Genomic DNA, 101,951 nt, shown 5'->3' on the forward strand with positions numbered 1-101,951 from the left:
CAACTCCCTTCTTTTCACGTGAATGATATCTTAAACGTCTTCTTCAATGAACCTTATCATGAAGGATGAGTGGTCTCAAACGTCTTTAATTGGAATAGTAAAGGGTGGAGCTTGAATCTGGCCATGGATTAATTACGTAGGGATCTGAATTTTAAAAGCAAATTCATATATATATATGAGGCACTAATGTGGAGACGTCATCTAAGTTGGTGTCTTTAGCTTAGAGACACCAGATATTGAGACATTGGAGTTATTGGTGGCTCCACGTGAGAGACCCTAATGCGTTAACAAAACTAATACCACCTTTCTAAGATGGTTTGTCTTCACTTTCTATGTAAAAGATGATAAAAACACACGAGGTGTTTTATGCGACACAAAAATAAATAAACTACACAATCAGTAATATTTCTAAAATATGGGCATTTTCATATCATCTTTTTCAAAGCTACTGTGATAGAGGACTTCAATTTTTGCGATAGATTGGCTACAAATAGTAATACATATTTCATGTGGTGACGATTGTATAATTTTTATTTTTATTCGTTGTATAGTTGGCAAGATGCAATGAACAGTGTTTAAGAAAACAAGAATTATGAAATGGAATAATATCAACATGTAATGTTGTTATCTGCATTAATTAATAAAAAAGAAAGATAGAAAGACCATTTTGTCTCTATTTTGGATTTTAGGAGTCAGCAAGATTCTTATTACAGCCATCTTTTTAAAAAGGCAGATATGATTAAAGTTGCTTTTGGATAATTCTATATGTTTAGATACTAATCTCTTCTGGTTTAGCGTTGGTTAAGAAGGTGAATGCTATATCTGTGAGTTATTGTTTTCGCATTTTTGGTAGTGTTTATTAACACAACTATGGTAAATTAATTGACACGTTTGAAAGAAGAAAGGCTAGGATTGAAAACTAAACTCGGAGATGATAAACTTTAATTAGTCCAAAATTTTCTCATCATAACGAAGAATCCTCGTGGGGTTAGAATTATTACGACTGTGAACAGTCAAAACTCGAAAGGCTTTGGGTTCAATCATTGAGAGATAGGGAATCTATTGAATGAGAAATACGTACCTTGAAGGACTGAAGATGAGTTGATATGTTGGTACGTTAATTGATGAATCAGCAATTTTATTTTACTTTTTTTTTTAAAGGATCAGCAATCCCAGGAGAATTTTACAAAGTTCTTCACATTGGTACGCTTGCACAGATTAACTAGTAAAAAAAAATGATGTTTAAAAAACTGATCATAAAATAAAAATTTTATAAATAAGTATAGTATGAGTATCTGTAAGAAATAAAAAATAAGATATTTTAATTAAAATAAATTTGAAATTGGTTAAATAAATTAATAAAATTAATTTTCTCTTTAAATAAATAACTAATTATAAAGGAAAACACGATGTTAATTTATTTACTTTGTATACACTTTTGACAGCTAGAAACGAATAATTCCTTATAAGCTATGAAATTGCTAAATTAAATTTTGCTTCTAAGAACGGCTTTATCATAAACACATAAGAAACATAAGATGTTCAACGTGTATGCCTAAAAGATCTAATTATCTATTTGTCAACAATGTCGAACTTGATTGATATGGAAACTTCGTCACGTTCTTGAATAAGTAAAGGCTTGAATTTATTATATAAGAATAAATTAAAAGAGTGTTAAAAAAGTTTGTACGGAGCTTATTTGAGTTTTTGAAAATAGCTTAATATTTTTATTTTATTTTTTCAACTTGTTTAAATATTGTTTTTTGTAAATTTTATTAAAATAATTTTAAATTATTTGGTTAAATTTTATAATCAAAATTTATATATAAAAATTCATGTAATAATATTTTATTAAATAAATATTTAAATTAGTGTTTCTCCAAATATATTAAAAAAAAACACTTTTGAAAGAATATATAATATCTCTAATAGATTAAACACTTAACATCAATTTTTTTAAAAATTATAAGTGTTTATTGGAGATAATCATGTTCAAATTGAATAGAATAATTATAATTAATACAAATTTTCTTTAAATATTTAATACAACTATTTGAATGTTAAACTATAAATTAAAATAAAATAATTCCTTATAAGTTAATTAAAAAATATATATATACGTTCTAGTCTTACAACTTTAAATTAATATTAATTTAACAATAAATTTATCAATAAATATTTTATCACACAAACTTATACAACCAATTTAACAAAATCAAATCCGTTCCAATTCATGTAAGAAGTGGATAATCTAGGATATTTTTTCTTAAGCGAAAACTAAACTTGCCCTCCCTTCACAATATCCTAATCTCAGCCTCTTCTCCTTAAGCTTCTTTTCTCCCATTTTATAAAGTAATTAAAAACATAATATACACATTTTCTTGAGATTGACTATAGCGAACATGAAATTACCTAACCAAAATTAGAATTGAATGTCCAACTTCTGCCATAATAAAAGAGAATTCAAATCCTAATTTAACATCTCAATTCATTTCATTATTTCCAATTGTCAATTTGCATATTTTGAAACCACCAAATTACTTAAAGATGGAACATCTTTCAAAACTTTTTTTTAATTTATTTTTGGGGGGGCTTGGGAAGGGGGTAGGGAAGGAGGAGAGCTACTAAGGTAACTTAAGTCCTATTTGTAGTAAAAACTTTAGGATTAGGTTGCGATGAAGGTTGAACAGTAAACATGAAAGACTCTTTCAAAAATACAATAAAAAATCTAAAAGTTTGGAGGCAACTGCTCTCAACTATTGCAATTAATCGCACATAGTCTATAATAATTCAATTAGGGGTATCCTATCCTCACATATACATATGGCATAAAATATATAGAATTTATAGAAATAAATGCATTTAAATAACCTTACAAGTGAAAAGAAGTTACTACTTTATCAATTCCAAGAACACTAGAACTAAAATCAACTAATTCCGCCGTTTTCTTTGAAAAGGAGGGTTGAAAATGACCACATGCGCAGAAATGCAGGTTAACCAAACTGTAACAACATAGGAAAATAGACATATATTATGTTGAACTACGTACAAAGCATTATGGGCATTGTTAATTCATAGCATAGGAACGAGATATTCTCTTTCCCCTAGCGTCCAACATTAAGAAGCTAGCTAGTATAGGCATCAAGCAACTATTATTCCACCTTTCTTATGGGAAAAGAATTGCATTAACAAAGCCATTTCCATTTATTTAGTTACGAATAGGTTCAAAGGATGCACCCCACAACTAAGTTAAGAGGGTGGTTTGAATTTTAGGGGATACATGTATGAAGGAAAGTAGGTTGGTGTCTCCCATAAGCATCCCTTTTACCTTACTTGCTTATGGAGAGGAATGTATTGGTGTTGCCTGTTTTGTATTTTATATGTAACCAATGTAAATTATTTATTATTCTTTTTCAATTGAGGCAAGCTTGCGATTGATTGAATATCCTAAAAGGGAAACAAAAAGAAATTAAAACTAATTTGATTAGACATATAAATCTCAGAATTTCATTGTTCATTTTTGTGATGGATTGATGTTTTATGCTATTGCTTGAAAAAAAGGGGTTGAAACTCCTTAATTTACTTTACACCTTGAATAAATAATTCGTGCTTGAATATTAAATTCAATTATTCACTGTTTGTGTTTCTTTTTTCATCTACTCAATGCAGTCATGCAGCAGAATTTAGAGCGATCACTTAGCATATAACGAGCATTGAATTATTGTATACCGCTAATGGCGAAAATTTGTTGTATTTGTTTAATTGGTGTGCAATTAGTAATCATGATTTTCGTTAATTAGCTAGTGTTGCCAACTAAACCTTACGTACGTTTTACATGAGTAGTGAATGATTAGTTTTTTTTTTCAATAAGTGAGAGATTAATATAAATGAATTGTGATATTAAACTTAACAACATATGTTATGGGATCTTAATTCTCTTTTTACCGAATTAATTTTTCCTTTTTCTTTTTCTTTGCTGTAAAGTGAATTATTACTTGTCAAAAGGTAAGTGTGCAATACTAACAAAATAAATAGCTGCTTTATAAATCAATATAGCATTTTCTACCCAATATTAATTAGTAACCAATGAATATAGTACATTTGGCATTGACTGACCACAGTAACGCATCATTTTGGTTTGAATAGGGACAAGTTGACCCCGTGAATGAATGATGCATACATATTCCTTATGCAAGATCATGAATTGGCATCTCGCAAGACTACTCTTTATATATATATATATATATATATATATATATATAGTTATCATTATATATATATATTGTTTTGAAAAAGAAGAAAAGTCTAGTTTCTGTTGAAGGACACGACAATGAATTACAGTTTACTGAGAAAAAGGATCATTGTCCAGGAAACATGTAGGCAAGGGAATAAAGAGGGTGTTTATTGTAATTTCTAAATGTTTTATTACTTATTTTTAACCATTTTTTAACATACTTTTACTATTAATATGATTATAATAATATTATAAATAAAAGTAATAATAAATACTTAAAAGTAACAATTGACACACTTGCCAAAAAAAAATGGAAGGTGAAGAATTTGGTATAGAAAAAAAAAAGAGAATAAGGGGAAAAATTACAAATATACAGCAGGCCCCCTTTCTGGCTGAAGGAGCAGTGAGATTTACTGTTCCCTGGATGGAATTTTGGAAAGGACTAAGCACAGAATTGATTCAAATGTGAAAATACACGAGAGAGAGAGAGAGAGAGAGAGAGAGAGAGAGAGAGAGAGAGAGAGAGAGAGAGAGGGAGAGAGGAAAATCTAAAAGGTCAAGATGAACTGTCCAAGGACCCACATGGTAGACAAAATGGCAGAGTTAATCTGACTTTAGTGAACCTAACTTTGGAAGCAAATGAAAATCACTGATGTGGATCCATTCTTCAGCTATCTACCATTTTCCATTGCATACTATTAGAGGCAAACTACCTTCTCTCTCTATCAATTTTTGTCCATTGGGGATCATGCTATGCTACCCCGTTTACACCTTTTCAGTGTACTAAGTGGAAGTAGTACAAACACAAGGACCATGAATACTTCTTGTTATCACTTGCAATAATTGTAACAGGCATCCTAAGTTCATTTTATCTGCTAATTGAACTCATACACTCCCATTTGAACACTAATTTGGCCTCCTAATGAAAATCACAGTAAACAATTATACACCCTTTTTTGTCCCTTCAAAACTATCTAAATCACCGCTCATTAATTGGTCAAATACACTCTCATAATAACTATAATTTCTCCTTTTAATTCTTGCTTGGACTCCAACTTGGTGGGAACTTTAATCTTGCAAAAATTCTCTTTTATGGTCAAAAAAGAAACTATCACATTTTTTATATATAGAAAGGAATTTGACTGTGTTTAAAGCACATGATTCGTACTATATGACAACATTTTCAAGAAAGGAGAAAATGGATTTTTTTTCTTGGTTCATGGAGAACACTGATCTCTAATTTTATACTGATACTAATTCTATTCAAAACGTAAAATTTTACCTTTTTTAACAAAATAGTTTTTATACAATATAGGTTAAGAACACACTCTTATTAAATGATTATAATTTAATAACAGTTATAAAAAAATTAACTAAGAATTATTAAAATGATTTTTTAATAAATTTTAATTAATAATAAAAATGTGTTAGATTTTTCTTTTTAATACATGATCAAGAATCATATATCTTGACTTGAACAATATATTTAAAAATTTAATTATCTATCAACTGTATCACATTTTATCAACACACTTAAAATTTAAAAATATACTATTTATGTGTACTAAAAAGTGAGGTCCTGTAATTACGGTTCGATCCCTAAACAATAGGGAACCTTTTATGAGAAAGATAAGGGGGAATTAGTTTGGTCCAAAGACCCAAATGGCATCTTGATATTGTGGTATGCATAATTATTGTAATTTTAATAACATTTATGATAAATACGTGAAAAGTAAGAGGCAACGAGGGAAAGGACAATAAGAGCATGTGGTAATAGTCTTTTCTTTTGAAGTCACAAAAAGAGGAAATGGCATGTGATGTGGTGTACACGTGCATATGAGTGTTTTTTAAAGTTCTCATATATTTTTACAGGTTTCACTCGCTGCAAATGCACGACCTACGAAGTGAATGGAAGAAGGAAAGAAACAGATTCATCAAAAACTAAATATAAAACTAAGTGAACCCATAAAAGGGAGAGACCCTCTCTTCCATTCTGTCTGAGCTGTTTCTTATGTTATGTTCTTCTGTTCAGACACTTCAGAGAGAGAGAGAGAGAGAGAGAGAGAGAGAGCATCTTCTTCTGCATTCCTACTTACCTCTCATCAATCATTTTGCTGTTAATGATAAGGTTCCACCTGTTGTGAAAACCAAGGACTCTCTCTTCTGTGTAACTTGTCTGCCATACTCTATTCCATGAAACTACAACATGACAATGGAAGAAGAGTCCTTGGCAGCAGTCCCATTTGACAGAGCCGTTGAACAGGTCACTTTTTCATTTCCTCTTCTTTTTATGGTGCCAATTCTCTTTCTTCTTCACCTTCTTCCTTTGACACTGTTTCAAAGTCATCGTCTTTTTTGTTTTTACTAGTGTTGTTCACATGTTCTCACTTTTTCGTCTCTTGTTTCTAATTGGTGTGCTTCTCAAATGAAATCGTTTTTCAAGGAGTTTTTGGTTGTTTGACTCTATAATTGAAAGTATATTTCTCTCTGCATTGTGCATATACTGTAATGGGGGTCTAAAAATTTTGGAAGGTAATTATGGTTCTTGTTCGAAATTTTAAATTTTCCCCCTTGTGTGAATTATTCATTCCTTGATGTCAATGACACTAATTCAATTCTGACATATCAGTTCTCCTTCATTTTTCTTTTTATTTTTCAACAGAAGCACCTAATAGGCTAATACTCATTCGTCTAGTGCTGTTATATTTAATTGCTGCATTCTCTTTGTAAATATAAAAATGAGTGAGTTTTTTGTCATTTCAAATGATTTGTTCTCAAAATCCAGATAAACAAACAAAGGATCGGTTATCTGTTTGGTTCTTCATGATAACATCCCTGCAATTTTACATCATCTTTTGGTCTGGGGTAATGTTCTTAATTAGACTATAAGAATCCCTGGACAATTAATGTGCTTATGATCTTAATTGTTGTTGCTTTCTACCTTTTTTTCTCCTCAAAATATGCACACATTCTTATATGGGTGATATGCTCACATTGAAGTGGGTGTTGGTGTTATGGGGTGGATCAGTTTGAAAACTAGACTTTCGGTCTTTGTTTTGAAATTGCCAATGTGAGTGATATTTTGATTTGATTTTTGTATTTTCTTTGTACAATCTGTTCTACTGTTTATTTACCTTACCTCCTATAGAAACGGTTTTCCTTAGTACCCAACTGAAAAATTGGTTTTTATCTGTTCAGGCAATTGTATCTATAAAGAAAGGTGCATATTTACTAAAGTGTGGTCGTAGAGGAAAGCCTAAGCTCTGTCCTTTCAGACTTTCTCAGGTAGGACCACATTTCTTAGTACATTTTGTTCTTCTTCTTTCTTATATGAATATTTAACTTATAAGCACCATTCCTTTGGATGTTCCAACGTCATTTACAGCTTTATTAGTGGCTTTTTCTTAATTTCTGTTCATTAGCATCAGTTGATGGAGGAAAATTAAATGTTGCTTGCTAATGAATGCCTGTTTTGAAAATTAGATTTGTTGTTTTTTGTTGCACGATATGATAAACATTATTGTGTCTGAAATTTCATTTATTTGTGTTATTTTCTTCATTGCATTATGATAGTGTTACTAAAATATATCTTCATGTCCCCTGATTCTAGGATGAGAGAAATTTGATTTGGTACTCAGGGCAGCAGGAAAAGCATTTGCGATTGAGTGCAGTTACAAAAATTGTTCAAGGGCAGGGAAATGTAAGTAACAAACATCCATGAATTCCAGGTGAATGTGAAGGTTTGAAAGATAAAAAGAGTAAAAATCATGTTTTGGTCTAATAAATGGTTCACCATTTTCAGATAAGGTCCCAAAGGCAAAATGAACCCGAAAAGGAGTGCCATTCATTTTCACTAATCTATGCAAATGGAGAACGTTCTCTTGATCTGGTAATATTTTTGAAATGTGATCACCACATGACATATAGCTGCATTTTTTTTTTATATGTGTATAGTCTGACTTGTTTATTTTGAATTATAGATATGCAAGGACAAAGCACAAGCTGCTTCTTGGTTTGTTGGGTTGAAAGCTGTGCTTTCAAGGTGTCAGCATCCAAGAGCTTTTAGTAGTTTAAGAAGCTGCAAAGGGGTGCAGAGTTGTGTTAGTAGTCCAGCTGGAATCTTACGAAGAAAGAAAAATCTTGGCCTTCTTGATGATGCCTCTCAGTTTACTCAGGTTTCATACATCTTCTTTGTTACTTTATCTATATATAACGAGTGAGAAATTTTTTGTGGTTAAAATAACGTGGGGGGATCTGTAAGAAAGTAAAATATTATTTTTAATTGTTCAGAATAATAAAACTATGCCAATTTACTTGGTAGTTATGTTCATATGCAATGTTTTTATGTATTCAAACAATGAAAATGTTTCTTTCACCTCTGCTTTATGATTTGATTTAGCGGCTTGTTTTATTATCAAATCTTCATTGATCTAAAGGTTGGGAAAAAAGAGATTTGCTCTATTTTATTGAAGAAAATTGTGGTTGACTAGTATAATTTTCAGTAAGTTCCATGTCCATGCACATAAGGGAAAAGAGAATCAATAAAAGGAGATGTATGAAGCTATAAATTTTTATGTGAGGTAGAGGGGTTTCCATTATATTCTGATTAGAAGCAGTTTGCATGTATTTATTTCTCTTTGCCTTGTTAATATAAAAATCACTTAGATATCACTCTCTCCAAAAAGGAGAAAAAAAAAAAACATACAACAAAATAATTTATCATGGACATAAAATTTAACTTGCATTTTTTTATTATTGTTTTGAAGGTACATAGCTTATGTGCAAGTCCGACTTTGTCACTATCAGAAAGGTGCTTTTCTGATGGCTTGTCATGCACATCCGATAACTTCTATTCATCTGCATCTTACCTCTCCAGCACTCATGGCATAACAGATAATTCAGTCCCAAGTTCTCCATATATTGATCCAGATATTCATAGCAACATCGAGTCAAAACGTGTTGACAAGGAGCACAAGAGGAATATGTCCTATAGATCTCTAATGCCTCCTAGCTCCCCACGTGTAGGAAACAACAATGTATTGAAGGATGTGATGATATGGGGTGGAGGAATTGGATGCCTTGTAGGGATTGTGAATGAAAGGTTTGTTCAACATGGCATTTATTCTTTGGTGCCTAAGTTACTAGAATCAACTGTAATGTTAGATGTACAAAATGTAGCTTTAGGAGGAAAACATGCTGCCTTAGTTACAAAACAAGGGGAAGTATTTTGTTGGGGTCAAGGGAAGTGGGGAAGGTTGGGGCAAAAAATTGATATGGACATTAGCTCCCCCAAGATAGTTGATTATCTTAATGGTATTAATGTAAAACATGTTGCTTGTGGTGAGTATCATACATGTGCTTTGACAGATTCTGGTGAAGTATATACATGGGGGAATGATGTTTGTTGTGCAGATTTGGTTAATGAAGGGAGAATTAGAAGTCAGTGGATACCACAAAAACTTTCTGGACCCTTAGATGGTATAACTATCTCAAGTGTTGCTTGTGGTGAATGGCATACTGCAATTGTTTCTAGCTGTGGGAGGTTATTTACATATGGAGATGGTACATTTGGGGTTCTTGGGCATGGTGATCTTCAGAGTTTGTCCACTCCAAAAGAAGTTGAATCTCTTAGTGGTCTATGGGTGAGGTCTGTAGCATGTGGATCATGGCATACAGCTGCTATTGTTGAAGTCATGTTTGATCGGTTTAGGTACAATAGTGCTAGTGGTAAGTTGTTTACATGGGGTGATGGTGATGAAGGGAGGCTGGGTCACGCTGATAATGGAAGCAAGCTTGTACCCACATGTGTTACACAACTTGTTGACTATGATTTTGTTCAAGTATCATGTGGAAGAATGTTGACAGTAGCACTTACTAACATGGGTAAGGTTTTTGCAATGGGAAGTGCTAAGTATGGACAACTAGGAAATCCACATGCTAGGGACAAAGCAGTTATGGTTGAAGGACAACTTAAGCAAGAGTTTGTTAAAGTGATATCATCTGGTTCATACCATGTTGCTGTTTTGACTTCTGCTGGGAGTGTTTATACATGGGGCAAGGGTGAAAATGGCCAATTGGGGCTTGGTGATACTGAAGACAGACACACACCTTGTTTTGTTGAGGCTCTAAGAGATAGGCAGATAGATACCATTACTTGTGGTCCAAGTTTCACAGCTGCAATTTGTTTACACAAACCAATTTCTATTAGTGACCAATCGACATGTAGTGGTTGTAGGTTGCCATTTGGGTTCACAAGGAAAAAGCATAATTGTTATAACTGTGGCCTTCTGTTCTGCCGTGCTTGTAGTAGTAAAAAGATTGTAAATGCACCTCTAGCCCCAAGTAAGAGCAAGGCGTTTCGGGTTTGTGACCAGTGCTTTGATAAACGGCAAGGAGGTACACATTCAGCAATGGCATCAAAGTCTAGAAATTATAACACTCAGCAGATGCTTAAGCATCAGCAGAAAATTGTTGATGTGACTGAAGATAGGGGAGAGACAACTGTGACACAAGGTCCTTTGTTATCGCTTGGTCAATCATGTTACAGAAAAAGCATGCCTAGCGGGCGTAAGGATTGGAAAAACCAACAAGAAACCCAACAGGACTTGGAAGATAGTTCTTCCATGTTAGGTGGAATGCCACAATGGGGGCAAGTTCCATGTCCTGCCATATTCAAGATCAATTGTGCAGAAAATTCAGTTGTGCATGTTTCTTCATCCAAAAATAAATTAGCTGCTGTTTCTCCACTTAATGTGGAATCTACAGTATGCAACTTCACCAATGCAGAGACAGAAACAACAAAGTCTGATAAGATGCTCATAGAAGAAGTTCAGAGGCTGAGAGCTGAGGTAATTATTCCACTTTCAGGCACCCTTAAATTGCTTTATTTTTACCTGGTATATATAGGACAAGCATCTGTAAAAACCATGAAATTGAATTCTTTTTACTTTATAATTCACCTTAATCATTATCCTTATTTAGATCACCAGTATCTTTTATATATCTCTTTCCATCTATCTTTATATATAAATGTTGTAATGCAATAAACTTTTCCTGTTCATTTACTTAATGAAAATCTGTATTGATCATTGTTCACTTGCACATGTTGCTATTTCATGTCATTGGATAGGCTACGAGACTTGAAGAACAGTGTGAGCTCAAAAACCAAAAAATACAGGAGTGTCAACAAAAAATTGAGGATAGTTGGTTTGTGGCAAGGGAGGAAGCTGCTAAGTGCAAGGCAGCAAAAGAGGTCATAAAAGCTTTGGCATTAAGGGTAAGTTCTTTGTTATTATTATAATTACTTTAAGTTAGGTTTAAGTTTGATTGCTAAAACTTTAAAAGGCAGCGGAAGAGGTAATCAATGTGACACTTCAAGCTTCAGAACCTGGTTTTGCTATTTACAAAATAAGAATTCATATTCGAAAAGGCTTTTTTGAAATGTAAATCTCTGATAATTAGATAGTAATTAGAACTTTAGACTTGTTTGGTTAAAGGGTCTCCTAAAAGTTTCTTTATTTGAATTTTTAACTATATTTTTTTGTAGGTCTTCAGTGAACTAAATTGTGCCCCTATTGCTCTATAAGTAACAATATGTAACATGATAACACTAAAACTAGGAAATGCAATATGTAGAGGATATTAATAGATGTTACTTGAATTATGTAGCATTTATAATTAAGCGTTGTACACAGTAATTGATGTAGCTATCATTATTGCAGCTTCATACAATATCAGGAAAAGATAACACTGGGCTACAAGAAATTTTGCCTAATTTGGCACCCATACACACGGATATGAAGAGTCCAAGAGATGGCAATGTGGATAGTCTATCCAATTCCCCTATCGTATTCTCTGACACATTAAAATCCAAATTTGGGAGAAGCATGTTCCCCAAAAATGATAAATTAATGGAGAATTCTAACTTAAATAGAGCAGAATCTCAACAAGACACCACAAATGGTTTGAAGGTTGAATGGGTAGAACAATATGAGCCTGGTGTTTACATCACTTTCACAACCTTGCCGTGTGGGAAAAAGGGCCTTAAGCGAGTCAGATTTAGGTAATGTTCTACTTATGATGTTTTTTTATTTTTAAAAATCCTCTAAAGTTTCAAGACAAATTTTTACCCAAATCTTAATCATAAACTTCTCAAAACTGAAAATCAAACATTTGCTTTTGTTTATAAACTTGAGAAATGCTAAATACATTATTTGCCACTCTTTGGAACACTTGATGAAATCTCATTATGGTCCCACTAATGGGTAGTGGTTGCACTAATGGGTAGTGGCCCAAGATTATTTAGCGCTTTGTTCTAACATGTTGGGTTATATCTAGTCCTTTTTATCATTATTTTCATATATATATATATATATATATATATATATATATATATATATATATAGAAAATATTAATAGAATGCATCATAGTTTCTTCATATAACTTACCTCGTGTTTATATTAATAAGTTTCGTAATCAAATGTATGCCATAAACTTCTATGAATAAAAACTTATTGAATAAGGGCTTAATCAAGTTGTAATAAAAATAGACAAATAATGTGTCATCTAAATCACCTTGGCATGTGTGGTATGCAGTCGGAAGCGATTTTCAGAGAAGGAAGCTGAAAGATGGTGGGAAGAGAATCAAGTGACAGTGTATCAAAAGTATGGGATTGAAGGATACATAAACACTAGCCAAAGTCAGGTGAAAGGCTAATTTTTACTTGCCATTCATCTCTAGCAGTTTTCACTATAGTTCTTTGTAGGAGGTGATGTTGGCTTCAGGCTTTAGAAGAGAGAATTACTCAAAAGAAATATCAAGTTTTATTGTATCTAATTAATCTAAGCATCCTTTGTCTTGGGGGCATTCCATTCTCTGTACAGTCACAAATAACAGAGTGTCTCTTAATTTTCTCTATTCTATTTCAGTATTAATTACAAAGTTGTTCAAATTCCACCTCTTATTTTCCAAATTTCCTTGCTTGCAATGCCAAAATGCATCCTACAAACAGCATGAATCATATTATAGAACTCTTTCTTTTTCACTATTTTCTACAGTATGCTTTCGGTCCATGTGGGGCCTACAGAATGCCTAGCTATTTTCTTTTAGCATTCACACCTTCGCTGAATGTTGACCATAAACAGGACTTTGGGCTGAAAAAAAGATATATACACACACACACACACCCGTGTAATTATTGAATATATACAAAAGACTAAAGGGTTTTATATATAAAAAAAATTATAAATATATTAAAATTTTTCAAAAATTACTATTGACGATCTTTATTTTTTTTTTTTATAAAAGATCTGTTCACAATTTTTAGGATTTATAATTTTTAAATTTTGTACCTTTGGATCTTTGTATCCGCATAAAAATGACACATTGACGACTTTTGAGTTTATATTTTTTTAATTTTTAAATATATATTATTTTTAAGTACCATATAAAAATTAAGAGACCAAGACTAAACTATTATTTTGATTATCCAATAATCAAAGATATACTATTTGACATCAAGTTAATTTTAAAAAAATGTGTAACATTAAATCAAATTTTAAAACTTAAAATAACATCAACATAATTTTCATGTAAAAAATTAAAGTTTAATTTGTATCATTTTAATATTACTTTAAAATTTTAAAAATTGATTTAATGTCTCACATATTTGAAAGAATAATAAATATTGAATTTATCTTTGGAGGATGGTATACTTTAAGTTGTATTATGAGCATTTGTAAAATACCCTAAATTCTTCTTTTGTGATAGAATTTTCTTTTTTTATGGTTGAGTTGGCAGAAGACAGAGCATAAGGGTATCTGTGAAAATATTTCAACACTCTATAAGCACTCTTAAGTCTTAAAAGAATAACAATGTGTGAATGCCTACTTAAAGTTTACAATTTTTTTTATCAATTTCTGTGAACTTAGTTTGTATAAGGCTTGATTGTGTTGAGTTAAAAGAATGGAATTTAATTTAAAATCAAAATTTAAAATTTAAATCTTACTTGTTATCATATAAATTTAAATTGATCCGATTGAATAGTCCATGTGTTAATTGGGCTTGAATCTTGGATTGGGTCCAAAATAGAGGCTCCCTAAGAATTTGTTGATGAAGAAAGGGACAGAACTAAAGAATAAGGGAGTATGTTACTTGAAATAGCAATAAAGGTAGGTCTATAGATGTTTCAACCTAATTGACATCCCACTTTTTGCAAAGATAGAAAAATGGGATTTTTGGTTGAGAAGGAGAGGAAGAAGGAATAGCAATGGCAGCATAAAGTGGTAAAAGAGAAAAGCACCAAAAGATGGATTCATGAAAAGGAAAGCATTGAGACAGACATATTTGGCATCCATGGGAAAAGCATTGGATAACTTACAAGTGATCCTACCATGCCGCGTGGATGCTTTTCTATTTCACGTGGCAAAAGCTGGTCCCACATGGGTCCCACTCCTTATTTCCTCACCACCATCCATTACTTCAATACCAATTCTAGTTCTCAATCATTATCAACATATTTCACAAACATTTTTTTACATCCCATCTCATTTTATTAAATTTCTGCTTAATTTAATATTCTATTTGGTTACAACTAATTACAATTCAAATTACAGCTTTTAATTTTTTATATAATATATATCAATCATGCTTCATTAACATTAGATATCAAATTTAAACATTTACATCACTTAATAACATTTTATTAATTATAAGATTGATTAATTTAATTATTAAATTATTTCATATCATCTTTCTGATTGTGTATATTAAATTTCACGTAATTTTAACATTTGTAAGTATGTTATTTAAAAAAATTTATATTTTATTTTTTAATAATTTATAATATTAATATATTTGATGGGAATTAATTTTTAAAATAATAGTTAAATTAGTTAATTTTATATTATATAAAAAGTTATCTAATGATATAAATATTTAAATTTATCAACGGAAGTTGATTTGAGTGGCAAGCTGTTTAGTATCGTTTAAGTAAGGTATTTGATTTGAATTTTTGTGTATGCAGAAAATTTTCAGTAGAATTGAATCTAGATTAAATTAGATGAAAAAAATAAAAATAAAAATACATGTTGAAAACTTAATAGTTAGTGTGAATGGATTTGATTTTTTCTTCTCTATGTATATAATCAATTACTTCTTATTACTTCAATTATCATTAATTATAAAAAATAATTAAAATAATTGTAAAATTAATTATATGTTAGGTCATATACATAGCTAATGTTTCCATATTTCTAAAACAACAATTTACTTTTTGTTTTTCTCAAATATGTATATCCTTTGTCCAAATATATTAGGCTGACAATTAACTATTACTAGTGTTACATGTGAAAAATATTTTCAAATATCATTGTCATTAGACCTCTCCCTGTATCCAAAATATAAATACACTCGACAATTTCTTTTATCAAATATATACAAAAGAGAAATGCAGACAAATATTTATTGTTTCTGCATATATACTAGAAGTTGACAATACAAACAAACACTCATTGTGGACGTTTAATGTGTAAACCAATCTTAAACAATAAGATGTTCTCATAGTCAATCAAAATATCATTGTCTGATTCATAACAATTGAGATTCGAATTCCATCTCTTCAATCAAAGTTCTCTTCAATATTCAAAATCTAATTTATATTCACATGAAAAAATAGTTGAAAACAGAACACACAAAAGAACACAAAGGGAGATTAGCGAAGCTCCAAAGAATATATGAATGGCCACAAAAAGAAGTGTGAAAGGGTCGTTAGTTCAGTTAGGAACAGCCGCCAAAGTTCGTTGGATACAGTTTTCTCACGTTAATAAAGATTCTTAATCCAAAGAAAAGGTGTGAAATGCATCCATTCATGCATATATTGTCGTGTGGAGAAGACCAGAATCTAAGAAAGAACAAGCAGGAAGCATAGGATCATTGGAGAAGAGAGCTCTAAATATGCAATAATATTATTGACTAGGAATAATCATCAATTCAAGCTTCAACCCAAAGATAAGAGGAATCATTCATTTGATCAAAAAACAAACGAAAAGTACTTCAAAAAGAAAAAGAAAGAGAGAGAGAGAGAGAGAGAGGGGGTGGCACAACCCCCCATTTTGCTTTTTGTTCGTCCAATCTTCTCTCTCCTCTCTTTTTGTCTTCTTTATCAAAACCCCAAGCAACCCCAACATTCCACCCTCCCCTTCCTCTTCGTCTTCCAACACATTCTCTCATCTTCTCCCTGTGTGTTTGGATCTTCTTCCTCCCAAATTAAGGTCTCTCCCATATAACTTCTCTCTTACGATCCATACATGCACTATAGAGTATATATAGAGATATATTCATGTTTGTTTTAGTTTACTATTAAGGTTCTAATTTTGGGTTATTGTTTTTTTTCCTTATATGGCAGGGTTTTAATTTGTGTGATTGGTGATCATCACTTGGAATTGAGGTTTTGTGCCCCAGATTTTATTAGGGTCACGAGGCAACTATAGCTAGCAGCTGCTCATAGTTTCCCCTGTACTCTTTGTTACCAATTTGTTCAAAATAAGAAGGTCCATATAGTTAGGTCATTTAGATTCAAATATACATATATGGCGCCTGTTTCATTGCCTCCAGGGTTTAGATTCCACCCCACCGATGAAGAACTCGTTTCTTATTACCTCAAAAGAAAGATAAATGGTCGTAAGATTGAGTTGGAAATCATCCCTGAAGTTGATCTTTATAAGTGTGAACCATGGGACTTGCCAGGTAATTAAACACAGCTTCTACACTCACACTGACAATCATGTCATGCATCTTTATATATTTGTTGAGTTGAGTTTTGAACATTGACTAGAAGAAAACCCCATGACACACACTGAAACATAACATGAAGAGGCCTATACATTTAAAACACCTCTCATTTTTTTTATTGACAAATCATGATTGGTTAATGGCTATACCAAAGAATCTTAAAAAAGTGGGGGCACACTTCTTTAGACACGATTTGCTTCTGATCTTTATTCAATCATGAAACACATACTTGCTTTATTGGTCAAGTATATTTTTCTGCTTTAGCATAAAATATCTAGGGATGTACACTTATACATTGTAGGGAGAGTAGCCCTTCAAATATAGGGTTCTTAATCCTATATATTGTGAACGTCAAGACATAGTAATGAGGGAAGAGTGAGATTCCCAAGTCAAAAAACAGTCAACAAAAGAAAAAGAATTACATTCTCTACATAATATACACACATGACTCCCATGCAATTTATGTACTAATTATTAATTTTCATTTTTTAAATTCAAGGTTTTCATATCATGGTAACCATGTTAAAATTTGAATGGGTTGTTACGTACATGCAGGGAAGTCATTGTTACCGGGAAAAGATTTGGAGTGGTATTTCTTTAGCCCTCGAGATAGGAAGTACCCAAATGGATCAAGAACCAATCGTGCAACAAAATCTGGATATTGGAAGGCCACAGGGAAAGATCGTAAGGTGAATTCTCAAACTCGTGCAATAGGAATGAAGAAAACCTTAGTTTATTATCGAGGTAGGGCACCACATGGTTCTCGTACAGGTTGGGTTATGCATGAGTACCGTCTTGATGAGAGGGAATGTGAAACTGCTTCAGGCTTGCAGGTATTTTTCTTCATTTTTAAACACTCAGATAATCCTCCCAATATGATCTTTTTCTTTATTTACATCAGTTTTTTTAAAATAATTGTATGTATATTTCTTTATTAATTATGGAAGATGTGAGTAAATGTATATACAATTTCAATATCAAAAGTGAACTTGGGTTTCAATCCCTAAGTATATAGAATTTAATTATTGAATTTATTAACGTTATGATAAATTAGTTCTTTTCACCTAAAGAAATTAAATTTATCATAGAATTGATGGATTCGAAATTATATTATATGCGCACAGATTATCATTTTCAAGTCTAATCTAGTATGACATACACACATGATGATTGTCTTTACTTGCTTTCTAGTACAGTGCTGAATAAATCAAGTATTATCAAAATATAATTTTTCACATTAATTTATTTTATTTTAATAAATTAAATTTATTTTTGACAATAATTTTTTTTGAAGAAAAAACATCTCAGACATGCACTGTTAATAAATTCTCTAAATTTTTAATTAACAAATAGCTGCCTAATCCCTAGGAGTCTGTGTATTTACTATTGGTCTATATAACGAAAGATTTTCATTTTAAATTCTAGACAATAAACTTTAATTCTATTTTGAATTATGTGATTTCAGGACGCATATGCTCTATGTCGTGTGTTCAAGAAAACTGTAGTGATTGCACCAAAAGTTGGAGAGCACTATGTTAATGTGACAAGCCATGCAAATCAGATTACAAGCGATCAATCATCAAGCATTGAGCTATACTCTGATGGAAGAGGTGAAGTTTTAGAAAGCTCAAATTATTTGATGCCGTGGGATACATGTTCATCGCAAAACATAAATAGGACCAATGCCAATATTAATGGTGGGACAAGGGATAATGAGACATGGACACATTTTTTATCAGAAGACTTACTCAATCTTCCAACATCTTCTTCATTTCCCAATTATGGAAGCATGACTTACCCTCCATCAAAGGTAACCGCTACCCACAAGTTTCTCTTGTACACGTATAAATAAAAGTTTGAGATAAAATACGTTTTCCTTTTCTTATTATTTCAGTCTTTTTAACTTATTTTATTTTTAGTATACCTAAGCTTCTTCTAAAATTTTGATTAAAGTGACCAAGTTATAATCAGGTTTAAAATTTTGACTAGGAAGTCTCTCGAGCTAAATTAAGCTAAATAAGTTAAAATTTATGAGGTTATTTAGTTTATGGAATATTTTTCATTTTAAATTATAAAATCATCATATTTTAATTTTTTATCTATTTTTTAAAAAATTATACAGGAAATAATAAGAATTATTTTTACTGCTTTTTATAAATTTTAATTTGAAAATCTAAGCCAAATAAAAATAGAAAAAAATATTTTCTAAAATTAAGTAGTCCCTTATATGAATTAAATATTATCTTTTCCTTTTAATGATATGGTCTCTTGTCCCTCATACACATGATTTGATTTGTAGGTAGATATAGCACTAGAGTGTGCAAGGATGCAGCATAGGTTTCCAGTGCCTCCGTTGGAGGTGCAAGACTTCCCTCAAGTTGGCATGAATTTTGAACTGAAGATGTCACAAGCCTCAGGTTCCATGTGGGGAAGCCGAAATGAAACAGATATCTTGCAAGAAATTCTTTCAGTTGCTCATGCTTCCCAGGAACTAATAAATCACTCATCACAAGCAATATTGGGTGGCAATGAAAATTATGTTCCTCATGAAAATGATTTTACTTTTATGGTTGGCACCAATTACAATCATGTGAATGATATGAACTCCATGAGATATGTTGATCACAAAGCATGGGAAGACCCAAATATAAGATCAATAGAGATCGGGGATTTTGAAGATGAATTTAAGACAGATAAGATGGTGGATGATTTAAGATGGGTTGGAATGTCAAGCAAAAATATAGAAAAGGTACATTGTAATGTTAATATTATTTTAATTTAAACAAAAGTGTGCATATCATTATCATATTTAAGATCGTCTATCAATCTTAGAAATCAATTATTGGCTTAAGGTAAAGGCCCATATTACAAATGAGTTTTAAATTTATATATATCTGGCAAATTGCATAAATATTAAATAAATTGGAACACTGTTATTATTATCCTAAACCCTTAAAGATATTTGTTAATATTATATATATTTTTCTATCTCTCTTTATTGTATTACTTATTTTATCTCACTTCTTTCTTTTCTCTTCTTATTTTTCTCTTAATTGTAAAAAAATAAAATAAATAACAATACAATAGTATTGTAAAAATACATTTTTTCTTCAATTTATACAAGACGTACTTTATATTATTATTTGCATAATTTGATAGGGCTTCATGGAAGAGCAAAAGATTGTTCCAATTCAGGACATCTCAAGCTTCCAAACTAACAGGGAAGAAAATGAGATGCAAGGTAATTTTCACACATAATTGCTTTTTTGTAATGACCTTGGTCATGTAACGTAACCTTCTCTTTATTCATAACAAAATTATCAATAATTTCCTCTCTTTTTTTTCTTAACAAATTTGATAATACCTTTTGTTTGCAATAGGATCAGCGCAACAAAATGGCAACAACGAACTCAATGGTACTGAAATTGAGGATTTCTCATTGGGGTTTATCAATGATAGTGACCCCACTGAAAACTTTATGGATGAAAGCAACATTGATTATTCAAATTCTACAAATTTTGAGGTTGTTGAGGAAACAAAAGTGAGTCATGGAATGTTTGTCTCTACTCGTCAAGTGGCTGATACATTCTTTCATCAAATAACTCCTTCACAAACCATCAAAGTTCAACTCAATCCAATGTTGGCTAACAATCAATCTATAGAGAATGAAGTAATGGTTAACCAAGGGTCCTCTTTCCATAGAAAATTTAAGACCTATGTCATGGGAAAGCTCATAAAGCCATCAAACTCAGCAGTAAGTGCCCTTGTATTCATCTTTGCACTTCTGTTGGTTCATTGTGTCCATTTGAAGGAGCAAGTGGAAGATTGGAGTAGTGCTAGCAGCATGAAGAGAATGGGACAACCAAATGAGACTACAATATTGAAAGAACAAGAAAAAATTTGGTTTGTTGGTATTAAAAGTGGGAAAGGATTTAGTGTGGTCTTGAAGAAGATAGGCATTTTCCTTACCATATCTTTGGCTCTTTGTACCATGTGGGCTAAACACATCATAGTTAACCCTTGACCTCCTAATTTCATTTTGTTTTTAGCTTCTAACTTAATTAGAATAATCAAATTGAATACCCAAATTGGGCTCCTAGGAGACTAATGTATCCAAATTAATTACTTGTATTTTACTTGGTCACACATGTTACTTCATTAAGAATTAATTGTATGAATTCAATAGGATAAATGTAGAATGTTGTCACCTTCATTTTTTTATTTATTTAACCCATGTATTGCTCATCTCATTTCAAGTTCCTTTATCTTCAGTTTGAGTAACGTTGTTCTTTCTTGAAAAATATCATTTTCATTCATAATATGAAAGTGCTACACAACATTGTTTGCAAGAAACTACAATGCTTGTTTAGTGGCTAGTTGCCGCAATCCCGTTTCCGCTAAAATAATGCAGTGTTGAATGGTTTGAAAAATTATTCATTCTCAAAATTAATTCTAATATACGTAAATTTAATTTTGATAGAAGTATTTGTTTTCAACTTTCAACGTGAATAAAAACAATTTCCTTTAAAAAATGCTTAATGGTGATAAAAAAAATTCTTGATTTTTCATTTTCATCGTTCTTAATTTTAGTGCAGAATTTAAAATTTAAAAATATGTCTACAGCTGGCTTTAAAATATTAAATTCCAGAAGCTTATATAGAAACTTCTTTCCAGAAACTTAAATTTGGAAAGACAAGAATAATCAATTTAAGGAAGCAGAATTGTAATTTGAGAAATTTATTTTTATAAATATTTAATAATTTTAGAAATTAATTTTTGAAAATATGAAAAATTAATTTTGAAAACTAATTATGAAAAGTATGAAATCTTAATTTTAGAAAGTTATTTATGAAAATATTCAATAATTTTAAAAATTAATTTAAACTCATTAATAATTCCAAAATTTTTTAAAATATAAAAACATAAACTTAAAAAATTTATTTTAGAAGTGTAGAATTTTACACAGAAAAAGAATATCACGTAGAACCTCGCGTGATCTTAACAAATGCGTAGAGGATTCAGTGGGATAATAATAATACTAATAATCTTTAGATAGTTATTATTATTGATATTGCTTGAGTATCTGCCTTCTATTATCAATTGATCAAACTTATTCAAATGTCCGCATATGTCGCTGATACGCAGGCTCTTCTATCAAGAGATTCTGTCTGTTATATTTTTGAAAAATTATTTTACCTAATTTGAGTATATCAAACTAAACTTATTAGCACTGATAAGTAATTAATCAATAAAACATTGGAAAATATACAGTTTAGTTTATATAAATTAATAAAGTGTTGACAATTACTGATTTAATTCACTTTGGGAGTAGACAATGTATAAAAAAAAAGTTCATTTTTAGTTTAATTAATTCTGCTTTCATTGAATGATATGATATTAGAATCAACAGCCAATGCGTATCTATATATCTTTTTCTGTTGGATTTTGTCACCCAACACGAAGTAGTCAATTTCCACACGATCCGTGAAGCTAGCTCTCACAGACCATTCATCATCTCCATTTGTTCAATGCCATCATTTAACCTTTTATATACACTTACAAAGTATCATTTGTTTACTCAGTTAATATATACACGAAAAAGAAAAGTTAATTTAGAGATATATATTTTGATAAAACAATTACAAGATTATTTATATGTAAAAAAGTTCCATTTCATGAAGGCTTAGAAATAACAGTTTAGATGAAAGCTTATAAACATGATAATTGATTAATCATAAATCATCACAATGACCAGATATTAAAAATACAATTTTTTAATATTTGTTTGAATCCCTTCTTAGTATGCCCCTATCAATTTTAAAATCTTTATGATAAAAGAGAAATTTTGTTCTCTGGGCTTAGAACCCCTCGTTTAAAAAAATTATTTTACAGCCCTTCTAAAATTATATTTTATTAATGCATGTTAAGATGCAACAAGGTAACGATTTTTTTAACATTTTCTTCTGAACATGACATATGACAACTTTTTTACAAGCCCAACTTTTTTTTTTAATAAAAAACATAAAAGAGTACACTAAATATGAGTCATTGGTTGAGAAAATTAAAATAGAAAACTGATCAATAAATGGTGTGAAAAAATTGTTACTGTCTAAGGTGCAAGCTAGGAATGAATGGTTTTGAATGTGAAGAGGAGATGGGTAGTGGTTGAACAAAGGTGAGTGCACAGCACATGGATGATTGATTACCATTGTATCACTCACACATTCATCAGGGTATCAAAGAAAGTGACAAAAGAAAAAGATGTAACTAGTTAGGAACCAACAACAAAGTCTGATGAAAAAGAAGATGACAAAAATAACCCAAAGATGGGTTCACGGGTCTCTCACTGTTTCATCTTCTTGTTAAATATAATAAAGTGCACACCCCACTAGCTACATGCCAGCAATTCGTTCACACATTCAAACTAAAATTTTAACTCCATTCCAATCCAATTATCTTGAAAAAGCTGCACAATGCACCAATCTTTCCTCCATACAAAAAAAAAATTGGTGCAGTTTAGCTGCAGATAATTGTCCAAAAAGTTAAATAGCTTTTTCTTTTCTAAAAGTGGCTTAAAATAGTGATGAAAGAGCAAATATAGTATATATAATTAGCTCCAATGATCACATTACTTTTATATTGTAAGAGGTAACTTCATTTAGCTCATGGATTCAGCTCCTTCCTGTTCTTGGCTGCATGCCTTCTTCTTCTTAGCATTAGTGTGGTTCTTTAACTGTGGATGTGTTCATGGATCCACCCCTGCAGTGAAAGTGGGAAACTTTTCAAAAGTGGAAGATGCTGTGAACTTTCATATTTACTATGGCCAGACTTTCAAAGTCATTAAGGATGCAGCTGATGGCCAGAGCTACCTTCTTCTCCAGGTACTTTCTCTATGTAGATATCTTAAGAAATCAATAGAAACATATTAATTTTTATGTAAGGCAAGATTTTTAGATTTTGGTTTATATAAGCAAATAATGAAATAGATAAATGATAGGGATTTGTATTTTTATTTTAGTCTAAACAAGTGTGGATGAAAAAATTGAGGATGTGTACCATCAATTTTTGTACGTTGTTTCAGTGAAATTTTATAAACTATTATTCATGAGCTTAGGCTTTAAATCTGTTGTCCGGTATCAAAATAAAATGACTATCTTTAGAACTTTCTCCTATAAAAGAAAGAGAAGATGATATCTTCTGCGAAGACAACAAATTGACCCCTGGAAGCTACATCAAAGGGTTTATTAACACATTTGTATCATCAACCTATCTAGCTGACCAATTTGTATTTTTTTAAAAAAATTGATTAGGGACAGTAGCTACTTTTATTGGCAAAGTGCCAAAGTCATTTCTAATCAAAGATATAAGAATTTTAAAATAGATCAAATATTAGTATAACAGATTAGATAATAATAATAATAACAACCTATGAAGGAAGACCCAACGTTCTATTTACTTAAATGGACTATGATGTTTCTTCTGTTGGGAATGTATGCTTAAAGGAATTAAACATAGAAATTACTATTTTTCTAGTTATTTACATGTTTACCGAATTTTTCCTGCTAAGCTTTGTTTCTAGCCAACTTATTTTTCTTTTGTCATTTCCTCTCATTGGCAGAATAATTCAAGAATGGCGTCAAGGACAAAATATTGCACGTCAAGAATCAAATCATTTGTCATACCATTGTCAAACTATTCGGTTGATACGGATTATATTCCTGGTATGCCATGCATATTCCTAGTACATCCCTACTCAGTATCACTCATTGATTCTGATTTTCTTAAGAACCAAGATACTATAGCATATAACACCATAAAATAAATCATTTGATTTACCAGCAAATAAATTCAGCAACCACTTCAATGAGCCAATGCTATAACAAATGATTTGGCAATTCAATTAGTCATTCTTTTTGTATAAAACATAGAAAGGTCCTATTCTTGACCAACAAATTTGTACATAAATTATTGTTTCACCTTTGTTGTAACTAACTTTTTTCTTTTCTTTGCGGATTGGAACTCAAGTTTCCTTCTTAGAGGTGAGAATCTCTTACTACAGCAAGTTTACATATTAAAAGGTTTTGGTATGGATTTGGAATTGTGATGCCATGATCAACATAGAAGGTTTTTCATTTCCGTTATGCCTTCTTATTTCTTCATATTCTTGTTTCGATCAGCTTTTAGGCTTACTGGAGAGCTTGAAAGGCATAACCTCAGACTCTGTGGCTTCTCCATGTGTGTTGAAATTGTGTGGAGGAGGACAGATAGAGATCTTCAACAAAAGTGATTACCAAAACCTTGCACAATTTTCTTCATACTTCCTTAGTGACACTGATCAGCAGCCAGGTTGCAATTTTGCAACTTTTGATCCCTTTATGGAGGATACCCCTTTGCAGGTAAGCAGCTTAAAATTACTTCAATGAAAATTTTCAAAAGCCAAAAGATTAAGAAATTTGATTGAGCATAGGCTTCCTGGATGTTCCTGAAACCAATATCTGATTATGCTTCAGATGTTGATGGTGTTGTCACTCCAAGAATCAATAAACCTTTCCCATTCAAACTTTGATTGAGCAATATCACAGTTTCACAAAATTTAGTCTTAACTCTTATTTCCTTGGCATTTATTAGAAAAATCATTCTCCATAAAATAGAGGAAAAGTGCAATTTTTTTTTTTTACTGATTAAGAACCAACTTGGAATATTCATGAAATATTTAAGATGCATGTTGATTTATCTATGGAAAAGCATGATACTTAACGTTTTTGTGCTTGGAATGCTTAATGATTTACTGCATTTACTATGATAGAGAGCAGAATGGATCAAGTTCATGGGAGCTTTTGCAAATGTTGAAGCTAGAGCCAATCAAGTCTATGCTGCAGTAAGCACACCACTCAGTACAAGGAATAAGTAATGACTATATTACTATGTGATGAATATTTTCTTTCTGCAACTTCTACCATCATCATTATTCTGTACCTTGTTACTTCTTTTAGTCTACTAGTCCAGGGCCTAGACTGCAACATTTTTTCAGGAATTTCCACTTAGGGTCTTTCACTCTTGCTAAGCCTAAGCTGTTGAAATTTGATACTATGAATTGATTATCAGAAGTCAAATAACATTTAGGATTAAACTGAGTTTTCTCTCTAGTCCCTTATCATTTCAGTCTGTATTACTGTGCCAATAGTGATCTAGGGTGAAACTACTGATTTTCTTGTATTTGACTATTTGTTAAGATACTGCTTATATGCTAGTAGCCTATATCACCACCAATTTAAATAAATCCATATGAAGCACAAAAGGTGCATTTATTGAGACTTGAGTGGACAGACACTGAGAATTGCATTCCGAATCATATAGTTGAAAAAGGCCACATATGTAATATTTTAATTGAATTTACCCACATTAAAAATTGAATTTTAATTTGGTAGGCTCTAATTGCTTATTCCACATTTTTGGTCATTATATTTATAGATACTTATGTACTAAAAAGGTTTACCTGTGTATCAAACATTTACTTAATTCCCAACTGCTTTCAAAGTTTGAACATCACACCATTGAATTCTGAACTTGAAAATGTGGAATGCATCAATAAATGGCAATAGAGCAATGTTCAATGACCAACAGCTATTTTAACAGCTATTCATAAGTTTGTGTGGCAGCATGTCTCTACTTTACCAAATTGATATAATGTGATGCTTAAATTTCTTCCTCATTCTTGCCTCGCCTGATAAATTGGAACATAAGTATTTCTAAATTACTTCAGAGTTCGTAAGTTTCTGTGTGCATGAACTAAAAGTTGCATTTGGAGATTACTTTACCATCGTTTCATAATGATTTAGATTTCGTGACACGTTACACTGACAAAATGATTTACTATTTTGTAGGTTAAGGATAACTATCTGTGCTTAACTAAAATTGCAACAAATAGGACAACCTTCAAGCCAACAGTAGCTTGGATGATGTATCAAAATGTATGTTCATGTATATCCCAAAAGCACACATCCATTACTTAATTCTTTCCAACTTCTGATCAAACATGGCTTTTGGCCCTTTGCTTATCAATAAAAATGAGTTAATATTTATGTAACTTACAATGAAATGTCATCTTTGCAGGGTGTTTGGTCTTTTACAAAGGATAAGTATCAGTTGAAGGTAAAGAAACTCTAGAGATCCCATATCAATTATACATATGGCCAAAGTAGAATTTATAAAGGTTAAAGCATAAATAAGCTAACTTTTGGGATTGAGTACTTAACTGTTAAAAATAAAATAAAATTGAACCTTCGATTTTCTAGATAACTTTTAGAATTAGTTAAGCCCAAGCCCAAATTCAAAAACGATAGCAGTTAGAGACTTAAACATAAGTTATGTTTTCGAAGTTCAATTAAAAACTAATTAATTGAACATTATTAACAACCTGATCCTTATTAAACTTTTGAATAATTCTAAATCCTCGTGCCCTTTATTCCTACAATTCCTCCTCTGAATTACTAAATGAAGAAAGTATTCAATATGTTTTATGTTTTCAATATAATATAATAAATGAACATTTTCATTTAATACTTATTTCATAAAGTATTTGGAAGATTATTAGGATATATCAGAGCTCTAAACTTTTATCTCTTTCTTATTGTATTTTAGTTAATCTGGCGCTCATAACTTTGTTTTTCTGGTCTATCACTTTCTAAATTTTTGTTACAAAAAAATTGCAAACAGTACGTGGAAGATGCAGGTGGAGAAATTTTGGATGCCTCTATAAACAAGAACACTTACAATGTCTCTGATCCTGATGACTTGGAGGAATTGCATGCCATCCTATGTGTAAGTTCAATTATATTACTTCAAATGATAAAATTAAATGTAGATATTATCATAAAGAGAAATGTTAATAACACTCTCTAATACACTCTTCATTATTATTGGCTATATAAAGAAGTACTGAGTAGAACTTCGTGAATATTCATGGAAATCGAAAGCTTTCAAGGCAACATCATTAAAATTATTATAACTTTATGTAATAAAAATAAAAGTATAATCTGACTATGGTAAAAAGAATTATGTAATCCTACTATTGATTCGGACTGGCCCAATTCTGAAACAAGTGAAGCATCCCTTTAGGCTCCCATGTTTTTACTTACTAATAATATCTTTTAAAAATAAATAAAAAGGTTACTAATTTCTTAATAAATAATATTAATTTATTTTGTGCAGTTATTTTTTACTAGAAAGAATATATACCCCCACCAAAAAGAACTTTTTTTTTCCCCGTCTTAAATTTCCTTTTCTTTTTTTTAGTTTTTATTGAGTAAATATTATTTCTCATGTAGACCGTGGAAGTAGTTATTGACGAAACACTAACTTCTGATCCATTCAACTACACGTTGTCAACATTCATCCAAAATTTAAATGTTGAAGATCGTTCTTGTTTTTCCTTTATTACAAACACAAGTCTGTGGAGATACGACAGAAGAGTTCAAAATTCTATAGCTCTTGGTAAGTACTTACGTAGAAATATGCATGTGTCTCTTTAAGTGCATGTTTACAAATACTTTAGAAGGTAGAAATTACAACTAATAGTGTTAATAAACATAGAATCATAATTATTTTAATGTAAATTCAAGCACACTCTAAATCTAGTTTTATGAGTGATGACAAAATTACTAGCTTTTCTATCATATAAAATTATGAATTTTGCTGAGTCCTGAGGAAGGACATTGGTTAAGGAATCAAATATTAACAAAAAGAGTAATATTGAAAATCATACTTAGACTACATTAGACTTATAGAGAAAGGTGAAGTTTACAATATTTTTTATAAAAACTTTTAAATTTTTATAATATTTTAGAACACTATTTAGCATTTAACTAAAACAAGGTAGGAATTTTGAAATATATTTTCTTTTATATTTATTCCAATTACTTTAACGGCCAAGAAAAATTGAATTTATTGATTATTGAATTTATTTCTATTATTGATTGAAGCTTGGGCAACTTGATAACTTAATTTCCAATACATGTAATTGTTTGTGTGCATGTGCGTGAAGACTGGTATAATGGAGCAATCTCCCAACCCCAATTGGCACTAGCAGATCTTATTGAAGTTCTATTTCCCACTGGAAATTACACGATGACATTTTTTAGGAACCTTGCAAAGGTATGTTCTAACAGATGAAATTTCAAGAAATTGCTAAGCTTTTTGGTATTTTCAACATCACAAATTATTCATGTCAATTCGTCTTGCAGGGAGAATTGCCCATAAATATTAGTCCTGAAATGTGTGACAGGGACACCTCCACAGCATTGGAGCCAACAATAGTAGCATGTGGATGATTATTCAAAAATAGATATAGAAATGCTAGCAACATATTCTTTTAATATATTTTATAATATATTTCTTGTGATTGATATATTTTTAAAAGATTAAATTAATTTATAAAAAAAAGCAATCACAAAGAGTATGTTAAAAAATATATTAAAAAAATGTTAGTATTTTTCAAAAGGTATACTGTTGTCAACATTCAAAAGTGAAAACTATTCTTTTTGAAATTCTCTTTTTCATAAGATAGGATCTATACCTGTATTTTAGTTTATTATTATTATTTGAAGTCAGCAACGAGTAGCTATAGTTTGATAAATAGAATTCAACAGAACAACCTCTTTCTGGTGGCAATTTATCTATGTTTAAGTTTCTCTCTTGTTTGAACAAACATTTCACCTCCTTGAACCACTCCATTATTTATGAAGTTCTGCAAGTAGTCACCGCTCTGATTTCCCCCTAAACTGTTATTTTATTTATACTTTCGATGCTATAAGTAGGATTTTTTATTTGATAATAAAAATATATGTAATTTTTTTATTTTCTTATTCTCTATAAGCATGCTATTGTTTGGTGTTAAAACCAAAGTTGGAAAGGTAAACTGAAGAAGAGTCCGAAGAGGTTAAGATGATAACTCTTTATCTTAAATATAGATTTTGTCACAAATCATTTTATTGATCACATGGGAATAGTTGCCATTTTGCAACAATACAGAACATATTTTTTAAACTTATATATATATATATATATGAGAGAGAGAGAGACCACTGTCAAGCAGTGTGACAAGATGTTCTTAGCAAATGATTTGCTTTTTGCTTTGTAGTTATGACAATTAAGCTCCAAATATGCTGAAAGGAAGCAAGAGTTTCTTAAGTGAGTTTATGCATGGCTGAAAATTATGAGCTAATCCAAGACTATATTTAGTTAAATCTTACCTTCGCAATATGGACTGTGAACGTTTGCTGCAGCAAGAAAATAAAGGGAAAAGGAGAAAAAAATGTTAAAAGGAAAATCAACATTTCAGTAACTTCAATTTTTTAATAAAAATTTGTTTATTGAATGTGTGGCATACCTTGTGTCTATTTTTTTGATACTCGGTTTCTTGGATACTGGTTGTTGTGGTTCCTGACTTGGAATAGGAATAGTCTTCACCTGTGACATTGACATAGCAAAAGTGGTACCCATTCTTAATATATGATAGTAACTATTCTGCATATGTTTCTAATAACCCAATAGGTTGACTTACAAGGTTTTTGTACATAAGATTGTAGAACATCTTAATGTATCTTTGTTTTCCCTCCTTTTGATCATTATTCATCCGCCTCCAAAACGTATAAATGCTCCCCATATTCAACAACTTGTTCGCATAAATCTTCCATGTATAGCTTCAAAACAAAGCCATGAAAAGAGAATCATGATTGAATGCTGCTAGCCATGCATTATAGGTTAAAAGTACAATAGTAACATAAATGCTAAACAATAACTGTTCTAATCTTGAGCATTGAAATTGATGTTTCATATTTACCATTCATTTATGCGCCACAATCCAGCTGCTGAAATCTCATTCCAATATGTTGAATCTTCTAAGCATTTTTCAAAGAAATCAGCAATTTTATTGCTTGATTCTTCTTCATTATGTGGATCAATATGGAATCCAGAAATCCCATCAACAATAATTTCTGCTGGACCTCCTTGGTTCGTAGCAAAAGTAGGCAAACCACAGTTCATTGCTTCAATGACAGTTAATCCAAATGCTTCATACAAAGCAGGTTGCACAAAAGCTCCCTTTGTGTCAGCAATGAAGCGATAGAGCTCTCCATTTCGGTGTCTATCAGTTTGTGCAGCAATCCATTTGAATTGACCCTTGAGTTGGTACTTTTCTATCAAATCATGCATCTTTCTTATCTCTCCCATTTCTTCCCTATCTTTGGATTTCAAAGGGTCAAAGAAGCCTCCAACTATGACAAGGTTCACTAGGCCTCTCAATCTTTGGTTCTTCCCATACCACTCAACTAACCCGGTTAAGTTCTTCACAACATCAAGCCTTGCCATTGAAAAGATGATCGGTTTTCTTCTATTTTCTAGATATCCACTGTTTTAACACCAATTTGTAGAGAAATTTAATCATTGGAAACATATAGTAATTTTTATTTGAACATTAACCATAGAAGATAAGCTACGAAGTCACTTACATATGTTCATTGTTATCCACTTTACTGTACAATAAGTCTTCAATGGCAGGATGAAATTGAGTGAGTCTTTTGTCTTTTTCTGTGAAAGGGAAGTAGACAGACTGGTCAGCTCCAGGTGCAGCTATGTTGAACTTGGGATCAAATACATTTATCCCTGAAATAACCCTACACAACCCTGGGAGTGTAAATGCAGCATGACTTTCGTATTGTCCTGGTCTATCTTTGCTGCAAAAACAAGAACTTTCAGAACTTAGTATGTTGCAAGCATCTATTGTTTTATATTTACTTATTGATTTCAAGTTATACAAAATGGTTGTAAAAAATAATTGTTTTCTTTTAACGTCACATCTAACCTTCCAGCAATTTCCTGATATGTGCTAGTTATGATGAAATCTGCGGCATTCATTGCAATTGTATCAGCCATGAACTGGCATGAGAAGTGATATTTGGGGTCTATTTCTTTCCAGTTGACATCTGAATCCTCATACTTAGTCTTCTCTAAAGCATGTGCTATAGTTCCCTGGTTTCCAAACAACTTGAGGAATTAGTTCATGCGCAAAAAGGACTACCCTTAGAGTCACAAAAATTGTTGAACAGGAAAATTTCAATAAAGGGGTAGAAACCTGAGTTATTCTAAGTTTGCTCGCCATAAGAGATGCTACCAAATTCCCATCTGTGTAATTTCCAATAATAAGATCTGGTTTTCCTTCCATGAGGTTGAGAATCTTGGCGGTGGCATCCTATTAGTATGAACCAAAACTTGATCAGATGAAATATTCATTACAAATAAAAGCTACCACGTAGGAAGTTTCTTATAACATATGCACAACATGCCTGAGTAAACCTCTCAAGATAAGGATAAATGTCAAAGCGAGAAACCCATTGACGCAAGATGTCTTTATCTGTCCAAAAAGGCACGCGAAGAATATTGCTGTGCTTGGTATCAATGATTGGTTCCAACTCTTGATTGCAATTGGTTCCTTGAGCATCAGGTATGAGCCTTGTGACCTGTCATGGCCATAACATATTAGCATAATTCTATTATAAATTAAGTTGTATAACAAAGTGATCTTTGCTTTCTTTTGCATGATAACTTACCACAAGAATTTGAGGCTTTACATTTAGGCCTTGCTGCTTAATTCTGAGCAGCAACTCTGCTTCAAGAGCTCTAACTTGATCCAATATATAAACAACCTGTTCCAAATTGCACAATGTTAAAGTAAACATTTCCAAGATTTTCACTTAATGACTTAAGTTCAAATGTTACCTGTCCACCAGTGTCTGGCAAGCCAAGAACATCTGCTTGTCCAAAATAACCATGAATAGAGAATATCACAACATTGAAAATTGTAGGAACTCTACTGAAAAACTTCTCAAAGTTCACTGGGTCTGGAGCTTGGAGTATTTCAGACAAAATTCCCATTGTATCCTTCACTCTTCCTGCAGTATCTCCCCAACCTCTCTCAAAGCCACATTCCCTAAGCCTGAGAATAAGATGATATTGATTGTTGAATTAGTGAATTGAAAATACACTATCCACTTTAAGAACTATAAAGTGGCTTACTTTGGCTCAAAATCCTGATAGGGAGTATCCATTGAAATTGCTGAGAGGTATCTATCGGCCACTAGAAGTGCCTGTTGAAGCTTTGTAGAAGAGTTGAGGGTGTGATTTATCATCAAGTTCTACCATTAAAAATGTCAAAAAAGGAAAATGAGCGCTTTAAAATATGTTAATGGAAAAAAGAAAAAAAAAATTGGCAATGTTTTATGAACTTTAATCTTGTGTTATTCCACTTACTTCTCCTTGATGGTTTAGTGATAATAAGTAGTCCACTATAGGCTGTGTTTTGGTCAGTTTCCCACTAAACCTCGAAGTTAAGAACTTGGAAATGAAATGGAGTCCATTTCCTATTGAAGAAGGCAGGCTTAAGTTTGGAATAGGGAAATCAAATGCTCCAAAATCTGCTTCAAATGCGTTTTCATTGTTTGCCCTGCAACAAAGACATAAGGTAATCAAAACAAAGTTGCTGAAATGTGTCTTATTGGTAACGGTGATTTTTATGTGGTAGAATACAAATATTGAACTTTGTTTTTTAGATATATGCTTTATTAACAAACTAGTGCTTCTCTAATTTTACACATTAAAGGTTGGAGGTTTCTAATTTGATAATAACACTCATTTTATTGCTTGCCTTACTTGCCTTACTTATTCTAAATTATGTTTACTAAATGAAGAGAAATGGCATACCAATTTTCATCATATACTCTTTCTTTGAATTTGAGATAATCTGTGGAGGTGATAGGTTCAACTGAAAGGTCCTCAGAATTCACTCTTACAAATTCCCAAACTCCAGGATTTTGCCTTACTGCAAAGGCAACATAAGGTGGATCAACAACAGCTTCCTGCAAGTTTCAGGTGCACAACATTAAAAAAAAACAACAAAGATTAATGATTTAAAATTTAACATACACAAGACCAACACAAAGCAAAGAGAAAAAAACCTGTGTGCAACTCAATAAGAAGCCAAGATTACCCTCCAAAACTTGATTCCTGTCACTCTTGTCATGTATAACATGCTCCATTTCTTCCATCAAATCATGTAGTTTTATAATCCTTCTTCCTTTTTCAAGGTACTTGGTAAAGCACCTCTTCAAATGGTACCTACTTGGCCTCAATGAATCAGGCATGTTATCAGTTACCGATTCTATGTGGTTCAAAGGTGGTGAAGAAGCCATTTCAAGAAAGAGATAATGAAAAAAAAAAATGGTAAACTAAGGTTACGAAATTCCTTGAATATGGTATATGGTTGTTGTTCTAAGGAAATGTGTCCCATTCTCAATTTATATGCATAGCTATGTACGTGTACATTATTATGATTCATGAGATTACATTTTTTGGGGCGAAATTGGCCCCACTGGTGGAGGTATGCATAGGTGCAAGAGTTGGAGAAAGAACATTTGCAAAGGCCAATAGAATTTCTAACAAGGAATAATTGGTATCATTCTTTTCTTTATATCTCGTTGTGCTGCTATGTGTTTGTGTGTGACATGATCCTAAAAAAGAATATGTAAAAGCTGCCATCTACAAGGAACTTCCTTTATTTGTCATACCTTGTAGTTTTAGTTGAGTTTCTTCTAAGATTCATCACGGTATAAGAGTCAATATATCATATTTTATAAATGACAAATGTGGATAACTAGAAAAGTTATAACTTCATACTTATGTTGTTATATTTGGGTAAATTTATAGAAAAGTCCTTGTGAGTGAAAAAAAATTAATATAGAAAAACAAAATTTTTCTCATAAATTAAAATAATTTATGTTTCTTTACTTTTAAATAATTTTTTATTTAATTTCTTTAAAATTGAAAAAAATATATTTTTAATTTATGAAAAAAATTATTTATTTTTATATTAATTTTATTCTATAATTGTTTTTAGAAATTTACTTATATTAGGTCGTTATATTCTACTCGAGGATCCTGGGAAGGACTAATAAAGTTTTACAATTATTATTTGTTATCATACTACTTTTATTTATTAAAATAAATAATAATATGTTCAAATATTAATAAAAATTATTTTGTATTAATAATGCATACTAATTGAATTATTTGCGTATGAGTGTCCCCAAAATCACAATAGAATAAACACGTATATAATTCTTTTATGAAACTTGAGAAGTTGAAGATTTTATATATTATCTCAAAAAAAAATTATAATTATGCTCAAATTAATCATAATTATAATTTTTTGCTTGGGTGAAAGTCAGTATTTGAAAATTTTTATATGAAATATTTATTTTTCTGATATGGTTTAATCTTCTGGTTAAAAGAATAATGTTAGTATTATTGGATAAATATAATTTAAAATGATATATATTACTAATTAAAAGATTTTTATAGTAAATTCAACGCAACAAAAGTTGTAATGTTGAGCATAACTGTACATTATAAACATTTTAGAAATCCTTTAATGTTAATAATGCATATACTCTCATTTAAAAAATTTATTGGATACGTTGGAATTAAGAAGAAACAACGATAAGATCAAAGATTGAAAAATAATATATATTATTATTGGTTGATCTTCAATTTATATGATATATATTTACGAAGTTATATGAAATAGTATATTGATTATTCTTTTATATATATATATATATATATATATATATATATATATATATATATATAAAAGGAAACTAAGATATTAAAAAAATGTTTATAAAAATAATTTAAGATATTCTAAAATATTTTAAGAATAATTAATATACTATTTGATATGTTAACAAAAGATTTGGATCATCTTTCTTTATAGCAAGGATTAGGTGTTTAGTTTTATTTTTACTTAAATGACTCTAAAATTTATTTAAGTAATTTTTTTTTATGTAAAAAAAATTATTATTTTTTTATTTTTATTTAAATAAAAATAAAATTAAACGGCTAATTCCTATTATAATTGGAGAGAATATATATATTATATCCTTTAATAAGATATTTTAAAAAAATTCAACTAATAATAAATGAGTGGTAGATGATAAAATGAATACACCAATATATCTAACAATAATAACCTTAGATAATATTACTAAATTATTGTGTAAAATATTAAACAAAACAGTGACCCATAGAACATTTAGAAACAACATGTAGTTGTGGCTCCAACACAGCAAACCTATCACCACTACAAATTTGGTTCCTTTAAAAAATATTATTTACTTTTTTTTTTAAGTAAAATATATTAAATATTAGTAAGAAATTGACTATATACTAATAAAATTTAGCTTAAATATGTTTTAATTACCTTTAAATAGAGTTTATTTTAAGTAATTATTTATCAATTTTTTTATTTTAATAATTAATTAATTATTTTAATTTTATATTTAACGTTAATTTTCGTCAGTTAAATGATAACATGATTCATAGTTTATCACGTTACTTTCAATCTCTCTTTTTCATTTTATCCTTAAATTTTCATGTCACAGTTTCATATCAGTATTTTATTTTTTTTAAATATTGAAAAAGCAAAAAAATTAAGATTCAAGCTCAAGAAACTCTCATTTTGAAACACTATATGCTTGAATTTTAATCTTTTTTATTTTTTTAAATAAAATACTAATATAAAATCGTAACGTGAAAATTTAAAAGTAAAGTGAATAAAAGAGATTAGAATGACATAATAAACTGTGAGTCATATCACTCTCAGTCAAGTACAAAATTAAAAAAAAATTAGTTGAGTATTAAAATAATTTTTTAAATAAGTAATAATTTAAAATAAGTCCTATTTAAAGGTAATTAAAATATATTTAATCCATAAAATTTTATATAATATATAATTGAGTACAACAATTAAGATTTAATTTCTAATTATATAAGAACTTTGTGAAGTCTATAGACATTAAATATTTTTTTCTTTAAATATTTAAATATTATATGTTTTTGAAATTTTGTTAATAGAAAAATTTGTATGAAAAGGATTTGTTTTTTTTACTTATTTTTTTAAAATTTGAATCTATATGCAGGTTGGGTTTGATATTTTGGGCAGATCCAGTAATGGACTGCAACAACGGCCCACTGGATCACCCCCGAAAATCTCTTCGAAAATCAAGGGTTTAGGGTTTGTTACCCACAAACTACATCAAATTAGGGTTTCGTCGGCGCACTCTTCTTTCATCCCTTTATAAACACCCTCACCAATTCACCTTTCATTCACCACCCTTCTCTCACGAAGTTCCAATCTTTCAAACTGTTTTCGATTTAGGGTTCGTTTCTTGGTTCTGGGTTTCCCTTAGTTGTTTTAAATCACGCGTCAATTACTGATTACCGGTGCTCTTGCTCTTGTGGGTACTGTGTATGAGCTGACGCCACATCAATTCCTTCCTGCAATCCCTTTGTACTGTTTCTCATCCATTCAGTTACCATTGCAGAGTTGGAAAATTCTCTGCTTGTTTCAAAAAGTCTTCAATTTTATTTATTTTGTCGTTTTCTTTTTATTTTATGATGTATGTTGTGTGGGCATGTTTGCATGTTTGTATTTAGATGTAGAGTTGGAAAAGATGTGATGAGTCTTTCCCCATATGATCGAAGTTGATTCTAACTTTGCTATTCACATAGTTCAGTCTTCTTTTTTAGGGGATTGAATTTCCAAGCCAGAACTCTGATCCCTATACCAACTCAATTTAATGGGTAATAGTTTTAATTATTAGTTGCACTAACATGAACGAACATGTGTTACTTTTACATATAAATTTTGATTTGATGATTGTTGTTCGTAATTTTGTGTATGTTTTGTTATTAGTGTCTAGTAATGTGTTGCAATGCAAGATGGACATGATGATTATTTCCCCAGATGATCGAAGCTGAACATACTGTGCGATTTGTTCTCCTTAGAGAAACCAAGCCAAATAAATCTGATCCATCTTTGCATTATGACATTTGTACCTCTATTTAATGGCCTATTGTTTAGCATAAGTTTTGAAGTATCGTGGAGTTTTAGTGCAATGATAGTGAATAGAGTATACAAAGATATTAGAGAGTATGCTTGCCAAAGTCATTTAAGTGTCATTGGAAATTTTGAAGCAGCCTATAGAGTAACGGTGAAAGTTGGAGACTACAAAGGAATGCGGAAAATTGGAGAAATGAGCAAAGGGTATCTGAGACTCTAAAATTTCCCAATTTTGGGATAACGTATTTGGATATTCCGGTCTGTCTATAATTCTCCAAATAAAAAACTACAACAGAAGTTTAATGCTTGTGCTTCTTCACGTGTGGATTGCAAGTTTGGCTCTTCTGTTACATGTTTCGTTTGGTCATCTCATCAAATCAATATTTTTCAAATTCTTATTTAGACAATAATAAATTCTAACTGTTGTTGTTTTAAATTATTATATGTGATATATATATTATTTATACTCATATATGGTATTTTTAAAAAGTTATGAAAATATTTTTAAAAATTGTCTTTCCGGAATTTTTGGTGTAGATATAGAAATAAATGAACAAAAGAGGGACAAAGTATTAAAAAGAAGTCAATTGATGATTTTTTAAAAAAATATATTGAAAGTTAAAAAATTAAAAAAATATTTTTTAAAATATAAATAAAATACTTAAAAAGTATCCAAAGTCGTTACTAAAATATTTCATATTTTTGTAAAATTTTCAAAAATTTATATTTCTGTAATTTAAAAAGAAGAAACACAAATAAAAAAGAGGCGCACCCATGCGTTCTAAATATTGAAGTTTAAAATGTGTAAACTTAAAAACGAAGTTGCTTAAATAATTGTGTTTAGATCCAAATTAACAAAAGATGAATAAAAAAATTGAATTAATTAATTGTTATAATTAAAACTAAAATAAAATAATCCAAAATTAGATTGATTAATTGAATTGAAATTATCAAAATCATTGGCACAACAAAAATCTCTGTTTATTCCTCTGACTGGTGCCCCTATCCGTTTGGGGTTCATAATATAATCAAAGAACCACCACGTTATGTTCCCACTGTAATCTGCAGATTAAATAATCTATGACCTACTTCTATTCCAGATTAATTTTTTTAGAAATTATTATTTAATCGATAAAAAGAGATATTAATTTTATTAACTTATATTATTCAAATATATTCGGAAATTTATTTTTTTATTTAGATTACCAGTATTTCTTATATGACAATTGTACTCTGAATAATTTATGATATGGTGAAATTAACTCTCTTAATCACTGACCAAATTTTTCTATATAAAGTTAAATTTTAGAATATTTATTTTTCTGTAGAATTAAACATTTTTTCAGAATTAAACTTGCATGGTGCAAACTCCATTTTGAAAGGAAAAATTTTGTTGTGATGGACAAACTTCCTTTACAGTGTAATAAATTGACACACAAGATTAGATGGCTTACCCAATAAGTGGATTAGTGACATTAACGTCATACTTGATGATGTAACATTTATTAAGCTTTTGAATAACTTGGTACTTGGATATAGCTTTATCAAGGAAATTTAAGAATTAAACTAATAACAATTCAAGCAATGGAAACCTTCATTCTTCAATTATTATTTGCTACAAACCCAGCCATTTAGAAAAACACTTAAGAAAACCATAACTATTATCATGCAAAAAGCAAACTAATAATTTTATATTAATTAATAGAAATTGAAAACATCTCTTAATCACTGAACCAAGTTCTTCAATTTCTTCCAAGCTGGCCTACCTGAAATTTTCTCCCACCAAGCATTCACATTCTTTCTCTGAATCACCAAATGCCCCATTTTGGCTTCTTCAATCAAAAGTCCAATTCCTGGAAGGTGGCTTAGATCAGCCAAAGTGAAATTATCTCCAGCAAGATATATGCTTTGAGAGAGCCTCTGTTCATAAACATCAAGCACTTTCTCTAGCTTCTTCTCACAGCTTTGAGCCAAGGCCAAATCCCCTGCTTGACCCATCCTTGGTAGGATCACAAGCTGAAACATTATATTGAAACACAAATCATTGAAATTGTGTGCTTCTACTTCAAGCCACTGATCCACCATAGCTCTCTCCTCTAAGCTCTTACCCAATAGGTTAGGACCACGGTTTGCATATTTTGCTGCATAGTACCTTATAATAGCCCTGGATTCTGTACAAGTAGATTTATATTAAGTTCCATTTAAAGGATTTTTCTGTGATATGTTAAATATGTGCTAAGGGGGAATGTGGAGAAAAAATTTTAGTTAGGTGAATTTATAGAAAATTTCTTATAATAAAAATAATCATTATAAAAAATAACTTATCATTTTAAATTTTAGAATAATTAAATAATTTTTAAAAATTCTTTAAAAAATAAAATAAATTATGAGAGATGTTTTATTTATTTTTATACTTTTTTTTTACAGAGACTTTTTTAGAACTTTCTCAAATTAGACCTTATTCCATTTCGTTTTGTTCAAATTAATACTGATTATAGAAAATAATATTTAGTCTTAATGATTGTCGATTAATTTCATCTTTAAAATTGACACTAATTATGAATTTTCAATATTTCCAAATCAATCACTTTAGTTTTTACATTTGATAGCTATTATTTAATTCAGTCCTTGATTGGTACACATTAAAGTTAAAAAATGAATTAACTAGCTTTTAAAAATAATGAGTAATTTTTTTATGATCTCAATGACTATATGGATAAATATTGTTAATTTCATTAACTAAATTAAAAATTTACTTGAAATAAAAATAGAGTGAGATAAAGTTAAAAATATTTTTGGTACTTTCTTACCAAAGAGCCTGAAATCACCATCCTCCACAACCGGAACTTGACCAAAGGGCTGCAAGAAATCAAACATACATACTATAAAGGGCATGTAAATTGAAGTTGTCATATAATAATTACATGATTCATAAAATACAATTAAAGTATTAACACAGAAATGACAAAAAGTAAGAAACAACAAATTAAATTGAAAGTATGTGTGAAGTGTGTGCTGAGGCTAGAAATTCTTAGACCTTAATTAACCAAATTAAGGCACATAAAATCCACCTGTCTGAGAAGGAAGCCAGGTTGCTTTTGCTCTCCTTGGCTAAGATCAACATGAACAATTTCAAACTCTACTTCTTTCTCTAAGAGACAAGCTAACACCCTTTGAGGGCATGCTGCCGTTACTGGACCATAAACCTTTACCACCATTTTATTCCCTCAATTTGCTATGAAAATTGAAAAACTCTGTAAGAGTGATTTTGGCCTCTTATTTGGATGCCACCACTGCTTAATATCTATATAAATACAACATAGCACACGACACAACAACATGTGCTAGAAATTTAAAATCCCATGTTGTTTTCTACACTTAACTTTCCTCGAACCGCATGGAGCGAAGAGCAACGTGGGGGTTGTCACGTGATGCCTCTTCCTTCCCTCGTCTCCAGTGTCTGTTTCATATGTTTACTATTCACATTTTTAAGTCTTAGAAATATTTGAGGTATACCTTTTTCTCTCCTTTAGAAGAAATAAATCAATATGTATTATACTTTCATTTATTTTTGTGTGAAAGGATTCTTCTTGCTGTTTTTTGGTTCTTTCTTATTGTGATTCTCAACACAATCAACTATCTAGTTTCAAATAATTACTATGAATTTTTAAAGTTTAAAAAATATTACAAACATGTTGGATGAAATTTAAAAGTCGATATTAGAGTTGATTAAATCTTCATTTCATCCTATAATTCTAAAATAAATAACACGGTATTCAAAATTAGTTGCTTGGTAATATTGGAGAAAAGAACATTACTCATTTAATTAATTTATTACATAAAAACTTACATCATAAATGTTAAAATAAGTTGATAAAAATTTATAAACATTATAAATCATTTTTATAAATCCAAATAAAATTTATAAAAATGTTTTAAAAACATAATGTGAAAGAACGGTTATATTCATTAATCATTATTAAAAAATTTATTTATTTTATAATATAATCTAATATATAATGTATTTTTCAAAATTTGAAATGTGGAGTTTATAAACTTCCATCGTCGTGCTTCATAGATTTATATAATTGTCGTTCTTCAGTCTTCTTGTTGGTGAGGGGTGAGTTTCTTGATTTATGACCAACAATGACGACGGAACACCAATATGTTTTTTATGAAGAAAATGTCAATACTATATTTTTAAGAACATTTTCAAATTCCTGGGTTTTTATGCTAGTTAATTAAATTTATGATTAGATCAGATAACGATGGAATCGAGTGGATGACCCGTTACAATCAAACAATATTTAACCGTTCAAATTTAGAATATCAAAACCTTGCGTATACATTGAGGTGACATCTCACACAAGGAAAAGTTCATATTACATCAATAACTTCTTGGTAGAACTTTGGAAAAATGAGTCTCATCATTTTGTGTTCAAGAATATCAAAATGTTAATCAAACCAAGAACAAGAATGTCCAAAACCAAAAGATGGGTTAAGATTTGGATATTTCAATCCAATCGATTAAAAGATGGGTTTGATTGACCAAAAACACATAGGTCTGTAATGGCAGAGCTGTGTATCGCCCAATCACTACTTTCTACTGCTCGCAAGCTAATACCGATATAACAGGTGTATATCTATCCATTTTGTTATTGACAAGAAAATAAAAAATAAAAAACTATCAAGTTGACTATTTAAATTTTAAATATAACTTTTTTATTATTAAGCATATAGATTAACTGATAGAAGTTGTTTTTACTTAACCTGTGATTTAAAAAAAAAAATTATATGTACATGTATATTCTAAAAATATATCTCAAAATGCAATAAAATAAATGCATTAACCTTTTTTTAAGGCCAATTCAAAAGTGATTCTACCTCTTTCAAAGCACACAGAAGTCTAGGAATAAGAATGTTAAATTCAAATTTTTTACAGTTTTAACGCGAACTGCAACCTAAATTATATTTTTGTTTAAACAAAATATACAAAAAATAATTTTTGTTCAAATCTTAAAATTGACTTAAGCAAAAATTTAAAATTTTACTTTAGCAAAAGATGGAAGAGGAAGAGTAGGAGGGAAGGAGGGTAGAAGGGAGAGAGTGAAAAATAGACTGAGAAAGATATGGGGAGAGCATAAGAGACTAGGTGGCAGGTGTTCAATATTATAATATTATAGCAGTGTTGGTGACTTAAAGTAGCAAAAGGTAAAATCATGTAAAATTAAGGTTGAATAACAATAAGCATTTTGTAAGTAGAACTGAAGCCAAAATCATTTACATGCTAACACTGAGAACAGATTCAGAAACCATTAGTTGACTTGAGAAATAGTCTTGCATTAGAAAGTGTGAAATGACTTCTAATAAGTCTAATTTGAAAAATCTCCAAGAATCAGTCAAAAGACGATAGTGTTTTACGTGTAAGAGACAATTAATGCAACTAACCAACTTGAACTATAAAGGTTTTTCTTTAGCAGATGAAGAGAAAGGAATAATTGAGCACAAAAGTTTATTCTTTGTTAATAGATGTGACTTCCTAGTTCATTTGTTTTTCTTTTTTAATGAAAATTTGCATTCGACCTTTGATGGCTACCCTCTTCTGATTCTATGTCTCATATTCCTCTTTTGATATCTAAAGTTAAATATCAGGGTTTGCAAGTGGAAAAAGTAGCTTTGTAATCTCTTAAATGACGACCAAAAAGTCCCCCTCAAATGTCTTGATTTTTAATTTTGATGCCTAAACTGTTGAGATCATTTATGTTATGCATCACAACTTGTGATTAATAATTTAATTATCAAATATCTATCCTTTATATATATATATATATATATATATATATATATATATATCTCCGTTCAGCTGATTATTTGTTTTGTTCAGAAATCGAGTTTACATGTCTTCTAAAGTCAAAAACCAATTCTTAATGGATATTTGTTAAAAAAAATCAATCTTAAAAGCTCTATTCTCAATCTTTCTTTGTCTAAATTAGCTGCAATGATTGCTAATAATTAGTCACTTATCTAATAATTAAGTTCTCCTCTCCTTCCGAATATATTTTGAACTTGAAATCATTTGAAACTTTTTACCGATTAATCTGGATCTTCAGTAATATAAAAAAGACATTTAATCTAGAATGAAATGATAATTTCGACCAATAAATCTTAAAATTAAAATATAAAAGTCACATTTAAAATAATTGTGTAACTTTTTTTTCATTGATGATAAAACTTTTTTTTTAATTTTAATTATGTGTGAAAACAGGATATGTTAGTTAGATATATATTTTTTAATTATAAATATTTTTTATAAAACTAATTTTATTTAAGTCAGATAAAATTGTATAGATATTAATTTTTTAAAAATATTTAATACAATTATATTTTTAAAAATTTTGACTCACAATTATTATTTAAACTAAAAGAATCTTACACCAATGGTTTACTTCTGTATTTCAAGTTTTTAAAAATAATCAATAATTTTTTAATTTGAAAGTATTAACTAAAAGTTATTTGAGATTTACTAAATAATATAGGTTTGTATTTATTTAAAAAATTTCGTATAAAATTTACTTAATAATAAAAAATTTATATTAAAAATATATATAGTGTTAAAAGTTTTCCATTTTATTGCCGTGGAGGTTGAAATAATGAAAAAGGATGATTTAAAAAGATATTTGATTGAATTTAATGTTTTCCATTTTATTGGAGTATGCTCAAAATTGTGACAAAATTTTTATAGCTTTTTTTTATCCTTAGACATTTTAATAAAAGTAGTAGGTACATTCTTTTATCTAATTAATATATATATATATATGAAAAAAATATTTAAAAAAATTAGAAGAATTTTTTATGACCTAAAACAAGGTTAATTTTATTTGTTTTTATAATATATTGCTGCTATTTAATTTATAAGTATGAAATTATTTATTATTATTAGTTTAATTTAAATTAAATATGTAAATAATATTTAGAAAATAATTATTATTTTGTTTAAATTTATATTAAAAATGATTTAAACTAAATATTTTTTATATGTAGAAATGTAAGATGAATGAATTTGTTATTATTGTATATTAGAATAGTAGAATTTAAGAAAAAAATGAAAGAGTGAAATTTGAAAGAAATAAAAAAAATTCAAATAAAACAAGAATTAAAATTTAAAACATTAAAATGAATATTTTACTTTAAATTTAATCTTAATTATAATTAAATTATGTGTAAATTAATTTTATATTTGTTATTAATCAAAATACTAGACAATATACACTTTTAAAGATACTATATGATAATGAAAATATCAATTATATGTTAAGTACACGTTAATAACAAGTTAATAAAATTGCTAATAAATTATGCATGAATGTCGCTATTAGTGAAAGTTTATCAATTTTGTCTTAGACATTAGATTTAAAACACTTTTATAACTAAATAATAAAAATCATATAAATTCTGGTTAGTATAATTTTCATCTCAAGTACATATAGCTCTCGTGATAAACAATGTTATCTTGAGTTGGATAGAATTTTGAATTTTGAAAAGGAAAAAAGAAAAAAGGAAAAATGCAGCATCATCTTTCTGATACTATAAAATATTTTATATGATATTCATATATTTTTTATCATTGTTTGTTTTGTTTTCGTTATCCCTTCTGATTCCATCACGAGTGATTATTACTCTTGTTTGTTTAATGCTAAAATTATATTGTGAATACAACAAGTTGGATAAGGTAAAGCCAGTAACTAGTGTCATAAACTTTGGAACCACATCCACAGGATCGATTCTGTCAGATTTATTTTAGTAAACTAATGAATTGAAAATGGAGGGTTCATATTATCATATATGGTTCCATGTCTTCAATTCCTTTGCTAGAATAATGTGAGTATACTTTGCTTTCTACTTTCGGCATCAATTTTCAATTATTCTCATCATTCAGTTTCCCTTTATTTGATAATCTTTTATCATTCTAATGTTTTCAATCCATTTAAACATTTTTAATTATTATTATTATCGGAGGTTGAGATTTCGGTGAAAGAGAAAATAACTTTGGAGCATATTATAGAAAAATATTATAAAATTATTTACCGAAAAATCGTTTGAAGCATTGCATAATAAACATTATTCATGATCTTTTTTTCTTTCAAGTCACTATTATTTAATGAAAGTGGTAAACGCGAAAACATTATTATGATATGAACGTGGGAGTTATAACAACAAATAGACCCCATTAAAGGCAAAGGTTGCCAACTCAGAATATTCTAACAAGATTTTTATTATTACTTTATTTCTCTTACCTACCAATAACATTAATTTAGTATAAGCTATTTGTTCTTGTTATTTTATTTCTCCTAACCACCAAAAATTTCACCATCTTAACCAAAGTCAAGTTTAATTCTCGTTTTATATTTCTAATGCTACTAATTCAAAATTGCAATTAAGATATATAATTGTGTAAAACCTGTGTTCTAGTGTGACCGATAAAAAAATAATATTTTAAAATCATACAATTTTTGTGTGAAACGAAAATTTTTCAAATAAAAAATTATTTTTAAAACTTTTAATTTGACCGAACAAATTTTTAAAGTAAAAAATATCCGTTGGCATACAAATAATTTATATTTAATTATAAATTTTATAATATATATTAAAAGATGAATTTCCAATGACTGTCTCTTCGGCCTCTACTAGAGGAGATATAATGAAACCAAATTTTTAAATGAAAATTTAAAATCAATAATGAAACTATTTAACAGTTCATTCTATCTTTTAAATTTTAAAATTATGATATAATGTTTACAATTTATTATTGATGGTATATTGACTGTTGCAAAAAGAAAGGACAAAAAAAGTTTCTTGAGAGTTTTTTCGATTATTAGAATTTTATTAAAATCAATTGATAATTTTTATATTATTATTTAATTATAAATTGCTATATTGGTAAAGGTCGATAACTTTTATAAAAATACTTTAAAATATATTTAAAAAATAGAATTATGAAAATGAGTTACTCCACCCACTTGGTTGACCCATTGTAGACTAATGAATTTCAGCAGTCTCAAACTTCATAAAATTTGGATTTTTTTTTATTTTTTTAGTTTTTATATTTTATGTAGGTTTTGTGGTTTGATAAGGTCAAACAAAAAAAATATAAATTTATTTTGGACTAAAAATTTAAAAATTAGATGTTACATTTTATTGAACTGATGGGATTGAACAAGTCCATTTTTTTAAAAAATTCTTAATATTATTTTAAATTTTTAAAATGACATGTCAATTTTTTATCAAATAATAAATTTAAAATATTTAATAAAATATATTATTTTCACACTAAATATCTATAGGCATACTTCACTCTTTATTTTAATGAATTTATAAAATTATGGATAAAACCCATTAAATAAGAAAATAAAGTTTACATAATTTTTCAATTTTAATAAGCTTTATTTAATAATACATAAAAATAATACTAAATAAAGAATAAAAATAAAAATACTTTCTTAAAATAAAAAACACTTAGCTTCATAATTTTAATGTGTTTATATATATATATATATATATATATATATATATATAATACTATTTATTAACTTCTAAATTAAAGAGTGCCTGGTCAGCAAAATCCTAATAAATATTACATTAAAAAGATTTTAAAATTATTTATACCATAAATAGTGATGATATTATATGATAATTATTAATTAACAACCCTACTTTTAATTGGTCCATACGAGAACAATATACCCCCACTTGTCCTATTTAATATTTCGAAGTCCTCACTCAAATGTATCATCTGCTACTCTCAAACTCACCATTTCCATCTAATTTGGAGTTCTCTCTCTCTCCGCCATGGTTCTCTCGAAAACTGCCTCCGAGACCGACGTCTCCGTCCATTCAACCTTCGCTTCTCGCTATGTCAGGACTTCGCTTCCAAGGCAAGGCTCACCAGCACCATTTATCACTACTTTTCACACTATTTTCTACACATACTCATCAATTCATTATACTGAAATTAAACAAGTAAATAAATTGATGGGTACGTAGGATCAATCGTTTTCCCATGAATCTGCAATATTTATGTATGAATGCGTGATAGGTTCAAGATGCCTGAAGAATCGATACCAAAGGAAGCAGCGTTTCAGATCATAAACGATGAGCTAATGTTGGATGGGAATCCAAGGCTGAACCTGGCATCGTTTGTGACAACTTGGATGGAACCAGAATGTGACAAACTCATCATGGCTTCCATTAACAAAAACTATGTTGACATGGATGAGTACCCTGTCACCACTGAGCTACAGGCAAGTCTACTCTTTAAGATTAAATTTAAACAATTAATAAAAATATTTTTTATTATATTTATATTCTGATAAAATTTATTATTATATACTTATACTTAATTTCAAAATCAGAAGATCAAAGAATAAAAATTGTTGAATTTGGTTTTTTGGTTTGGTTGGAGTATACACGACTCTTTCTCTGGACTTCATCAGGGTATTATAGCATTTGCTCTAAAGATTCACAAGTGCAGTGGCAGCTCTTTTCTGGTCCGGTCTTAATTGATTTCCCCAAGTGCACGCAACATCGCGTGATTTTAGTAACTTATTTAACTGGTTAATGAAATAATAAAAAGGTATGAAAAGTGGTCCTTTAAAAATGTCGATTAAAAATTATTAAATATTAAAATGCATTAATTTTTTTTAAAAATATTTATTATACCACTATTTTGTTTATTTAAGATTCAAGTTGCACATGTATGATCGTTGTAGTGATATGTAATTGTGATCCTTTATTAAATGCGTAGCTTTTATTGACTTTTCCTTACTAAAATTTCTTTAAATCTTCACTAATTCAAACTAAGTAAGCTATATATCTTAAGAAAATAAAACTCTTTCAATTCGAATTTATTTAAAGGGAGCCGAACTCTTTATCCCTCAAACGAACAAGATTTGGTAAAATAAAAAATAAAAAATTAGAAGTATAAATGTAACTAAGCTTTTAAATGTACAGCAAATTTAAATTTCATCCTTTTATTTTATATCAAATCATTAAAGGTTACATTAACTGTATATGTAAATTAATTATATTATTTTTTAATAGCAAAAAAATTAATTATATTATTTTTTAAAAGGTTTCTATTTTTTTAGAGAAAAATTATTGGTGCTTAGCTGTCTACTTACAAATTCAAAACAATATTAATTATATTTTTCCAATTACATCCTTATGTATATTCTTTAGCAATAATAAATATTCCACTGATATAAAATAGATAAAAAAAAAATATGATAAGAAGTTTACAAATAATTTTTAAGAAAATAAAATCATTAACTAATAACTATACTTTTTAGGAATTATAAATATTAGTTGGGGAAATTATTTTCTCTCTCGCATCCTTTATGAATAATGCATAACCTTACAAATTATGCATTATGTATTATTATATATTAAATTTTCCTTAAAAAATATTAAAAATGTGCATAATATAGTATAATTAATTTTAAAAAAATATTGAGAGAGACATAAATTAATTAATGTAAAACTAGGAACGATATAAATTGATAGTTGTGGGTTCAACGTTGAAGCTGTCAGTCTTGTGAGGTCTATTTTGATCCCTTTCCTTTTGCACTTGTCGCCTATCCCAAGTAGAGTCTGCTTTACTTGTGTCTCGTAGTCTCATTGGCTAACATTAAGAGGATTTTTTTTATATGAAAAAGATAAAAATTAATAAAATATAATGTTTTGAAAAAAAATTATAAAATACACTTTTTTTAACAATTATTATCGACAATTTTTATTTTTAATTTTTTATAATTTTTTAAAAAACCACTGTTAACAAAGTATGTATGTATATATATATATATATATATATATATATATATATATATAAATTTTATATCTCATATACAAAAAAAAATTCCACATTAAGAACTGATTTATTTTTTTAAAATCTAAGAAAATCACTTTCGTTCAATTTATTTCTTAAAAGGTATTTTAATTATTAACTTATTATCTTAAAATTGATCTTAAAATATATAATTACAATAACTGTTTTTTATTTTATTTTGGAAACAATAAAAAAAAGTACTCAAGAATATCTCTAAATGTGTTTTCAATTTTTAAAATATATTAAATTTTGATTTTAATTTCTATATAATTTTTTATATTTAAAAAAAATTATTTTGATTCTTAGTTACTATTAAACAATGATGCGGTTGACTCAAATTTTATTACATGTCAATTTTTGTTATGCATATTTTTATAAAATAACGGTACTGACAAAAATCAAAATTACCAAAATTTGAAATTAATATGTATATTTAGTTTGAAAATTTTAATAAATAATAATATTTTTATTATATGTATAATTTATTATATTAATTAACATGAATTTATAAAAAATGAAATATTAAAAATTTTCAATTAAATACAAATTAATTATTAAAAATAAAAGTATAAAAATTATTTGTTAATTTAATAAACTAATAATGAAAATAAAATCATTAATTGTAAAAACAAAAAAAATTATTTTTACATATAAAGAAAACCTTTTGTTTAGTTTTTTTTTTTCTGGAAATGTATCGTTTTGTTGACCATTCATTTTCTGCATTTTGTTTTTTAATACCCTTTTAAATATGTATTTTATTATAAAATGAAAATTTCCATTTAATACATCCCATCAATAATTTTGATAAAAGTATCCTTTACGTTCTAAAAAAATGAAAATGAATACCTTTTGTCCACACGACACGGGTCATGCCCGATATTGAAGTAATATATTATTTTTGGTGGGGTTCTTCACTTTATTTCTTTGGATATGTTAACTTCATTGCTTAGAATTGGGAAAGAAAATATATATTATTTTATAAGTACATTTCCTATTTTAAAAAATAAATACCATATACAATGTTTTCATTTTATACTTATTTTTCATTCAAAATGTTATTTTTGCTTAAAAGTGATTATTAATATTTATTTATTTATTTATTTATTATTTGTCAGTAATAATATTTCCAGCTGAGTTGCCATAATGGAAAAGTAGTGCGTGACTTTGACTAGAGCACATCGTATGTAAGAAGATACGATAAGAAAAGAGGTGCAACCGTAATCAATGGTGAGTGGAAAGCACTTTGGAGGACCCCAAAAAATGTTGATTAATTAAAAAACAAAGGCACAAATTAAGGCACAAAGTCCTGCGAAAACCATGATTATAAGACTCAAATAAATGGTCTCATGTGGTCCATTCATAGGCTTAGTTACTTTGATATTTTCTTTCCAAAAACACATTAATCAGACTAATTATGAAACAAATAAATATTAATTCACAACTTAAAAGAATTTTCTCTTCGTATTGATACATCATAACATTTCTCATTATTTTGCTACATTGTCAAACTTCTAATGATTTAAAGGCTGATAATCAAAATTCTTGAAAAGTTATTTCATATTTTGTTGAATGTCTTTCAGAAAAATATTTCAATTTTCTTCGCTTACTGCCATTCTTTTTGAATTTTCTTTTAAATTTATTAGTAGGCTACTGTTTTATAATACCTGTTTAGTTTAAAATTATGTAAAATAATTTTAAACTGCTAGATGTAATTAAAAGATAAATTAAAATGAATTTTTTATAACTCTAAAATAATCAGTCCTTAACATAAATAATAATAATAATAATCATCATCAGCCCTTAGACTTTTGGAGTAACTGTGACGGTAGTGCGAATGCGCAATGCATTATGAAGGGACACGCGGCGTCTCTACTTTATCCTACGTTACATTGTCCATTCTCTTTTGACTGTACCTATCATAACGTTTGATAATTGAAATAGTCATATGATGTTAAGTAGCAACATTTATCCCACACCTGTACCGAAAAAATCTAGTGTGCTGCACTGCTGAAGATGAAGACATGTTAAACAGTTTAGCATTTTGTTGTACATAGCATGTTTCAGCATGCATAGTGCTTGCACTACTAGCTTTGTAGGTATTAGCATTCATTGCACTAGTAACAGGAGCTACAAATAAACAAAAATTCATATGAAAGAACTTTCTAATTAACTATGATTTTTCTTTTTTAATTTTTTAAAATAACAGTTTTGTTATCATAATTCTTTAGATTGATTTTAAGTATGCAAATTTGATAATTTTTTTATTAAATAATAATTATTATGTTTTTTATTTTTATTTTTTTATTTTTAATAAAATATATTATTTTTAGATATTTAAGATCAGTTTTACAAATTGATATTAATATTTTCTATAAAATAATCCATGTGCAGATGAAAAAGTCTATGGAGCCATTTACAGTAACAAAAGTTATGAAAAATCCATGACAGTTGAATTGTTTCAATGACTTCAACGCCACTAATTGTTTATGCTTTGGTTTTTCTTTGTACTGCTTCAGTTAAGGGTACGAAACAAATGACCATTTGTGATTTATGTGCAAACAGAATCGGTGTGTTAATATGATAGCTCATCTTTTTAATGCACCACTTGAGGAGTCACAGGCTGCAATTGGTGTTGGCACTGTTGGCTCATCAGAGGCCATAATGTTGGCTGGGTTGGCGTTCAAAAGGAAGTGGCAGAACAGAAGGAAAAAGGAGGGAAAGCCTTATGACAAGCCCAACATTGTCACTGGAGCCAATGTTCAGGTACATTTAAGAAACTTATTTTTTATATATATTTTTGGTACAATAAATAAAAATATAAAAAATAAGAGAGAAGTGTGAGATTAAACTAATAATGAGACAAAAAAAGAGAGAGTAAAAAATTAGTGTTATATGAATAGTACTATAACTCTTAAAAACATTTTTATTAATTATTTTGGCATTGTTCAAGAGCATAGCTTAAAGTATCTAGCATTATTTTTTGAGTAAGGAAACGACCAGTGTTTTGATTGTGTTCCTGTGAAGGTTTGCTGGGAGAAATTTGCTAGGTACTTCGAGGTAGAATTAAAAGAGGTGAAGCTGCGTGATGGATACTATGTAATGGATCCTGAAAAGGCCGTCGAATTGGTGGATGAGAACACCATTTGTGTTGCTGCTATCCTTGGTTCCACACTGAATGGAGAGTTTGAAGATGTCAAACGCTTAAACGATCTCCTAATTGAAAAGAATAAGGAAACTGGGTATCTCTCCTTTTCTATCTCTACTCTCACTTAAATGCTTCTTACTTTGTACACGAGTTTAAATATTATCTAATGTTATATAATCTTATAATGCCTTATAAATCTTTCTAATATTTTACAAAGAAAATATTAAATGAAAAAATAAATGTATTTAATACTTGAAAATACAAAAAAGAGCATATTGACATGAGAAATTACTTTTAAATTATAGATTGGATGAATTGACATGAGAAATTATTTGGTAGATGGGACACTCCTATTCATGTGGATGCAGCCAGTGGTGGGTTCATTGCCCCATTTATTTACCCAGAGCTTGAGTGGGACTTCCGGTTACCACTAGTGAAGAGCATCAATGTTAGTGGCCATAAGTATGGTCTAGTCTATGCTGGAATCGGTTGGGTTATCTGGAGAAGCAAGGAGGACTTGCCTGAGGAACTGATCTTCCACATCAACTATCTTGGAGCTGATCAACCCACCTTCACCCTTAACTTCTCCAAAGGTAACAAGTAATTGAATTCTAAAGTTGCTACTTTACTGTTCATTATTAATGTCTCTCACCTCTCACTTGAAATGCCTCCCTCAGTTTGTATATACTACTAAGATCAAGGCTGATTTACTTGACCTTTCTATCATGACCATTTATTAGTTTACGCATGAGTTTACTCATTTCTTTCACAAAATATGCAATGCAGGTTCTAGCCAAGTCATTGCTCAATACTACCAACTAATTCGCCTTGGTTTTGAGGTATTAACACCAACTACTTGTACACTCTTTAATATATTCCTGAGTTGAAGACTTAAAGTTGAAATTTCATTCCGACAGCTCACATAATAAATGTTAGCGTAAAAAAGTGGATTTTAATAAAACTTAAATGGCTTGTGATGTGGCACTCTAATTTTTTTTTTTTCATTGTACTGTACCTAAAAAATTATACCAATAAAAAAAAACATGTGATGAGTTATAAAAAAAAATATTATTATATATAATTTATTATTAAATATTATTAATTAAAAATCTTTTTGTTTACGGTACTTTAAAAATTTTTAAGGTACTACAGAATTTACTAACTTAAATTTTAATTAAAGAGCAATAACAAAAGTTACAAAGGGTATGTTAGAATTGCATATATGCTTTATTCTTTTATAAATCACAATCAATTTAAAAAACAAACGTGTAAGAAAAAGGGTGTTATTAGAGCATGTGTTGCATTTCTCATCCACACACATAATTTTCTGAAAGATTCAAAGAACCTGATGGTGTGATGATATCTTTACATAATTAAATGATTTGCAGGGATATAGAAACGTGATGGAAAATTGTAGAGACAACATGATAGTGCTGAAAGAGGGACTAGAGAAAACGGGGCGTTTTGAAGTAGTGTCGAAAGACAACGGTGTGCCATTGGTGGCATTCACATTGAAAGATCACACCCACTTTGATGAATTCCAAATCTCTGACTTGCTAAGGCGCTTTGGGTGGATAGTGCCAGCATACACAATGCCCCCAGATGCTCAACACGTGACTGTGCTTCGTGTTGTGATAAGAGAGGACTTCTCAAGAACCCTTGCGGAGCGTCTTGTGGTTGATGTTGAGAAAGTTTTGCATGAACTTGATTCACTTCCAGCTAGGATTATTAGTAGCACCACCACTACTGTAACAGTTAATGGAGATGATGCAAATAATGGCAAAGTAGTTGCTAAAAAGAGTGCTATTGAGACCCAACGGGAAATCACTGCGGTTTGGAAGAAGTTTGTGTTGGAGAGGAAAAAGCTCAATGAAAAGATGAATGGTGTTTGTTAGTACATGCATGCATGTGTTATGTAAACTTGGAATGTAATGTGTTGGGTCTACGCATGCCTTAATTAGTAGTTTTATTTTATATATCATATATAGATAATTAATATGGGCATATTAAGTACATTTGTTTGAGTCAAGTGATTTTATGCTTCAGTTGTTAATTTGATCCGAGGAAAGATCAAATCAGGGATTCATCTGGTTAACTATTGTTTACTTTAAATTATGAGAAATGAATTAAACGTATCTTTCCCATTAGTTATTTTTTGTTCTTCATTAATATTATTAAATTTTATTTTTCAATATTTTTATTAATTTTGATCTTTAAAATGTTTATAATAATTTTTATCATATATCACTTGATAACAATATAATGTGTATTTATAATCTTTAAAATAGTTATATTAATAATTATTTTGGAGTAATATGATGTTATATTTTTTGATACATGTCACATCTTTATGTGGCATATACTATTCTAAAAAGTAAAATTTAAAATTAACAGAAATTGTTCTGGCAAGTAGGCTTAAGTAAAATTTTAAGTTTGGATTTTTGTGTATGTAAAAAAATTTTAATAATAGACTCACCCACCACATTCAAGTAAGCAACTCAGGTCGGATTTAGACTAAACTGGGTAGGAAATTAAAAAAAATTGAAAATAAATTTAATTTACAAAAACATAGTTAAAAATAATTTTTATATTTTTAATTAATTTTAGCATTAATAAATTTTTAACATTTTAAAAATAATTTTATTTATTATTTAATAATAATGTGATATATATTTAGTTATGTGAAGTTAATATTTTTAGGTAACATGTGATGTGACTTACATATGTCATTTCATAATAATTAATAATTTTTTAAAAATTAAAATGTATATAAACTAAAACTAATAAATTTTTAAAATATTAAAACTATAATTAATTATATTTATGAGATTAAAAACATATTTTACTTTTTAAAAAAAATACGAATACGTCCCGTGTTCAGAAAACTATCAACCAAGGGACCCATTGACTATAGAGTTTTCAAAATCCACCCTGCTTATTGAGTTGAATAAGCTCAATCAACCCAAAAGATGGTGCTTACCCAAAAAGTGTTTGTCCATTTTGATCTCTAATTTCTAGTTGAATATAGAATTTTGAAAGCAGAGCCAAAAAGGTTGTTTTATCTAACATGGGTCATATATATATATATATATATATAAACTATTCCTCAAGCTAAAGTGGACATAAATTTTAGGTCCATAAAACGCCAAACCTTTTCGACTTAGGCCAAGTGGTCTTGAGGAAGAGTAACATGCTTTGGTAATTCAAGAGCAAATTCACGTAAAAAATAGAGAAATTCAAAGCTGCAAAAATAAGCAAACGGCACATAAAGCCCTTTCGAACATAAAAAAAAACAGTAGTTAATGTAACGGAACTAAGCTACAATCTAAACAAATTTTATTTACAATATTAGAATTAGAATAATCTTGGTATAATCACTTTAAAAGGAAAATTTTCCTATCTACTACGTGCCTAAAATTGCATCAGTTACTAATGATGTCAAAAGAAGATTTAAGTGATGCCAAAGCAAAGAAACACAAGCTATTTAAGCCAAAATAATGTATTTGGTGGAATAAAAACTAGACTAAACTTCCACTTGAAGTATTAGAAAAAAGGCATCATTCATTGGTTTTTGGCATTTTCTATATAATACTTCCAAGCGTAAAAGATCTAGGCTTACACTAACACAATGATCCCCCAGCTTCAGTCTTCAAGTCTAGCTGTCAATACTACAGAACAAATAAAAAAATGAAGAAAAAAATATTGAAGCAGTAAAAGATTCACTAACTCCATGGACAAATATCAACAATATAGTTGCGATGTCACCATCAAAAAGTTGTAACATGAATGTTACCGACTTGCAGCCACGGGTAATTTGAAACTGTAACAAAAAGGGAGGAATAAACAAGAATTCCACCAGATGGGATGAGTTATCACTTCAGTGCCAATTTTTTATGAAGGACAGTACTATATGATATTTGAATCTGAAGTATCCCTACTATCAACAAAGAGAAATTAGACTTCAATTCCCTTCCAGTTCCATAAATTTCTAATGATGCTTTTTGCAGATTAGCAAGATGAAACAAAAAGGACTTCTTACCACAGCTTTATACCGAAAATTTTATGTTAGAAAGGAGAAGGGTTCAGAGAAATTGTAGTCTTCATTATGCCATGTTTAATCAAATCTAATTGTCCAAAGAAAAGAGTGTTTAGCATCATTTAGTTAATTCAAGCTTGCTCTAAACCACTGGACACGAATTAGAAGTGGAACAGTGGTATATGCAAATCCACAACCTTCCCTAGATTGCATGTAACACTCAACACCAAGATCCATTTAATTTGTGTAAAAATGTACAACACCCGCACTCTGCCATAAATTATGAAAACTAAAGGCAAAATTGCATAACCCCAAAATTCTTTCCTTTCTTAAGGCCCTTTAATTGTATGTTATTTGCGTTTACATATATGAACAAAAGAATACATATCTCTCTATCTACATTTAGATTCAATAATTTAAAAAATGGCAAGATATCAGATATAGACTTCCATCACACTAAATCTCTATCATTGAAGCTGTTCTCTGATGATGAGGAGGAGGAGATGGTGATCACAGCATCATTACAGTCAGATTCACTATCTTGCAAGCTCATTAAGAGGTGGGAAGTACTATAGCTAGTAGAAGGCTTGGTTCTAGGGACGATGGGCACTTCAGCCTCACCAAGCAGCATCTGAACTACACACCTCATAGTAGGTCTTGCCATTGAATCAGGGTGTGAGCAAGCTAGCCCAACCAAGAGTACTCTCCTCATCTCCCCTTCCTCAAAGTCGCCTTCAAGCCTCGGATCAGCAGCGGTTAGCAACTTACCTTCCTGATGCAAACTCCAAATCCATTCTACCAAATTGCTGCTAATACCAACTTTACCAGCCCCATTAGCATCTTTTTCAATAGGTCTTCTTCCACTAGCCACCTCAAGAGCCACAGCACCATAACTAAATACATCAGTTTTCTCAGTGGCTTTACCTGTAAGGACATACTCAGGCGCAAGGTATCCCATTGTCCCGGCGGCCACGGTAGCATCAGGAGACTTGTCATGCTCCGTCTGCCTTGCTAAACCGAAATCACCTAACCGGGCATTGAACCCTTCATCTAACATTATGTTACTAGTCTTAATGTCCCTGTGAATTACTTGGTTTTCACACTCATGATGCAAGTAGGCCAAAACAGATGACACACCTAGCAAAATTTTGAGCCTGTGAGGCCAAGATAAAGGTATTCTAGCCTCATACAAAGCCTTATCTAGACTCCCATTGGGCATCAAATCATACACCAACAAAATTTCACCTTTCTGATGGCACCAGCCTTGAAGGTGAACCAAGTTGCGATGCCTAAGACTCCCAATTATGGACAATTCAGACAAAAACTCATTCTTACCTTGACCACTGTGGTTACACCTCTTGACAGCAACAATGTCACCACTATCTTTCAAAACACCCTTATAAACAGTCCCAAAAGCACCATGACCAATGACCCTATTTGCACTGAAGCATTTAGTGGCCACCTTAAGCTCCTTGTAGCTAAACTCTTTAGGCATTCTAATGATCTCAGACTCAATTGAATCAAACTTCTTCACATGCTTCACATTCTTAGAATACACCCAAAACAATGCACCAGCAAAGAGAGCAAGAACGAAAGCACCAGCAGTTACAACCCCAGCAACTGCTCCCACACCTTGCTTGCACAACCCACTGTGGCATGATGACTTACTCTCCTTTTGCTCAACAGAAGGAGCCAAAGACGGTGCTGACGAGGCGGCAGGAGGTGACGGCGCCGCCGTGGAATCAAACGAGGAGTTAAAACTCCACCATTCAACACTGTGAACCTCTGTACTACCTTGGGTAGACCCAGAAAACCCCACATACATGAAATCATTAACGTACATACCAACATCAAGATCCACCCTCAAAATCGGATCTTTGGGTTTCACATTCGAGTATGAGACCCACACGCGCAACCCTTTGCTGTTCCCATCGTATTCGATCCACGCGCTCACCGAGTCACCGCTTTTCAGATCAATTCCGATGGTTCCCAAGTCGCTAACTTGGTTCGAAACGACGCTGTTTAGGTCCAACCCAACATGGTTTCCGTTAATGTCGTTGAATTCCACGTCCATTAGGGTGTCAAATTCCACGGCGAGGAAACCTCCGCCGGCGCCGGCGGAGGTCTCAAGGCCAAGGTAGCCGCCAGGGTTCCCGACAACGGTGTCGTCCGGCGAGATGACAAAGGCGAGGCCGCCGCCGACGGAGGAGGGGTTGAGGTTGGTGACGGAGAAGGAGAAGAAGGTGGCGAAAGTCACCGGAAAAGGGTTTCCCGCTTGGCGGAATCTAATGGGGGTGGCGTAAAGGGCTCTGCCGGCGGCAGAGTTGGGGACGGCGGGGTCGCCGGTGAGGCTGACGGTGTTATTGTTGAGATGGGCATCGCCGAGAAGCTTGAGAGTGCTCAATGTTAAGGTTCCAAAGTCGAATTGGGTGGTGGCGGTGGCGAAGATGAAGAAGATTGAATATACATTGAAAAAACTTAGAAAGATGAAGAAGAGTACGTTATTGGGAATTGAAAGTTGTGACATTGCTGAATTGTGATGAAGGGGCATTGAGAAATGGTGATAGATATTGTGGTTCGGGGATGCCGAGGAAACAGTGGAAGTGAATGGTCAAGGTTGTTGTGTTGAGTTAAACCTTCACGGGTGGTGGTAAGAGACTAAGAGTGAGTGTTTTTGTTATGTTGTGTTTTATTGATTGGGATCCAAATTGTAGAAGACAAAGTATGGGGAAAACAAAAGAACAAAACAAAGAATGAATGGCAGAAAATTCAAAGGAAGAGTGGAGCAGAATGGTGGGTAGCAGCACTCACTATTCTCTCTGTGGGTGTGGGTGTGTGTTCTCACTGTCATAACGGTTATTCTTTCATCGCCCCCCAAAAGAGATTGTAAATAGTGTTTTTCATTTGCTTAAAAAATAAAAGATAAATGGATTAGATAGTTTCGGCTAATTCAATATGATTATGAACGTTTTGGTGACTGATATTTAGATTAATGTATCAACTGTGTTTATTATATTTAGGTGACTGAAATCATGTAAGTTCAAGTATAAACATAACATTTCTCTCGTTAATCAGTATGTTAAAAGAATTAAAAAATAATAACATTTTATTAAAAATGTGAATATAAAGTATATTGTACTTTTTAATAATTTTTTTATTCTTTGATCAATATTTTAAGGTACTAGTTAGTATTTTTTTTATATGAATATAATAGATGGAGATATGATAATATTTTCGTTTGATTGGTTTATCGTTGACAAATTTTGGAATTTTTGAAAAATTCAAAAATTTTAAAACTTACGTTGTAATTAATGCCTACTGTTTGGATTTTTTCCAGTAAACTCAGTTGCGTTGAATCAACGCAAATACAAATATACATTAGATTGTAGTTTAATTCTAAATTAGTTTTTTCGAGGTTTGAATATGTTTTTATCTTAACAAAATTTTCATTTCAAACGATACTTTTTCTTATATTTTGATTTTAATATCTTCTATTGAAGTAATTTAATAAAAAAAATGATTCTTTTAATGAATTACATCAACAATAAAAGATTATTCAATTATAAGTAATAAAAATATAACTAAGTCTTTTATTTTAAAATTTCAGCTAAAAATAAAATTGGCAAATGCAGTATGAATTTACTTTTCTTCTGGGATTTGAAGTAGACCATGAAAATTAATACAATTTGGTAATTCTTTGCTATTTAGTTAATAACTTGATGTTGGATTTTTTTCCCCCATAAAATCTTTATCATGCTTTGATTTTGTTTGTAGTAACACACACACTGGTCATCGTCGACCAAATAATTGGATAAGCTCACAAGGATAATAAAATCAATTGAACATTCTTGCATTCTTGAAGAGAAATTGAACGAAGAATCTGATAACAAAACCCATTATTGTTGAAGCACTTGATGTAGACTAACACAGTGAATGTGAAAACAATAACCATTGTTGTTTAGACCCACCACGTCCAGTGAGACAGCAATGCACACTGATTAGTCATATTTTCATGGCTGCAACAAGCTCAGTGCTTGAAAGCTAATTGTTTATGTTTATGTTTATGTTTCTATTACATAACAAAGAGAAATTTTTGTTTGAGTTCAATACACCTATAGTATAGTAAGATTAATTCTCCAATATTTTTTTTCCTATACATAAAGACTCAAAATTATGACTCAAAATACACCTTTAAACACTGTTTTAGGCATGGGCAGGTTGATATTTCATTTTAATGAGCAGATCATATGTTAATGTTTTACTCCATTGATAGCTTTTTCTACAGCATTGGTATGGCTTGCACTTTCCCAAATAGAAAGGAATAAAGGGAGAACAAAAAAATATTTCTTCTTTTTGCCTTTTTAATACAAGGATGCGTACATGAAAAGGATTTCTTTTATTGCTTTTTACTTTTATTTGGAAGGGGGTTGGGGTTGATTTTCCCATTACTTTAATAAATTTGTTGAAAAATGCTAATTAATACTCTTATAATACTAATTAAAGAATTAAAAATGTTATAGATGCGTTTTTAATTAATATCTTTAAAATATTGATTAGTAATAAATTTATTTTTATTGCCAAACATGTGAATTCAACGTTGGGAGGTGATGGAAGAGAGAGGAAAGCTTCAACGTTGGAAATTGACAAACGCAACATTTGCTCAAAGAGACGTTGCAGAAACAGTGCTTTGAGAATTGATATGCAAGAAACTTGTGTTTTCAAACATTATAATAATAATAATGAGACAAATGATCGGTTTGATAAATGCGATTGGAAGAGTGAAGAAACTAAATTTTCAAGATTGACATCATTGTGCTGTGCTCTTACCACTTCAACAACTCCAAAAGGTTTGCATTGGTGGAGCCAACCTTTGGGAGTTTTGGTTCCCATTCTTTTACTCAAACACTGTCATTCTCAGAGAGAAAACATACAGAGGACTCTAACTCACTCCTACCTTGCATCTTTAATTATTTTGCTCCAACCACCATGAGATGCAATATTTTACTACTACTAAATATTACTTGTTGAAACAATTTTATTTCATTAAATAAATAAAAAAGAGTCAAGTATGAGTATGATCATATTCACTGGACATAAGTATGAACACTAAAATTATTACTATATCATTTTTTAAATATGACTCTTTATTAATGCAGATATTTCAATCCCTCTGCTTAAACTCTACCTAACCCTGTTTAAAAGAATATAAAGAGATGAGAAGTTCACAGATGACAACACCTTGACAAATAGAGATGTGAATTTGTCAAATATTTGACTCATCTAACCCAACTTAATAATTTGATGGATAAACTTAATTTTCACTAATCCAGATATAATTTTGGATGGGCTTGACATTTCAATACAAATCCATGAACTTTTATGATATCCATCAAACGCAATTTATTACGAGCACTTCGTCCTAACATCTTCAAACTACAACATTTTATTTTCTTGAAAATGATAAATTTGTTTTTAGAAAATGTAAGGAGTTGTAATAGATTATAAGTATATTTAAAATTTACTTTTCTATTGTTTTTATTAATCTCTCTTCATTTTTTTTTATCTAAAAAAGTATTATTATACTGCGCCTTAGTTTATTGCAATCTCAAATTATCTCTTCGTGACATTGTTGAGTTTCTATTCATAGATGTTGACTAAGTTTACCATTCTTTGTAAAAGTTCATGATGAGATTTAACGAAACCAAGACGATAAAATTAGACAATTTATTTATTTTTTAATTGGTTGAACGTAATTCATAAGTTTTCAGTTTAGAGTGGATATTCGTAATTAACCCCTTCTTTTTATAATTACTTTTGATTAGATTGGGTGAGATTCGCAAATTTATGAACTGACATTTTCACTTAGAAAATATCAAAGTAGTGAGTAAAAAAATATATTCAATTGTACAAAAACTTGCATTGATGAATCAAAGCTGTAGACGGTGATTATTGGTCATAGGACAAAATATTGAGGAATGATGAAAAAAAAAACTATTGATTAATAGGGCCACGATTTTTTTAAATAGGTAAAATATAGAAAGAAAAATGATGACTAAAATTATACTAGTTTTATCTTAGAATTTAGAAAATTGAGGATAAACAAACTTTAAAAACTTTATATAAAATTCGATTTAATTACATTGTCATTTTAAAGGGTGAGTTTTAGCCTGAACTACTTTAAAATGGGTCAATAAATTACCATTGAATATATAACTTATATCATAAATGACAAAGATTAATCGGTTGTAATTTACTATTAAAAATTAGAATTATAAGTTATGATTTTTATAAATAAGTCCATATTAAAAAGTAAAATATATATATATATATATTTTTTTCTCGATTTTTTTATAAGAAACAAAAAACTAAATTATTAAGATTAAGGAAAGTAATTAATTCTATTATATTTTATGTAAATATAAATTTTATTTTAAAAGTATTTATGATATTAAATGATATAGTTAATAATTTATATATTTAATGATACTAATAAAAGAAAAGTATAAAAAAATTTAATAATTAATGTATTTTGAATTTATTATTTATTTTTTATAATAAGGACAAAAAAAATATTTTATTTTATTTTTTATAAAAAGGACAGGAAAGAGTATATATATATATATATATATATATTAAAAAAATTAATTTATTTTACAAAAAAATTGTATGAGCGCAACTAAAAAGCATGAGAAAATAATCCCAAGTTTTTGTGTTGTTAAGCAGCTTCAGATGTGGGCTTGAAAAAATTGACTATTCATAGCTAATAAGCTTTATGGAGCCCATGAGACTTTTGAACACGGGCCAGTTTGGTTCGCTGGACATATGTGGTCTTTTTTGTTTTGGTACATATAAAAAATGTTGACAAAAAATTGTATTATTCTTTATTAACAAAAAATTACTATATTATATTAGATTATTTTTTTCTCTTTTAAGCTCTTAACATTATCGACAATAAATCTTGAAATTATATAATAAATTTGAAATTATAATAAATAAAAATAAAAATAAAAATTTTCAGTAAAACTTAAATTTTGTAATATAAATATTTAAAATATTATTTTATTATTGAATTTAGATATTGTTTATATGATTATCAAAATTAGTTATTGAGAGCATTAAAAATGAAAAAAGAAAAGAAATACACTTTTAGAAATTTCACTTATAATTGTTCATTACCACTGAAAATTTTATTTCTATTAATATGAATTAAAATGTAACATCTATTAATCTCTTAATGTTAAAAATAAAAATAAATTTATTTAAATATTTTTAAAATAAGTTCACTATTCGAAACAAGGCGCGTAATATTACTGTTGATCGTTGACATTGATGCCACACCAGATTGACAGTCTTTTGCGTTAATTTGACATTGTGATATGTCATTTTATTCTTGACAAAATCAATAAAAAGGGTGTATTTTAATTGGATGAAAAATATTGCCATTTAAGAAAATAATTGTTAAATTTTGTTTTCAAAAATGTAAATTTTTTATTGATTTATAAAATATTAGTTGAATAGTATGTTAACATGTTCTGGATTATTTATTTTGTAATCAATATATATATATATATATATATATATATATATATATATATATATATATATATATATATACACAGACACACACATTAAAAATTACGTATAAATTTATTTGAATTCTTTACTATGTAATAAAATAAATTTATAATTAATAAAACTATAATAACTTTTTATATAATGATATGAATTAACCATTCTAACTTTTTAAGGAAAGGATAATTACTTCAGTTTTTTTTATGAATTTATATCTTAGAAGATATTACGATTATCTTTATTTAATTGTCTCTTACCCATCTTAATTTGAAGAAAAATAAAGGGAATATCTTATTCTTGTTTTTTAATTTTTAGAGATCAATACACTCAAATCAAGAATCATATCTTCAAAACTTTTCATTTTCTCTTATAATATGGCATATTCTAAATGCATGTTTCCAAAATACCTTGTTTAATTTATTCATGCTGCTTGAATTTATTTATGCCTAAAAACAAGAAAGTTTCACATGAAGTTTATATTAATATTATATAGTTAAACTCATGCAAAATGAAAATATCATAATAATTAGTGGACTACAAACGAGCTTCGATATTCAAGTTATTAAAAATTTTAAATGGGACGTTGTTATGATTGGTCAAAGATACACAACATTAGTTTCCTCATAGAAGGGAAAGAGTACTGCAGAGTTATTAAAGTCTTATTGACCAAAGATATATTAAGTCCAAAATAAATATGAGAACTAAGTAACATTAATTTTAAAAATAAAAATAATATTGTATATTAATTGAAACAAAAAAAACTAAAATCAAAATTATTAAATAATAAAACTAGATTATAAAATACACAATGAAGAACTAAGACTAAGCTTGATAGTTAAAATTTTAGTTAAAGTCTACTATAAATAATTTTTTAAAATAATTAAAGTCTCAAATGATATTAACCATAAGGTGAGTAAAAATAGAATATTAAAATTCTTAAGAATTAAATGAGAAATGAGTTAGAAAAAAAAATTTATGGTCAAAGATTATGGTAGTTTTAATTAGTAAAAAAAAAATATATATGTATTTTTTAAAAATTAACACATAACAATAACTGAATGACTGAATCACATAATCTTAGACTACATTCATGCATATTATAAATAAATTAAAATTAAAGAGTGCTGAGAAAGAAAAAATTGCATAGAGAAAGGAATCTCTTTACAGTATCTACAGACCATAGTAAATTTGCTTGTGTTGTTGCCCTTCTAACGTTGGGTTGGATCATATGATTTTGTATTAATTTCCAAATGACATTTCAGGATATGGAAATAATAAATGGAGGATTCTTTGTTTCTTTTTGCAATGTCTACTAAGTCTATGTTTCAAATTGATATTTATTTCCTCATCTACTCTTTCTTTCTTCTGTTCATCTTAGTTTCCCTTCCTCACATTCCCATATGAAAATATATTACTGCAAATCAACCACTTTTTCTACTCTTGTAGTAGTTAGTAATATAACCACCTACCTTACCAACTTAAATTATTTAATAAGAACAAAGGGATAAATATAGAAGGTAAAGGAAACAAAATTATAGAAGAAAAGTATAAAGGAATAAATAATAAAGATAAAAGAAATAAACTTTATTTAATAAAAATAAAGGCAATAAAAAAGGGGTAGATAAATAAAGGTAAAAGAAAAAAAAATAAGGCTGAATTATGAGAAGCTACCAAAGCCAAAGTATTCGGTAGCATCATTTGTCCTCCTTGTCTTACAGAGAACAGGAATAAAAGGAAAACTATAATAAAGAAAAAGAAGTAAACCAATAAAGAAAAGAGCATTGTCATACGCCTTGAAAATGTATACCAAAGAAAAAGATATATAGCGAATTAGAAAAGCAGACAGTGATGCTTTGAATCTTCTTTGAGAATAGCCTTCTATTGTCCACTTTGCTAACATTTTCTAGCTTTAAAAGTATAACTAATTCAACTTTTTTACAATGGTTAATTCAACTTTGTACAATTATAATGTAATCCAGTTTTGTATGACCTAACTTGTTTATGTAAAATAACATCTCTAATTATTAATTATTAAAAAATTATCAAAGAGGGTAAAAAGTAAAATGGAAAAGAACCCACATCTCTCTTTAGGCTTCTTCATCCCTTTCCGTAGTCAATACTGAGCCGTGAGCTAAGAATTAAAGAACCGTGTTTTCAAAGAAGCCTTGAGATCAAGTTACCTTTTAGTATTTTCTTATAGACACATTACCTTTTAATCTTTATATGATGTCGCATTATTGCTAATGTTCTATCATCCACCATAGAAAAAGTGCATAATTCGGAGGTGTCCAAAAAGCTTGTCTTAATTTTTGAGTGATTAAAGACTTTCCTCTATATAATCAGACCACAAATTTCATCAACTTCTAGACACAATGCAAAATCAACACTTGAATTAATGTGCCCCATTTATTATTTGGATTTGCATTGACTAATGTATGGTTAGGTAGGTGGGTATTTTCAGAGTTTATAAGGGGCCCATTACAATAATGTAAAGTGAAAACACAGTAGTCTTTTTGTTCACATATATGAAAGTTCTACTACCATCATACAAGAGGACCTTGCTGTGGAGTCACACCACCCTCAATAGCTTGTGTTTTCATTCCCTTGCCTCCATGGAATTGGACATTGGAGTCACTCATTCAGATCTGACTCTTGGTATATATGCTATCCTTATAAGTTGCCATTTTATTTTCAATTTATTTTTCTTGGCTTCAGTGGTTTCTAAAGATAGCTACTAGCTGCCACAACTAGTTCTACTCGTTTAAATTGTGATCATAATTTGATTATTATGCTTGTATATATGTTGTTGATGCAGTAGAGTCCTGGTTTGCATCTGACACATCTACTGGGTACCTTGAAGATGCTATAGCTGGCTGGGGTATTTGGTGCAAGCAACACAACTTACCCTCCTACTCTCAAGATCAAAGGGTTAACTGTGTATGGTTTCATGCTCTCTACTTTTGCTCATTTGTAAGTAACAAGTTTTATTGTCTCAAAATATTGTGGAATTTGATATGATATTTAATTAATTACAGAAAAGCCAATATTTGGTTGATCAGGAAGATCTATTTCCAACATTTTCTTCCACAACATCAGAAATCCTTCATGGTATGTTCTGGTATCATTTTCAATGCTACTTGATTTGATGTTTATTTGTTTATGGTTATTATTTTAGTCCAATTTTCCTTCTCTACTCCTATGCTTTTTTCCCTAGACTGTTGTTTCGCTACAGATTCTATGGCCAAAAAAAGGGGTTTAGAATTTGCAATAAATGACCAGCCTAAAACATCAATTTTTTGGCCTATAACCTTGTTACTAAATTTGGTAGCGGTGATAGTAATTGAAACATACCCACCTCTGACACTACAAATTATTGCTTTTCAGACCGTAAAAATTTCAGCACTAGGAACCTATCATCGTCACAAAATGGTACACATGCAGCTGCTGCAGCCAAGCTTGATTCTGCTCAGAGGAACTGTGCATCTAAAGAGTCAGATGAAAATGATGCTTTAGTTTTAAGTACCACATTCTTATATAACACATGAGATGTTTTCCTTGATTTAACATTTCATGCCTCTTTCTTGTTATTCCACAACCTGTATTAGTGTCTGTTTAAAAATATGTTAAAAAATCATATAAACAAGAATTTAATGTCAAAATTATTACTAATAGTATTGAAATAAACGTAAATTTATAATCATTTAAATGTAAATTCAGACTTACACTTAACAAGTTTTGATTTACATTTAAATAGTTATAAATTTATATTCATTTTAACACTATTAGTTATGACTTGTGCATTAAATTCATTTTAACATTTTGTATTCTTTTGTTTTCAAAGTAATGGTTCAGTCAAGTGTCCTTATGTTCCTTTTCATATTTCATATGGTGTTTTTATTTCTAGGGAGTCATCGGAAGAAAATAGCTCATCCATTTGAGTTGGTGAAGCCTGGAGGAGTTGAAGGGGAAACAACCCTCAAAGATATAAATCACCAAATGCTTACGAGTCCATCAAAGCGAATTCCACACCCTGTGGAAAACAATGTCACTCGTTCATGCATTTCAAACCGTGGTTTTGGCATTTCAGGTAAAGCAGTGACAGCCCTTACTAGGATTCATACCCAGGGTAGAGGCTCCATTACCATTATCAGGACCAAGGGTTGAATTCAAGAGAAAGCTCAGTACATTATGAATTTCCACCTCATAATCTCAGCAAATTTTACAACAAGGAGAGAGAAGTGTGAGATAAGACAGGTAATGTAAGATAGAGATGAAATTTTTTTTTAATGATAAAGTATTATGAGAATATGAAGTAGAAATAGTATTATCCATGTATAATATTGTCTTTGGGTTTTGTGTTATACTCCTAGTGATGGCTTGATAGTTCATACCAAATATGCAAAAATGCACTGAGGAAAGAAGGTGTTTATTGCTGTATAAATTTGAAATTTTGAATGGTGATATATTTTGATGATAGAACAGTGAATGATTAGATGTTTATAGCAATATTGAATAGGGTATTTCATATCATTGGCTGCATATTTTGATTTTTAGAGTTAGATAAAGTATCAAACAGCCAATGGATTAGGTCACGGACGAGTTGGTTATTAGTCCAATCGAATGTACAATAGCTAATAATCAGTGATAAATGTTATAAATTATTAAGCCAAATTTAAATTATCCATAAAATAATTGACTAGCAATTGGACAGACCGGTTTGATCTGGATTGAATAATTAGTCTACGATTAACATTAATTTAATCATTTAAATTTTAAAATGCCATTTTCATAAATATTTTATATGGACCACCCTGTATGTTCATAATTTTTTGGTTCAAACCTAACGTTATGATATGAACATTTTTAGTGTATAAGTTATCTCAAACTTTTGTTTAGTGTAATTTGTCTCATAATCTATATAAATGCACAATTTACCTTATTTTGCCATAATGTAATTAAAATCGATGATGGAACGTGCTAGATGACGCCGATCATAAAGTTAATAGAATAAATTATAACATTTTCATTACCAATACTATGAGATAACTTTCACTAATTAAAACTGTGCAAGATATATTAATTTAAGTTTTAGTAAATAGGTTCTAAAATTCAAAAAATATATTTTTTTAAATATTTCCCTGTAGTATAAGCATGGAAAAAGCGAGCAAATATGGTTCAACTCGACAACAAGAAACAATCAACATATTTATTTTAGTCTATTTTCATAAAATTTCTGCATCTATTTGGATGAAACATAACTAATGCAAATTTTTCTCTCTGTTCCTTAACATTGATGAATCCTTTCGCTTTGTGGAAAAATGAAACGATACAGAAAAAATGTGGGGCTTTGTGGTATGAGTGCTGAGATAACAGTACCAAAGCAGAGGCTAGGCAACTAGGCATACATCCATTTTGTAGCCTACAAGGTAAAAAGAAGAAAAATATATAATAAATGACTAGTATTATAAAAATAAGATAAAAAGAAAAAATATTATTATAATAAAAGTATATATACAGTGGATACTGTTGGGAAGGGCTCATTCGTTGCCTTATACAGACAACAAGAGATGAAAATACTTGGATCATTCCAATAGGCTCATACCATACCATGTCCGGCCCAATAATCTTGTACTGACTTATCTTTCCACAAAAAAACTTTCGTATCGATTAATTTAGCCCATCCATACTTTCGACAATAAACTCTTCTTGTTCTTGCTAGTATTCTATTTAGATGAGGAGCAGAGAAGAAAGAGATAAAAGATAAAGAAATAAAAAATAACTAAAAATAGTGAAAAATATTTGTTGTTTAGACCCATATATACTTCCAAAGGCAACCAAATTTTGGCTAAATCATTTATTCTATGTAAGCAAGTTTTTAAAAGGATATCTCATAAATGTCAAACAAATTAATGTGGGTAAGTGTATATTTACTTGGTTCTTCTAACATATGTTCAAGGAAAGAAATTTTTTATCGAAAATGAGAATATATCTGTATTATCTTAACATCATAAAAAAATATTGAATTTATATTTCTTTTATTGTAATTTAAAACATTTAATATGCTATATTTATTACTTTTTAGTACTTGCTCTTGAGTACACATTAGAAACATAAATATTTATTTAGCACTCCCACTTAAAATGTTTTGGTTCCACCTATATGCTTATCATATTTGGTAATAACTTGTCTTGCTAATTCTTAAACTGCTGATACCTTAGGTTGACTCACTTGTAATAATTTTTTGAAAATGTTTTTAGTTTTTGTCTTTCTCAAGTACAAGGTAATAATTAAAGCCTACGTTTTGTTACCTGATCACATTAAGCCAAAGTCATATAATTGCATTGAAAAATGTCATTTTAACAGTTTTGTGGACATTTTGTAAGATACGTATATATAATAATATAAATAAAATTTAAAGTAATTATATAAAATATTTTTTTGTTTATTCAAATTAAGTTAAACCCAATTACTATCACTTATAATAATTTGTTGACTTTTCAGGAAATCTTTTCAGCAAATATAAAAAGTACAATGTAGTGGTTTAGTTTTACAATGTCATAAAGAACTCATTTTGAGCAAATTAATATTAATTAATACGACTTACAAATTTTACAAATTTTCCAGTGACATGAATAAAATCCATCTATTCAACAAAGTAGGCTATAATTAATCTTAGACCTGATCTTGTTATAGTTCCAAATTAGTCACTTGACAGATACCAATGAGGAATTGAATAATATCCTTAAAGAACAAATACGCTAACAGTAAAATTGATAATTCTATTCTGTTCTTTTCCAATTGGTACAAGGCTTGGTATGGCAATTCCCAAGATCGAAGGACACAACCAAAAACATGATTGATCTTTATTTTGTGACAAAGAACGTCAAAACATCTCCTTGGCTAATCAAGGAGCTAGTTGTCGCATGGTATGGTACAAAACTCTAAGTTTTTCTCTATGGCTAGTGTACAACATGCATGAAATACAAGAATAGTACATTTTCCATGCTCCTTCCCACAACCGTGCGAAAGCTTCTACTTAATGTAGATTTCACTTCCAACAGTGCAACTCCAGCACTTGCTACTCATCATGTGGAGGCATGATTCTCTTGGAACTGTCCTGCTTGATCTGCAAGTCAAATTCTAAAATGTAGTTCTCCAAATTTCTCGTTATTATTACTACTATTCATAAGTCGTTATTCTTCATTTCTAGATAGATGAGCTCTTCTTATTCCATTTCAAAGTAATAAATTTCAAGAAAAAAAATGTTATTTAGTGGTATATTAATTCCAATCCTACGTGGCAACATTTTCCTTCTCTAAATTTCCACATATAACTACTTATTTATTTCTTGTTTCTTTAATTTCTATATATCCTCCTTTACCTTTGTGGGCAGAATGGCTTATCAAAATAAGGCATCAATTGAGCTCTTGGAACCATTTCCTTCCTTAGCAAACGAATTTCTTCCTCTTCAATCATCTGCTCCAGATTGGATTGATTAATTTAATAAATTGATGTTTTCTCAAATGTTACCATCATTCTCATAATTACAATCTATATTATCATTATTGAGTTCTTACCTTTTGCAGCTTCTCCTCTTGTTTCTTTTGCAGCTCCATGATATAGAATTTTGTTGTCACCTGAGTGCATAGATGCAAAACTACATTCAGTAATCATAGAAAGCCAATTGTTAACTTCATCACTGATGGTGCACATTATCTTACAGCATAGTTGAACATTGCACGTTTGACAGCTCTTTCTTGGGTGTGCAGTTTGAATTCTTGTGGTTTGGTATTTTCTTTGGGTGGAGACCTTCTTGAAGCCTAGAGAGAGACAACAATCACTCACCAAAATTGAAAGAAGAAATTTATATACTAATAGTATGTTTAGATTCACGATCGAATGAGCATAATTCATGTTTACGGATTTTTAATGTTTTTTTAAATATACTAATTAGTATAAATTGTACCATGTTACTCACTTTTGTCTTGTCGAAGAACTTGCTGTCTTTGAGTATATCTTTTGTCTGTTAAACATCCAATTATGTCTATTTAGGTGGCAATCATGATTCATGGATAACAAGCTAGAAGAGTTTTTAAAAAACTAATCATGAAGAGAATAATGGACAAGAATAAGGGGGAAGAGTAAAAAGCATAATAATCATAAATTACTATTATTAGCAAGAGACAAAGTACTCTCATGATAATTATGGGGCCCATTGTGTGATGATGCACTTGATCTATGAAATGGAACGGGACCGCATGGTTCATGCACCTAATCCCAGTGAAAAAGAATGGTGGTCCAATGTGTCCAAACAATTTGGAGAAATATTCTAGTGAAAAAGTAAGCATAAAAACCCTGTACAATGCGTGCATATGCCTATAATAAGTCTCTAAAGTTAGACATACTAATACACTCCGATTTTTTAAAACTAGGCGAAAAAGAGAAATTTCCTTTTTTATTTATAGAAGTAAACCGAAACATAAAGAAAGGGTTAAATGGAGAAACAAAAATAAACGATAAATATGAATTTAGAAAATATGAGTCTTGAAGGGCTATGCTTTTAACATCTTTAGCTAGGTGGATAATTCACTTAGAGCCAATGATGGTCTCTACTTTTTTTATTCGGAAAAGCTCTCATTGATTATACCATTCATACTTTTTCAATATTTTTTCGAGATATATGTGATTTATTTAATTTTGAATTCAAGAAAAGCTAGCAAGTAGAAAGGTGCATGGATAAACTTGTTGGGTGGATGGGGTAGTTAAGACAACTTTAATGATGATGTAGAAAAGGTGAAATGGGATATTCATACTTTTGACAAAAGCCATCATTAAGCCTTGCATGAATATCTAAAACTGATTTTGTGTAACTTACCATTTCATATGTGTGTGTGTGTTAGCTTAATAACAATGACACAAGGTGGTAAGCCAACTTGCTGCATCCATATACATAGGAATGTTTCTCAGAAAACGAAAAGAAAAAAAGGGTTATATCCCATCTAGTCAAGTATGCAAGAGGTGTTGCTTAAATACCGCAGTTCACTAGTCTCTTCTCTTTCACTGTAGTTAAGAAGTGATTTAGTTGTTTCATAACTTTTAACCTTAAGGTGAACAGGAAAAAAACAACTAAACAAGTGTAAGAGAAGAAGTATATTCAATGTCTTCTCTTTGTCCTACAATGATAGAATGTAAATTTTAAACCTCAAACCTTCCATGAAAGTTCAGTTTTTATGGGGCAACTAAATGTGACCATGAATCAAGGAGTGTCTGTTTAAGGCATGTGTGTGTGTGAGAGAGAGAGAGAGAGGGTAGAAAAATCTAAGCATCTCACCATTACTCTAGAATTAGTACTGCTCCATTGAGCTGCAGACTGTGAAGTGTTCTTCACAAACTTTTGCCATTGGAAAATTAAGGAAAATGCAAAAGAAGTGAAACTGTTAGGACATGTTATTCTACTGCTAAGAGGGAACATAGCAAAACAACATAAAAATAAAAAATTTAAGCACCCCAACCTTCAAAGCAGATTTAGTGCTTGCTTTCTCCATGTTTAAGTGGGATGAGTGTGTAGCCGTTATTGAGTTGAGGAGACTATATAAAGAGTGGGAAAAGATGAAGTTTGGAGGTTGGTAACTGTCTAAAAATTTTCTTTTTTGTTGCTACATCACCAACATGCTCTAGGATTTGCATGCTTTCTTGTACCAAACTTTCTGATTAAACCTCCCTCTCATTCATATATTTGTCAAACCCTACTATGTTCCTTCAAATTTCCACTTGGCTTAAGTGGGGGCTAATCCCTGGTTCACATAATTAATACTAAGTTTACTAGCGTGTCGAATTTAATCATTGGAGAACACTGATGTGGCTGTTAGTTAATTGGAAATTCGTCTACTTATTATAGTTGTTAGTGTCACTTTAATTAATTGAGTGAAGTTAACGTTCGTTTATTCAATATTAAATTGCGGGAGTTGAATAGTATTTTGGACAGAGAAAATTTACTTGTTTAAAGGATGTAAGACAATAGTTCACAAAACATAGTACATAGCATAGTCAACTTTTAAGTAAAGCAAGAAAAAATCAATTTCTGCTTTGGTCGGGCACCAAAGGGAATGCCATTTGAATTGAATTTTCATTTTAGTATGTGGATTTCAGTGTGAATGGAAAAAGTGGCCTCAACACCCCTCATTGCCCCAAAATAGAAAATGAGAGAAAGGAAAATATGAATGTATTATATGTTTTTTGTTATAAGTTCTATTAAGTTCAACTATAATTATTAAATGTATAATCTCTGATTTTCCTTATCCTGTGAAATGTCTTGCATTTTCTTCACAAGTTCAGATCCAAAGTTTTTACCACAATGTAAGCATCATTGATTGGTTGACACATGTTTATAAAGTGGAATATTTCAATTTACAGAAGTTGTATTTAATTGATCAAGGCTTACTCACATATCTAATGATACTGAATTAGTTACTAGAATTAATCTACATCTCACCCTCATACGCAATGGTGAATAAAAGCTACGGCCCAAAACAAGATAAAAGTAACTCTTACTCTAATTCATAGTATCTACAATATATGTATCCATGTTCTCGTTGGAGGTGCATTTCCTACGTTTCTTCCCCTTCGATTCCAACCCCTTGTTTACATTTGAATATAACACATTTTAATTAAGAAAAAATATTTGATTGATTCCAGCACCTTGCTTTGAGTCACTTTCATTAACGTAGCAAGAGAAGAGTAAAACGTGATGACCAAAAGGTTGTTAATAGCCCGCTTTCAAATGTTTCTTGTTGAAGCCGTCAAACCAACCAAAGACACACTCCTATGCCATCCTTTTTAGTCTATAGTAATCCAAGCACTGGCTCAGCTTCACATCAGTGCTTTGTCATTTCATCCTTAATACTATCATCAACTATTTTTCAAGAAAGCTTATAAGGGGCGGAATAAATGAAACCTCTATCTAACATTTATTTATTTATTTCTGATAAATCATGTTTGTTCATTAATCGGAGTCTTACAGTAAGGCTTTGTTTGATAAAAATAACTGAAAGCTTATACTTGATAATCTAGCTAAATATTTATAACTTTTAATTACTTAATTGAGTTATTTGGTAATTAACTGAGATAAGTTAAATGACTATAAAAAATGTTAAAGTTATTTTATGTGGGTATAAATTATTTAAAAGATTAAAGAAAAAAACAAAAAACAAAAAAAGAAACTAACTTGTAATAAGTTAAATCTTAGTTGGAGTAAAATTTTATAAGCTAAAATTCAAATATTATAAGTTTTATTATTTTTTGTTCACCAAATAATTCTATTAGTTTAACGGGAAAAAAATTATAAACTCTTAAATAAACTTGTATTATGAAACACATTAAACGAGAAACTTTTTTCATCCTAAAATTCATGGTAGTTACAGAAAAATTCGTAGTAGCATTTGTTGATTTTTAATCTAAACATCATTTGAGTTTCGTAAATTAGTCTGCACGTTGTAATCACACATAAAAGGAGTCTTGGGGGGGGGGGGGGGGGAGCATTGACAACATTATGGTTTTCAAATGATTTTTTCTTATTGTTTCATCTATTATAATTGCAGTTGCCATTTTTGAAGTTTAAAGAATGATAAGTTATGCTAAGAGAAATTCCTACTTATAGACAAGTTATTAAATGCACTGATTAACAAGAATTTGTACTTCGAAAGTAGAAAACTAATCAGATGCTTTAAAGTGACAAGGAGACAATAGTTCATTATTTATATTTGTTGAAAATTAATGTTACATTCTGCAGTATTATGTTGTCGCTGGTTATTTAACGTACAGATAACTTGAGTTACACTCTATTTCTTCTTAATCAAAATTAGTTAATCCTCGTCTTATTCAGATTCAATGAACAATGTGTCAATCCATGTGCTCTATTTTTTATAATTAATGTTTTTATTCTCCAAAATTCCGAATCAATAATCTTTCATTCGGTACAACACCCATCATGGATCAACATTCAGAAATTGCATTGCCAGTCTTTTCAAATCCAGTTATGCTTTATAATGCTTTGTCCCGAATCTAAGTTTTGTATTTCTATTTCTTTTTTCGAATACTACACAGTTACGCATCACCGAAAATAAAATTTATATATATATATAAGATGTTATTCGTTAGATTTGTCCTTATTAATATAATTTTTGTTTAAGACATCTTGAACTTTTGTATAAATGGACACTTTCAGTGACACACCAACGGTAAACATTAAATTTGTTATACTAACCAAATTATCCTTTAATTATATTTATTCACTATACTCTACAATGTTATTGGTGAATGGTACTCAAATATATGAGTATATTCTTGAAAATATGGAGGATAAATTTGTAAAAGACAATTTTGTATAGAAAAATAATGTATATAATCTATAGATTATGCCAATAGTATAGATTTATAATATCTTTTTTTTTTTGCTATACAGATTTATAATATCTAAACTAATGGATCAAGCGAGCAAAGCTAATTAGTAACTTTTCAGTTTTGCAACCAAATGGAGATTTATTAATATTCATAAATTATATTTTATTTACATTCGAAAAGTTATTTTATTTTATCAATCAAATAAAGCTATTTTTTATTAACTTATTTTTAAAATGTCTTATCTGAATATAAGAAATTTTTAAAATAATCATTTTACCACAAGTATTTATTATAAAATTAATTATACTAAATTTATATATAAAAAAAAACCGATTATAATATTTTTTTCGCATGTACAGTGCTTACATTCCTTCTTTACATTTGAAGTTGAAGGTTTATCTGATTGCTCTGGCACAGTTGGACTGAGTCATTTTCATTTCCATTGGAAGAGAAAGACATTTAAGAAAGCCAAAAAAAGAATGGGCAAAAGGTTGTTCATAGCAAGTTTTCAAATGTTTCTTCTTGAAGCCGTTAAGCCAAAGACACAGTGCCGAATTGATTTAGGCATTGTGAAGGGTAAGCAAAATGTCATCCAATTCGTTAGGTTGTGAATCGAAAATCAACCTACTATAAGGCACCACATAATGCTTGCACTTGAAGCTTGTGGGGTATCTATCCCATGATAAAGCCTTCAACAAGACTTTAACAAATTAATGCACCTCTCTCTTTTCAATTTGACATTGGAAATGACACCATTTTAACTGAACATGACCACAAAGTCTCAACTAACACTCTTAGTATCACAGTTTCAGTCAGCAATTCCATTCCTCTTTTCATTAATTAATGAGAATCAGCACTTAGGGTTTTCTTGTACATTACAATACATCTTCGGCTTGTTGGTTTCTCACAGGTTGTGTCATATAATATGAAGAATGAAAATTAATAGTTAAACAACATAATAATTGAGTAAACTCCACTCTTAATTCTAATTTTATAAAAAAAATCTTTTAATTTTTTTTAAGGTCATTTTACATTAAATTAGACTAAGATAAGTGACTTTTTTAGAGTTGAAATTGTAGTAAAAAATTTATAAAATCAAGAATTAAAGACACTTATGCCTTTATTTTTAAAAACTAAAATAGATAGTGATTCAATAATAAACTTGAAAATGTATTTAAAAGATTTATTTACTTTTATTATTAAAAATTACATAATATTATTGTTTTGCTGTGACACGCAAATGTCACTAAACTTGTTTATAAAGATGTATTAATTGTAAAATTTTATTTATTCTTTTATTATATATTACATAAGTAGACTGTATTACTATTTTATAGTCATCACTATTATTGTTATATTATTATTATTATCGTATAATGATTTTGTTATCACTAATTGTTTTGTAATTATTATGATAAAAAAAGATTAATAAAAAAAAGTAGTCATTTCCAAAATGGATAGGTAGTAATTAACTCATGAAAGAAAGAGAATAATCAGGCATTGAACCACGAAACTAGCAGTATATGAAAAAAATTCTATATTTTAAAATTATGAAAAATAGAATAAAATTAAAGTTCAGCTTCTATAAACATACTCAATATCACTTTGTTTTTTATATAGATTAATTTTATTCATTTGATACTTTAAAATTGAAAATTTTTATATTTTATTTTCTCCATTTAAATAATAAAAATGAATATTTTGAAAACTATATTGATGGATAAAATAAAATAATCGAAATTTCAAGAATTATATAAAGTTGTCAAACTTTAATAAATCAACTTTGAGATATAGATGATAATATGGGTGGGTAAGGGTGGGTATTGCGTATCGCCACCCTGGCCCCTAAGCCAACCTCCCTATATCCGTGTCTAACTTGAGGATTAAAATTTGATACTCAATCTTGTCCTTAATCAAGATTAGAAAAAAAAAAGCATGCCCCCATCTCACCTTTTTTTTTTCTTTTCCAATTGCATATTTTTAAATCAAATAATTTATAAAGATGATTAAAAACGATTAAGAAAGTATTAAAAACCAAACACATTTTTTATTTAAACGGGTAAAATAAAGTTAAAAATTTACTTTTTTGATAAACAACTCAACTTTATAATTTAATTATTACCAAACGATTTGAATTCGGATTTGAGGTTGGATATCTACATTCCCAAGCTCACTCCATTATTTGCATATTGATGAAAATCTAATCCTTACTCCAAACTCAATCAAATCTTGTTTTTCTTTTTCCCATCAAAGTTAGAATGTCGCAGATCGAATATTTGTGGGCACCGATTTTTTGTCACGCCGAATTCGAGAATTTCAACTTAGAAGGATAAACTAAAATGGAATATTTTCATGGATTAAAATAAATCTTTTAAAAGAAATGATATCAGTTAAAGGAGTAGAGCTTAAAGCAGATATTTTATGTATTTAAATTAACTTACTTTGTATTAAAAAACATATAACCAAAATTTTGATAGAATTGAAAGAAAAAAAATCAAAATAGTATTGAAAAAAACACCATGGGTACAAATCTTATGAATGATCTTTTGTTAGTACGACTTTCAATAAATCTTAAAAGCTAAATAATTCATCAAAATTGCAAATTTCAAGAGGTGAATCAAATCTCTGCGGCATTAACAACTTAGAAACCTTGGAAAAGCAGCATAATTCAAAATGTCATGTCATAGTGCCTGGAACCTTCAAAACCCGATCACAAGGATTTTCTAATGGTTCAACTGAAAATATTCAAGAACTTGGCAAACATATCGAAGAGGCAACCATGTCTTTATATGTGTGTGAAACAAATTAGAAAATGAATTTTAGTCCTTTATGTCAGCCACCATAAGTAACCACAACTTGAGCTTCATGGATGTGCCATGCATCACTGCCTTTCAAATTGATGGGAGCTTGTTATTTGAATCTCATGTGAACATTCAAGTTGGTCTTATTCCTCAGAAACCTTGAAGAAGGTGTATGATAATATTATGTTATTGATACCATCCATTCTAGGATCTGTCTCAAATTCCGGGTCTATATAAAAGAATACCTACAGTACAAGAAACATACTATTTAGATGAACATGCGTTATGCCCATACCGGAATTCAGTTTGAAACCACTTACAGGCATGTCAATCTGCTCCCCAGGAAGAAGTCGCTGCTCCTCAAAGCAGAAGCATTGTATTTTATTGAAGTACACTGCAGCCTGTAAAAGAATATTTATAATTTGGATTTTTGAATATTTTGGGTAGTAGGGAGGGGACAATAGGGAAGAAATAAAAAATATGCTTCAAAGCCAGCTCTTTGTTAAGCAGAAAACAGATCTTGAAAGCCTTGCGACAGGCAGGCACAAAGAGATATTAAATTCTTAGCCAGAAGGAAAGGTTTTAAATAAATTGATTTTGTATAGGATATACTTTCAACAGTCTCAGGTTTGTAGTGTCATTGACAACCTTTGTTATACAACAGAAAGGAGTATTCATCAGTAGTCATTACCTTCATAGGAGTGACGTTATATGTAGAAACACCTATTATTGGAGTAGAACTTTTGTTTTCAGCAGTATAAAATGCGAGGGCACTTTCCCCAGGCTTCACCCTAACCTGGTAGATGGTAGAATAAACGAATGATCATACATTACAGCTTTTACTTTTTCTTTCTCATTTTCCCCCTGGGTGCCAGGGGATGCGTACAATACTACAAAATCCAGCATTTGTAATGACATATGAAACATTTGCAAGCCAGCAGAAGGGCTCAAATGCACAGTCAAATGTGCAGCATAAACTAGCATGCAAGTGATGCAACTAGATTTAGATTTGAAAAATACCATCAGCTCCCCCAAAAATTAAAACCATTACGACCACACTTTTTAAACAGAAGCTCATACATTAACATGGCTTTTAGTAGTTCTCTTTGAGTCGCCATGCTACATTACCATGGACTAATATAAATAGCATTAATGGATCCAGGAAATAAAATTAAAAATTGTCTTAAATAATAATTTCACATGTATGTTTATAAATAAATGTGCCATATTTGTTGTAAAGTGCAGGATGTTAAGTAAAGAAAAACCTCTCTCTGTGTAGGAACAAACTTCCATGGCATCCCATCAGCAATATCAGCATTGAACTGCACCACAATTTCCCTGCAAAAATAAAAAAGGAAACTCATCAACCCATAACAACTGCAAAAAAAAAAAACTAGCTTCCAAAACACGACATCCTCAATGAGATTTATCAAACACTACCCTGTAAACATACTCTTACTGAATCACTACTTAATAGCCACACGACAGCCCAAAAGTAAGGTCCTACTGTTGATAAGAAAAATATCCTTGAAGGTTCAGAATAGGTAAGTTTTATGAAGTAAAATCCTATCCAAGTGCATAATAAACAAACAAAAAAGACTATGTTTTAAGGTTAATCTCCCTTAGTTTTTTTAATCAAGACTACTTTATACAAATGCTCAGTACAAATGAAGGAATACAAACAAGCCCAAAGAATTTGAATCACCAAACTGAGATCAGGGAAGTTATTTTTTTCAAATACTGGGGAATTGAACATCTATTGCAAATAAACATACAGTCATCAACCTGAAAAACAAAATAATAATCCTATCACAACTAATGTTAAAAACTTAAAAGGTAACATCTAATAAGAAAATATAACACCTTGTGGTGACAGTTTTATTGCTATCATGTCGAGCAATCTTTTCTTCAACAGTCTGAAAAAATTTGAAAATTTTTATCAACAGATAAAACAAGTAAAATTTCCAATCCAGTGGATGAGAACATGAAAAACCACTGAAAACAAACTCAAACACACCTCACGCCGGTTAACAGTTCCCCCATAGCCAGTTGCTTGGCAGAATCTCCTGTAAAGGGGAACTGCAGCATATGTGCTTCCAACCATTGCAAAAACCAAGCCCGTCAAGTATAAAAGCATCTTTCGTGATTTCCGTTCTTTGGATGCATGAGATGAGAAGTGTCGAAAACCAGGCGTGGAACATGACTTACCAACATACTGTGATGCAAAAGCTGAAGAGAGGTAACACGGATGGAAGGATTTTAAACTCAATTCTTGCTTAAACTTTGATAACCATATATTACAAGAGAAATTACGCTGGAAGCTGGTATTAGGATTAATGAACTTGAAACTTGATCCTTCAGGAATAATAGATAGACACCTGAATCAAAAAAAAAAAATTATCTACAAATAAAACTCATTAAATTTGAAGCAAATTTCTTTCAGATATTCTTTCAAAGCCAGACTACAGAAAGGGTATCTCTGCACATATGTCTACCTCTATGATTAGAAGGAATCACAAAATCTCTGCTCAAGTGGTAAAGTATAATTACAATCATTTTATCACAAATATGTTTCAGAGCATTCCCTATAAGAGAATTCATCAATAACCTACTAAGACTAAAAAACAAAAGCTTAAGAATGAATGCAGCAACAAGTTACCTGGATTCAAGAAAGTCCTTCTGCAAGGCCCTAAGGTATGGCGACAGATGAGCTCTCCTACTAAACCTTGACAATATCATGTTTAGCAAGACCAATTTCCCAACAATAACAGGACATTCAGTGCTGTCCGCAAGAAAAGAAAATAAGAATAAACTCTGTGAAGCAGTGTTTAGAAATGTTCAAGTGCTACAAAATTGATAACAGAGGAAAATAAGTATTTTTGAAAATAAATTTATATGTGAAGTTTGAACAAGCACCAAAATACATTGAATGAATAATTTTCAATGGAAATAGGAACTAGGAAAAGAATAAAAACGTGACAACATTAATCAATACGCACAAACACAAAATGGAACCTTAATGCTCTGAAACAGTACTCCGTGCCAACATCAAGTAGAAATTTTATAGAATTTTTTTCCTAAAATAGTAGCTCTATTAAAAAAACTTCCCAATATAAACTAACTGAGAATGAAGCTTTCATCACATACACTTGTGGCCATAGAAAACCAACCAACCATTCTTGTTTCTTAACATTGAATAATTATAATAATAACGATAATAACCAGAGCCATTCAATACTATCATTTAAGTGAGGCATTTCATCGAACAACCTGAGTACATCATAAAATGATTCCATTGGAAGCCATAATCCCACAAACGCCAAATGATGTGTGAAGACAATCTACATATTTCACCAACCAAATCAAGCATCAAGATAGAAGATAAAAATTGGAAAAACGTGGTAAAATGAAAGAGAGAGTGTTTCACCGAAATTGTTGAAGTTGATTAAGAGGGGGGGGGGGACGCTTTCTCAACACAAATCACCAATCACGGTTGCTGCTGCGAATTCGAAGCTCCACACTTTGGCGTCCTAAAGATTCAATAAACTTATCTTCTTCACTTTAATTGGGTTAGGAGAGTTTTTTTTTTTCGTTCAAATATATGTATAATCGTTCACATGAAAAAAAAACAGAAAATTTGGATTGAATATTCCTTCACTTTATTTAAATAAAATTAAAACAATTTAATATTTCACAAACATTTTAGGTTAACTTATCTTAAAAAAAAATCTTAAAGATGATTTACTTACCATAAATAAAATATAAGCCAAAATATGCTTTTTCATATTTTATTATTGTTTGGAAAGGAAAACTTTAAATGAAAGAAGATGACAATATATATATACAAACACATTAAATAAATATATAAATGATAAGTTAATACGAACATAACATATTAATTATTTAATATTCATAAATATTATTTAATTTTATTAATTTTAAAATAAAAAATTGCATTTCACTCCCTTCCTCTTTAAAAATTTCTTCCCAACTCCATAAGTTAATATGTTTTTAATTTTTGGAAATTGGAATAACAAAAAAAAGTAAATTTTATAAACCTTTGCAAACCACCATTTTTTAAAACTATACATTAAATGTTTTTAAATCGAGAAGAGATTTAAAAACTTGCTAGTTAAATATTCTTTTTTAATCATTAAGTATCATTCATAAAAGATAATTTTATACAAGTCAGAAACATTTATAGTATAGTGGTGCTAACTCTCTCAGTGAATTTTTTTACCCATTTAAAATTCAAATTTGACGCCTTAGCTTAAACATACATCACTAAACTAATTATCTGTTAGTTAAGTTGAGTTAGATACTATAGTCTTTTATTAACTTATTAACCTTTTATCCATTAAGTACTTACATCTCTCTTAAGAGTAGAAAATTTATAATATTTAATAGGAAAAAAAAAGCATGTGATTTTTAATTCGGTCAATTGAATAAGAAAAAATGGCACTTGAGAAATAAAAAACTAACCAAAAAAAAAGTATGGGGGGGAAAAATCAGAATACAACTTTTAACATTGAAAGACTAAAAATATTATAATATTTTGATAATTTAAAATATATTTAAGCCTTTTGTCTTTCTATTTTTTTTGTTTTCCTCTTTATAATAAATATTTAAGCTTTTAATATATTATTGAAACTTAATTTATCATCTTTGAATATCCTTTTCAACATTTTCCTTCAAATCTTTTTTTATTGAATTTTTTTCCCTCTCGTTGCTTTCCTTTTTCCTAATATTTTGCTTATTCTTCGCACTACCTTTTTCTCAATTCTATTCGTTCTCAACCCTTTCTCTCTGTCTACTTCCAAGTCTCTTATATTCATGGAGCCTACAACCTTTTTTTTTTTTCCCTTAATGAAGCAGCTAGCCCAAATCCAACACGAAAGTTCATTTCTAATCGTTCAACTCACTATTTGTTTGGCCCATAAAAGGTATGAAGTGATCATATGGCACATTATTGTTGACCAAAATACAATACAAATTGATATGTCCAGTTTATGAATTTTTTTGGGCCAGGCAACTGATAGCTAGTTGACCAAAAGAGAGAGAGAGAGAGTAACTAATATTTAGTTTGCAGGGTATTTGAGCAAGAGAAAAATATCAAAATTGAAATTAATATTACACGTAAATTTAATTTAAACAAAAAAAGTGACAATGTTAGTACAAAAGGATATACTTTAAAGCTTTTAGTTTCTTAGGATATATTTTTTATGTTATCTTATATATTTTCATTTTTACCACTAAGGTTCAATGGGTGACTCGACAAGGTAGCGGCCCATCACACATTTTTAGTTTATTTAAACACCATTATCTATACTTTTCGTTTTATACTTTAATTCATATATAATTTTAGTTTTTATAATTTTAATTAGTTATATTCAATCTTTTAGCTTTTAATTATTGAAATTATGTATTTCAGTTTTGTTTCGCCCAATAACTAATGAGAATGTAATGAAAGTGTGACGAAACATTGATTTATACAGATGAACAAAGAAAAAAAAACCTATATAGATATCTAAATAAAAATAACAGACAATGCCCAAAAATAGCAATTTGAATTAATTTTTGCTTTTCTATTTTATTTAAATATTATATATATTTTTATTAATTTATGGAGGCCACATGACTCAGGAAATATCTTCAGAATCCAATTAATTCGAGATAGTTGGATAGAGGACCTGGTTAAAGTCTTACAGGTGACCTATACTTCAATGGGCTTAGTAGTTAATATAGCAGGCTTAAGTAATAAATTTAATTGTTGATAAAAAAAAAAACTTAATTTCATAAATGTCTAAGTGTTTTAACTATATAAGGTTGCTATGTTTATCGATTTTTTCGTTTATAAGTTATGGTTGATAAACTGAATTAGTTCGAGCTTTTTGCAGTTAATTTTGATTTTCCTTCCAAACCTTAAATTTAAGAGAATTGGTGTTTAAGATCTTATTATATTTACATGTGTGTGATTAATCTATTTAACAAAAAGTTATGTGGTTGAATATTTTTGTGTGTAAACTTCTTTTAGGTCACTGTTAGTCATGAACTATAAACGAAAATTAATCTTAGCCCTTTTAAACTTGGAGAAACCATATTTGGTCTTTGACCTTTTTTTCAAAAATTATTTGCAATTGAATTATTCCAAGCCATGATTATGGAACTGAGACACACACTGAAAAGAAATGCATATACAAAGTCTTAGATTCCTAAAAGAAAACAAAACAAAGAGAGAGAGAGAGAAATTATGAAGGTGAGAAGGACTGATCAGGTTGATTCCTTATGAGCCCAAACCCTACCTATAGTTATAGGCTTCTGTAGAGGACCATTTATTCTAGTACAGTCTAGACCCTATAACCCCATATTAAAACAAATATATATAACAGACTTGAGTTAATTGCTTTATGCCTTATTCCATTCTCTGATCTATTTGATGCATTGTAGTCTCTTCCTATACCTAACGTAGTAGACATTGTTCACTGTTGATCTTAAATTTTCCAACAACTTGAATGTGAAGACACTATGTTCACATAAGCATTTTAGAGATATACCCTTAATTGGTATATACTATTACCAAGGACAAATCTCACTCTATTTAAGATGAACCTGCAATATAGATAAAAAGTAATAGAGACTGACGAATAACCTTGATGGCTCAAGAGCTTCTAGGAGAGTTCTAAGTCCGTTATTACTGTTGGATCTCGGTCCAACAAAAGAATTGGACCACCCCATCTTGGTCCCCATTATTATTATGGTTTAAGATCAGGTTGAAAAGAAAGAGCATGCATCTTTTTCATTTGAATAATTTATTATTACTATTTAAAATTGGTCAGCTTTAGTGGGTTGTAATTAGTATACCAAAAAGGACCACAGAAAGGTCCATCATGGAAAATATTTCAATTTAGATTAGCCAAAGTAATTTGGGGACATATCACAAGGAATATATGATAACCCAATTGCAATGCATTAAAGCAAAAAGACAAAGACTTGGGATAGCAATCAAACCCAAGTTCCAAGAGAAGACCTACTATGGTCTCAACCTTAATGCATGGCAGATCTAAACAAGTAACCTTTTGTTTCATATTGTAACTCGTCCCACCCACCTTCACGACATATCCAACATAACTGAACTGGACTTCATTTTTCCCATTATGGTACCCAACATAAAAGAAAATAAAGAAAGCATGGCTTTTGACTGTACTTATAAAACTGTATCCAAAGTTAACTTTATATAGGCCTGCTTCAAATTAACTCTAAATGCATGGTGATTAAATAAGAGGAATTGTTCCCTATTTATGGTTGACTGCCAGCGACATTGCATAACAACACCTTATTTTCTGGACAGAAAAAACATGCTTTGGCAATCCCATTTCTGTTAATGACAAAATTTTCAAACCAATATAAGGCATAGAGCAGACCAAGATTTGCCAGAGCTACCACCTCTCTTCCCAACTTTGGCCCATATATATAGAACCTGTCTCACAAATAATAATAATGATTCCTGCATACCATAATGTATCAATTAAGTCATTAGCTACAGAGCAAAGTTATAACATTTTGCTTCAATTTTTATTTTTTATGATGTGCAAATAATTATGTGAGAGGCTTGGCTCCTAGCCTCTTTAAGAGTGGGATAGCAAATTCCCAACTGTGGGAAGACCACAAAATATGAAATGCAACTTAAACTTCTCAATACCTTGGTCAGTGTGATCTGAGAAAAAAACAAACAAGAAGGTGAAATATAATACAATGGGCTGGGGGGGTATCATATCTATACATGCTACTCTAATTAAATATCATCCTTCATTAATACATGAAAAAAAAAATTACAAACCAATTTTAAAACATTAAGAAAAGAGAGTTTGAGGGCATACATATTTTATAGGTTCTATATTTTATATACATTAAACGTGAATATAAAGAGCAGAAAAGATGAAAAGATAGGATGGTAGTAATATAAAAGAAGAGGGGCCAATATATACGGTACAAAGTTACAAACAGTTGGACATTACAGAAACAGAGCGCGCTTTAAATGCGGGGCAGACAATAGAGTCAGCGACTTTCGTGAAGGACATTGTCAGCATCGCTTCTCAGGGCCCTTAACAAGCCATGATGTGAAAGCTCACACTCTCTCTCTCTCTCTCTCTCTCACACACACACACACACACACACGCATGCACATCAACACACACTTGTGTGTTCTCAGTTTTCACTGCCATATCATATCCCTCAGTGTGTAATATATAATTTTATAATGAGAAATTGAGGTCCAAAAAATAAAAAAATGAAATCTAATTAGAAATATAGAAAGCACACAAATGTGTCCTTTAGCGGCATAGTACAAAGTGTACCTCATTAAACAAGCCAACTACACCATGCATGGCCTGCATTGTTGATCATATAGTCATCATAACCTCATAATTAATTGCTCCCTTCTCTGATCACTTTTCCTCATATGTCAGAGTTGAAAAAGTGAAAGTTAAAAGTAAAGAACTTTGGATTAAAAAAATAACTTTTTTATATACTATAATTTATTTTTGCCTTTCTCTCTCTATCTCACTGTCAATTGCACGCTTTTTCAATGTTCATCAATCATAAAGCAATCGATTACAAAATCATTTCCTCACCTCTCACATCAGGACTTACATTTCTGTTCTGCCAAAGAAGTACTGTATACTTCTGGCCCTTTGCATTTATTATTCTCTTTTCGAGGAATGGGCCAAATAGCCTCATCAATCACCCCACTACCAATTTTGCCGTATAAATTTAATGCAGTAAGTATTAATTTTCATGTTTTAAATTCATTAAACTTTTATATCCCACCACTGTTTTATTAAAAAATACAAAAAATTAATAAAATTATCTTCATGTGCTTAATTTTAATATCTTCTGTTGAATTAAAGTGTATAATTAGTGAAATAAATTTAACAGATATATATAGTCATTATAATAATTATTATTATTACGACGAAATGATTTTTGAAATCAATAATTTTTTTCATACAAAATTGTTTTATTGATAAACTTTAATTCATACTACTACTTAAATGATTCAAAGGGTGATGATAATATTTTAAAATTAATAATTAAATTTTTATTTTTATTTTTTTGGTACATAGATAATAAAACAACACAACACTCACTAGCTCTTTACATAGCATGTCCCGGTTGCATCGACAAGGAGGTTTGCCTGAATATCACGAGGAGGATGATCTTAAAGCTTCTAAGAGTCTTCTATTGTAGGCTCTTTCATAGCTAACAATTTGCACAGATGTTGTCGTCTCGAAGAATGTGCTTGATTCTGTGAATACTTAAACCACCTACATGTGATAATGAATTTGTTTTTTTTTAATTAATTAATCGATTTAAGAGACATTTTAAAAAATTTATAAAAATAGTTTATAATTCATAAAAAATGTAAATTTTTAGTATAATTTATCAGAATACCTTTTTTTTAACTTATTTTAAAAATTTATAACATTAATTTTTTATAAAAAAATTATTAAATAAATACTTAAAAAGTCCTTGATCTAAGAATATTCGTTTTGATGCATAAATATTGTTATACCGAATAATAGTAATATATGAGTTCAAATAAAATATATTGAGTTTTAAAATATAAAATATTTATGCTATTCAATATATTTGTCTACCAATTTGATGTATTTAGAGTTAATTAACTGAAATACTAATGATATTTTTAACTATGTTTAATAGTGCATAATAAAAAAACTTATCTATAATAAGTTTTAATGTATTAATAATTTAAAAAAATATATTTAATGTATTCTTTCAACATACATAAAAAAAAAATGCAATCGAAGTTTCATATGTTCTCCCCCATATTTACCGTCTCCATCTACCCCCACCACCATTATCATCTATCCTGTTTAACCTCATTTTCTTTCACTCTCTCTCACGCACACATTAATATGTCAACGTCAAAGCGTACAACTTTGTTCCATGTGTCAATTGTAATAATGTATGGTGACTATGACTTTAGCTTGCCAATTTGTAAATTTAGGCATTTATTATTAGCCGATTCATTGCTACCACTCTTATCTCTTGCCTTCGTCCTCAAACGCTTAATATTAATTACCACATTTTTCATCTCCATATAATTTGCTCATTAAAAAGAAAAATATTTGGTTTTTGCAATTTTAGCTTGATAAAAGATTGAGATTAATGGCTTTAAAATTGGCATATATTTTGATGGGTAATTGTTTGAACATATTATATAAATGAGAGGAGGGATATATACTTTGATTTACAAATACAGACGTACATGTATACACAAAGAGGTACAATTGTACAAGTGCAAAGCAGTGGATGAAATGAAATTCTGTGATTGATGGGAAGGTGGGTGGTTGGGTTGGGTATGTAGGTGGTGGACACTGTACGGTACATTCTTTGGGTGGTGGTCTTTCACCTTCAATATATTCGCTTGTCATAAGGGATGAAAATTTGGACCCTAGTTCCTTTCTTCAATTCCTCACATTACATAACAAAAGTGGACTTTGACATGTCTTTCTCACACTTTCTATCTCTTTCTTAGCTAGTTTATACGTGGATAAAATGTTAGTTGCTCTAATATTTTCTCTAATCATGATTACATACTTCACATTTTTTTTGTTAATGAGACAATCGAGATAATTAGTGAGGTGGGCTAAAACTTTCTCCACGTCAACTTAGACATGTGAGATAAGATAAACTTAATTGTGTATCTAACTTTTCCTAACCCAGCTATAAGCTCCTAGGGTAAGAACTATTACTCAGTCTTTAATGAAGTAGTGTTGAATACTTTTGGAATAGTATAGATCAACAGTTAATTAGCTAGAGGTACACATGCTGCAGCTTATAAAACTTTGAATCCAGGGTGAGAATCTCCTGAGTTATTTTAGTTGCTTTTAATTAGTTTCTGGCACAAACTCTCCATGTTCCGACAAAAATAAGGACCAATTTGTAGTTCGTGAAGGTGGCAATCATCACTCATGTGTTTGATTTGCTTAATATAAACAAAAATTAATCCAATGAGTAAGTGTTGAATACTTTTACTTCAATGCTTTAAACCCCAGCTTGAACTATATGTAATTCATTTTTTTTCTCTCCACAAATTCCAAAAATTGTTTTAGCTTATTAAGCTGTTGATTCAAATCAACCAGACTTTTGCAATTAAACCGATAGATGATGTCATGCTGTGATAAATGTTGAAGGGCCCTTTTCATTTCACTTTTGTTATCATCAACTCTTAAGATTAATTATTATCGTACGATTATAAAAATGTAATAAACATTTTAATTTTTAGTAAAAAAAATATTATTTTTTAAATGCATAAATTTAGCCTTTAAAAAATTAATGTTAATATTTTTCTTTTTATTCTTTTTTAATGATATGATCTTCTTTCTTTCTTTTTGTAAATAATAAGATCTTTTAATTGAAATATGCTCTTCAGAAAGTAAACAACTTTACTATACTTTTATTACAATTTCCTTATTCATAGTTTTGGGTCAATTAATACTCTAAATGCTTTGATGTGTGAGGTTTTAATTTAGTGGTTAGAATTCTCTACTTTTTGGTCTAAGCAATACCTTAGGAATTAGGATATAGAGTGAGTGTTTTAATGAGATTCGGATGTCATATCCTCAGGCCAATGAAACCAAATCTATTTTGGACAAAAATCTATATGATTGCACCTAACTTGCGTATCCCCAGAACTCATTCTAAAGCATTATTTGATACATTCTAATGAGCATATGCATCAATCGGAGTGCGAACAGGGGAGGTATCTATTGCTTTTGAGGATAATCAAGGCCGCGAACTTACCTTTATCAAATCCAATAGACCTAATCATGTTCCTCATTCATTTTTTTTCTTTGACTAGCCTTCAGTTCTGGATATAATGTTCCTTATCGTTTTGAGACATTATCAATTTCTAAGTCTTCAATTTCTCAAAGTCTCTTATCGAATGAGTCAAGCTTAAAAATAATTCATAAACACTGAAATTTTAAAAGCTCATGATCAATAAAGCAAATAGTATCTTAAATACTTTGTCCAATGAAGTTGTAGATAAGCATGTGTTTGAGATAATAAGTATGAGTGAAAAAATTTCACAACAATTACTAATAAAAAAGTTAAATAATGTATAAGTAATAAGAATTTATTATCTATTGCTTTGAAATTTTAGATTAGACTTGAAATTTAAGTTTATTTGTATAATTTATTTATGATTTATTTATATACAAAAATTGACCTATATTGTATTAATATATTATTAAACATAAGTAAATAATGTTTAGATTAAGAATTTAATTTATGTAAATGATATATCAATCAAAACAGTGAATGAGTTTTTTTTTTTTTTTTGTTAATAAATGCTTCATGTGATTTTTTATAAATCACATCTTAAAATGTTTTAGCGATTATTTGTATAATATATTTTGTGAAACATGTCTTTTCCTTTCTCTTAATAAATGAACTACATGAGAACTTAAATTAAAACTAAAAAGAGTAAAAGTTGATAGTAAAGTCAAGTTCAATAATATTTAAAGAGAATAAAATTATCATATTATAATATCAATATACTAACAAACATAAGTAATTTTACAATTTTTATTGATTGGTGTGATTGAATTAAAAATGTCTTATAAATTAAAAATAGCAAAAGGAATTTTGTTTTCGGATAGTTTTTAAATGCTAGTTAGCCTACATGATACAATTGTTAAAACAAAGTATAATGAACAAATATTTATAGAATCTTAAATTAATGAAAGAGTAATACTAGTAATATATTCTGTATAATATATTATTTATTATTGGCTAAAATTTATTAAAAACTACAAATTTTTTAATAAATTTTAATTAATAATAAATAGTGTATTAGAGAGTGAAAACTTTTTCTCACGAAATCACATGTGGTGTTTAACATTGCAAATCACGCTTTGCGCGACAATGATAATTATGGTCTCTGCCTATTGTTCTTTAGAGAACATTGACAAATACTCCACTCCTATTATATATATTCACATCTTCATCTTCATTTCAAAGCTTGTAAAAGTTGGACATTGACAATCGCGCTTTGTCCTAATTATGAACAGAATGCAAGTAAAACCCAGAGAATATTGGGAATAGGCAAATCCATATACATAAATTGGCACGTGAAATCAATAAAAATGTCACAGGTTTTACAGACATCCCTGCCCCCTTCATTACTTAAATTTTCTAATATATTCTATGAAGTGTGTCCAAAACGAGAATTATTTTTGTCAAAGAAAAATGAGAGTTAAATTCCCCTATGGTCCAATGAAGTTGCTAGCTAGCTAGCTGCGCAATCAGTACGAATGGGAGAGAATTAATGCCTAGTCCAATCAATGCCATTAAAAAAATTATCCTGCCAAATAGCACTGGAATTTTGAATGCCACAACTGCCTCAATTATTTTCATTTTTATAGATCACAGTTCCTATATATATATATATGAACAATTTCTGTTAACTTTAGTGAGAATCGTTAAATATTCTGATTTTTGGGACTGGTTTAATAATCCTATAATATGTATGAAAGGGTGATGCTGGTTCTTTGAGGACTAGAGGTGTGTGTTGAAAAGTTCCTTGCTGGACTAGTAGTACAACATTCTGTTTTTGTAAGAGCAAGGGTGAAAGGTTTCTTCTTCTTCTTTTATGGGTAAAAGATTATAATATTTCTTATACTTTATTTTAATATATTTGTGCGATTCCCAACCGAGTTTTATACATAGATGCCATTTTTTTTATCTACTTGATTTGACTTTGGAATAACATTTAACTAATTAACACTGGGACTGAAGCTTGTTTTTAACACTTCTAAATAGAACTTATTTGTTTTGAAGTGTGAAATTTTACTTTTGTAGTTTCTAACAAAAGATATAATTTTGTGTATTTATACATATATTGTAATCGTGTTTAACTTTAAAGTGGGCAGGTAGTGAATTTTGAATAAGTTTAAACTTAGTTCAATTAGTTGATATGATTTCTTATTAAACATATTTTTAAATAATATATTTTATTAGAAAAATATTTTTCATATATTTAAAGTGAAGCACGAGTCTCCTTCTCTTTCGCACTAGGACGATCTATTGCACTATATTTGAAGACAATGGTGAAAGTAAACTTTTTAGATTAATCTACGAGATTGTGACTTCTTTTTTGTGATAAAAATGGCATATTAAGTGATATATTAGTAAAATTAACAAAGTTATAATAGCTATTGTTAGTTGAATTAAAATATATAATATTTGATAAAGTTAATGATTAATAATTTATTTTAAAAATTTTCAAATAAGATTATTTAATGTTCACGATCTTAGAAATTAATACAATAATTTACTCTTATTATATATGATTAATATTATAAGTTTAAAATATTTAAATAATAAAATCGTATTATAAATTATGGGAAGGAAAGACACTACTTACATCTTTGAAGTTAATTTGTTTAAAGGTGTGATTATTGTAGGTTGGCATCGAGTAGTGTAAATTGTACGTTAGACAATTTCAAGTCAACATCATTTTTGTCCTCTGGTTTTAATGCACGCCAGTATATTGTCCTAGATAGCATTGGTACATTTTGAAAATGACCAGATTCATAGGCAGCCTATGTGCATTATAAATTTTTTTATCATGAAAGATAAATAAATGTGATAAAATTTTACTGAATTTTTTTTTTCATTTTGAGAATTTAAAACTGTATTAAATGTAATATTTTTTCTGATATTAATTACCACTTGAGTATTTTTTATTTTAAATTATTTATCATTTTCAAATATCAAAAAAATATTTATTACTTTTTTCATGACATTTTTATTTATTAAGAGCAATTTTTGCCGATTAACGACTAAAATAACTTTCAGATTATTTATAATTTAACCATTGTAATGAGTCTAGCACTTTTTATAGGATATATAATAAAATTAATTTTCTTTTACTATAGTAAGTGATTAAACTAATTTTTTCTAATTAGTAATAAGTGACATTAGTGAGACAAAAAAAATTTATTATTTACAGGTGCTTAAGTGAAATCTTTGATGTTAAGGTTAATAGAATTAATGATAAAATTTAAAGTTATTTTTTTCCTAATTGTTTTTTTCTTCTGAAAGCCAAAATTTACTTCTTAAAGCTGTAGGATTACCGAGATGCTCTCCTTAAGATTAGGAGGCGTAATCTTTTTTAAATCTTAAACTTTGGTCAATCTAAATATATTAAACATTAATTACACATAAGAAATCGCAGCTTCGTTGCCATAGATCTCAAACCTGTCACGTGACCACAGTCAAAGAATTTATTTTAACTTTTTTTTATTTATTTTTAATCATCACTGCACTCAGTTGTAATTTGTGTGCGAAATCTAGTCCCGAAACACTTAAAATAATTAAAGTGACATTGTTATTATATTTTTTTAAGAATACATTTGATTTAGATTAAAAATATGAGGTGACTGTGTAACTTTAAATTTGATTTTAAGAGCGTGTAATTTCTATTAGGGGTGAATATCATCACCAGTGCTGTAGCAATTTCTCTTAATAATTCTAAACTTCCTTATAACATCCTTCTAATAATTTCTCTTAATTCTACATTTCAAGCTTTTAAGATATTAAATACATTTCTTTTATATTGAATATTCATTTTATAAAGTATTATCATGAGGATTGATAAGAAAATTAAAAGAGGATATGACATTAGGAATCTTGCTAACAAAAAAAGAATGCATAATAAGTGTTACTAAAAAAATGTCAAGATGAATTGAAAATTATAGAAATAGGATTTTATATATATTTTCTAATAAAAATATTTTTATTTCTTAACTAATGTCTTAAAAGCATATGTTGGCATTTTTTTAAAGAATAACAACTAACGAAGTTTATTGAAATGTTAATATGAGTGAGAAATCCAACAGTAAATGAAAATCAATGAGTAATGTAAGTGATAAGGATATATATACTTGATTTTTTAAAGTTTCAAGCATTATGTTGGATCTTTCATAAAATATAAATTTATCAAATATATTAGTTTAATTATGAAATATTATCTTTGTGATTATACACTCTCAATTTTAGATTAATAAAATATTTATAGACATGCAATATATTTGGTGAAGATGGGATTTTTTTTACGTGAGAGCAAAGAGTGAATCTTAATTAATAGATTGAAATTTAGTTACCAATAATTAATTAAAATCAAAATACAAAGATAGTTAAATTTTTAAGTAACGATGTTTATTTTAAGTAATCCTGTGACTATTAAATATCTTTTAATATGAACAACTTATATATCATTGTGCAGTCAAGACACTCTAAAATTGAAATTACATATCCATTGTAAATAAAATTCTTGTAAATTAAAAGTTAACGTTAAGAAATGATTAAAATGTGTGTACATATATTATCCACACTTAATATCAAAATAAGTACTCTGGCATAAAAAATATTAAAAATGTATAAAGTCATTCATCAACCTTCACTTTACCATTTAAACTTTCAGGAGAGCTATTATGGTAATGTTGCCTAAAAGTGTGCCCATGCATGGCGTAGTGGAATATCTTTTGAAAGGAAGTGGGGGGGGGGGGGGGGGGTCCTATAGTTTACCCAAAAAAAAGTAAGGTTGGGCATTATTACTTGACTTGTTACTTAGGCAAGTTATGCGTAGCATTTTGCTTTATCACATGCAGAACAAAAGACAGATTGAAATTATTCCCCCATGCAAAAGATTAAAAGAGAGGTACATGAAATGAATAGGTATGTAACTTTAGCCTTTAGGGAAAGGAAAGGGACGTGAATTAGGTTAGCTTTGGCGATGGTGGTGGTGTGATGAACTTTGGTGAAAATGATAGCATTTTACATGTCAATAGGGCAGGCACAAAAAAGAACAAGGACCTTCTCACAGTGCTTACTTTGGTTTGGGGAATTACGAAAGCTTTTCTTCTCTCTCTCTCTCTAACATAGAAATTAGAAAGAATAGGGAAGCGCACAAGAAGCAAAGTTTTTTCCAAAGTTATATTAGGATACAGGACATGGGTGGGGCCCAAATGAAAAGCAAGTATAAATATCACGTAGAGATAGGAATTGGGACAGCTGTTGAAGACCGTATACATGTGTGTGTGTTTGGACTTTGGATTCACAAGAATGTTGAGTTGAATTGAACTAACTCTTTTATATAATACACTGCAGTGTGTGCATGGAGAAGCACAACACACACAACTTGATTGGAATGGGTTGAATATCTCTATCTCTATCTCTATCTATGCATCTATTTGTTTCAAATTGGAAGAGTCAAATGGTAGGGTCCGGCAGAATCATCGGAGACTTTCATTCCCCAATATATTCTTAATTTCTCTCTCTAGCTTTCAGATAGAACGTTCTTACACAAATACAGACGCACATCTATCTATCTATCTATCTATCTATCTATCTATATATATTAGCAATTATCGGATTATAATGATTTAAATTTTTAAGCTTACTTTTATTCTCACACATACATCGATATATGTATTAGTTTAATATTATGTTAATGATTATTAATATGAGGACATTTTTAGATTCTTAATTTCTTACTCTTTCTCTTTCTGTCATACACATGACCTCCGGGAATCTAGCTTCTCATCAATCTTAAAATCAATAAATTTCAGTACCCGCTCGATTCTTATTGTTTTTTTTTTATAAAGAAAAATAAAAAGCAATGCGAATTTTGTCCTTCCAAACAATACTGAACTATCTTTCTTTTATTCTTATATAATTTCCACAACACATTCTCTTTCTCTCTTTTTCTCTCTTTCTAAGTAAATCATATCCCAACAAATACAATTCTGTTTTGCTTCTTTCTTTTGACTCTTATTGCCATCATCACTCCAATTATTGCTTTAAAGTTCTAAATACCTTCAGTAAGGGACAACGTGGCAGGTGGATGTTGTTGATCATCCTCTCTCTCTCTCTATTACACAACACAGTCAGCCAGCATTCATGTTCTCTTTCTGCTTTGCTTTTGTTCTGTTTGGTACCCCTTTATTTCCTTTTACATAATGTTTCCATAGGCACTTTCTTTGAGCAGTTATTTTTCATTTGTGGCTTCATATAATTCATGGTAAAAGAAACCCTCCTTTCTTGAATTTGGACTATTGTGTTTGTCATACATTTCTTTCTTTCACCTCAGTGCCTCATATGAGGGGACCAATATTAAAATATTGGGTTACTTTCATTTCTCTTTGGTACATGTTCTTCTCAGAATGTGTCTCCGTGACTTTGTATATGTAATGTCTCTGATAGAGAAAGTCAATCCCTCTTACAATCACTATGTGTGGTTTCATTGAACAACAGTTGCTTTCCTGTAATACGTACCTTCATGTATAAATAAATAAAAACACCATAATCCCTATGTATATAAATTGATAAGTATAGGTAAAACTCGCATTACATTTTTAGTGGGCGGAATACTTAAGCTATATTGAATGGCTATGATTATGGTTAGGTCGGTGAAATACAAAAGCAATATTAATCAGGTGAAGACACGTGTACAGACTCGAATACCTTTAGAGTATTTGGTTATAAAGACTCCTGATAGTTTATTTTATATAAAAAGACTTGCATCATTAATAAAAATGAGTACCACTCCCATTATAAAGTTTGGACAATATTAAGGACTAATATTATATATTATGACTAATTATCTCTTAAGTTTAAGCTGTTAAGTAAATATAGATCGAGACACATTGATATTTTTAATATACTGTAACACATCAACCCCCTGCCAAAATATTGTAATCATATATTTTACCTTACGTTTAACCAGTAAAGTCTGTATTATATTTACACCGTAAAATTAAGAGGATGAGAAATTAACAAGGACAGAGTACAATGTCTTATTGAAAAAAATGAAATGGGAATTTAATTTAGGGGAAAATACAGCTCAAAGAGACCCATTTTGGCATTACAAATGTAGATTCCAAGCTTGTCAATGGTGGCTTCTGCTATTTATCCTGACCATTTCTGTCTGTGTTTGGTCTTATTTGGGGGTCCATTATTGTCATTTCAATGAATTATGCTTTCTGGGTGTCTCAGTTCTTTAAAACCACATCTCTTTTTGCTTTTTATATCTATGGTGGTTGGTGCTCTCAAACCTTGTCAATAATACAAAATCCTCTCTCTCTCGAATCGTTGAATTGATTTTGAGAAGGTTGTAAATGGAATTTGGAGAATAAAAGATACGGAAAAGAAATAGGGCCCTATCTGAAACTTCTCCTTTAGCTGAAATCTCAAAAGTTAAAGTGTAAGACAGTACCTTAACCTAAGACCATGCTTGATGTAGAGTCCATTGTACAATATGTTTAAGTTAAAGGTCTTATTATTACACTAATTAAAAAATTAATAATTACAAGTTTTTATTTATAAAAATTGTGTTAAATATATATTAATAATATTTTATATGAACTTTCAAATTTTTATTTCTTAATCAATGCTATAGTTTAGTAAAAAATAGTGTTATATACATATAAAATATCAAATTTAAACAAATATTATTTATTAATTTTTTATAAAACTTAAAATTTATTAATTTAACTATTAATTGTAAGGTTTTCATCAAGTAGATTAATTTTATAAAATTTTATACAAAAATAAAATAAATAAATAATTTATTATATTACTTTATTTTAATATATAATATATATTTAAAATATAAAAAATATCAAATTTTATATAACATACCTACAAATATTTAGATTATATAAATTTATATATAACATGGTTGGAAGTTGAGATAACAAATTGCATGGCCGAGTGATCTTAAACCACCAGGTTGTTCCCACTTGTGCTATGAATATGTATGGTGGGTCTCACGACATATCTTAAGAAGGAGCCAAGTTTTGAAATTTGAAATTCATTTGTTTTTTTATTATTATTACTAAATACCGTGAATGATATGGGATTGGATTCATAAGTTAGTCCAAAAATAAGAAAAAAGAAAAAACTCTTGGTGAGAGTATGATATCATCTAAATTATTGACGGGTGGGTATGGTACATGGAACGACAAATTTGTTGGCAAAATCTTGAGGTCCAAAATCCTCACAAAATGGTCATTAAATTGTTCTACTTACTGATATGAGTCGATCATATCAAAAGGGTAACATATGGAGTTGTAGTGCATGATGGATCACTATCATTATGGGTTTATATTTCTTTTCAGCCTTGTACATCCATATGTATATACTGTGTAGTGGCGTACATCATCAATCGAGGCTTTTCACACAATGCCATTAGGTCTTGGGACCCTTTACACTATAATTCCCCTTAAGAGAAGGAAATATCTTCGGCCTAACGTCCAAAACTTGGAATCGACAACTCCTTTCAATATTATCATCTGCAGTATATAGTGAATGTCGTGACTATGAAATTATACAACTTTTTATGCGCATAGGCCTAACCAACTATCAATGTAGTTTAAAGAGGACAAATATTAGGACGTTTCCTTTCTTTATCTTCTTTTTTTCTTCTTCAAAATTTATTTCCTTACGTGTAGATGTGCATGGAAGACTTGCAAGTACCTTGTTTAAGAGTCAATGATTATATAAATATAGAAACTAAAATCTCTAAATTACATTTAAAGTGATATAGGCAGTGGTTGGATGTGGGGTATATTGTTCTTTAATCTCAGATTTACGAAATCGCATATCCTTCTTAAGGTCCAATTAGTCATATGTCGCGACATGCTTGATTGTATTGTGAAAGCTAAAGGGAGCTATTCCCTTTTCGATCGCGTTTATATCCTCTACAGTGTTTCAAACAAGCTTGTAAGCTGTAGATTATTTAAGATTATCTCTTTGTATGAATTGAAATATCTCCTCTACTTTCATTATTGTAATTGTACTGTATTTCCTTTAAAGTTTTTCATCTTTTAATTTAGGACAAAACTGTAGGAATAAAATTGAGTTGAATTTAATTATATAAATTTAGAATACTAATTATGAAGCGGTACTAAAATCACTTATTTGTTATAGATATTGTAAATTATATCGTAAATGATTTACGTGACGTGCAAATTTTTTCGTTAGTGAAAAGCTAAGATATTCTTTTGCCTAATCATGTTTTTCTAATCTTAGACATCGTATTTATGAACTCTAAACACTTTTCGTCATAGACCTAACCTTAGGCTTATACTATATTCTACATAGATCAATATTAAAGTTCAAAGTTCATAAATAATTAATCACATTATTAATAGACTTAAGTATCATCAAATGAATCACAATATTAGCTCATTTTTAATAAAATAAAAATCACAATTAATTGTATCCCATAATAAATATTATGAAAATTCTAACAAAAACTTTAAATTTATATATTATTTTATAAGCATGTTACTGTTGTTTATTAATTAAAATTCAAGTTTGTTTTAATAAAAAATTAATTAGATTTAATATTGTTTTATATTATTTTATAAATATATTTACATTGTTTTAGTTTTGTTATAATTTTGATATTTTGTTCACAAATTAATAAAATAAGTGTTAAATGAAATATATAGTTGTATTTATTATTTAAAAATATTTTTAAATTTTTATTTAATAATTAGAAAATTTTGTAAGCATAAGAGTAAAGGAATTTAAAGTTACTCTTTTCATTTTGTAAATTTTGAGAAATATGCTATATATGAGGACCATAAAGTTTATGAAATAAATGTCGGCTGAAGTACATATTCTACTAAGATACGAAGACCATTTTAAAAATACCATTAACTAGACAACATAAATTATTATTTGATTTTGAAAACTTATAGATTGGAAGGATTAGACTGCATATTTTGATACCGGCAGATTATAATTTAGGCATTAACGTGTGAAGTTAATTATCATAAATAAAAATTAAATAGATTTATTAATTTTAAAAAGAGATTTATTAATTAAAATGTTAGTAAAATAACATTAAATATATTTTCTTAAATAATAATAAAAATAAACAAATAAATAACGTTTTAAAGTATATGTTTGAAAATTGTGATATTAATCTTATTTTATATTATAAAAGCACACTCTGGATCTCTTGGTTCGGCCATGACGCTAAAGACAAGTGATTTCTAATATCTGAAGTCACATTGAAATTTGAGTGGTTCCCTAAT

At 29.5% G+C, this 101,951-nt stretch overlaps 10 protein-coding genes and 2 non-coding genes across 16 annotated transcripts; 7 read left to right on the forward strand and 5 right to left on the reverse strand.

Annotated features, from left to right (window-relative positions):
- The first annotated feature begins 6,022 nt into the window (after positions 1-6,022).
- On the forward strand, positions 6,023-13,261 carry LOC113849230 (PH, RCC1 and FYVE domains-containing protein 1). Its single transcript, XM_027478982.1, has 9 exons — positions 6,023-6,497; positions 7,433-7,519; positions 7,845-7,934; positions 8,037-8,123; positions 8,215-8,409; positions 9,001-11,082; positions 11,364-11,510; positions 11,956-12,296; positions 12,831-13,261. Exons 1-9 carry the CDS (start codon positions 6,441-6,443, stop codon positions 12,949-12,951), a joined length of 3,207 nt encoding a protein of 1,068 aa, XP_027334783.1. The 5' UTR covers positions 6,023-6,440; the 3' UTR covers positions 12,952-13,261.
- Positions 13,262-16,823: 3,562 nt separating this feature from the next.
- LOC113851253 (NAC domain-containing protein 86-like) lies at positions 16,824-21,049 on the forward strand. The gene is made up of 6 exons (XM_027481721.1): positions 16,824-16,980; positions 17,581-17,858; positions 18,491-18,835; positions 19,325-19,774; positions 20,185-20,266; positions 20,406-21,049. Exons 1-6 carry the CDS (start codon positions 16,824-16,826, stop codon positions 21,047-21,049), a joined length of 1,956 nt encoding a protein of 651 aa, XP_027337522.1.
- A 2,598-nt stretch (positions 21,050-23,647) lies between these two features.
- Positions 23,648-29,377, forward strand: LOC113851412. The gene is made up of 11 exons (XM_027481876.1): positions 23,648-23,906; positions 24,644-24,746; positions 25,051-25,064; positions 25,203-25,421; positions 25,832-25,903; positions 26,910-26,996; positions 27,139-27,177; positions 27,742-27,846; positions 28,353-28,518; positions 29,069-29,178; positions 29,268-29,377. The coding sequence occupies exons 1-11, from the start codon at positions 23,691-23,693 to the stop codon at positions 29,352-29,354; spliced, it is 1,218 nt and encodes a 405-aa protein (XP_027337677.1). The 5' UTR covers positions 23,648-23,690; the 3' UTR covers positions 29,355-29,377.
- Positions 29,378-30,105: 728 nt separating this feature from the next.
- LOC113849368 (sucrose synthase 5-like) lies at positions 30,106-34,268 on the reverse strand. Its single transcript, XM_027479236.1, has 15 exons — positions 34,035-34,268; positions 33,781-33,935; positions 33,331-33,523; positions 33,097-33,215; positions 32,800-33,016; positions 32,631-32,726; positions 32,367-32,540; positions 32,156-32,272; positions 31,886-32,052; positions 31,533-31,757; positions 30,866-31,432; positions 30,587-30,725; positions 30,413-30,492; positions 30,276-30,302; positions 30,106-30,188 (listed from the first exon to the last, which is right to left on the reverse strand). Exons 1-15 carry the CDS (start codon positions 34,266-34,268, stop codon positions 30,173-30,175), a joined length of 2,526 nt encoding a protein of 841 aa, XP_027335037.1. The 3' UTR covers positions 30,106-30,172.
- A 3,317-nt stretch (positions 34,269-37,585) lies between these two features.
- On the forward strand, positions 37,586-37,699 carry LOC113851728. Its single transcript, XR_003502295.1, has one exon. It is a non-coding gene; the product is annotated as a small nucleolar RNA Z103 (small nucleolar RNA).
- Positions 37,700-37,857: 158 nt separating this feature from the next.
- Positions 37,858-37,952, forward strand: LOC113851727. Its single transcript, XR_003502294.1, has one exon. It is a non-coding gene; the product is annotated as a small nucleolar RNA Z103 (small nucleolar RNA).
- A 1,751-nt stretch (positions 37,953-39,703) lies between these two features.
- On the reverse strand, positions 39,704-41,196 carry LOC113849078 (glutathione S-transferase F12-like). The gene is made up of 3 exons (XM_027478677.1): positions 41,050-41,196; positions 40,789-40,837; positions 39,704-40,149 (listed from the first exon to the last, which is right to left on the reverse strand). The coding sequence occupies exons 1-3, from the start codon at positions 41,194-41,196 to the stop codon at positions 39,704-39,706; spliced, it is 642 nt and encodes a 213-aa protein (XP_027334478.1).
- A 6,571-nt stretch (positions 41,197-47,767) lies between these two features.
- On the forward strand, positions 47,768-55,177 carry LOC113849076 (glutamate decarboxylase 1-like). The gene is made up of 7 exons (XM_027478675.1): positions 47,768-47,910; positions 48,072-48,276; positions 52,422-52,622; positions 52,884-53,098; positions 53,344-53,597; positions 53,791-53,843; positions 54,393-55,177. Exons 1-7 carry the CDS (start codon positions 47,825-47,827, stop codon positions 54,897-54,899), a joined length of 1,521 nt encoding a protein of 506 aa, XP_027334476.1. The 5' UTR covers positions 47,768-47,824; the 3' UTR covers positions 54,900-55,177.
- A 2,202-nt stretch (positions 55,178-57,379) lies between these two features.
- Positions 57,380-59,728, reverse strand: LOC113849075 (L-type lectin-domain containing receptor kinase VIII.1-like). Its single transcript, XM_027478674.1, has one exon. It carries the CDS (start codon positions 59,589-59,591, stop codon positions 57,492-57,494), a length of 2,100 nt encoding a protein of 699 aa, XP_027334475.1. The 5' UTR covers positions 59,592-59,728; the 3' UTR covers positions 57,380-57,491.
- A 7,413-nt stretch (positions 59,729-67,141) lies between these two features.
- Positions 67,142-69,084, forward strand: LOC113849077. The gene is made up of 5 exons (XM_027478676.1): positions 67,142-67,267; positions 67,428-67,549; positions 67,648-67,720; positions 67,997-68,131; positions 68,517-69,084. Exons 1-5 carry the CDS (start codon positions 67,225-67,227, stop codon positions 68,774-68,776), a joined length of 633 nt encoding a protein of 210 aa, XP_027334477.1. The 5' UTR covers positions 67,142-67,224; the 3' UTR covers positions 68,777-69,084.
- A 2,437-nt stretch (positions 69,085-71,521) lies between these two features.
- On the reverse strand, positions 71,522-74,163 carry LOC113850479 (protein TPX2). 3 transcript variants are annotated; one of them, XM_027481040.1, is made up of 7 exons: positions 74,125-74,163; positions 73,944-74,003; positions 72,579-72,635; positions 72,334-72,432; positions 72,190-72,249; positions 71,994-72,088; positions 71,522-71,738 (listed from the first exon to the last, which is right to left on the reverse strand). In XM_027481040.1, exons 1-7 carry the CDS (start codon positions 74,155-74,157, stop codon positions 71,645-71,647), a joined length of 498 nt encoding a protein of 165 aa, XP_027336841.1. In that variant the 5' UTR covers positions 74,158-74,163; the 3' UTR covers positions 71,522-71,644. The 3 variants fall into 3 exon arrangements, with proteins under 3 accessions (XP_027336841.1, XP_027336842.1, XP_027336843.1); XM_027481042.1 differs by having other exon boundaries at positions 71,610-71,752; XM_027481041.1 differs by lacking the exon at positions 73,944-74,003 and having other exon boundaries at positions 74,125-74,159.
- Positions 74,164-79,575: 5,412 nt separating this feature from the next.
- Positions 79,576-83,382, reverse strand: LOC113849940 (cytochrome c oxidase assembly protein COX11, mitochondrial). Of its 3 annotated transcripts, XM_027480203.1 has the most exons (10): positions 83,240-83,382; positions 83,083-83,153; positions 82,472-82,594; positions 82,126-82,190; positions 81,830-82,041; positions 81,676-81,728; positions 81,078-81,150; positions 80,504-80,608; positions 80,133-80,213; positions 79,576-80,057 (listed from the first exon to the last, which is right to left on the reverse strand). In XM_027480203.1, exons 2-10 carry the CDS (start codon positions 83,106-83,108, stop codon positions 79,956-79,958), a joined length of 840 nt encoding a protein of 279 aa, XP_027336004.1. In that variant the 5' UTR covers positions 83,109-83,153; positions 83,240-83,382; the 3' UTR covers positions 79,576-79,955. The 3 variants fall into 3 exon arrangements, with proteins under 3 accessions (XP_027336004.1, XP_027336002.1, XP_027336003.1); XM_027480201.1 differs by having other exon boundaries at positions 81,830-82,190; XM_027480202.1 differs by lacking the exon at positions 83,083-83,153 and having other exon boundaries at positions 81,830-82,190.
- Positions 83,383-101,951: the final 18,569 nt, after the last annotated feature.

This window comes from Abrus precatorius, unplaced genomic scaffold, assembly GCF_003935025.1.
Source record: "Abrus precatorius isolate BTA unplaced genomic scaffold, Abrus_2018 Scaffold9, whole genome shotgun sequence".
Taxonomy (NCBI): Eukaryota; Viridiplantae; Streptophyta; class Magnoliopsida; order Fabales; family Fabaceae; genus Abrus; species Abrus precatorius.

Coding starts and splice junctions, on each gene's coding strand:
- LOC113849230 (XM_027478982.1), top strand. CDS start 6,441: ATGACAATGGAAGAAGAGTCCTTGGCAGCAGTCCCATTTGACAGAGCC. Junction 6,498..7,432: donor TTGACAGAGCCGTTGAACAG/GTCACTTTTTCA, acceptor TTATCTGTTCAG/GCAATTGTATCTATAAAGAA. Junction 7,520..7,844: donor GTCCTTTCAGACTTTCTCAG/GTAGGACCACAT, acceptor CCCTGATTCTAG/GATGAGAGAAATTTGATTTG.
- LOC113851253 (XM_027481721.1), top strand. CDS start 16,824: ATGGCGCCTGTTTCATTGCCTCCAGGGTTTAGATTCCACCCCACCGAT. Junction 19,775..20,184: donor CAAGCAAAAATATAGAAAAG/GTACATTGTAAT, acceptor ATAATTTGATAG/GGCTTCATGGAAGAGCAAAA. Junction 20,267..20,405: donor GGAAGAAAATGAGATGCAAG/GTAATTTTCACA, acceptor TGTTTGCAATAG/GATCAGCGCAACAAAATGGC.
- LOC113851412 (XM_027481876.1), top strand. CDS start 23,691: ATGGATTCAGCTCCTTCCTGTTCTTGGCTGCATGCCTTCTTCTTCTTA. Junction 28,519..29,068: donor TCAAAATTCTATAGCTCTTG/GTAAGTACTTAC, acceptor ATGTGCGTGAAG/ACTGGTATAATGGAGCAATC. Junction 29,179..29,267: donor TTTTTAGGAACCTTGCAAAG/GTATGTTCTAAC, acceptor TTCGTCTTGCAG/GGAGAATTGCCCATAAATAT.
- LOC113849368 (XM_027479236.1), bottom strand. CDS start 34,268: ATGGCTTCTTCACCACCTTTGAACCACATAGAATCGGTAACTGATAAC. Junction 32,273..32,366: donor ATCTTGAGAGGTTTACTCAG/GCATGTTGTGCA, acceptor TCATACTAATAG/GATGCCACCGCCAAGATTCT. Junction 30,726..30,865: donor TTGTGGCGCATAAATGAATG/GTAAATATGAAA, acceptor TTTGTTTTGAAG/CTATACATGGAAGATTTATG.
- LOC113849078 (XM_027478677.1), bottom strand. CDS start 41,196: ATGGTGGTAAAGGTTTATGGTCCAGTAACGGCAGCATGCCCTCAAAGG. Junction 40,838..41,049: donor CTGGCTTCCTTCTCAGACAG/GTGGATTTTATG, acceptor GATTTCTTGCAG/CCCTTTGGTCAAGTTCCGGT. Junction 40,150..40,788: donor TGGTGATTTCAGGCTCTTTG/GTAAGAAAGTAC, acceptor CTACTTGTACAG/AATCCAGGGCTATTATAAGG.
- LOC113849076 (XM_027478675.1), top strand. CDS start 47,825: ATGGTTCTCTCGAAAACTGCCTCCGAGACCGACGTCTCCGTCCATTCA. Junction 52,623..52,883: donor TCACTGGAGCCAATGTTCAG/GTACATTTAAGA, acceptor GTTCCTGTGAAG/GTTTGCTGGGAGAAATTTGC. Junction 53,598..53,790: donor CACCCTTAACTTCTCCAAAG/GTAACAAGTAAT, acceptor TATGCAATGCAG/GTTCTAGCCAAGTCATTGCT.
- LOC113849075 (XM_027478674.1), bottom strand. CDS start 59,591: ATGCCCCTTCATCACAATTCAGCAATGTCACAACTTTCAATTCCCAAT.
- LOC113849077 (XM_027478676.1), top strand. CDS start 67,225: ATGGAATTGGACATTGGAGTCACTCATTCAGATCTGACTCTTG. Junction 67,550..67,647: donor AAGATCAAAGGGTTAACTGT/GTATGGTTTCAT, acceptor AATTAATTACAG/AAAAGCCAATATTTGGTTGA. Junction 68,132..68,516: donor AAATGATGCTTTAGTTTTAA/GTACCACATTCT, acceptor TTTTATTTCTAG/GGAGTCATCGGAAGAAAATA.
- LOC113850479 (XM_027481040.1), bottom strand. CDS start 74,157: ATGGAGAAAGCAAGCACTAAATCTGCTTTGAAG. Junction 72,089..72,189: donor AAGAGGAGAAGCTGCAAAAG/GTAAGAACTCAA, acceptor AATCTGGAGCAG/ATGATTGAAGAGGAAGAAAT. Junction 71,739..71,993: donor AAGCCATTCTGCCCACAAAG/GTAAAGGAGGAT, acceptor TTTGACTTGCAG/ATCAAGCAGGACAGTTCCAA.
- LOC113849940 (XM_027480201.1), bottom strand. CDS start 83,108: ATGGAATCATTTTATGATGTACTCAG. Junction 81,151..81,675: donor AATAAAACTGTCACCACAAG/GTGTTATATTTT, acceptor TTATTTTTGCAG/GGAAATTGTGGTGCAGTTCA. Junction 80,214..80,503: donor ATAACGTCACTCCTATGAAG/GTAATGACTACT, acceptor ATTCTTTTACAG/GCTGCAGTGTACTTCAATAA.